This window comes from Myotis daubentonii, chromosome X, assembly GCF_963259705.1.
Source record: "Myotis daubentonii chromosome X, mMyoDau2.1, whole genome shotgun sequence".
Lineage (NCBI taxonomy): Eukaryota > Metazoa > Chordata > Mammalia > Chiroptera > Vespertilionidae > Myotis > Myotis daubentonii.
This window is the reverse complement of record NC_081861.1, coordinates 121,461,927-121,606,105: the sequence shown is the minus strand read 5'-3', so window position 1 is coordinate 121,606,105 and position 144,179 is coordinate 121,461,927. Positions and strand designations below refer to the sequence as shown.

The 144,179-nt window shown below is 38.2% G+C and overlaps 3 protein-coding genes and 2 pseudogenes across 3 annotated transcripts; 3 read left to right on the top strand and 2 right to left on the bottom strand.

Moving 5' to 3' along the window:
• Positions 1–7,724: 7,724 nt before the first annotated feature.
• On the top strand, positions 7,725–15,736 carry LOC132223703 (histone-lysine N-methyltransferase, H3 lysine-36 specific-like; the record flags this gene model as incomplete). The annotated part of the gene is made up of 2 exons (XM_059678753.1): positions 7,725–9,479; positions 15,707–15,736. Coding segments are annotated over exons 1-2 (1,785 nt in total), but the record flags the coding sequence as incomplete, so codon positions are not given.
• Positions 15,737–45,706: 29,970 nt separating this feature from the next.
• On the top strand, positions 45,707–47,470 carry LOC132223702 (DDB1- and CUL4-associated factor 8-like). The gene has a single exon (XM_059678752.1). It carries the CDS (start codon positions 45,707–45,709, stop codon positions 47,468–47,470), a length of 1,764 nt encoding a protein of 587 aa, XP_059534735.1.
• A 25,498-nt stretch (positions 47,471–72,968) lies between these two features.
• LOC132223701 (tRNA-splicing endonuclease subunit Sen54-like) lies at positions 72,969–83,919 on the bottom strand (annotated as a pseudogene).
• A 1,057-nt stretch (positions 83,920–84,976) lies between these two features.
• On the bottom strand, positions 84,977–86,740 carry LOC132223700 (DDB1- and CUL4-associated factor 8-like). Its single transcript, XM_059678751.1, has one exon. The coding sequence runs from the start codon at positions 86,738–86,740 to the stop codon at positions 84,977–84,979; it is 1,764 nt and encodes a 587-aa protein (XP_059534734.1).
• A 263-nt stretch (positions 86,741–87,003) lies between these two features.
• Positions 87,004–141,242, top strand: LOC132223698 (importin subunit alpha-1-like; annotated as a pseudogene).
• The last annotated feature ends 2,937 nt before the right edge of the window (positions 141,243–144,179 follow it).

The window sequence follows — 144,179 nt, the reverse complement described above, 5'->3', positions numbered from 1 at the left end:
TTGATTTTAATATTATTGTCTATAAGTTTTCAGTCACTTATTCATTTGAATAATCCATGGCCTTTTCCTTTGTATTTTCTAAAATGATTATCATGTTTATGACAAATAATTTATACCTTAAAAATATTCCTAGCTTTTACTTATTTTTGTGTTCTTAACCTGTGGCTATGCCTTCTGGTCCAGTTTTCCACAGTAGACTTGGTAGCAAACTGCAATGTCTGTATTTCTCATTCCTTTCATTAATGGGAATGCGACTAACATTTCACATTGAAGGTTGTTTGCTATGGATTTTAAGAAATGCAAATTCCCCTCTAATGTTAGTTAGCTAAAAGGAATTATCATGCTTTTGTGTTACTTTTTTTTTTAAAGCCATGGTAATAGATAGGTTTTTTTTTTTCCTAATAGTATGTCTTCTTTACTTTTCTTGGATTCAGCCTCTTTTTTCCCATTTAATTCACTGCTGTATTGAACCCTCTAGGAATTTCTTTAGGATCTTTGTGTTTATGTGGGTGAACTTGGATCAGAGTTCTGTTTTCAGGATGTCCTCATCTGTGTTTCTTAAAGAGCTAGCCTGGGAAAATGAATTGAAAACTTTCCCATCTTTGGGTGTGTATACATAATATGGTGGTTAATTTTGTTTGCTTATGATTTGATAGAACTGGGCCCAACTACTGTGTTTGAAAACATTTAAAAGTGGCTGGAGTTTTACGGATAGTTTCAGTTTGTATTTCTCAATTACAATTTTGTATTTCTGTTTGGTAATTAATATTTTTCTAAATAGTGGTCTATTTTCACTTGGGATTTCCTTTTTAATGGCTAAATATATATTCTATCTATTGTAGAAATTCTAAAACATATACAACAGTAGAGAGAATAGTATAATAAAACCAATATACCTGACATCAGAATCAACAATCAATCATTAATACATGGCCAATAGGGTTCCATTTATACGCATGCCTACCCTCATCTCTTGCCCCTGAAATTATAAGAAACAAATCTTAGATTATATATATTTTTAATGTCAAATATTCTAGTACCAGTTTCTAAAATATAAGTAGTCTTTATGAAGTATAAACCAACACTACATATCCACCTTAATACATTAAAACCACCAGTTATTTTTCAGCTTTATCTGGCTGACAGAGGGGGGTGCAGGGTGGAGGAGGTCAATGGGGGAAAAGGGGGGACATCTGTAATACTTTGGGGTATGGGGGTAACGTGGGGATAAGGACACATATGTAATAACTTAATTAAAAAATTTAAAAAACCAATAAAGAATATTTTTTTTAAAAAAATAAAGTTTCCCCCTTGACTTATGGTCAAATAGAGTCTATTCATTTCACTGCTTTTTATGTCCATTAATTTATACATCACATCTTCCCCAAGATACAATCATTATCTCTTTTTCCTTGTCATTTTTGTTGTTAAAAAACAAACAAACACATCTTATGTTCTGGCTAGTTTCATATGTCCTGGATGTTGCTGATCGCAACACTGTTGTCCTTCTCTGCCAGTAATTCTTTTAATCAGCAGAAGTTTGATCAGACTAAGGTTTAACTTTTTCCTCTCTGTTTTTGTTTGGAAAGACCATTCCATTGGTGATACTGTGAACTCTTATTAAGAGGAATCTAGTATCTGTCTCCCTTTCTGTTTAATGTTTACAGTGTTTGAAGATTAGCATATTTATCCATGAATTAATTAAGGGTTACACAGCATTTTCTATTATTTCTTGTGAATTTATTAGATAAATTATATCTTCATGTAAAAACCACCATTCAGTAATGATATTTATGGTGTTCTCTTATAATATTTAAAACCTTCTGCACCTATATTTTGCACAAAATTGTTTACCCAATGACACTTCTGTTTCTTTCTTTTGTAATTGATAATATCTATACAACTGTTATATCAATCTTTTCAAAGAATAGGCTTTTGTTAGTTGGCTCCATTGTCTTCTAATTCATCCTTTCTGCTTTTTAAAAAATTATTTCCTATGTTCTGTTTCTTTGGGTTTAATATGGTATTCTTTCTCCAGTTCCTGTTGCCTGTTTTATATATTTCTATTGTTGTGTCCACTGGGATTTTAATTTCGATAACTCTATTTTTATTTCTAGATGTTTAAGTTATTTTTCAAATTAACCTGTTTTTTTCCCTAATTTCTTGTTCTTATGGTCTCTATTCTTTCTTTTCTCTTTAATGTATTTTTAAAATTAAGATATAATTGACATATTATATTGGTTTCATGATGATTTGGTATTTTTATATTGTGAAATAATTACCACAGTAAGTCTAGTTAATATCCGTCAACATACAGTTACAATTATTTTTTTCTGGTGATGAGAACTTCTAAGATCTATCCTATCAGCAACTTTGAAATATACAATACAGTACTATTATTTTTTAGTTAACACAAGCTTTATTTATAAAAGACTCATAAATTAGTTGTATCATGCCATGCATTCATACAGAGTACAGTAACTCTACCTTTCAGGGCTAGAGAGAGAAGAGCTCACAAAATCAAAGGAAACTCCAGTAATGACTGAAGGATCTCAGAAGGAAGGAAGGGGGGCTGGCAGAGATTAAACAAAGATCTTACATGCATATATGCATTACCTATGGACATAGACAATATGGTGAAGGCCTGGGGCATGGCAGGAACTGGGTGGATGTGGGCAATGGGGGGAAAAAGAGGGACATCTGTAATACTCTCAATAATAAATATTTTAAAAAGAAACATCAGGTATCAATGATAGAAACATTGATGATTCAGTAATTCTAGGCAGACCAGGAGTGATTGGAGATTAGTTTAAAACAGGATGCAAATAGGTTCATGTCCTGAGTTCATCCATTCAGGGGCAGGCCAGCCCCTTTGAAAACGTAACCTCTGGCCACCGAATTTCACCATCCTTGTTAGTCTTTTTTTATCATGACTTTGAGGCCCTCCATATCTTGATTTTAAAAGGTTCAGTTTGCTGTGTGAAGTACAATTGGTGGGTGGAGGAACGGCTAGATCTGACTTTCAAGACTTGTTGATTTGGTTCAAAGTAAGAATGGAGATCCAATGACACGACATTGACATACCTCCTGCGTATGTCCAAGGGTAGGCTGAATAATTTGGGCCTCAGTTTGCCAGTGTTCAGCTCCTTAAACACTTTCTGTACAGGATGGCTGGCACAGCTATTTTTGGAGACTTGAATGTCAGGAGGGCAATGGCATTGCCAAAAGTTTACTCACAGCCAATCCACTTGGAAATAATCACTTCACCAAGGGCCATTTCTCACATGATAACTGGCACTCATTCATTCTTCTTCTTGTTGCCCTGTGGAAACTGGGGCTCATGGAATTGACACAAATGCTGATACTGTGGGTACTGCTTTGCTCTAATAAACTGTCATTTGCTTCTGACACAGGTATCATAACTTCTGTAAGCATCTGCGAACTCAGGAATAGCCAATCAGAAGACAGGCAGACAACAAGGTATGTGGGATGGGGCATGGACCTTCCATGCTCTCTGCAGAGGTGCCACAGTCCCAGCAACTCCACCCGTTCATCAACCACAAGCTCCTTTTTTTTTTTCTCTTTCAATTACAGTTTACATTCAATATTGTTCTGTGTTAGTTTCATATGTACAGCATAGTGGTAAGACAGTCACACACTTTCCAGAGTGGTCTCCCCCGATATTTCAAGTACCCACCTGGCCCCATGTATGAGTATTACAATATCAGGTTTAGGTTTATGTCTTTCTCTGTATAACTTATTTCACTTAGCATAATACCTTCTGGATCCATCCATACTGTCACAAAAGTTAAGAGTTCATTCTTTTTTTATGGTCAAGCAATATTCCATTGTGTACAAGTACAACAGCTTTTTAAGCCACTCCTCTATTGATGGACACTTGGGTCCCTTCCATATATTGGCTATTGTAAACAATGCCGCAATATACATGGGGATGCATATATTATTTCAAATTAGTGTTTTGAGTTTCTTTGGATGTATACCCAGAAATGAAATTGCTGAGTCATAAGGCAATTTTTTATTTTTTTATTTTTTGAGGTACCTCCACATTGTCTTCCATAGTGGTTGCACCATACTGCATTCCCACCAACAGTGTACTAGAATTCCATTTTCTCCATATCCTCATTGACACTTTTTGTTTGATTTTTGTTGATTTATTGATGATAGCCAATTTGACAGGTGTAAGGTGGCATCTTATTGTAGTTTTGAATTGCATTTCTCTGATGATTATTGATGTTGAAAAACTTTTCATATATTTATTGGCCATCTGTATGTTTTCTTTGGATAAGTGTCTATTCAGGCCTTCGATGTCAGGGTCCAACCCCATCAGGTCCAGGGGTTCCCAAAGGTGGGGATGGAGTCGGCAAAGAATGAAGGACATGGAGGCAGTGTTCAGATGATCAGCATAGTTGGTTCTCTCTCCAGGTTCTCCAGCCCGGGGGGCCATCTGTTGGAGTCCAGCCCCAGCAAGTCCAGGGGTTCCCAAAGGTGTGGACGGAGTGGGCAAAGAATGAATGACACGGAGAAAGCATTCAATTGATCATCATAACCAGGTTCTAGCCAGGTTCTCTTTTTATTGTCGTTACATCTGTATTTATACCAGTTGATTTTAATCCTATCCATTCTATTCCAAAGGTTAGGGCAATTCTTATCTCCATTCCAAGGTTACTCTATTGTTCTATCAAGCTACAAGAAAGTAACTGAAGGAGATTATCCTAAGTAAAGATTATGTAGCTTAAGCGTGATTGTTCGTAGTTAAAGTGATTAACTACCCGCCTGTCACTTAGTTAAGGGGTTTTACAGATTTATTCCCTTCTTTCGTCCTGTTAATCCCTAACTCCAGGGAAAAAATCCCCACCTGGGGAAACAACCTTTCTCGGGGAGGTGGTCCTGTTTAAAACACATAGTGCTACGAGGGGGAGCAAACATATGCCATATACGTACGTCAGGTCCCTTGAAACATAAGCTGTGAAGATGTTTCTTCCCTGCAGTGACTGTGTCAAGAAGCAAGGGTAGACCGGCTTCTGGAAAATTCCCCCATTTTTATTTTTTAAAGACAGCCCATGTAAATCAGCAGCCACCTCTCGGATTGGGTTAAGACTCTGGAAGAAGACTTGTTTGTGACTTTGACAACAGGTCAGTCCGAGGCTTAACCCTATATCGGCTCCCCACATTTCTACCCATGTTTTAATTGGGTTGTTTACTTTTCTAGTGTTGAGCTGTCTGAGTTCTTTATAGATTTTGGATATTGACCCCTTACCGGATGTATCATTGGCAAATATGTTCTCCCAGTCAGTGGGTTGTCTTTTCATTTTGTTGATGTTTTTCCTTGGTGTGTAAATACTTTTGAATTTAATGTATTCTCAACGTTTAATTTTTTTCTTTTGTTTCCCTTACACAAGAAGATATGTCAGAAAAATATTGCTAAAGGAAATATTTGAGATTGTACTGCCTATATTTTCTTCTAGGAGTTTCATGGTTTCAGATATTGCATTTAAATATTTAATCCATTTTTGAGTTTATTCTTGTATATGGTGTAAGACGGTAGACTAGTTTCATTTTTTTTTAATGCATGTATCTGTCCAGTTTCCCCAATGCCATTTATCAAAGAAACTGTCTTTACCCCACTGTATGTTCTTGATCCTTTTGTCATAGATTAATTGACCATATAGGACGGGGTTATTTCTGGGCTGCCTTTTCTTGTAACTGTGATGGTGAATGTCCAAAAGTCCCTTTTTTCATGTCTACTTATATCTGGGTTTTTAGGATCCAATCCTAAACATGGCATCATGCAGATATTTATGAAGAACATTTAGTAGTATTTATAATCTGGTGAGCTAGAAAAGTTTCTTAAAGGATAAAAAATGTACTCTAATTCTAGCTTCCAAGTTTCCCATAATGACATCAAGTGCAACTGCATAAAAATGATTGACTAGAACTGTACCTATTTCTTTAGGCTAATCCTTCTTTGGTGATAGAAATAACTTTGTGATGTTGTCCAGAACTCTAACCCCCCCAGCACCATTATTATGGTCAACATTGGAGCCAGTGAATTAATCTAATGCTGATGAAATTCAGGGAGAAGATATTCCTGTTCTGGCAAGCATTATAATATAGATAGCTGTGACATGGAAATAGTAATATAGCTGCCACGTGCATGTAGAGCTCAGTTATGGTATCTACAGCATCACATTGGGATGTGAAACTGAATTTCCTCCCTCTTCCACAGGAGTGCATGTTTAAAAGTGGGCAGTACCTAAAATTGAAAATAAAAAAGACAAAAGGAAGGGGATAGGACAAGAGTTTGTGACAGAAAGTCATGCAAATTTTCAGTAAATACCTTTGTTTCCCTCATATTCTTGTATATGGATCTGATGCAAACACTGTGTGTAACTACTTTACATAGTTAAATAAGGTAATCAATGCAAGTTATGAGTAAAATTAGTTTCCTACATTTTTTAATTGTTTATGCTGCTTAAACACAAAAGAAATTCAGATAAATAATTAGCAATGGCAGTGATAGTGATGTGGCTTAAATATTCACATATATTCCTCAAATATATGTGAATAAAATACATACAAATTTATATATAACAAATATATAAATAATATTTAAATATGTAAATTTGTTTCTATATAATGATTATAAATTCATATAAATTGTATGTTTAAACAAATTTTATTTTAAATGATATAAATATACAATTAAAATATAATTCATATGAATATATGATTTACATAAATATATGATATGTCAATATATATCCTTTCAGTTCTGACATTTAAAGTAAAAAAATAAACAAGTAAAAATAATGTATATTCAGCAATATAGTTTACTTTTTTTTTTTTAAGTATATTTTTATTGACTTCAGAAAGGAAAGGAGAGAGATAGAAACATCAATGATGAGAGAGAATCACTGATATCACTTATTGGCTGCCTCCTGCAGGCCTCACATGGGATCAAGCCTGCAACCCGGGCATGTGCCCTGACAGGGAATTGAACTGTGACCTCCTGGTTCATAGATCAACACTCAACCACTGAGCCATACAGGTCGGGCTATAGTTTACTTTTACCATTAATTAATCTCAGTGAGTTTGATGATCTGTTAAAAGAATGAATACATTGCTACAAATAGACAAGTTGAAATGGTTGTAGTCACTTTGATAAGTAATTGATATAAAAAGTATATTTCTCAATTTACTTCTACTCTTCACCATATCACATATCTCTGACTTTGCAAAAAATATATTTTTTATTGATTTTGGAAGGAAAGGGATAGGGACACAGAGAGAGAAATATCAATGGTGAGGGCAAATCATTGATCGGCTGCCTCCTGCAGGCCCCACACTGGGGATCAAGCCTGCAACCAGGCATGTGCCCTTGACCGGAATCGAACCTGGGACCCTTCAGTCCACAGGCAAATGCTCTATCCACTGTGCCCAACCAGCCAGGGCCATATCTCACTTTTCAATGATATATTTGAAGCTAGTTATATGAGATTTGAAGAAATTACAACTGGTGATATATATTGAAATGTATCATAAAACAAATCAGGGGCAAAATGAAAACTGTTAATGCCATCCATTTTTACACCTTTTAAAGGCTATTTTAAAGGCTAATCTTGTTTGCATTTTGTTTGCAAACAGGTAAAATAGAGATGTGTGCTTGCTGTCAGAGCTGTGAATAGCTCTGCAAGGGAGAACTGATGGAGTGCAAGAAGCCTGGGAAGATCAGGAAGGCTGCTGAAGAGGCAGCGGAGGACCACGAAGGGAGGCTTGCACCTAAAAGACCGCGCAGCGAAAGAGGTGGCATTGCTGCACTCAAGGAGGATGTTTGTCAGAACTGCGAAAAAGAGGGTTTCTTGCTGTTGTGTGAGGGTCGATGCCATGGGGCTTTTCACTTAGAGTGCCTGGGGTTACCGGAGGTGCCTAGGAGGAAATTTATTTGCAATGACTGTCGCTCAGGGACCCACACATGTTTTTCTTGTAAACAAAGGGGAGCAGGCGTTAAGAGGTGCCTTCTGCCCTTGTGTGGAAAGTTTTATCATGAAAATTGTGTCCAGAAATACCCACCTACTGTCATGCAGGACAGGGGCTTTCGTTGCCCACGCCATTCATGTATAACATGCCAATCTGCTAATCCAACTAGCATTTGTGCATCCAGAAACCACCTAATGAGATGCGTGCGCTGCCCTGTGGCATACCATGCCAATGACTGTTGTCTGGCTGCTGGGTCAAAAATCCTGACACCTAATAGTATCATCTGCCCTAATCATTTTACACCTAGGCCAGGCTGCAAAGATCATGAACAGGTCAACGTTAGATGGTGTTTTGTCTGTTCAGAGGGAGGCAGCCTTCTGTGTTGCAAGGCTTGCCCTGCTTCTTTTCACTCGAAATGCGTGGGCATTGACTTCCCTCAAGGCAACTGGTATTGTAACAACTGCAGGGCTGGTAAAAAGCCACATTACTCGGAACTTGTTTGGGTCAAATTTGGCCATCACAGGTGGTGGCCTGCTGAGATCTGCCATCCTCAAGCTGTACCTCCCAGTATCAATAACATGGAACATGAAATCGGGGAATTCCCCGTGTTTTTCTTTGGCTCCAAGAACTATGCGTGGACCCATCAGGCCAGAGTCTTCCCCTACTCGGAGCAGGACCTAACCAGTAGGGCCGAGCTCCATAGGGGAAGACATGGCATCTATAAGGAAGCTCTGCGGGAGGCAGCAGTGAGGTTTGCAGAGTTAAAGGCGCAAAAAGAACTAAGACAGCTACAGGAAGAACAAAAGAAGGATAAGAAGCCAGCACCTTATAAACATATAAAGAGGAACCGTCCTGTTGGTGGGGCACAGATCTTCACCGTCGACCTGTCAGAAATCCCCCAATGTAATTGCAGGGCAACTGATGAAAATCCCTGTGGGATAAACTCGGACTGTATCAACCGTCTGCTCTTCTATGAATGCCACCATGCAGTATGTCCAGCCGGAGAACGCTGCCAAAACCAGTGCTTTGTTAAGCGCCAGTACCCAGAGGTGGAAATTTTTCGCACATTGGAGAGGGGCTGGGGTCTTCGAGCCAAAACAGATATTCAAAAGGGTGAATTTGTGAGTGAGTACGTGGGAGAACTGATAGATGACGCGGAATGCAGGGCTCGAATCCGTCAGGCCCAAGAACAAGGTGTCACTAATTTTTACATGCTCACTTTAGATAGAGAGAGAGTAATTGATGCAGGACCAAGGGGCAATTATACACGCTTTATGAATCATTGCTGCGATCCCAACTGTGAAACGCAGAAGTGGTCTGTGAAAGGAGATACCCGTGTTGGCCTATTTGCCCTGTGTGACATTAAAGCAGGCACAGAACTTACTTTCAACTACAACTTACAGAGTCTTGGGAGTAGAAAGACCATTTGCAGATGTGGAGCCCCAAACTGCAGTGGCTTTTTGGGCATAAGACCGAAGGCAATTTCCAAACATTCGCATCAGAAATAGTGACGTGATCCTCTCACTGAATTTTTATTTTAAGAAGATGTCTCTGAAATAATGACAGGGAATATTTGTCAGGACCACTCGCAATTTGCTAAATTAGCATTCTGATGATCAGTTGAATAACACCAGAGAGGATCTTTGAATATTGTTAAAATGTTTTGAGACATATAACTTCTAACTGGGGATAACTTCTTAGCTAAACATCATTTAACATCATAATCTGTGAAGTGGGTTACTTGCCACGTTTATATTGGTTTCAGCTGATTTTATCAAATTTCCTAATAAGCTGCTTAATATAACACTGTGAATAAACAAAGGATCCTTAATCTTAAAAAAAACACACAACAACACCAAAAATCAAAAACAACTGTGAAGCAGCTAAGACTTTTATCCTTGCAAGCTAATAGCCAGCCACAGTTTTATGGATGCTTGCAGAATACATGAGGCTTTTAGGTAAGAGCAAAAGAACTTTATCTTTCATAGCAATGGCCATAGGCGGAGTGTCTATATGTTCTCACACTGGTTACCCAAACCCTAGGAATCACAGTGATATCAAGATGGACAAGTGACACCAGCTCATGCAGAGAATTAGATTGCAGGAGAGGAGCCCTGTGCTTGGGGAATTTTAAATATGCATAATGGCCAATGAGCATGGCTTTCCTCTGCTCTGGAGAATATATATATAATCTTCCAAGGCCTGCTACACACAAGAAGTCCTTGAAAAAATTGTCTGGAACAAGTGCCTCAAAAGTGAAAAAAATACAAGCAACCCATGGACAAATGTCCCCTAATCATTACATAGTCTGTTTAATAGTTAAAGTCATTTGTATAATTGATTATCTCCTAGAATTGGACTTTTAGTGAAATAATATGAATGTTTTTACTTGGGGGAAAAACAACACCCTTACAAAAATGTATTGTCTCCCTTAATTCATTTTTTTAACTATTCCATATGGTGCATAGTTCATTGGGAGAAAATAACAGTGAGGTACAAATTAAAATCTACATAAGCAAATTGCTGTCAGGTATTATGTTGAAATGACTATTTACTGACAAAATGTACTCACTATTGTAAAGCTTATTCCAGAAGAGAATTTCTTCAAACCTAAGAAACATGCAAAAGTTTTTCCATTTTGAATTTCAAAATAAAATATTCTGTGAAAATAGCTGTGCCCCTGAGTAGAATTAATCAAAGACACAAAGGACAGATGGGTGAATTTAATGAAAGCTGTAGGGTTGGGGAAAAAAATCTTATTTTCTCTTACATTTTACACACATTTACCTTTAGTATGTAAAAGGTAGATGAACTCAATTATTCTAACCCGAAGGTCCTAAGCTTTTTAATGGCACAATAATAAAAATTCATTCCCTTCTCTAATGAAACATATCTTATAGTCTCAAATATACTATGAAGAAGGAATCTGTGATATGTAATAATAAATCCTTACCAGGATACTGGTAATGGAGGGTTTTTTTTAAGTATCAAATATAAAATTAGATTTAAAGATTTAACATTCTAAGCACTGTGATAATCGCCTTACAAAAATCTGAAGAGTGGTCATTACCTTAGAATTCAAAAGAAAATGCCTCTACTTGCATTTTTGAATTCACTGGTGTTTTCACACATAGATTTTCTTGTCAAGGAGGTGGGGGGTGGTTTTGGATTAAATAGTTTTTAAATCAACTCAAATCACAGACACACACAAAACTGCTAAAAAATCTTCTGGTTATTATATCACTTATCAGAATGTGTTGAAGTTATGTTTCAAAACCAAATATGGTCATATTAAAACTGCTTATAAAATAGCCCAAAACCTATCAGCTCTGCCTTCTAAAAATTCATGAGTGTAAAAATAAAAACACTGGATATGCCACGTGAAGTTGAAGGTCCCTTATGATTAGTTTCTATTTCTTGCTACAAGTTTATAAACATGCCAATAATTCCTGCATTCCATTAAAAATCTTTCTTATCAACGGGCCATAGTGACAAGAATACAAAAGTTCACATTTTAAAAAGATGAATCTGAATTTCTCCTTCACACTGACAGGAACGCAGGCAGTGACTGGAGTTGCATCAACCCTTCCCAACTGTCTCAAAAAATGTGTGCACTGTTACAATAAAAACGGTTCACCAGCTGTTTATGTAAAAATTATTTGACGAAAAACAAGCATGGCCATATGGCACTCCAGCTCTGCTGTGGGAGCATGAAGAATAATTTTGTAGACTATAGCACATAATGGTCATGCTAAGTAGGGTGTCAACCATTGCAGGCACATTACATTAATAGTTAATCTGTCCTTTTATCCTCTAAGTACTTACATTTCTTAACAGCTTGTAGTTTGGAAGCAACAACTCATTGATTAAGAATTAAAATTTTGGAAATGATAAAGTATTTGATGCAATATGGACACACACCATATTCACTCCATAATTCAAGATATTGTTTAAATAATACATTAATTGGATGATAGGAATGAGATAGGAGTGCTGGTTCTCATTTCTAACTAGAGGTTCCAAAAATATGAATGCGTTGAAAGTGCTACACCATTAATTTAGAAGAAAAAATAATTAGAAGAGGCACTTCATATAAAAACCAAACCAACATACACACTTGTACTTTCAGAGTGTAAGAATTGTACCTTACACATATTTGTATTATTTGAAATATCTATTGCTCTGTCTTGCACATAGGAAGCATGTAATAAATATTTGCTGAATAAAACATACTTTGGGGGGAAAAAAGAATTATAAATGCCACCAGCAGACCCTTGAATTCTTAAGTTTATTTACAACTTCAGGAATATATCAGGGAATAACTTTCATCCATTACATAGATTGCATAGTTAAATGATGTTTATTAGCTTATGAAATTCCAATATTTTATTCTCAACATTAATTTTCCTTTTTGAGTTGTTTACATATTGGGGGCTAAACTCAACTAAAAAAAAATAAAACTGAATTATTTAACAATCATTCAACTAATCAGAGTACTTAATTTAAGATCCTGGAAAAGAAGGTGGAAACCAAAATAGAGACGAAAAACCCCGGATTAAAATCCAGTCATTCACATTTGTAAGTTTTGGTCGATACCCTGACAAAAAGATGTTCATTGACATGTGGCTCTTTCATTAATAACTTTAAAATGTCAACTGACTGTCATGGTGACATTAATAACTGAGAAGAAACCACAGCAGATACAGTTCTGTAAGAAAAATGTTGCAGACATATCATCTTTTCTAAAACACTTATCCTCTGTGGTTTTCATGGTTCATTTGATACATGAGTGCCTAGTTTAAACTCATGATCTATGTGGTTCCCCCATATCAATTCCAAGACAAAGATGTAAATCTTTTATTTCTGAGACTTGGAAATGCACATAAAAGAATTTCAGAGTGGTGCCCAGCCAGTGTGGCTCGGTGGTTGAGCTTCAACGAGGAGGTCACAGTTCACTTCCCGGTAGGGCATATGCAGGGGTTGTGGGATTGATCCCCAGTGTGAGGTGTGCAGGAGACAGCTGATCAATGATTCTCTCTTTTCATTGACTAGAGGCCCAGCACGCAAAATCGCACGCGGTAGCCTGCCACTGCTTGCTGTGTTCGCCACCCTGCCCACACGCCTGCTGCCCTGCCATATTCGTGGACCCGTCCACCTGCCTGCTGCCTCACCAGGCTCGCTGCCACACCCACCCACCTTGCAGCGATCGAAGCCTGTGGGCTGCAGGGGAGGGACCAAGAGGTGCTCAATGTACCTCATGGTGACAGGTTGTTTGGTCATCCTAGTCATCACAGACACTGGCGCTACATATATATATATATATATATATATATATATATATATATATATATATATATCCCTTTCTCTCTGAAATCATAAAAATATATTTTAAAAAATAGAGTTTCAGAGTGGTAATGGTTTCCTTGTTTACAAATGACAAACACAATTGGTGTGTAGGTGATTATGTTTCAAGGGACATTGGAAGAAGACTACAAACTCTAAAACGGATACATAGCTAGTTCATGGGATGTAATAATCATAATAAGGGTGTGTTATGAAAGTAACTTGAAAATTATTTGCGGAAACAGTCTTTAAGTTGGTATAGACACAAATTAGTGAGATCTCATAGCTTAATATTTGAATGATGGGACAATTAAATACTGGAACCACAGAAGTGCCAATACTTTAGTCAATGACAGTCGCAGTGGAGCAAAGCTCACAAGATTGGGAGAGATTCTAAGATATAACATTATTATCCTTTTATGATATTAATGTTTAAGAAATATTAGTTTTTAGTTGAATTTGTTTTATATGTTACACAAAATCTACCAAAAGGACAATTTTTCCAGGAATGCACACCTTTTATTGATTTTTACTGTGGCGTGTGATTAAAGTAATTGATTTTTATTACTTTTAAAAAATGGGCTTTTTTAGAACAAGAAAATTTAATGCTCATTTGTTGACTATTCATAGTAATATTTTTAGTAAAATGTTAGATACATATGTTAATGGAAGGGAGTGGGTCTCATCTCCCCCGGTTGCTAGTGGGACTGGGGTTCTTGGGATACCACTGGAATAAGCATTTCAGGAGGCCCCAACAGGAGAATGAGATATGGTAGAAAGCTTTATTTCCATGGTATTACACCCCTGGGTTTTCAGAGTGCCATTTCCCTTAGTTTAGTCATAGAAGAAGTGTAGCTGGGGCTTCAGTAAAGCTAAAATCAGAGCCAATGTTCAGAGTTTCCTTTCCATATTGGAGCAGAGTCCAGTTCAGCATCAGACTAATTTAGCTTGTGTTTCCTACTGTAGTCCATTAGTCCATTGTGTGTGGGGTCCATATTGCCATAGGCCAGACAGGCAAATGCAAGGAAGAAGGAGCAAAAGAGCCCCACAAGCCAAGTGTCACAAGCCAAGAGAGCAAACTCCTTTGTTTAGGAGATTATGTATTCAAAATTTTCAAGCACTTGCAGTGGCCATGACCATTCTAACCAATGATTTCTGTTCCCAGGTGTGACTGACAGATAAGTGCCTTCCCTATGCCAACCCAACTTTATAGGGCATGTGTCTATCTTGTTTTTTTGTTGCATTCTTTCCCTCAATGCTTTATAATTAAATATTGGAAACACAAAAATGCCAATACGTTAGTCAATGACAGTTGCAATGGATTGGGAGAAATTGGGAGAAATTCTAAGACATAGCATTATTATCCTTCTACGATACTAATGTTTAAGAAATATTTGTTCTAAGGGAGGTGGCAGGGAATAGGCTGGTAGTTTCCTGGTGAAGCTGCCCAAATGACATGCCTGTAATGTCTGGCCTTACCCCTTTGCTTTTTTTCTGTTACTAATACCTAGCTAATTACAGCAGTATCACATATATACTTAGGATTTCAAGGGTACACATAATTTTTGAGAAAGCAACAGTATGAATATTGAGATACATGCTCACCCAGAGTGGATATGGATAATGTGAAATAATAGATTATGGTAATTGGTGAATTAAAATGCTACTTTGTGAAAAAGAATCAACTGGTATTAGCAAATAAGAATACATTTGAGGAGGAGTTGGGATTTTCTAAATTTATGAACATATATATAACTATTTAAAAATAGTTATTATATGTTATTCATATATTAAAACTAAGCACGTTTATTTAAGAATTGTCCAAAGAAAAATAAAAACCACCCATAATTTCCTATCAAGAGATAACCTATATAGTTATATTTTTAAAAGTTTGTTCACAGTATTTAAAATTTTAAATTTTCTATAATATTTATGGCAGACACTATCCCCATTTATATTTTTAATTTGTAGATAAATCTATTGTATTTATCATTAAATATGATTTCTGATTTGGAATCATATTATAAAAATTGTACTCTCTCCCAAATGATCTTCAATATTCTTCCACTTTTTTAACCTTTAAATTCATAATATGTTTATAAGGCAGAAACATAAACAGCTGATCTAGAGTTTGGGTTTTGACTGAAAACTTTTTCATGCAGTGACATTTTCGTTGCTGTTGTTGCTTTAGTTTGCTAGTGTGTGTGTGTGTGCGCGCGCGCGCGTGTGTGTTTATATACTTATATAATGTACATAAAAGCAAAACAAAAGTTAATCATACATACAGCTTGGTGTATTTTCACAAACTGAACACATTCATGTTACCATCATCCAGATCAAGAAAAAGAAACACACACACACACACACACACACACACACACACAAAGAAAAAGGAAAGAAAAAGAAGCACACACACACAAGAGAAAAAAAAAGAAAGAAAAAGAAGCACAGCAGAGACAGTGCTGTGAAAAGTGTTGCAGACATGGCATCTGTTTCTGAAACTCAGAAGCCTCCAACATATCTCCTTCTAGCAGTTACTCCTTTAAAAACATAACTACGCTGTAGCTGGTTTGGCTCAGTGGATAGAGCATCGGCCTGCAGACTGAAGGGATCTCGGGTTCGATTCTGATCAAGGGCATATGCCTGGGTTGTGGGCTCGATCCCCAGAAGGGGGCACATGCAGGAAGCAGCTGATCAATGACTCTCTCTCATCATCGATGTCTCTATCTCTCTGTCCCTCTCCCTTCCTCTCTGAAATCAATAAAAATACATTTAAAAAATGAAAAGACACACACATAACTACTATTCTAACTTTTAAGTTTTTTAAAATATACATTTCCAGGTTTTTTAACTTTATATAAGTTGAAGCAATGAGAATGATTGCTTTTCATATGATTATGGACCATTTGGATATCCTCTTTTGTAGTCTTTACTCATGTCTTTTGTCTATTTTTCTATTGTGTTGTCTCTTTTTTTCTTATTGTTTTATAGAACTTCTCTATTATTTTCTTGAAAGTTTGTGCTGAACTTTCCCCATTTCTTGACTTGCTTTTCAATCTCATAATAGTGTATCTTGATGCCAACTGTATATCAATCTTAATGCACCCCATTTTACCAGTGTTTTTCACTTTTGATTGTTTTTTGTGTGTGTCCTGTTTAAGTAATTGCTGCCTATCCCATGGTTATGAAGAGGTTCTACCACTTTTTCTCCTAAACACTATATGTTGTTTAATCTTCACAGTTAGATATGCAAATAATCTAGATCTGAATTTTTATTATGTAACTCAGAAACCAAGTTTTATCTTTTTCTGTGTCATACATATCCAATTGATTCAGGGCCTTTTACAAGGTCCTACTGCATTCAGTTATCATAAATCAAGTGACTGTATACACATGGGTCTATTTCAGAACTCTCTAGTCTTTTCCATTGACTTGTTTTGCTGCTTTTTTTTTGTCAAATACCATACTGTCTTACTTAGTGTAGTTTTGTAATTATTTTTAAAAGGTGGTGGTATAAGTAACTGAGTTTTGCTCTTCTCCAAGATTACCTTGGCTATACTTGGCCCTTCATGTTTCTATACACATTTAGAGTCAGCATGTTAATTTCCATTTCTATAAAACAAACTGCAGAAATTCTGATTGGAGAACATTGAATATAATATTCAGTTGGAAGGGCTCGCTATCTTTAAAACATGCAATTCTCCAATCAGTGAATATTTCTTTAAATTATCTCAGCTATATTTTTAAGGAAATCTTTTACATATTTTAAATGTATTTCTGGGTATTTTATGTTTTCTGGATGACCTTGCAAATACTTTTATTAATCTCATTTTTATTTGATTATTTAAATGATAATATAGGGGTACAAATAATTTATGTTCACCTTGTATACCACAATCTTGATAAATTTATTTATTCTAAATAATTTGTCCTATAGATTCTTCTAAAATTGTATGTAAAACCTAACATGGTTATTGATGGTAGATAATAACCATTTAATTCTTTCTTTGACTCCTTACATCCTAATATACGTATATATGTATGTATTCTTGCCTCATTTTCCTGACTGGGGTGGCCTTAAAAATGCTAAATAAAAGTGATGACAATGTTATTAATAGGCATATTTGTCTTTTTTCTTATCTCAAAGAGAATTCTTTCAATATTTCACTATTAACTAGATGTTTGCTCTAGGAATTGAGATCCTCTTTATTCAAATCAAGGAATTCACCTTTAAAAAATTGTTTTAATTAATAATGACTTAATTTTTGTCAAGTACATTATATATATATATTATTTTTTTCTTCCATTCCTCTTCGTTTCGTGAATTAAATATTTGATATATTTAATGTTAAAGAAATGTTGCATTCCTGGAATACACCACATCTGGTCATGATGCATTATATTTTTAGCTAGATTAAAATTTTTCTTTCTATTTTTTTGAAATCTTTACCCAAAGACATGCTTATTGATTTTACAGAGAGAGGAAGAGAGGGAGAGAGAGAGAGAGAAAGATTGATGTAAGAGAAAACTATCCATCAGTGTCCTGGCTGAGGATTGAACCCACAACCCAGGCATATGCCTTGACTGGGAATTGAACCATGACCTCCTGGTTCCTAGGTTGATACTCAACCACTGAGCAATGCCAACTGGGCAGCTTCTGTCTTCTTTTTTTTTGTCTTTGTTTTTTTTTGGGGTCAAATTAATCCTTTTAAATGTAAATATTAAAATTAATTACTTAATAAAAAGGCTAGGTAAAAAGTTTAATCACACATGGCTACTGGCAGGATGGATCATTATCCATTTCATCTATGTCTGCCTCTAGAAAACTATACTAGAAACTATTCTAGAACCAATTCAGGAAAACACACACACGTGCGCGCACACACACACACACACACACACACACACACACCTGGCATACTAGAAATACTGCACCATGTTATACTTCTTAACTGAACATTTAATCACTTTATTTAACAACTTTTATTAAATAGCTATTGTGTGTATGTATGTATATAAGCATAACCAAAGGACACAGACAGCAGGGGGGATGAGGGCATATGCTGGGTGGTGGGAGCGGCGGGGGAGAGGTCAATGGGAGAAAAAAGAAGACATGTAATACTTTCAGCAATAAAGAATTTAAATTAAAAAGACCTATTGTGTGGAAGGTACCATTATATGTACTAGGGATATAGAACATGCTGTCCTATTCTCAAATATACCAAAATGCCATGTTAATAATTGTTCAATAAACAGACAATTATAAATAGTGTGTGAGTTATTTGGTAGAAATAATATTAAGTTTTCATAGTCCTTAGGATAAAAGAATTGATTGTCAACAGCACATTTTGAGAAATTGTTGTGTATTTCCCCTCATCCCAGCTAAAAATGTGCCTAAAAGCCAATTTCATCTCTAATTCTGCCTTTTCTCTCCCTTCTGTTTCCCAAGGGAGTATGGCATCATTCCTCACTACTGGAGGCCTCATTTTTAAATAGAATCCTAAATGATTCAAATAAAAGTCATGGGCAGAAATTTCATGTACAGATGTGGAAAAAGACGTAGAAGAGGTGAAATTAATCAAATATATATTTTTTGAAAAATCCTCAAAAAAGAAAATGCATTAAGTAGATACAGGAATTATTCCTTTTCTGTGACAATCTTACAATTTTCAAGGGAACTTTCAAATACACTTCTGAAATATTTCAGATTCTATTTCCTTTCCTGCATCACAAAAACTTATATGCTGATCTTATTTAAAATTTTACTGAGAATTGTAATTGTCAATATTGTTTTTATTATTATAATACACAATGCCATGAGTTCAAGTTCTCTAAAAATTGAACCTTCAAGTCAAAGTGAGTTTTCTAAAATAGACTCATTCGTGGCATTCATTACTTCAACTCAAAGGTTTATAAAGTATGTTGTTAGAATATTTGTTTTAACTTTTAAAAATATTTTTTCATTGATTTTTTTTTAGAGAGACAACAACTGAGAGCAAGAGAGAGAAACATCCATCAGCTGCCTCCTGCATACCCCCTACTGGGGATTTAGCCTCAAACTAGGGACCTCTAGGAGCATGGGAGGAAACTCAACCAACTGAAACACACCAGCCAGGGTTGCTGTTAGAATAATTTTAATGATACTTAGTCCTAGATAAGTTGGGTATATTAATAGAAGGCATTGATTATATAGATAAAAATAAAAGGTGGCTGAAATTTTAATGAAAGAATAGATTCAAATTAAATAAACTTTAATAAATAAAGGGACATGAAACCAAATTATTTGTAATCTTGAGCTGAAACAGAAAACTAAAGAAAAGTAATAAAATAAATTCACTCAGATCAATGCTGACACTCCAGGTAGCCATGTATTCCTGCATATTAATTTATTTCAGTTCTTCTAAAAATATTAGCAAATGGCCCAGCTAGTGTAGCTCAGTTGTTCAGCACTGACCCATGAGCCAAGAGGTCCCTGGTTTGATTCCTGGTCAGGGCGCATGCCTGGGTTGCGGGCTCAATCCCCGGTTGGGGCATGCAGGAGGCAGTCCATTGATGTGTCTCTCTCATTGATGTTTCTCTTTATCCCTGTCCCCTCCTTTCTCTCTAAAAATCAATAAAAATATAAAAGTATTAGCAAATGAATCTCATCTTAAAATATACTTGCATATATTCATCTAAGTCTGCCTTTCCAACAAAATATGAAAATTGGCCTTTAAAAATTAATATAGCTAAACTAAGAAAAGTATATTATGTGGTAGAGGGGGAGTCAATGGGGGAAAAGGGAGGACATCTGTGATAGTTTCAACGATAAAGATATTTTTTAAAAAAAGAAAACAAGTATGTTAAAAATAACAGTTCATATGTTTAAAAGTATAAAAACAGTATGGTTGAATGTTACTCCTTTTTTATCATATGATACTTCTTCTGTGTTCACTGATATATCCTGAGGAGTTTTGATGAAAATATACCCTTAAAGTAGGAAAGCTCTTCTAATACTCATGACTTCATAAATTGTTCTTTGGTACCAGTGATTATATATAATTTATCAAACATAAATGGAATTAAGCTCAGTGACTTCTCTGGTATATATGAGGCAATCCACTTTAAACATCTAGGCTGAGAATTAAGGTACACAAATCAATATATATGAATGAATGAATCTCCCTTTTTATAATGTTATTTCATTTACTAGATATTAAAGTACTTTTTTAGTTGGATGATGGAATTATTATATAGAAAGAGAAGCAAATGATAATGCCTTTGTTTTCAACTTGCTTTTTTTCATATAATTGTGACTTTTGGATTATTTCTATTCCATCATCTGTGCATCTGATTATTAAATAACAATTTGAACACATATGTATGTATATATACCAGTCAGGCAGAGAGAGATAATTTAAATTATGGAGTTTAATAGAGGAAATTTAATATTGGGAATATTATGTTCAAAAAGTACTGAAAGAACTGAAAGAGTGAACAGGCTACCACGAGACAATCTGGCTATTAGCACAGGAGGAAGCCACTGTGAAACCCAGTGTAGAGGGCCAAGGACAGGAAGCAGTGGTACAGTGAACAGGACTAAGGGCCTTCTGGTAGGACCTGGGACTTAGGAAGGAGGTGCCCTGCTTTGAGTTACAACCACAGAGAGATGCAGCCACACCAAGAGGCCACTCTGAAGCAGAGACTTAGGAGCTATACCCTAGAATCTGGTCTCCACTCTCCACTCACCTTCAAATATCCTGCTGGTGGCTCAAATCGACAGAAATCAGTTAGACATCATTGGTAAGGGAGCATGGGCAATGTAATTTTGGGGCTCAGTCACCTGAGACAGAGTACAGTAGGAGAATAATAGGAAATGGCCCTTAAAGCATATTGGCCAGTAAAGGATCAATATATTCTAAACAGTTAGTAGATCTAATATTGGTCTCTTCTAGGGTAACACTACATTCTGAAATTTGTAGAAGGTTGGAAAATAATCAGACTACAGTGGGCAAACTTTCAATATTTATGGGCATTCAAGGTAGTGAAGAAAGACTAAAAAATATTAAAATGAAAGAATGTACCGAAAAGGCATTTCATAAAATACTTTATAATGAACGAATGGAAAATATAGGCATCTTTGCTTAACACAAGTAATATCTTTGAATTATCTATATTATCAAACACTAAATTTGCATCTATTCTAAAGTTAGACAAAGGTGATGTGTTACCACATTTCTTGGTATTGCTTTGCTAGTGCTGGACTATGAAATAATATGGAAAAACAAAATTAGATATAGCTATTGGCACATAGTAAAAATACATTATTTGTAAAAGATGTTCTCTACATAAAAACTCAGAAAATTATCTGAAAAAATTATTACAACTTAAAATGCATTATATTATTGAGAGCAAAAAATAAGTAAATATGAAAAATTTTATATATCAAAAGTAACAGAAATATAACAAATAAAAACTCCATCTATCTATAACAATAACAAAAACTTCATAATACATAGTATAACTATAAAATATGAACGTAAACTTCATGAAAAATTATATACAACTTTATAGTGACAGCTAAAGACTTGAGTAAATAGAGATTCATAATCAGGTTTGTGATGGTTAACCTCAAGTGTCAACGTGACTGGACATGGGGTGTCCAGATTAAATATAATTTCTGGTATGTCTGTGAGAGCGTTTCCAGATGATATTCGCATAGGAATCAGTGGACTCAGTAGAGTAGTTGCCTTGTCCAATGTGGGTGGGCCTTAACTAACCCATTGAAGACCTGACTAGAATAAAAAGTGGAGGAAGGAGGAATTCATCCTTTTACCCACCCTACCCTCCACCTTGCCTCATTGCTTGAGCTGGGACATCTCATCTCATCTTCTCTGGCTCTTGAACTGAGATTTATACCATATCCTTCCTTAATTCTCAGGTCTCAACACTTAGACTGGCCCCGGACAGTTTGGCTCAGTGGATAGAGCGTCGGCCTGCAGACTGAAGGGTCCCAAGTTTGATTCCAGTCAAGGGCATGTACCTTGGTTGCAGACACATCCCCAGTAAGGAGTGTACAAAAGGCAGCTGATCGATGTTTCTCTCTCATCGATGTTTCTAGATCTCTATCCCTCTCCCTTCCTCTTTGTAAGAAAATCAATAAAATATATTAAAAAAAAAAAGACTCAGACTGAATTACACCACCAGTTTTCCTGGGCCTCCAGCTTGTAGTTGGCAGATCATGGGAGTTCTCAACTTCTATAATCACATGAGCCAATTCCTCATTATAAATAAATCCCTAATAATAAATTCTCTCTCTCCTCAATCTCTCTATATATACAAATATAATGTGTATGCATTATATATTTATAAATTTATGAATTATGTTTTATATAAACAATAAAAAATTGTCAATTAAGAAAACTTCCCAATTTTAGATAAGAAGGTTATTAGATAGAAAACTAATGGATTCAAATTGATAGCAAATTTAGAAGCATCAAAAGTTGAACCAATGCCAGAAGTAATCAGATCTTCTCAAGTAAGTCCTGAGAACTCTAAGATGAAAGTCAACAAATATCAAAGCTAGACTGAGCTGCGGGTTGATCATCAAGATCATTATTTTAAGGAACTTTATTGAGAACACCCAGGATGTTTGTGCTCCTCTGTCTGTATCTCATAAACAGAACAGCTAGCTATAGTGAATTTTGTCCTCAGAATGAAGTCCAATAAATTTTTCTGGATAAAATAGTCTGTTTAATTGGTTTGGGACAAGGTTACTTGTCCCAAAGGAAAGTTAACCTGCAGTTAAGACAATCTTCAAGTGATTATGAAAAGGAAAATGTTAGACAATAAAGAGAGAAATATATTACAGATTTTCAACCCCAGAGTAAAACTCTTTGGTTTAGCAATTACGAAGACTTTGGGCATGCCTCCCTGCCTGCTCATACAAAGTTCAATAATTGCCAAAGAGTATAATTTGTTTCCTTATGCAGAATCACTGGTCAGCCATAGTTATGGAAAATCCTTTCAGAGAAACAAAGCTCCGCCATTGTGGAACCCAGCATGCTATGTACTGATGCCAATTGATTCTGCAATTCATTTATAAATATTAACATATAACCACATATGACAATACATTTGAGGAAAACACAGGTGTGAAGGAGATGGACAAAGAAGAACAAACAGAATTAATAGACCAGAAAAATTCAGAGAAAAAAATAATTCAGAGAAGATTAAGTAAGTTAAACACAATTCAAATCCTAAGAGACAACTGAGGTGAATATTGCTTCAATGAAACAAGAATGATTGATTGGCCATGAAAACAAAAAAGATCTGAGATGTAGACTATATTCTTGAAAATTTTAAATTCAACGGACTGATTAAATTCCAAATGTACATAATTTATGTTTGAGTTGCAAATCTAAGAATTCAGGATAATTGAGACTAAGTCAAAGAAAATTATGAGACATGGTGTCCAGATTCAGGTAAGTCAAGAAAAAAGAGGAACCAATCAACTGAAAGAAAAGGCCCCTGAACTATTGAAGAACATATATTTTCAGATTTAAAGGATACCTTCACTGCCCAGCAAGATTAAGAAAATAAAACTAAATTTAGATTTTTCATCACTAACATTAAAAATAAAAATCCTACAGATTTCATAGGGGAAAAGTAATTTTATTTACAAAGAAAGGAGAATAGTAAGGATAACATTCCAATAAAAAATATGCGTTGTTGAAAAAAAATGAAATGATATCTTGAAATTTCTATGAAAAATAAATAATTTTAAACTAGAATATTATACCCAGTTATATAATTAATTATCCATGAATGCCATATATATATATATATATATATATATATATATATATATATATATATATATTTCAGATACATAAGAACAGATAAATAATACCCCCAAAATTGCCAAAAAGATATTTCAGCAAAACAAGAAATGTACCCAGGAAAGATGGCAACAAACATCAGAGTATGAACTAGAAAATTAAAGTTAAAATTTTTTTTTAAAAAATCCAATATGTTTATAGTATTTTTTCCTTTCAGCATGAAATAATAATGACTGAGGACTAGTCAGTTGTACTACTTAATTCTGTGATAAACATTTGGACAGTTGAATGGAAAGTACTGTTTATTACTTTTTATGTTTCAATATCCACATATAGAGAAAAATCTTTGATTGTAGATAGAGAAACAAATATAAATGTTATAAATGTCATAAAAATACATGTATGATGAACAAAAATTGGGAAGTATAGAAAAAAGAAGTGCAAAGAAGAAAACACGTTAATTCTAATTTCCTCTATTACTAACAGGTATTTATTTTCTAGAGGTAAATTCAAATACATTGTTAAATTAAAAAAATACACCAGAAGAACTAAAAATAATACTGTGAAGACACGTGGGAGGTAGTGTAAATGTAATACATCCTCTACTTTCCTAGAGAAGCAATACAAACTGCATTCATTTTGTATTTGGAAAGTGAAACTATTTTGGAAGTTATAATGGTAATTACCCAAAGAACTATACTCAGAAACATTAACCGTGGATGACCCTCAATGTGTAGAAAGAAAAAACAGAAATTTTTACTTTTTTAGTTTAGTCTCTTCTGTAATATTTTCTTTTATATATACTTTTATATTCCACACAATAAAATATAATTTGATACAGTTTGAACTTACTAATAATGTATCAAAAATATCTTAATTGAAACCATATGATACCAGTCTAATGATGAACAACTGGACTATAAGAAGGAAAAAGAAGTTCCTGATATAGAGTCTAAAAGAGTTGTAGGAAAATAAAGTATTAAGTAAAAACTGCCAGTATACTTAGAAAAGTAATAAATATAGAGCTATTTCTCATGTAACATATGTGAATATTTATATTTTTAATTAGGGGAAAATTTTCTATGCATGAACACAGTGCTAGGTGACAGAATGGTAAATACTGTTAAATATAATTGTTTTTTTAATATCATAAACAAAAATGGGGATCAACTATAAATGTATAAAATATATTTTTATCAAAATGAGTGAAGGATGTTGTAATTATTAAAGAATACTTATAAAGCAGCAGAAACTAACTTTTATATAAATAATTAGAGCATGAACTGAGAATTTATGAGTATGGATGGCCAGTGAATATATGAAAACTATTCAATTTCAGTAATGCACACATTTTTTAAATGTCATTAAGACCATGGGATTAGCAAAGTTTAAAGTTATAAACACATTTTAGGCAATAAGCATTCTTTTCACTTCTTTGTAAGGGTATATATAAAAATAACCTTTTTGAAAATCCATTTGCAATGAATATTTAACAATGGCATTTTTCATCATTCCTATGAAATACAAATAAATACAGTAAAAGACATGCACAAAATGTCCATTATATTACTATACTATTTATAATAGCAAAATAATGGAAATAGCTTGTTTAAGAAATTAAAATCTTACCTAATAGACAAACATGTAAATTGACCATACCTTTGCTATGCTAACCAGCCAATCAAGAAATTATGCAAATTAACCTAACAAAGATGGCGGTTAATTTGCATACATAGGCTCCAAGCGGTGGAGCAAAACCTGACAGCCCTGGGGCCGCGCAGAGCAGCGAAAGCCTCACAGCCGCGGGGCCGGCTCCAGCTGGAGCCCGGCCAGAGTGAAGGCCTGGGTGCTGGGTGCCGGAGGAAAACCGGTGCCAGCAACCAGGGGAAAGGAAGGCCTATTGCACAAATCTCTTCATGCAACAGGCCTCTAGTATTGAAATAAAGAAAAATCTATTTTCTTAAAAAAATGGAATGTGAAGCAAATACTGAGTTGTTTAAATTTCACTGGGGAGGTGTCAGCCCAGTACAGTGGGGGTGAGGGAAAAAAGGTAATGAGTTAAGATCCAAAGCAACGTCAAGTAATACACTGCTGCATTTGCTACTGCTTCAAATAAGCCACACAGAGACTAGAGACATGGTCACTTAACATATGAGACCTCTCTGGAAGGGTAACTAGTCCCAGAAATAGTATACAGAAAAAGGAAAAAAGGGGTACTTATCTGCCCTGCTTTCTTCTGTTTCTTTTTTCCTATTGGCCAAAGTCAACCTCGGGAAGTTGGATTCTGCTCTTTACAATATACTGTTTCATCCAAAGTCAAAAAGGGAAGGCATGACCTGGAATGGCTTGGCTACCAGCTAAGAGAGTGAAAGAATTAGATGGCCAAGGAAATCTGAAAAGTCACACAAGGTTGGAATCCCAATAATATCTAGATAAATACTTATCATGGAACCCTTATAATCAAGTTTTCTAAAAATAAAGAATGACACAGTAATGGAATAATGTTTAATTTTAGAAAAGAAGGAAAAATGGCTATATGTATGTTAGGAACCCAAGATCACAAGATAGATATATAAATATAGAGAGTGATAGACTGATGGATAGGTCAATAATCTATAAATAAAATTACTACCAATATGTTGCTTTCTGTGTGAGGTGATTTTTAGTTTAGGGTTATTTTTCCCCAATAGTCCCTGCAATGCTTAAAAATTTTACCATGACTTTGTATTAATTTTATAATTAGAGTGAACAAAAAACATTTACTAAATTTTAATAAATTATCTTTTCATATACATATTAAATTTCAGGAAACTTCAGACACCAGAATGAAGACTCTATGGGGATGCATAAAATAAAAAGTTAAAAGAACTTGTTGATGTGACAGATGTTCCCTTTATATCATGTCAGATGAAAATAACATTATACCTTTTTAGGAAGTATTTTTTGAGTAAAGCTCACTAAACAAATCATCTATGTTGGTTTGGCATGTTAATAGAGAAAAATAAGAAATTATTTCACATTTATGATTCTAAGAACCATTAAAAACAAAATAAGATCATTTCTCAATTGTAGTTATGCCTTTATTAAAGTAATCTCTGGCATCTTGAATTTAAATTATGTAAAAGGACTAAAGAAATTTCAAGGGCATTGAATAAAGACATATTATGACATAATTTACATTCAGATGATAAATGGAAAATGAGACCAAACATTTTAGCATTTTTATAGTTTAACTAAATTTATATGCTTCCATCTTTGTTCTAATCAGATTTTCACAAAACTAAGCTTTGAAAACAAAACAAAACGAAAGCTAGCCTTTTGTTTAGATAATTTTGGAATTAGATGGTGAGAATAATTTCCATAAGTCAGTAAAATCTTCTAAAGTCTGGTTACAGATGTTTATTTTGTTGTGTTTTCTTTTCTATTTGTTTGATTTGTTCTATGAAAATTTCACTAGCACACCATGAGCCCCAAATAATGCTTCTGGAGCAAGAAAAAAATGAATAGGTAATCAAAAGAGGGATCATAATAATGATAGCAAATATATATTTGGTTAATCCTCACCGAGGATATTATTTTTCCATTGATTTTTAGAGATAGTGGAAGGGAGGATGAGAGACAGAAACATTGAGGTAAGAAAGACACATCAATTGGTTGCCTCCTGAATGTACCCTGATGTTCTATCCACTGAGCCAAACCCATTAGGGTTTAGCAAATATTTAAAGAGTACTATAATTATCAACTGTAGTTATCAGTGCTTAACACATTTAATGTTCAGAAAACTCTACCAAGTTTGTCATTCCATTTTTACAGATGAGAAGCTGAAGCAAAGAGGTAGGACCCAGGATTTAAACTAAAGAAAGCTGGCTGTTGTATTAGCCATTATAATACACTAGAGGTGCAGTGCACGGAATCTGTGCACAGGTAAGGTCCCTAGCAGCTGCCAGCTGCTGGCCGGGGCCTCCCTTCCCCCAGCTGCCTGCCACCACCACTGGCTGGGGTGGGGCACACTGGGGGGACGGGCTGCAGGCAGTTTGCCAGCCAGTCCCAACCCCTGGTCAAATTCCTGGTCAAACTTCTGGTCGAGGGGACAACTGCATATTAGGCTTTTATTACATAGGATACTACCTTTCATCATCATTGAGGCAGTTTCTGGAATATCAAAATTATACACTGCATAGGAAATATCTATTTGATTTCTCTCTGATGCAAATGCCTAGTTACAACTGACTATTTATGGTGCAGATATCTACAGAGCTGAGATCTTAAATCTGCTTTATGGTCCTTTCTTTTTTAAAATGTATCTGTATTGTTCAAAGTTATACAGATGTACTCTTTTTTCCCCCATTGATCCTTTCTAGCCTGTCCTTCACCTTGTCTCAGGCTTTCATCACACTATTGTCTGTGTCCATGGGTTATGGATATCTCTATGTATAAAAGCCTAATATGTTAAGTGTCCAATCATTCAGTTGACTGATTGGTAGACCACTTGATCAGTCACTATGATGCGCACTGACCACCAGGGGGCAGGCACTCCAACCAGTATGTTAGCTTGCTGCTGGGGTTGGGCCGATCAGGACTGGGGGAGATGGGCTGGACACACCCTGGAGCACTCCCACGATCCCTTCCAGGCTGGCCCTGATTAGCCCTGATGGGGCCTGAGCGAGATGGCCCCAATTGGACCCCATGGGGACTGGGCTAGATGGCCCCAATCAGCCCCAATCCAGATTGGGTGAGACGGGCCGGACAAGCCCTGGAGCCAACATCCTACAGTCCCTCCCCAACCTCTAAAATATTTCTTCTAATTAATTTCCTTTCAATGTGCATGAATTCGTGTACTGGGCCTCTAGTATGCATCTAAATTCCATGGTTAATCTCTTCCCACCCACCCTTGCCTTTCCTCTGAGGTTCATCAGTCTATTCCATGCTTCTCTTTCTCTGTATATGTCTATTTCTCAGTTTATTTTGTTCATTAGATTCCACATATAAGTGAGATCATGTTATACTTGTCTTTCTCTGACTGGCTTATTTCACTTAGCATAATATTCTCCAGGTCCCTCCATGCTTTCTCAAAGGTAAGATACCCTTCTTTTTTATAGCTGCATAGCATTCCATGGTGTAAATGTCCCACAGCTTTTCTTGTCCATTCATCCACTGATGGGTCCTTGGGCTGTTTCCAAATCTTAGCTATTGTAAATTGTGCTGCTATGAACATAGGGGTGCATACATTCTCTCTCTCTCTCTCTCTCTCTCTCTCTCTATATATATATATATATATATATATATATATATATATATATTGACTTCAGAGAGGAAGGGAGAGGGAGAGAGAGATAGAAACATCAATGATGACAGAGAATCATTGATCGGCTGCCTCCTGCATGCCCCCCCCCCCCCGGGATCAAGCCCACAACCCAGGCATATGCCCTAGACCAGAATCAAACCTGCGACCTTTTAGTCCACAGGCTGATGCTCTATCCATTGAGCAAAGCTGGCTAGGGCCATATGTTCTTTTTCATTGGTGTTTCGGATTTCTTAGGATATATTCCTAGGAGTGGAATCACTGGATCAAGAGGCAGTTCCATATTTAATTTTTAAGGAAAGTCCATACTGTTTTCCACAGTGGCTGCACCAGTCTGCATTCCCACCAGCAGTGTACTAAGATTCCCTTTTCTCCACATCCTCGCCAACACTTGTCATTTATTGGTCCTTCTTTCTATGAAGTACTGCTCAAACCATGGAAAAGAACTAATTATGTTGATTTACCTCATTGCTTGGCTTTTCTTCTTAGTACACTTCTCATTGGTAATGTTACTAAATGTTATAACCTTAAATGTTATTTTACCATTCTAAGACTTAATGACATCATATATTACATTGATGTAGGCAAATTTAACAATAACATAATTACACTTTGCACAGATTTTTAATTTTTAATTTACTATTCATTTCAGAGAAAGAAAACTTATAATTTATCATTTTTTTCTTAAACTAATACATTTTACTACCAATAACATGTAGACAATCTGAGGAAGTATGTAACTTTCATTTATGCAATAAATAAAATTATATGATTCTAATTATAGATTATCATTAAATTACAAATGTATGAATGATTAAGTACAGTGATAATTTCAGAAACTAGTGTTTGATAATACAGAAGATAAATGAAGAGTGAAATGAAGTGATAGAAGTAAAGCAATACTTCCAGAGACTGGCATGGTACTCACATCTTCAATATAATCTGACTGGAAAACAGAAAAAAAATGGAAAATCTAGGTAAGATCAAATAAAACTGATAAAATGTGAGATCAGATCTCCTCTCTTCAAAAATGAGCTACTGAAAGACAATTTTATTGTTTAATCAGTATGAACCAGACTCAGAAATAAGTGGCTTTGACATGCTTTTTGGATATGGATATGAAAATATGTGTGTGTGTGTGTGTATATATATATATATATATCCTATCTAATAATAGACAAACATGGTAATTGATCGTACCTTCACTACACCTCCCATTGGCTAATCAGCAAGATATGCAAATTAACCACCAACAAAGATGGCGGTAAATTTGCATACATAAGCATGAAGCAGCAGAGCGAAGACTGAAGGCAGCTCCAGCCTGAGCAGCGAAGGCTTGAAGGTGGCTCTGGCCGGAGCTGCAAAGACTGAAGGCGGCTCTGGCTGGAGTGAAGGCCTGGGTCCCGGGTGCCAGAGGAAAACCGGTGAATGCAGACAGGGGGAGGGAAGGCCTATTGCATGAATCTTTTAGTGCAACAGGCCTCTAATAAATATATATATATATATATATATATATATATAGAGAGAGAGAGAGAGAGAGAGAGAGAGAGAGAGAGAGAGAGAAAGGTAGGACTAAGAGTACATTTTGCTTTAGCAGGGATAGGAAGTCCTTGTGATTGCTTACTTGGCTTTCTAAGTTTTAAAATAAAATGAAATATAGGTAGACAAAAATAATCCAGTAAGTATCCCAAAAGACCCCAAGTACAGTAAATAAATGAATATTGTTGTAGTCCTGAACTTAAGATTAATAAGAGTAACAGTGGATAAGACAAATGTTGGATATGCCAAATCAAAAGATGAACTTCTTAAAGAATCAGACTTGATAGCTTGGTACACCTCAATGGGAAAACAAAAACCACAGTTAGAAAAGGTTTCATTCTACATTTAGAGTATTGAATATTACTGAATATTCATTATCACAGTACTACTTCATGATACTAAGTAGCACAGTAAAGTGATTATTGCCTTATTATTGGGTATTTGAATTTTGTCAAATTTTCTTCTATTATACTAGGATAAGTATTTTTGAACCTAAATCTTCCTCCATATCTCTGATTATTTCCTTGGGAACAATCCAGGTTGATTTAGTAGGATACTTAATACAGATGATATAAAAGTAATTTCCAGTGGCCCATTAGAGAAGAAAGTTGTGACATAGTTAAAATGTTTTGAACAGCACAAATTAATCAGGCAAAACATGTTTATCTGGTATTCTGATTGTCTCTTCAGTTGAGTCATTTACCTTGGGTTGCCAAGTTAAGTGGTTGAATTTGCAATATCCATTTGAAGATATTTACAGATTTTTTTCTGTGACAGCAGCACTGATTCAAAAAGTTCCGTTTTTAAAAATTATGTTTTATAAAGGGTTTTTTATTACATTTTTTATAGAACATGTCTCTCACCTGTCAGGCAATGCCATTATAGTCAGGAGAAATTACCTATTTGTTTGATATAGTGCATGGCATATTCTAAGCTAAGAACATAGTTGTGACCAAATTGATGTGCTATAAACTGCTAGTCTTAAGAATAAAATTGTACATTTTATTTATTTTTAATCCTATTTTATTGAATCTAGAATGCAAATGAGACTTGGTTATAATTCATTATGTCTGCCTTGAAATTAAACTGTCATCCCAAAAGCAGTGACACTATGCACTGTTTATGAAAAACATGACATTCTGTTAAAATAAGAGAAGCTTAACAAAAAAAAAAGCAAAAATAAAACCCTCTACAACAAGCATGTCAAATTCTTGGCCCACAGGCTGCATACGGCCCCCAATGAATATTTTTGTGGCCCAGCAAATATAACGGTGTGTAAGAAATGTTTTAATAAAAATTTCGTAACCTATTTTTTATAGGTGCTCTTTGTCTCCAAAGCCCTATCTAATGGGCTTTTAGTCTTTTTTTTCCTTTATTGATTAAGATATTACATATGTGTCCTCATTCCCCCATTGCCCCCCCACCCCAGTCACAACTAAATTTTTACAGTATCCTGTTATATATAATTATTAACAAACTAGAACGTTCACTAATGACTGATTACTATAACCGTGTTGCATTCATTTCCCTTTCACTACTTAACTCCCAGGCACACCATTTCTCTCACTAATACCAGCAGCGAATATTTTAGCAGCCGATGGCCACATCATTAGTCTTGTACTGACTTGTTTGGTATGCGCAACAGGAAATATTTCACTTTTGGAGAACAAGAAAAGTAGGTTTATTTGTGTTATGCTTATTAATTTGTGCAGTTATTCAGTGTCTGGTAAGTTAATATTCAAGAAAAATCATTCATTTTTATTAAAATGTTCTATTATTTTGTTAACGATGACTCATTTATTTCAGCCCTTTGTATTCAGCATGTCTCTATTGAAATAAACCTATGTTTCTATGAAAATTGAAGCTTTTGTTTTTTTGCGGCCTACATAAACTTACACCTTGTTTATTTGGCCCATGTTAGCCTTTGAGTTTGACATGCTTGCTCTAGAAGATGTGACACTCTTGACTGTATTTCCTTTTTCCAATACTTCTACCTTTCTCACAGTCCCTCTATCATTTGTTCCCACTATCAGAGAACTTCCTCCAGATGTTCATGAGACTTACTCTTAATTTTTTTCAGAGCTCCTGTAAAAGGCTTTCCCTGACTACCCCATTCATTCTCTAAATCTTCACCTGCCTTTTTTTTTATTTTCATAGTATTTGCTTGTACCTGGCACTATAAAATGCATATGCTTCTTTATTAGCTTCTATCCAATGAAATCTAACTCCATTAGGATAGAGACTTTTTATATATGTGTGAACCACTGCACTTCCTTATCACCTGGAACATTGTTTGTCACATAATAGGTTCAATGTATATCAAAGGAGTACTAGAATGCATTCACTGCATAAAGGGTCGCGGCATTAGGAAGGTTGAGAACCACGGATATAGAGACTGACTAAAGAAGAGTGATCTTTATTTTTCTGACTTCATAACACAGGTTGTTTTCATTGTTTTAAATGCAATGAAACAATATCTTTTGACAGTTATAAAAATATTAGACAGAAAAATAAACCCAGAGTAACTAAATAGTGTAAGAAATGTTTCAAAATATAGTTTTCACGTTTACAGTATGAGGAAACATGCAATGTCTAAAGTTGTTTACGGGATCAAAACTGAAACAAATGCATGAAGGGAAACTTAGGGATGACAAAAGTCTTATCTTTTATATATATAATTTTGCCTAATGATGCTATTTCTGTAAATTTATCCTAAAATAACAATTTGCTGAAGCCTATTTGTAGTGAAACCTTGTTGGTATTAAAGTTAAGATCTTGCTTAGCTACCATTCTTGTGCACTGGTGAGGCAGTGAATTAAGGTGGGAGGGGGTGTGGGAATGTGAGAGGGAATAGTACTCTCTTTCCATAAGACTTAACAGATATCTTGTTTCCAGTTAAAATTTATTTATAATAGCTAAAAACCTTAGCTGCGTCCTGTATTTTCCTCTGTATCTACTACAAATTGGTTTGTTTATGATGGCCTAGTTTGATAATTAAGGACAGGGACAAATTTCTTATATGCGGTATAGTCATTATTAGAATGGCTTGCCATACTAATTTTCTTAGGAAATGTTTAAACATAAAATCTAATAAATCCGAAATCTTATTTTCATTAATTATTTGGGAAAAACAACTACTCATATTAGGCCAGAGGAAGTATTTGAAATGAAATTTTGCTATTTTTTATTTACCATAAAATCACTCAAAGAAATTATATGGGGTATCATGCAAGATTTCCTTTAAATATATTTGTATAAATCTTATAAGTATTTCTTGTGTATTTTAAAAATAATTAATTATGTGAATTGTACCTCTAAAAGAGATTAAGTTTATCTTCAATATTTTGCCAAGAAACTGAATAAGAAAATTTTGAGTGCAGCATACCTAGGATTTTTTTTTTTTTGTCCTGTGTACTCAAAGTATGTATGGGCATTTAATCCAACCTTCTTCCACATGATCTTCTGAATTTCTTCAGGAAAGTCCTATCAGCCTCAAAAATAGATGATGCAGCTTCGCCCAAGGCTATAAGACTCAGCAAGTTCCCTAACATCTAAACAGTGTGACTAAGAATTTCAATTCTGCTTCATTATCCTCTCCCTTTTCAAATATATTCTTGAGGTCTTTAAATAAAGATGATGCCTCAGGGTAATTTACCACTAACCAGCACAGCACCTCACTTTTTCCTTGTGGCTATCTAATCTAGGAGAACAAAATCACCTGGAACTTTCTAAACATGAGATGTCCAGCCTCAGTCATTTCAGGTATTTTTTGAGAGTCCCAAATAAAATCAACACTCTTCCTGACATTTTCTTGTTTTCACCAATAAAACAGAAATTCATCTCATTTTTTTGTAGCCTGTTTCCACTTGCTTGATTCCTTTAAGTTTACACTTAGGAGGGGATTTTACACTTTATCCTTTATAGATTTAATATCTTCATATAATTGTATTTTTAAAAATAGTTTTAACCCTGCTCTTTTGACCATGATGCTTTAATAAGTTGTGTAAAAGAAATCTCCAAACTGAGAAAACACCAACAAATAAAGATCCTCATCTAATATGTTACAGGGCATACTGAAGCCAATGATCTATATAGACAAGATGTTAACCTCTTTTCTCTTCCCAGTTCCCCACTTAAAAACAGTAGGGAAGGTTTATACTTATCTTTTTGGAGTCATGGCCATCACATACCTTAGGTTTGTGAATATTATCTTCATTAAAATAGTAGAAAAACATTGTATGTTTTTCATAGAATAAAAAAATGTATAAATCAAATGGATCATTTGTATATCTTAGGGTCTTTTGATGAAAAGATGGTAGGATTTCAAAGTATCCTGATAGCACTTGGAAGAGAGCAGTGGCAAGAAGTATAAAAAATTTCACTACTTAAAGTGGTAGTGTTGCTAATCATGAAATTTCTAAAAATCCTCAAAGGAGATAAAAATGTGAATGGTAGTGTCATGAAAGATAAGAAGTCTTCAGCTTCTCATGCTAATCATTCTATTTAATAGAGGAAAAGATTTGCATTGAAGGTATAACAAGGTAAAGAACTGTAACAACATGGGGCTAGTGGTTACTAATAAAATACTATGGATAAGAAAACGATATACAAAAGGTACCCCCCCCCAAAAAAAATCTACAATTCTACTGGAAAATATATGGAGTGCCTATGGTGGAACAGAGTCAGTAAAGAAATATTGAATTACATCAGGCATACTAGATGGTATATGTGTATAAGGAGGAATGCTACAAAGAATGGAAACTGATCCAAGGGTACTCCATGACTGGAAGGGGTTGATGAGGAATAGGAAAAAGCCCTGGAAAAACCAATAAGGTGATTATTTGGTGCAGTGCAGCAGAAGCTGCCTATTGAATCAGTGTTCTCCCTTGCCTATGTCCTCATCTCCCAACTTGAGCTAGGGCATTAGGGAACATGAGCATTTGCACCATTATGATTTTACATATTTTGTTTAAAAAGAAAGACCAGTGCTTTTCCCATAAAACTATTTACCTTCATACTCCACCCTGTTCCATAACCAATTACGGTTGTAGAATCAGGTCCACGATAACAGGTATTTTATATACAGAAGATTAAGTCATAAGATTATCTATACCGGTGGTCGGCAAACTCATTAGTCAACAGAGCCAAATATCAACAGTACAACAACTGAAATTTCTTTTGAGAGCCAAATTTTTTAAACTTAAACTATATAGGTAAGTACATTGTTATCAACTTAATTAGGGTACTCCTAAGCTGGCCTTTGCTAAAAACATCTTCAATCTGAGGGGTTGACCTCAGCGAATGTACCCCCACTTCTTCTAATGCCACTTCTTCAAAATAGACTCACCCAGGCCGAAAACCGACTCCTGAGCAAGGGCCACAAAGTTTCAATCTCACTGTACATGCGTGCCCACACGTGGTATTTTGTGGAAGAGCCACACTCAAGGGGCCAAAGAGTCGCATGTGGCTCGAGAACCGCAGTTTGCCAAGCACTGATCTATACTAATAAAAGGGTGATATGCTAATTAGATGAGATAGACTGGATGTCTTCTGGACACCCTTCCAGACAAAGCCACAGTGGCTGCGAGGGCCAAGGGCAGGCAGCTGCAGTAGCCAGCAGTGGAAGCAGCAGTGGGGTGATGGGGGCGGTGCCTTTCCCTGATCGTCCCAGTTGCCTCCAACAATAGTAGTTTGGGACCCTCTTTTTCTTTTCTTTTTCTAATGTATTTTTATTGATTTCAGAGAAGAAGGGAGAAGGAGAGAGAGAGAAACATCAATGATGAGAGAATCATTGATTGGCTGCCTCCTGCATGCTCCACACTAGGGACTGAGCCTGCAACCTGGGCATGTGCCCTGACCAGGAATCAAACTGTGACCTCCTGGTTCACATGTCCATATTCATCTACTGAGCCACACCACCTGGGCAGGACTGTTTTTGATTCCTCTAAGTTTACACTTAGGAGTGTCTTTGTCTTCTAGATTTCTAACTTGTTCAGAAAAGATCTTTATGACATGTACTGTTCGGTATTGTTTAAAATTTTCTTCATGTAAGCAAGTTCATCTATCTGAATTTCTTCAGGCAGATAAGGGGGGTATAAAGAGCTCTTCTTAAGTCCTTTGTTTCTTAGAAATAACCAGTTTAACATAATAAATATTCCCCAAATCCATATTTTGGTGTGGCAAACTCTGGTTCTTCTCAACAGCAATAATAAAATAACATCCAAATGAAATAAAGTCATGAGTCTTTACTTGGAAAGGACCCATCTTACATATGAGCCCTGATCATTTTCATCCTCATTAGAATCTGTTAAAAAAAACACCTGAGAAGTTCTTAGACACTAAGTCTAGAAATTAAATATTTTGCTGCTTCTGATATCCCCACTATCACATGGCCACATAACTGAAAGGAAGGCTGGGAAATGAAGTTAAGGCCTGTGCCCCGAAAGAAGAGGAAGTTTATTTTTGATAAAAACAACAACAACAACAAAAGACACCCCAAAACAAATTTAAAAAACTTGGCAATCCCTCTATACCACATCATTCCATACTTATATACTTCTAGCCATACTTTACTTCTAAGTCTATTCTACATTTCTGACTATTAAATATCAAATTTGATTCTTCTGCTTTCCTAGGAGGAATTCTGTTACCTATTTTTCTCTCTGACCCATGGTTCCACTGTCAGGAAGATCTTGCTAGTCTATTTTACTACCATGCCAAATCTAAAATAAATGTTGGGACATTGAGAGGTATGCCAATAACCATATATTTTTCACATATGCTGAATAATCCTACCAACTGAGTTCTCACTCACTTATTTATGTTTTTGTGCATTTACATATTTATTGGCTTGCTTATTTACTGCTTATTTTTTCTTTTTTTTTAAAATATATTTTATTGATTTTTTACAGAGAGGAAGGGAGAGAGATAGAGAGTTAGAAACATCGATGAGAGAGAAACATCGATCAGCTGCCTCCTGCACATCTCCTACTGGGGATATGCCCGCAACCCAGGTACATGCCCTTGACCGGAATCGAACCTGGGACCCTTCAGTCCGCAGGCCGACGCTCTATCCACTGAGCCAAACCGGTTTCGGCGACTGCTTATTTTTTCTTTGGCCATCATGCCAGCACTGATTGAAAGCATTAGATATACACCTAAAACTAATACAAAATAATATTGAATGAAAATTGTAATTAAAAAATAAAATTAAAAAAGAAGAGTATTAGATAGCTAACAATATGAAAACATATAAAGATATTTTAAGGAGATAAAGGCATAATAAAATCCTACAGTACGTGGCCTCTAAGACTGTTTTCAATGATGCACTCAGAAAAAAGTTTTTATTAATCTTAGTACACACTTCACCTCATGAAAATGACTGTTTTACAACTCTGTGGTGTTCTTCCTGTGAAGGCTGAAAATGAGACAATCCCATTACGTGAGGGAGGTGGGATAATATTTCAGAAAGGATTCTCTTGAATCCCCAAACACACTGAGGCGATCAGGTAAGACCCCTCTTTGAATGCCACTCTCAGAATCAGGCAGTAGTACTGCTGGCGTGTAAGAGTAATTAGAGCAGGTACAGAGAAAGACAGGTACTGTATGATTTCATTGATAAGTGAAATCCAGAAAAACAAAACAGAACAAAGACCCATTCAGTGTAGAGAACAGGCAGATGACTACCAAAAAGAGGCAGTTGGGGGATGGGGAAAAATAACAATCAGCGTAATCATTTCAAAACCACTGTATTAGTCAGTTTTAAAACCATTCTAATAGGGCAGTGGTCAGCAAACTTATTAGTCAACAGAACCAAATATCGACAGTACAACGATTGAAATTTCTTTTGAGAGCCAAATTTTTTAAACTTAAACGATATAGGTAGGGACATTGTTATTGACTTAATTAGGTTACCCCTAAGGCTTAGGAAGAGCCATACTCAAGGGGTGAAAGAGCCGCATGTGGCTCACGAGCCGCAGTTTGCCAACCACGGTAATAGACAAAGGTAGATGGCTCCCAATCTAGCTCTTTTTAAAAACTGGTTATAGTAATGTCCTGAGATATTCAAGTGGCTCTGGAAGGTTTCTTCTAAAAAAATCTCTCTCCTAGACTAGGAAATTCCTCTTAGATTAAGGAAATAGCTTCTGGGAAAATTAAGCTTATCAGTCAGCCATGTCTTAGAGTGAATTACTTTACTTTTTTAATCAAATTGCTTTTGCTTTAATAGGCTGGTACGGATTATAGTGTTCTGGGTCATCCTGCCCTCCTAAGCGTCACATATACTTACAGGCCATGAGGTAGTAAAGCAAAAACGAACTCTACTTCCTCTCTGGTTGAACACACCTGTCGATCACAGCAAAAGTAGCCTCCACTGGAATTTCCAATCCAATGACCCTATAAAATTTGCCCGCTTTATGGTCCCCTATTGTATGTAATATCCTTTTTGATAGTTAAATTCATGGTTCTTCATTTTTTTAATATGTGTTTATTGAATTCAGAGAGAAGAGGGAGAGAGCGATAGAAACATCAATGATGAGAGAAAATAATCCATCAGCTGCCTCCTGCTTGCCCCCTACTGGGGATGGAGCCCACAACCCAGGTATGTGCCCTGACCAGGAATTGAACCATGTGCCCTGACCAGGAATCGAACCATGCCTCCTGGCTCATGGGTCGATGCTCAAACACTGAGGCACACCAGCCTGCCTCATGGTTCCTTATAAAAATTTCAATATGTAGGGTCTTAGATCCCTCGCTCCAAATTCTCCATTATCCTCAACTAGCAAAAACATTTAGATTTTAATTTAAACTTTGAATTTGCCTACTCCACTCCTGTCTTCAAGTATCTGAAATAGAGAAACACAAATGACCATGTTGTCTCATTTCACTTTTATGCTGTACAACTACAAATGGACCCTCTCTGCTTCCAGGCAACAATTCTCCACAACCCTATTGGACTCATCCTCCCATTCACTGAGTCCATATCTTCTTCTGCCTCCAAGATCCAGCACACCTTTCATCTTCCTCATCAGTGGTTGATACCCTTCCTTCTTTTTTCACTGGGAGAATGGAAGCAATTAGAAGAGCGTATGCACATTCTTCCACCTGCAAAGCTAACAACATACTTGCCTCTGTGCTAAATATTGTGTCTGCCTTCCTGTTACAATTCCTCTACCTGTGCATTGAATCCTATGCCTTCTGCCTATTCAAGACATTCTTCCTAAAACTTGTATCTCCCTTGCATTATCAGTTTTTACCCTTACTACTAAATCATTGTCACGAACATATAACATCCAGTGGTGATCCAGACTGAAAAAGGATTATCTTGACTGCATTCTCCTTCTGACAGGAATTGCATTGTATCTGTAGTTCACCTTGGGTAGTGTGGACATTTTAATAATATTAAGTGTTCCAACACATGGACACTGGATGTCTTTCCATTTATTTGTGTCTTCTTTAATGCCTTTCATTATTGTTTGGTAGTTTCCACTGTACAAGTCTTTTTACTTCTTTGACAAAGTTTATTCTTAAGTATTTTATTGTTTTTGGTGCTATTGTATATGGGATTCTTTTCTTAATTTCCTTTTGCATAGTTCATTGTTAGTTACCCTGAATCCCAAAGCAGACAAAAACACTACAAGAAATCCATAGGCCAATAGTCCTGATGAACACAGATGCAAAAATCCTCAACCAAAAAAACCCCAGCAAACCAAAATCAGTAGCACATTTAAAGGACAATACACCATGACCATATGGTCTCTATCCCTGAGATGCAAGGATGGCTCAACATAAGCAAACTACTCAAAGTGGTATATCATGTTAACAGAATGAAGGATAAAAAATCACATGATACTCACAAAAATTGCAAAATAATTGCCAAAATTCAATACCCTTTCATGATAAAAATTCTTAATAAACTAGGTATAGAAAGAATTTGCCTCAACATAAGGCCACATAGGTCAAGCCCACAGCTAACATCATACTACACAGTGAACAACTAAAAGCTTTTCAGTTGTTGCTTCTTTAAGATGCAGGAAAAAAAGCAAGGGTGCCTCCCCTTAACAGTTCTATTCAACATAGTACTGGAACTGCTAGCCAGAGAAATTAGGCATGAAAATAAATAAGTAAAAGACATCCAAATAAGAAAGGGAGAAGTAAAAATAACTATTTGAAGGTGACGTTATTTTATACTAGAGATCCGGTACACAAAATCTGTGCATGGAGGGGAGTGTGCCTCAGCCCAGTATGTGCCCTCTTGCAATCTGGGACCCCTAGGGTAGGGTCCCAAGGCGAGGCCAGTGATCAGGGCCTATCAGGGTTTTCCTACCCCAGGCTGCCAGCAGCTGCCCCCCCCCCCAATGCTGCCACTGCTTGCCATCTGTGCTGCACTGCCCCCCCCCAAAGGGTTGCATCCCTCTGCAGGCAACAGGCATGGGGTGAAATCACTTGACTGGTATGGGCCTCCCTCTGTGAAGCAATAACGGGGCAATGGTGGGCCCCCCTGACCAATTGCATCACATCTGTCTTGGCTGGCCTCAAGCAAGTGCATGTCATAGTGTGGTCATCTGGACAGTCATTCTGCTGTTCAGTCGTTTGGTCAATGTGCAAATTCTGTTTTTATTATTATAGATATGGAAAACTGTAAAGATCGCACACCCACACACACAAATATATACAGCTGTTAGAACTAATAAACTCAGCAGAGTTACAGAATACAAAATTCTACCTTCTTCAAATGACTCAGTGGGAAGTACCAGCAGGGGAGCAGAGAGAGGCTACTAAATTGGGGGAATGTGTCTCTCTAGCTCCCTCCCTCTGAGCTCACTGACTGATGGCTAATGATCGCTCATGTCCAGCGGGTCAGACCCTCTACACCAGCCCTGGGCAAACTATGGCCCACGGGCTGGATCTGGCCTGTTTGAAATGAATAAAACTAAAAAAAAAAGGACTGTACCCTTTTATGTAATGATGTTTACTTTGAATTTATATTAGTTCACACAAACACTCCATCCAAGCTTTTGTTCTGGCCCTCCGGTCCAGTTTAAGAACCCATTGTGGCCCTCGAGGCAAAAAGTTTGCCCACCCCTGGTCTACACTGTCTTTTCTGTCTCAGGTTTTGGTAACTGCTCCCTTTCTTCCCCACCTATAGGCCTAGCGGCACAATGTCTTCCTGGTCATTATAGGCCTGAGGTCCTGACCTTTCCCTTGTGATTTCTCTACAGCCTTCTCTCATCTTTGAACAAATCCCCCTTAGGAACTGCTTCAAATTGCCCAAGTGAAAGGTGTACCAGGCCAGTGTCCTGAAAAATACACCTCACACACATTCCACTTATGAGAAAATGTTATCACATCCACTTTCAAAACATATTCCAAACATAACCCATTTCCACCAACTGCTCCATCCTCATCCTAGTTTAACCCACCGTCATTTCTCACCTGGGTGAGAGCAATAGCTTAGTACGTCTGCTCTCTCTTTCTACCCCATTCTATTCTCCACACAGCAGCCAGGGTCTCTTTTCAAGAAGTAAGTCTGGTAAGGCCTTTCCCCTGTTCACAAGCTTCTAAAGGCTTTCCACTACACATAGAATGTAATAAAAATAAAATTCCTCAGGATGGTCAGACAAAAAGGCTCTGTTGAGATGGCCTTTGCTTCTCCTAATCCCCTTGCCTGGCAGGCTCTGTAATGCTTACTTGCATTGCTTCAGTCATAGGGGCCTCCTTCAAGTGCCATGGACACTCATATTGTGCCACTATTTCAGAGCATTTACCCTCAATGCCACTTTTCAGGGACCATTCTTATCCTAGCAATTTGCATGCACCATCTCTCCTTTCTTTCAGCCCTCGGCCTAAGTCATCCTGTCAATGAGACATTATTTGAATTCACTGTCTAAAATAACATCCTCGAGTCCAGGGGTGGGCAAACTTTTTGACTCAAGGGCCACAATGGGTTCTTAAACTGGACCGGAGGGCCGGAACAAAAGCATGGATGGAGTGTTTGTGTGAACTAATATAAATTCAAAGTAAACATCATTACATAAAAGGGTAAGGTCTTTTTTTTTTTTTTTAGTTTTATTCATTTCAAATGGGCCGGATCCGGCCCGCGGGCCATAGTTTGCCCACGGCTGCTCTAGTCCATATATACAAACACAGCTTTATTTCTTCCCATATTACTCATCTCTGCCTCATAGGATCTACGTATCGACTTGTCTGTTTCCACTTCCCGATGGCTGAAGGGATTACCACGCTTATTCACCAACTACTACCCAAACCTAGAACAGCGCATGGCGTTTCCTTAGAAACTTTTAATAAATCTGTGGTGAATGAATGAATGAACGGGAATGGAAATATACCAAATGGATCAACTTAATGAAATGCAAACTTAAATGAAAATTCAGCCGAAACCAGTTTGGCTCAGTGGATAGAGCGTCGGCCTGCGGACTGAAAGATCCCAGGTTCGATTCCGGTCAAGGGCATGTACCTGGGTTGCAGGCATATCCCCAGTAGGAGATGTGCAGGAGGCAGCTGATCGATGTTTCTCTCTCATCGATGTTTCTAACTCTCTATCTCTCTCCCTTCCTCTCTGTAAAAAATCAATAAAATATATTTTAAAAAAAAGAAAATTCAATTCATAGTTAGTGTACTTAATGAGCAGGTAGAAAAAGACTCAAACTAATTCAATAGCATCAAATTAAAATAAGCTGATTCAACCTCTAACAGCGGAACTCTTCCTTGAAATGGGACTACACATATTTCCAAGTCAATTAATAGCGATTCCTCGCCTGCATGATGTCTGCAAGGGCATATTAGGGTTTAATGCTCTGGTTTTAGTGTAATATTGTTGTTATCTTTTGTTTTGTATGTTGTGGTCCATGGCAGAGCAAGACCCTTTGTTCATGAACATTATCTGAAAACAACACCCTACTATGCCACGTATCATACACAGAAAAGCGTATATAAATGCATATGACGGACAATCGATAGCAAAGGGAACAACAAAAACTCTTTCCAGGGTGAGCTATAGGCATTACCAAGATTTCTCTAAGTTTCCTCTCTTCCAGATTTTAACATCCTCCTCTCCTAATAATTATCCTGAAATCTGATTCAATCATTTCCTTGCCATTTCAAATCTGCATAGGAAAACTATAAAGATCTGCATAAAAGTGAAATTGTCAATGATTCCGCTGTCATTTGTGGTTTCCTCATCGCTGTGTTATGAATCACTCCTATTGCTGTACTTAATTGATTAAGTCTGATTTTTGTACATGACTCCCTTACAGAAATATATGTTAATTTATTTCTCCGTGTTCCTCTTGTTAGGCTTTCCGGTGCTTTTCAGACTGCTGTGCTACTACGCTTCAGAAATCACTGTGAACCTCCTTTCACATGCCTTTCCGTTACTATTAGAACTGGTCTCTCCCTTTAGAAAACTTTTATAATTCTATGTTTAATCAACTTTGCATTGATCTTGCAATTACTGTGTCGGAAACCTGTTCTCCGCATTCTTAGTCAGCAGTTTACCGTAGCCCTTTGAAAACGGACTGACCTCACCCTAGATAATTCCTTTGGAAAAGCTCTGAAGTTAACGCGGCAATGACAGTGAACTGTCTCCAAAGAGCATTCTTTTCCTAAAAGCACCCACATCCAAGCCTCTTACCTATTGGGGATTGACTGAAAATATGTTGATAGTTTTTAACATCACAGAAGAGTTTCTTTCTCATGACATTATGTTAAATTGGACAACCTCCTGGAGTTCCTTCCTCATAACATTATGTTGGAGTCCCCTGAGGATCTTCCATGGAAGGACATCCAAATACATACATAGAATCTCAGGTGGACAAACAAAATAAACATGCTTCTCTTTCAAACTGGTGAGGCAGTTACTCATTTCAATGTCTACTTGCCATTGACCACGTGATTCCAGCCTTGATTACACTGAGGGACAAAATTACACTTCTCACTGAGAAAGACTGTCAGGCACAACAAATAAAAATTGAGGCCACACAGTGCAATCTGCATTTCAAATAAACAGTACATCTCTTTAGCAGAAGTCATGTCTAATGCAATATTTGGGAACGACTGCTACTGAAAAATACTCGTTTTTAGATCTCAAATGCAATTCAGTAGGCTTTGTGTGTTTTACCTGTGACCCTATGGCTTTCGTAGGCAGGCAGTCGAGCTCTCCAGGTTTCCTTGAAGGGGTCCGATCTGCCGGAGACGGCTGTTTTTATCTCAGGAGCTCCCTGGCTGCGCGGGCCTTGGCCACCTCTCGTGGCATTTGCTTATTCATTTCACAAGAGCACACTACCTTGGAGCAGGGCACTGAGCGTCTGCGGGTCCGTGTTCTTCCTTGGGAGGGTGTGTTGTGGCTGGTCTACTGGAAACAATGTTTCCAAGGAGCAAGCAGCTTCCGCCTTGGAAGGAACAGCAAGCACAGAGGCTGTCATGTGGCTGCAGGGATGCGGCTCTGGCCTGGAACTCTGTGTGCAGCCCCGAAATCGCGCGAGACCCTGGACGGGATGGCAGAGGTCTTTTCAACCTCATCGGCTCCCATAGCTGCGGACCTATGAACCGGAAGTCACCCTTCACACCTTGGCTGACCCCAGTTGGCGTCCTTCCTGTGTGCTGACCTGCCGAGGCCCTTGGCTGGCCCGCTCCCTTCTCCAGGCTTCTAGAACTTTCCCAGCACAGCCGGGCCACAGTGAGCATCATGTCTGCCTATGGGCACAGCGCAGGGGGCTCCGGGGACCAGTCAGGGCGGGAGGCCCGGGTGCGAACATCCGGGGACCTGCGTGGAATGTCCCCGGCCCAGAGGCGCTGCGGAGTAAGCAGGCACAGAGGCGGCAGCGGGGACGCCGTCGCTCCCCTCCTGGCCAGCGGAGACCCCGAAAATGACAGCATGGTCCCGGGGATCCAGGGAGCCAGAGCAGAAGCCACAGGCGAGTACTTGTGCTCGGACCGAGAGCCCGGAGAGGAAGGGGCGGCGGCGGCGGAGGAAGCAGAGGAAGTGGAGGGGGGCGAGGAGGCGGCCCAGGCGCAGCATGGCGCGCAGAGCGGCGGGGCCTGGCCTGCCCAGCGCGTGTCCCAGGGGGACAAGGCCCTGGAGACCTGGGTGTCCTCGGAGACCTCGGCCCTGCCCCGGCCGCGCTGGCAGGTGCTCACTGCGCTGCGCGATCGCCAGCTGGGCTCCAGCACCCGCTTCGTGTATGAGGCCTGTGGGGCCCGCGCCTTTGTGCAGCGCTTCCGCCTGCAGTACGGGCTGCAGGGCCACAGCGGCTGCGTCAACAGCGTGCACTTCAACCAGCGCGGCACCTGGCTGGCCAGCGGCAGTGACGACCTCACGGCCATCATCTGGGACTGGGTGCGCCAGCGCCCCGTCATGGCCTTTAACACGGGCCACAGAAATAACGTCTTTCAGGCCAAGTTCCTGCCCAACTGCGGCGACTCCACCCTGGTCACGTGTGCCCGCGACGGGCAGGTGCGCGTGGCACAGCTGCCCGCTATCTCGCTGAGCAGGGTTTCCAAGCATGTGGCCCAGCACAGGGGGGCCTGCCACAAGGTGGCCCTGGTGCCCGACTCCCCTGTCAGGTTCCTCACAGCGGGGGAAGATGCGGTTGTCTATGACATTGACCTCAGGCAGGACCGCCCAGCTTCCAGGGTGGTGGTCACCAAAGAGAAGGAGTCCAGGGTGGGCCTGTACACAGTCTTTGTGAATCCTGCCAATATTTACCAGTTTGCTGTCGGGGGGAGGGACCAGTTTGTGAGAATTTATGACCAGAGGAAAATCGATGAGACTGACAATAACGGGGTGCTCAAGAAGTTCTGCCCTCATCACCTGGTCCACTGTGAGTCCCAGCCATTAATCACCTGCCTGGTGTACAGCCACGACGGCACAGAGCTCCTGGTCAGCTACAACGACGAAGATATCTACCTCTTCCACTCCTCCCACCCGGATGGGGCCCAGTACGTGAAGCGATACAAGGGCCACAGAAATAATGCCACGGTCAAAGGTGTCAGTTTCTACGGGCCCCGGAGTGAGTTTGTGGTGAGCGGCAGTGATTGCGGGCACATCTTCCTCTGGGAGAAGTCGTCCTGTCAGATCGTTCAGTTCTTGGAGGGGGACAGGGCAGGGAACATCAACTGTCTTGAGCCCCATCCTTACCTGCCTGTGATGGCGACCAGTGGCCTAGACCACGATCCCAAGATCTGGGCACCCACGGCTAAAGCGACCACCAAGCTTCTCGGCTTAAAGGACCTGATTAAGAAGAACAAGCGGGATCGAGATGGAGACGGCTCGGGCCACAGCCACCTGATTCAGAATAACATGCTTTCGTTCCTCATGCATCACATCACACGCAGAAGTCATCCCCTTCCAGGGCGTCGTCCCAGGGCACCTCTTGAAGAGAGAGTCCTGGATGCAGAGTCAGATGAGTCTTCTCGCTCCTCAGATGCATCCGAGGAGGAAGAAAGCTAACACTGCAGCGGAGCCGCCATCCCGAGTGCCTGATTCCCGCTCCAGCTAGACGTCACCTCAGTAGGACTTTCAAGTTTGCAATTCACTTGAACTGGTATATTTGCCGTTTGCCTTCTATTTTCCACCATGAAAACCTCCTTTCGTCTCTTGCCTGTAGTATCCTTTCTTCCTTTACGACGTGCTTCTTTCCTCGTTCCTTTTTCCTCACTTGCTTTCTTTGCTTCTCATTCCTATGTGGATGTGTAAGCAGTTTATTCATGCCCTTTTCCTTTTGTTCTCTTATGTTTGACCTCTAAGGGTTCCTAACTCAGGAGGAAATTCTAATGGCCTCATGGAATCTATATTCTCATTTCTGACACTTTGAAAACTTACATGTTTTTTTTCATCTTTAGTAGGTAATATTAAGGTCCTCGGTTGAGCTAAGAATTTTAGAAATTTGTTTATTGTTTAAAAGTAAGTAGAAACTGCATACATAGAGGCATATGCACTTGTGCAAACACACACACAGACTCCCACCCACACAGAGTGACAAAGAGTGAGAGAGAAAAAAGAAAATGAAAGAAAAGGCGGTTAGATAAATTCCTAGCAAGATATGTTGTCTGTCTAAAATTAATAACTTTGTGTTGTTCCCATTTTATGAACGCACATGCTAATATTGATTAAGTTGAGTAGAGGGGCTGGTAGAGATGAAATTTAATTAGAAGATATTGTTTACTCTGTACTTTGAATTCTCATGCACTTTCATGGCTGAGAACTTCCAAAGGATTACTTTCCAAGAAGTTCTCTTGGGACAACCATCTCCTTCAAGATACCAGATAATAATATAAGAATTCCTAATGTTTGAAAACATGTATTTGCAACTAATTTTAAGAATAAATTCATGTTTCAATAAAGAGTTGTGTTTACACTGACAGTTAACTGTGTGATATCTTTGGGATAAATTTCTCATTAGACATCTGTGGTTGGCTCAAAATTCTCTTTGACTCTTTTCAAGAGGCTAAATTGCTTTTAAAAATGTTTTGTTCTAAGCCTTCTTTAATGTAAATGTGGGCATACGATGTCCAACTACAGTTCAGTAATAATGTTTCTGTTTTATAAACATTATTTGTGTGAGTGATGCAGAGGCCTCCTTTGCCCTAACACCCCTGTGAAGGATAACACCCTTCTTTTCAGATGATTGTTGGTAAAGAAGGATGTGATAAAACATCCTGTGGCCTAACAAAGGCTTTTCTTCAATAATGCTCCTTAAAATGCCTATTATCTCAGGCCCCTTGAGAGATGGTGGAGAAATTTATATAATGAGATAACACTTTATTTTTATTTATATATATATATATATATATATATATATATATATATATATATATATTATTGATTTTTTACAGAGAGGAAGGGAGAGATACAGAGAGTTAGAAACATCGATGGGAGAGAAACATCGATCAGTCGCCTCCTGCACATCTCCCACTGGGGATGTGCCCGCAACCCAGCTACATGCCCTTGACCGGAATCGAACCCGGGACCCTTCAGTCCGCAAGCCGACACTCTATCCACTGACCCAAACCGGTTTTGGCAAGATAACACTTTAAAATGGAAAATTATTGACCATAATTTCTCTTCACTGAGATTCAAAGTTAGGGACAACCTCCCGGGTGTCTGGAGACCATGGGTAGCCCCTCCCAAGGTCTGCTCTCAGTATAGGACCATAAGTGTCACAAAAGAACACATTGAATGTGAATTCACACTGTGGGTTAAAACAGGACATAAGGAAAACAGAGTTATAAACTAGGATCCCAAGTTTGGGGCTACCCTGCACAATTGTCTGCGGTGTATACTGGGAATAAAATCATTTAATCAATAAAAAAAAACCTTTTGGAATTTGTAGTGACATTGGGTGGCAGTGAGAACAGTGGCAAGAGTGGATTACTACTCAGTTCTTTATTCATCTGGTATTTGGAAGCACGCCAGTCACTGGGGGTTTGTACTCTGAACTGAAACCTTCTTCAGAGTTTCCTGCTTGGCTCTGAGATTCTTTGTGCAAAAAGAGGCACTGGGATGGAGCAGGGGGCAGTCTGGAAGAGGTCAAGGGGTAGAAGGGAACATATGTAATACTTTCAACAATAAAGATAAAAACACAAAAGATAACAACAAACTGAGAGGCACTGGTGGTGAGATTTGGAAGGCAAGTAGTATCCCTCTTTGATTTATGCTCAGAAGGAAGGGACAGAGGCTCATTGGTACTCATCTGGTACTCATCTGAGGCAAGAGCCAGGCCCACAGCTACTGCAGCTCCCCCTGAGGTCTTTCATCTTCAGCAGCTCCATACAAAAGAGTCCCCCCCTTCTGCCCAGCACTCCAGTCCCCATGGTTGGAGGTTTGGAGGCTGCAAAAGGTCAGCATGGTTTCCAGACTGTCCTCTCAGGTTCCATCTGTTCCTTACAGATTCCAGTCTTTCTCTGCTTCCCCACTTCTCATCCCTCTCTTCTCCCTGAATGCTATGCTGACCTCAGGCTCCAGCACCTGAAGCAAAGACAGAAGCCTCATGAAGGCTGCTTATGCGGATCCTGCAATCACATACCATCAGGTCCCTGTTACAATCCCCTTACACGCATATCACCTCCGGTGTTTCTGTTCCTCTGTTTGCACCCTGAGGGAGGCAACCATCCCCCTGTAGTTTAGATTGAGTAAGGCACCAGACTGCTTAGGCAGTTTGCCGTTTGGAAGAGTAAATTCCTCTTAAGAGAGACCTTTGACTCGATCAATATAAATGGACAGATGGATGAGTAGATATAGAGATAGATGGGTAGAGAGAGGAAGAGAGAGAATATGGAGTCAAATAACTCATTTGAAAAGTAAAATTATGATATTGGGTGAAAACCATGCTGGTGGCATAGGTCCAGGAAAATGAAAGTAATATTACCAGTTTAATTCACGTAAATAATGGTTTATTAGTATATGGGAAAGAGCAATAAATAATCACAACGGAGGAGACAAAATTGCAGCAGTATAGACGGACGTGTCCCGTGCCTTGTCCCAGAGCAGATAGGGTGAGCAGCTGAAACAAGTAACATCCAGCCTGAATTGGCAGAGGAAATTCAGCTGGGAGACAGTTTGCAGCCTGGAAATGTAGAGGACTCCCAGAGAAAGGGGACTGTTGGAGTTTGCCAGATCAGGCTCCCCTAATCAGGCAGCCTCCACTGCTGCTGAAATCTCTCGGAGCAGCCGGCTCAGCCGCAGTGACCATGCCATCTTGAGTGGCTGTTATCAGAAGTGTATACATCCAGGGACCCTGCAACCACAGCACCCAGAGACTACCTACGAACCTGGGAACACAGGATCTCAAGCATCACGAATACATGGACTCAGACGAGCCCTGTTCCTCCTCACGGAAAGGTCAGATTTCGCCTAGGTAAAGGTACAGTTTGTAATTCAGGTTGGAGAGAGGACTGCACACGGGGGAAGTCTGTGCCCCACAAAGTCCGCGGCTGTTGGGGCCAGCATGATCCGTGAGTGTGGAAGGGGTCCCGCAGGGCTGCTGGAAGAAGGGAACTCTGAAAATCAGCCCATAGCTGGACTGGTTGCAAAAAGGCAGCCTTGGATTTTACCAGTGTGCCAGCTGCTTAGTGCCAGGGGAGAGAGGGCGTGCAGAAGAGACTTTTGGAGTTTTGCGCACAGAGCTGGATGGTGGAGTGTTGTGAGCTAACACACCTACGCAGGCTCTTTTTTTTTTTTCCTCTCCTTAAATCTTAGCATTTGATTATTAAACCTAATACATAGGATCGCCCAATTGGGGTCACTCACAGAGACTGCAAAGGAAAGTTGTTTTTGTGGAACCTGGGAATCAGAGTGGGGAGTAATGATCAAGGAACCAGCTCTGGGGCAGTCGACTCTCCCAAACCAGTATTAAATGCCATAGGGAAAACAAAAACTAAATACTGGCTAGAGTGGACTTATAGCCTCAGAGGTCAATTCAGAAACACTGCTACCCAGGGGCTGAACCACAAACTGACTCTTCTGTAGATACAAATAAAGGCAGTCTGGTAAACAAATACTGCTTGCTTTAAAATCAGGACTGTGGTTTACAACACTGAGGAACAGTGTATCGCAGGGAACTTCAACACTTTCCTGACTACCTGACAGGACTAAGGTTTGCCAAACAGAAGAGTAGAGGAAATGAAGGACCTTCACTACTACACTTTTTTTTTTCACCTTTTACTTAAGAAACTATTTTTTTTCTTTTTCCATCACCTGATTTTTCCTTTTTTATTTTTCTTAATTAAATATTTATTGTTTAGATTATTACAGTTGTTCCTCTTTTCCCCCCCATAGCTCCCCTCCACTGGGTTCCTACACCAGCCTCTGCCTTTACCCCCCCCCCCACACACACACACATCTTCTCAGATCACAATGGCATAAAACTGGAAATCAACTACAATAAAAACAATCCAAAAAATCAAACACATGGAGACTAAAATAGCATGCTATTAAATAATGACTGGGTTACCAGAGAGATCAAAGAAAAAATAAAAAACATCATGGCAACAAACAACAATGAAAACACAACAATCCAAAACCTATGGGACACATCGAAAGCAGTCTTGAGAGGGAAGTTCATAGCTGTACAAGCCTACTGCAGAAAAAACAAGAAACAATGATAATAAGTCACCTAACCTTACAGCTCAAAGAGTTAGAAAGAGAGCAACAAGAAAAACCCAGTGTAAGCAGAAGGAAGGAAATAATAAAGATCAGAGTGGAGATAGACGACATGGAGACCAAAAAAAACAATACAAAAGATCACCAAACCAAGAGCTGGTTCTTTGAAAGGATAAACAAGATTGATGAACCTCTAGCCAGGCTCACCAAGAACAAAGAGATAGGACCCAAATAAACAAAATCAGAAATGAAAGAGGAGAAATAACAACAGACCCCACACAAACACAAATGATTGTAAAAAAATACTATGAACAACTGTATTCCAACAAACTGGACAACCTGGGGGAAATGGACATATTCCTAGAAAAATACAACCTTCCAAAATTTAATCAGGAAGAATCTAAAAATCTCAATAGGCCAATAACTATGGAAGAAATTGAAGCAGTTATCAAAAAGCTTCCAGCAAACAAAAGCCCAGGGCCAGACGGCTTCACAGGGGAGTTTTACCAAACATTCAAGGGAGAACTAAAACCTATCATCCTCAGAGTTTTCAAAAAATTCAAGAGGAAGGAACACTTCTAAGCTCATTCTTTGAAGCCAGCATCACCCTTAAACCAAAACCAGATAAAAACACAATGAAAGAGACTTACAGGACAATATCCCTCATGAACATAGATGCCAAAATCCTCAACAAAATCTTAGCAAATCGGATCCAGCAGTACATCCGAAAGATCATACACAATGACCAAGTAGGATTTATCCCAGGGATGCAAGGATGGTACAATATCTGCAAGTCAATAAACGTAATACATCACATAAACAAATTGAGAGAAAAAACCACATAGTCATATCAATTGATGCAGAAAAAGCATTTGACAAAATCCAACACCCATTTTTTTAAAAATATATTTTATTGATTTTTTTACAGAGAGGAAGGGAGAGAGATAGAGAGTTAGAAACATCGATGAGAGAGAAACATTGATCAGCTGCCTCCTGCACATCTCCTACTGGGGATATGCCCGCAACCCAGGTACATGCCCTTGACCGGAATCGAACCTGGGACCTTTCAGTCCGCAGGCCGATGCTCTATCCACTGAGCCAAACCGGTTTCGGCCAACACCCATTTTTGATAAAAACTCTCAGCAAAGTGGGAATAGGAGGATCATACCTCAACATAATAAAAGCCATATATGACAAACCCACAGCCAACATCATACTCAATGGGCAAAAACTAAAACCATTTCCCCTAAGAACAGGAACAAGACAGGGATGCCCACTCTCACCACTCCTGTTCGACATAATACTGGAAGTATTAGCCATTACGATTAGACAAGAAGAAGAAATAAAAGGCATCCAAATTGGAAATGAAGAAGTAGAACTGTCCTTATTTGCAGATGACATGATATTGTACATAACCCTAAAGACTCCATAAAAAAACTATTAAACTTAATAAATGAATTCGGCAATGTAGCAGGATACAAAATTAATGCCAAGAAATCTATGGCATTTCTATAATGAACTTACAGAAAGAGAGCCTAAAAAAGCAATCCCATTTACCATCACACCAAAAATATTAAGATACCTAGGAATAAACTTAACTAAAGAGGTAAAAGACCTCTACTCAGAAAACTATAAGACAGTGATGGCGAACCTTTTGAGCTCAGCGTGTCAGCATTTTGAAAAAACCTGACTTAACTCTGGTGCCGTGTCACATATAGAAATTTTTTGATCTTTGCAACCATAGTAAAACAAAGATTTATATTGTTGATATTTATTTTATATATTTAAATGCCATTTAACAAAGAAAAATCAACCAAAAAAATGAGTTCGTGTGTCAGAGGTGTCATAGGTTCGCCACCACTGCTGTAGGACGTTGAAAAAAGAGATAGAGGAAGACATAAACAAATGGAAAAACATACCATGTTCATGGATTGGTAGAATCAACATCATTTAAATGTCCATACTACCCAAAGCAATCTATAAATTCAACGCACTCCCCATTAAAATTCCAACGACATATTTCACAGACCTAGAAACAATTCTCCAAAAATTCATCTGGAATAAAAAACAACCCCGAATAGCTGCAGCGATCCTGAGAAAGAAGAGCAAAGTAGGTGGGGTCTCAATATCAGATATCAAGCTGTATTACAAAGCCACTGTTCTCAAAACTGCCTGGTACTGGCACAAGAACAGACATATAGATCAATGGAATGGAATAGAGAACCCAGAAATCAACCCAAACCAATATGCTCAATTAATATTTGACAAAGGAGGCAAGAACATACAATGGAGTCAAGACAGTCTCTTTAATAAATGGTGCTAGGAAAATTGGACAGATACATGCAAAAAAATGAAACTAGACCACCAACTTACACCATACACAAAAATAAACTCAAAATGGATAAAGGACTTAAATGTAAGACGGGAAACCATAAAAATACTAGAGGAATCCAAAGGCAACAAAATCTCAGACATATGCCGAAGCAATTTCTTCACCGATACATCTCCTAGGGCATTGGAAACTAATGAGAAAAAAAATGAATGGGACTACATCAAAATAAAAAGCTTCTGCACAGCAAAAGAAACCATCAACAAAACAACAAGAAAGCCCACTGCATGGGAGAACATATTTGCCAATGTTATCACCGATAAGGGTTTAATCTCCAACATTTATAGGGACCTCATACAACTTAACAAAAGAAAGATAAACAATCCAATCAAAAAATGGTCAAAGGACCTAAATAGACACTTTTCAAAAGTGGACATTCAGAAAGCCAAGAGACATATGAAAACATGCTCAAAGTCACTAATCATCTGAGAGATGCAAATCAAAACAACAATGAGGTACCATCTCACACCTGTCAGAATGGCTATCATCAACAAATCAAAAAACGAGAAGTGCTGGAGTGGATGCGGAGAAAAAGGAACACTTGTGCACTGCTGGTGGGAATGCACACTGGTGCAGCTACTATGGAAGACAGTATGGTGTTTCCTCAAAAAGTTAAAAATGAAACTCCCATTTGACCCACTGATCCCACTGCTAGGAATATATCCCAAGAAAACAGAAACACCAATCAGAAAGGATATATGCATCCCTATGTTCATAGCAGCACAATTTACCATAGCTAAGATTTGGAAAAAACCTAAGTGCCCATCATCAGATGAATGGATTAGAAAACTGTGGTACATCTAGACAATGTAATACTACGCTGCTGTGAAAAAGAAGAAATTCTTACCATTTGCAACAGCATGGATGGAACTGGAGAGCATTATAATAAGTGAAATTAGCCAGTCAGTGAAAGAAAAATACCACATGATCTCACTCATTTATGGATAATAAAGACCATTATAAACTGATGAACAAAAATAGATTCAGAGGCAGAGCAGCATTAAACAGATTGTGAAACTACAGCAGGAAGGCTGGGGAGGGTTGGGAGGGTAAGAGATCAACCGAAGGACTTGTATGCATGCATATAAGCATAACCAATGGACACAGGACACTGGGGCGGGGGCAAGAGGGGCTGGGGGAAGGTCAAGGGGAAAAAAAGGAGACAAATGTATTACTCTTTGTAATATTTTAAGCAATAAAAAAGAAAAATAAATAAATATCACAACCAACTGGCCATGAGATGGTGGGCAAAGTTAACAATTCTATGACATAAGCAGGCAAAATTTCAAATTTAATTTTTCAACACCAATTATTTTCATTCCACAATGAAATATCTACAGGACAGTTCTGTGTAGACCTTCATGACCTTTATGCAATATTATAATTGTGTCCTAATCATGAACAGATTTTAACGGCATAGAGTTGTGACAGATGCCAAACTATACTTTTAAAAAAGACATCTTCTGGCAGCCATTCCTTAAAAGGACAGGTGTGGAAAAGATCACAGATGGAAAAAAACAACAACAACATATAAAGGAGCCTAATTGCTAAATGGCAGGCCAAAAAACTTGTAGTGAGTTCTATTTGTCCAGCAGTGACTTTCAACATTTCTCTTTCAACCATGTGAGCCAAAAGCATAATACAAGAAATTTACAACAGACTAGACCTTACCCAACCTGTGATCAACATCTGTTAACTTCACTAACTTAATTTGCCCTGACTTCAGTATCTTCCATAGTAAAATGAGAAGTTTAGATTTTTAGATTTCATTCTCAGAGCCTTATGGAGCACTTAATACATATTTCTTTAGTGCACAAGGAGTTCAGAGATGGGTGTATGAGAAGGAAGTGACTACACTGGTCTCAAGCTGTGTTTTGGGGAGAATTAGGGAATTTGGGATGTTTCCACTGTGAGAGGGCTGGGAAGTTTCTTATCCTGTTGTTTTATGCAAAGTACAATGTGTATTTCTCTCCCCCCCAAAAGAACTTTGGCAGTCTCTTTATGTCTAACCCCATTATATCAGCAAACATCCATGGAAATTAGATACATGTATACTAGCAAATATATTCAAATGTTTATATATATATATATATATATATATATATATATATATATATATATATATATATATGTATATATTAGCCTAGCAGGGGTGGGCAACCCCTGGCACGTGTGCCAAACATGGCACGCCAGTAACTTTTGCTAGCATGCGAAACCCTCCCTTATAAGCTTCCATTTACAATTTTTTTCTTAATATTGACTTTTTTATTTTTCAAATAAATTCAGTGTAGGTGCATCTTAGATAAATAAATACTTTTACATAACAAGTTATCTTAAAGACTATAGACATGGATTGACGAGAGAGGGGAAGAGCAATTTCTATGCCTCTGACTTAACTCTCCCTGCCTTCCTAGATCTGACCAGTGTTTTGGTTTCATCCACATATGCTTGTGAATCTTTGTTCTCAGTGATGAATTTTGTTAAGTCTCATAATAGGAGTAGCCTGGCAGATGAAAGTAGTAGCTCATGCATATCTCTGAAGGTCATGAAATATAAACCTGATATAAAATCTCTGTCATCGGTGATGCAGCAGCAAAAGTCCCACTGATAATATCAAAGGGAGTTATAAAGTTTTCTGTCGGACTATCAGTGTACATGTATACATTAAAAAATAAATGTATTTTTCATCATCATATACTGTGCTTTTGTCGCTTGAATGAATTTTATTATTTCTTCAAGATTCTTCACATATGTACACCTTAAGAGATATCAAGTAGGCGTAACATGTTCTCAAAAAATTAGGGTTGGCACGCAGAAGAATTTTGAGTCAGAGATTTTGCTGGTTTTGGCACGCACTCTCAAAAAGGTTGCCCACCCCTGCTTTTGGAGATGTTGATTTAAGCTGTTTATTAAGAAACAAAGCTCAGTAATAACCTTTGACCCTCCCCCTTTTCCTGACCAAGAGATTCAGACAGAGAAACCTGATTTAGTTTGGAGAGTTTAGGATGTCCCCTTAGCCCAATTTGTGTTAAGTATGATAAAGAAGAGGGCTTCAGGCAGATGCCTGTTAGCTGGATACCCGCTGTGTCCCACTGTGTCTGAGTCTCCTAGCAAGGATTTGCCTGCCATGTGTGTCCTACTGCTCCTTAACTACCTGAAGATCACCCATTCTCACTTCTGAAATCTAATGTCTTTGAAATTTTTATGCCGATGTGAATTCCTCATGCACATTTATTAAACTTTGATTTTTCTCCTGTTCATCTGTTACTTTTAGTTTGGTTATTAGACCAACCTAGAAGAATTTAAAAGGAGGGAGGTAAGGAATCAAAGCTTTTTTTGCCCACACAGAAGCATTCCCAATTAACATTAAGAACACACAAAAGCCCTGATCAGTTTGGCTCCGTGGATAGAGCATCGGGCCATGAACTGTAAGGTCCCAGGTTCGATTCCAGTTGAGAGCATGTACTTTGGTTGCAGGCTCGATCCCCAATAGGGGGCATGCAGGGGGCAGAGGATCAATGTTTCTCTTTCATCAATATTTCGAACTCTCTATCCCTCTCCCTTCCTCTCTGTAAAAACTCAATATAAATATATATTTTTTAAAAAGAACAAATGAGAATGTGCACTAGAAGCACTACATTCAAATTAAAGTTGTTCAGGAGATCCCAGCAAATGCAGGAAGTGATGGAGAAGTAAGAGGTATGATGAGTGAAAAATACATTTAAGGGTAACTGGTTGTCAATGATATGATAAGACATATGGACAATCTGAGAGCATCTCATTAATAAGGACTAATTAAAATGAGAATTGGACAAAGTAACCATTTACAAAAAGCTCATGTGCGATTACTGCACTAAAACTTAAGAACAGTGACTTATTGGGGTTTGCTCTAATATAGCAACTGCTGTACGTTGGCTTCTGATTTCAGTTGGCAGTTTCAGCCTTTAATATTGAGCCCGTTAGACCCCCCTCAGTACTTTAAAACATGTCTGTGCTCATTTTGAAATTAAAGGAACTGTTTGCTGATTTTTTCTTTTTTATATATTTTTAATAATTTCAAAGAGGAAAGGAGAGGAAAAGAGAGATAGAAACATCAATGATAAGAGAGAATCATTGATCGGCTGCCTCTTGCATGCCCCACACTTGGGATCAAGACCGCACCCCGGGCATATGCCCTTGACTGGAATTGAACCTGGGACCCTTCAGTCCGCAGGCCAACGCTCTCTCCACTGACACAAACCAGCTAGGGCAGATTTTTTTCTTTATACACCATTCTGGACTATGTTGGGATATTTGTTTTATCATGTCAAGGCATCTAATTCCCATCACAGAGGTTTTTCAGGTTTTAGAAACTGGATTTCTGAAAGAGTATGAAAATATGCCTCTCCTCTATGGTGCTCTGAGGAAGCATCTTCCCTGATAACCCTATGATGGGCCTAGATTTGTATTATACTGAAGTTGTGAGCATTTTCCTTGTATATACATAGGTATGATCAACAGAAAATTTTTCCTTTCAATACTCACCTGACAATATGTTTTTATTGATTTTAAAGAGAAAGAAGGGGGGAGAGAGAGAGAGAGAGAGAGAGAGAGAGAGAGAGAGAGAGAGAAACATCGATGTGAGAAACATCAATCAGTTGCCTCCTGTATGCTTCCACAATCTAGGTATGTGCCCTGCCTGACTGGGAATCGAACCGGCAAACTTTTGGTGAAGAGGATGATGTTCCAAACAACTGAGCCACCCAACCAGGGCAACAGAAAACTTATGAGCATTTGGTGGTAAGTGCAAATTCCAGATTAGAAGACCTTAAATGAAATTGACCTGATTTCCACAGAAATCATGGATGTTGTAATAATGTCTGTTATCTAGTTCACACAGGAGCACCTCCTTTATCTCCAGTGAAGCGAGGTTTTGCCACACATCTTTATTATCCACTTCCATGCCACATCTGGATTTCAAATAAAATGTCAGTAATGTGATGGCCAAGGCAAATTTCTTTAGTTACAATTTTATTTTACAAATCTATGTTCCTTGAAAAAATTATATATCCCTAAGAAGTTTATTTTCTTACTTTCTGAGAAAATGAGATTCAATTATCTTCTCTTTTCAAATCTACAAAATTCCCTCCCCCATGAGTCTGAACTGGTGGCCTTACCTCATATTTTACAGGCCAGAATGTCAAAGCAATAACAACAGGCTCCCCACGCCTATCTTCCCACCACCAAACCTGTGAATTTTCTTGACCAAATTCATACCATCTGGTCTAATCCTAGGAAAGGGCATTCTTCCACTGGTTTTTAGATCACACCTCCTCAAGGGCTTGAATCCGGGTATTTTCCTCAATTTCCTACATAATTTATTTCTTTCACACACCTAGATGTTTACTGTCAATATATATATATATATATATATATATATATATATATATATATATATATTCCCTAATATCCTTTATCTTAAAAATAGCTCAGGCTGCCTGGCTCAGTGGTGCAGCATCAACCTATGAATCAGTAGGTCACAGTTTTATTCCCAGTTGGGGTACATTCTCAGGTTGCAGGCTCAATCCCTAGTGTGGGACGTGCAGGAGGCGGCCAATCAATGATTCTGTCTCATCGTTGATGTTTCTCTCCCTCTCCCTTCCTCTCTTAAATCAATAAAAAATATATTTTTTAAAAAATTAAGTATAACAATGACCCCTTAATTCTACATTTCACTCCAGCTGTCACTCCTTCTTTCTTTTCCTCTTCATAGCCAAACTTCTGAAAAGACTTGCCTACACTTACCATTTCACTTGCTCTCCTCCTAAAAACCCCTTCAATCAATGCAAATCAGGCTCAACTCCACCTCTGCTCTAAGGATGTCCATACAATTTTACTTACTGCAGAGAAAAGTTTCCTGTTAAGTGATCAGTGCTTTAAACAAAGCAGCTATGCAAGAATATTTTGTACTGTTCCTAAATACTAAGAACTTCACAGTTTAGTTTGATGTAATGTGTCCCTTTAAGAATTTTTTTCTTTTAGAATTTACTAAATGTTTTCCTTTAAAATTTCATCTTTATTTCAATTTACACTTTTTATTGAACTTTTATTGGAAGCCACTTTCCAAAAGCACATCATTGAGCAAAATAGAGAAATGAAAGAACATTTTCAAAAGGTCACAAATAATGAAAGTTACTCAGCATGAATCACAAAACAAGCAGAGACTTCAAAAACCAAGGGAACTGAATGATTTCTACTGACATGATAAACATTACCATGGATTTTTGAAACTTAATGCGTTTTTATTATTTTGAAATAATTTTAGATTTATAGAAAAATTCCAAAGGTAATACAGAGAATTTCCACATAACCCTTATTCAACTTTCCCTAATGTTAATATCTTACTTTACATTGGTATGTTTGTTTGTTTATATATTTGTTTGTTTATGTATTTATACCAGGATAGATTGATGAATAGTTATCTAATTCATTTTAAATATATTTTATTGATTTTTTTATAGAGAGGAAGGGAGAGGGATTGAGAGTTAAAAACATCAATGAGAGAAACATTGATCAGCCGCCTCCTACACACCCCCTACTGGGGATGTGCCCGCAACCAAGGTACATGCCCTTGACCGGAATCTAACCTGGGACCTTTCAGTCCGCAGGCCCACACTCTATTCACTGAGCCAAACCGGTTAGGGCAGTTATCTAATTCTTTAGGTTGTATGTAATGCCACATTGTTCAGGAGGGCTGGTGAAATTGTTCCAGCTTTGGTCATTGGGAACTCAGTTTTCATGTGTCCCTTCGATATACTTTCATCCCACTTCCTTACTATCTGGAACTGCAAGATGCTCAGGGTTTATCTTGTAAATTCTCTGGCCCAACACTAGAATCACATATTTCTCCAAGGATCCCTGTTTCCTTTTATTGGAGAATAGTATGAGAAACCAATATCTGGGTGCTGGGGATACTCATTACTACTGGGGTGTCATTCTTCCCAGGGCTTCTCAGTGGACAGAGCTATGAAATATACATCAGTATACTAACCCATGTATATACCCATATATATATATATCATTATTCCTGCCTCTATCTATCTATCTATCTATCTATCTATCTATCTATCTATCATCTATCATGTTAACCTAATTGTGAATTAATACTGGTATTTCCCATTCTAATTTAGTACAGCAGGGTTCATCTATACTTCCCTCCTCGCTTACCTATAATTTCTCTCTCTGACAATAAAAAACCTGGTTCTCACTATCCATCATCCATTTTTCTATTTACTCTAGCCAAGACATATATGTAAAGCCAGTTGCGAATTATTACTTGACCTGAATCCTCGTGAGAAACAAATTTTCCAAGAGTACTGTTTTTACTGGTACACACATTTTGTTCTGCCTTTACCTTTACAGTTGCCCTTCAAAACAGAATTTGACAAAGTTATTTAGTCAGCTTTTTCTCCCACCTGCTTCAGTGAGGTTATGTCATACATTTGTAATAGACTTAGATTCATTTGTCATAGTGTGTATTTGATTCTGAGATCCCCTGACATCCTGGTTAAATTTTTTTTAGTTTGCATATATTAAAGCTCATTATTTTTGATGTATAACTCCATAAATTTTGACAGATGCACTGATTCATGTATCCACCACTCCAGAACCATATAGAGTAGTTCCATCACCCTAAAATTCTGCAAACATTTTTATTTTTGAGAAAGAACTCTTATAGGAAGCATGTGGAAGAAAATCATCCTCCCACCCCCAAATATTTAGTTCTATGTGTTGCTGTTAAAGTAAGTTTATTTCCACTTTTCTAAAAACATCTAAATAATTGTAATTACCCTTATTCACTCAAAATTCATAATTGCAAGCTTTTAAAAATGTTCATGCATGTGACTATTAATTATCACTTATGAACCTTAAGAGGTTAACACCTGAGACCAAAATCTTGACCATTAGAGAGTGGCTCACTACAGAAAAATTAGGCTTCCCTATGTGATCCAAGATTTTAATGGTTATCTATTATGGGTTTTAATCCTTCACAGTGTTGGAAGATAGTCCCTACAGTATCAGGGTCATTATAACTTTTTACCAGAGTAATCAAAAGAACCAATCATTCAAGCTAAGGTATGCTTTCAATTTGAGATTCATAAGTGTGGGGACTAAAAATATTAATAGTTCCCCCCCACACACCTTCTAAGTTCTTCTTCACTGGGCTAATGATCAAATTAGCAGAGACTGATTAACAGGAGAAAATCAAAGCTTATTACATCTACATGAGGAATTCACATAGGTGTGAAAATTCCCAAGACAGTAAAGCAACATTGGCATCTAAAACATTTTTGGACAAAGGAGAACTGGGAGAGGAAATGGGTTATTAGATATTAGAAGTGAGAATGGTTGATTTTCAGGTAGCTGAGGAAGAGGGGAACACCCATGGCAGGCAAATCTTTGCTCGGTCACTCAGAAACAATAGGACACAGGCTATATCTATCTAACAGGCACCTGCATGAAGCCCTGCTGTTTACCATACTTAATTCAAAATAAGGCAAGAGGACATCCTAAACTCTCGATCCTGAAGCACGTTTCTCTGCCTGAATCTGTTTGGCAGGAGAGGGGTTAGGGCCAAAGGTTCTTTCTGAGTCCTTTGTGATTAATAAACAGCTTAAAATCAATATCCCAAAAAGCAGCTTCAGGGTGGTCCCTTCAACCTTGCCTTTAAAACTTTATTACTTAAAGTTTCACATTCCAGAAGCTAACTTGTTAGATTGCTCCATATTCCATTGATCTAATCAGTCAGTCCTAAGAATAAGTCAGTTCGGTTCAACTGTTGAGTTCAATTGTTGAGTTCCTTTTGCTGAAATGAAGGCAGGCAGTGACTACCTGATAGTCTCCTGGTTTGCAGGTGAATGTCCAGTGATGTCATCAGGTGCTCAGGAAAATTCTACATGGCTTACATAGCATAAGCCAGTCTCTGAGATTGTTTCAGAATGAGCTGTAGTGATGATTTCTCAAGTTCACCTCATGTCATTTAGCTGCAGTTTACAATTGCAAGGCTCGGGGGGGGGGGCGGGAAACATTTTAGTTCCCAACTCAAAGAACTGGAGAAAAATTAAACATTAGTTTGAAGAATTATAACCAAATATTTAAAGAAACTAGAAAAATTCAGGATCCAATCACATTTAGAGGTAAAAAACAAAACCTGAAAGACAATGAACTGGATTCTAATATCTACAACTGCATATTACAGATTCTCTGGAAACACAATTTCTCTCCCTAAAACCACCCTCATTTTTTTTAAAAAAATATAGTCAAAATAAGACTATTTACTGCATAAATCTAGTTTCAATAAATTGACTTGATTATTCACATAAATACAAGAATAGCAATTGATCATATAGGCTTTCTTAAATCTGCTTTGCTGAATCTCATAAGGAATCTCCACATTGAGCTTTAATTATCTTCTCAGGGCAAAGAAGTCGAGCTACAGAGCTGCCATCAGGATTTTCCTGCAATACTAATAGGTTTGGGTAAATTCCTGAAGTTCTTGAGATTTCCAAAAATGTCTTGAGATGCTTTCTTTGCTATCTCCCACGAAAGAAATTTTTTTTCCTTACCTAGAAAGCTACTATGAACCATGAAAATAAGCAAGAATACCAGGCTGTTTTCCAATGGAGCTTATATCAGCTTCCAAAATCAATCTTAATTTCTTAAAGCTTTCTGGTGACATCCAGAGTTGATGCATGTCTCTCTCAAACATGACATTCCAAACTCTTGTTTAATAAAACCAGTTTCCAACTGTATCCTGATATAAAAAGAATAGATTCTTATTGATTTCATACAAACAACAACATTGCCATGAAAATAATAATACTCAGTAAGTGTTTCTAAATTATGGAGGAATCAGGTAGGGAGAAGACATAAATGCTTCAATATTGCTTACAAAGGTATAATTTACCAAATTGCTCTAAGAAAAACAAGTTTACTTATATCTGGAAAACAAAAAATATTAAAAAAAATTAGACTAGAAAAATGGCGGCAGAGTAAGTGGATGCTGCACAGAATGCTCCCAGGAACAAACTGGCATTACAACTAAAATACAGAAAAACTTCCTGAATAATCAATGGAAGACTCACTGGAGAGGACCGCGATACCTGAGGACTGAAAGTGGAGACCACATAGAGGCTCGTAGGAGGGATAGAGGTGAGGAAGGGCTTGCCAGGCACCCACAGACAGCAACTGAAGTTCTAGAAAGATCTCAGCTGTGGAGTATTGCCACTGAGAACTCTGGGATCTAATCTCCAAGCTGGGTCCCCCAGCAGAGAGCACCAGAGAAGGGTAGCCACATAACATCTGGCTGTGAAAAGCAGTGGGGTTGCAACTTGCCAGGGAGAAATGGCTGGAAATTCAGGCACCCTCTTAAAGGGCTAACACACAAAATTCCCTGTGGAGCCACCCACCTTGTGCTTCAGCAGAGAGAGGGCAGAGTAGACTGGAGCTGTGTGAGCAGAAGTCAGGATTGGGGACTCAGGGGTTCGAGCTCAGAAGGCAGACACCCCGGTTACCTGTGCTGAGTCATTCCCTCATACAGTGGAGGACATCTTTCCCACATAGACATTTGTCTTGTCTGGGGAGAAGACTGTTGACCCACCATATTGGAAAACACCTTGCCCTGAGGCTACTTAAGAGAATAAAACTAACAATTGGCTTCCAGGCAGAAGCAACTGCCCCACCCTGTTGAAAAAAAAAATTCTCGCCACACCTGAGGATGATTGGCTAAGGCAGTGGTCGGCAAACTCATTAGTCAACAGAGCCAAATATCAACAGTACAATTTTTTTTGAGAGCCAAATTTTTTAAACTTAAACTATATAGGTAGGCACATTGTTATTAACTTAATTAGGGTACTCCTAAGGCTTAGGAAGAGCCACACTCAAGGGGCCAAAGAGCCGCATGTGGCTCGCAAGCCACAGTTTGCCAACTATGGGCCTAGGGGAAATTCAAGAGGAATCATATCAGTCTGTAGGCAGGTGGTCTCTGGAGGCTTTGAGTCTTTGCCTGATTCAGTCAGAAGTAGCATTTGACATAGTCCGGCACTAGAGACTGAGAGGCATAGAGGATCTACCTAATACATACTAATGAATCCAAACAGGCAGCCAAAATGAGGAGACAAAGGAGCAGCCACCAAATGAAAGAACAAGATAATTGTCCAGAAAAAGAGATAAATGAAGCAGAGATAAGAAATTTATCTAAAACAGCGTTCAGATATGAGAAAAGATATAGTAACTATGAAAACAGAAATAAAGAATGACATAGGACAAATAAATAACACATTGGAAGGAATGATAGCAGATTAGGAGAAACTGAGGATCAAATCAGTAAATTAGAAGACAGAGTTGAAAACAAATCACTCAATCAGAGAAAGGAAAAAAAAAACAATTAAAAAACAGGAGGACAGTTTAAGGGAGCTGTGGGACAACATGAAACATAACAATATTAGAATAGCAGGTGTGCCAGAAGAAGAGACAGAAAGGGAGCATGTTTGAAAAAATAATGGCAGAAAACTTTCTTAACCCAGTAAAGGAAAAAGTCACACAAGTTCAGGAGGCACAGAGAACCCTAAGCAAGAAGAACTCAAACAGACCCACACCCAGACATATCATAATTATAATGCCAAAAATTAAAGACAAAAAGAGAATCTTAAAGGCAGCTAGAGAAAAGAACACTGTTACCTACAAAAGAGTTCCAATAAGGCTGACACCTGATTTCTCATCAGAAACTCTACAGGCCAGAAGGGAATGGCATGACATACTCAAGGTAATGGAAAGCAAGGATCTGAGACCAAGATTACTATATCCAGCAAGGCTGTCATTCAAAATAGATGGCCAAATAAAGAGCTTCCTGGACAAAAAAAGACTAAAGGAGTATATCACCACCAAGCCAGCATTACAAGAAATGCTAAAAGGACTGCTGTAATGATAAGAAGAAACAGAGAGAGAAACCTAGGAATACAGAATTAATATGGCAATAAATAAGTACCTATAAATAATAACCCTAAATGTAAATGGATTAAATGCTCCAATCAAAAGGCATAGGGTAGCTGAATGGATACAAAAACATGACCAACTATATGCTGTCTACAAGAGACCCACCTCAGAACAAAAGACACACACAGGATGACAGTGAAGGGATGGAAAAAAAATTGTCCATGCAAATGTAAAAGAAAAAACAAACAAACCTGGAGTAGCAATACTCATATCTGACAATTTAGATTTCAAAATGAAGGCAATCACAAGAGACAACATAATACCGAAAGGATCAGTCCAACAAGAGGATACAAACCTAGTAAACATATACACCCAATATAGGAACACCTAAATATATTTAAAAAAAAAAACTAGAGTTCTTTAACAGAGAGATTGACAACAATACAATCATATTGTAGGAGATTTTAAGACCCCAATGACTTCACTGGGTAGATCTTCCAGACAAAAACTTAACAAGGAAACAGTGACTCTAAAGGACACACTGGATAAGATGGATTTAATTGACATTTTTAGAACATTTCACCCCAAAGCAACAGAATATACATTCTTCTCAAGTCCACTTGGATTATTCACAATGATAGACCACATGTTAGGACACAAAAAAAGTCTCTACATGTTCAAGAAGATTGAAATCATATCAAGTATCTTCTCAGGTCACAGTGGAATGAAATTAAAAATCAACTACAGTAAAAACACCCCCAAACATTCAAACACATGGAGGCTAAATAACATGCTATTAAACAACAAGAATCCCGATGCACAAAATTCATGCAAGAGGCTCAGCCCTCGAAACCTTGGCTGCCTTGGCTGGCCCTCGCAGCCCTGGCTTCACCTGGAAGGTCATCCGGAAGGTCTTCCACATGGTTGTTCTACTATTTGGTCTAATTAGCATATTAGCTCTTTATTATATAGGATGAATGGGTTACCAATGAGACCAAGAAATAAATAAAAATGTCCTGGAAAGAAATGAAAATGAACACACAACCTCAAATCTCTGGGACGCAACAAAAGCAGTCCTAAAAGGGAAGTTCATAGCACTACAGTCATACCTCAAAAAACAAAAAACAAAAACAAAAACAAAAAAAGAAAAATCAACAATTAACTATTTAACCCTAGAACTTACAGAACTAGAAAGAAAACAACAAGAAAAGCCCAGAGTAAGTAGAAGGAAGGAAATAAAGATTAGAGCAGAAATAAATAACATAGAGAATAAAAAAAAATACAAAAAAATCAATGAAACCAAGAGCTTGTTCTTTGAAAGGATAAACAAAATTGATGAACCGTTAGCCAGACTCATCAAGAAACAAAGAGATAGGATCCAAAGAAATAAAATCAGAAACAAAAGTGGAGAAGTAACCTCTGACACCACAGAAATACAAAGGATTGTAAAAGAAAAAATACTATGAACAACTATATGCCAACAAACTGGACAATGTGGATGAAATGGAAAAATTCCTAGAAAAATACAATCTCCCAAAACTGAATCAGGAGGAATTAGAAAACCTGAATAAGCCAATAACAACTGATGAAATACAAGCAGTAATAAAAGCAAGCAAACAAACAAACAAAAAAACCTCCCAGCAAACAAAAGCCCAGGTCTGGACGGCTTCACAGGGTAGTTTGACCAAACATTCAAAGAAAAATACCTATACTCCTCAAACTGTTTCAAAAAATCCAAGAGGAGCCCTAACTGGTTTGGCTCAGTGGATAGAGCATCAGCCTGCAGACTCAAGGGTCCCAGGTTCTATTCCGGTCAGGGGCATGTACCTTGGTTGCGGGCACATCCCCAGTTGGTGGGTGTGCAGGAGGCAGCTGATCGATATTTCTCTCTCATCGATGTTTCTAACTATCCCTCTCCCTTCCTCTCTGTAAAAAATCAATAAAATATATTTTTAAAAAATCCAAGAGGAAGGAACACTTCTAAAGTCTTTTTATGAAGTGAGCATAATCCTAATTCCAAAACCAGATATAGACACTACAAAGAAAGAGAATTACAGGCCAATATTTCTGATGAACATAGAAGGTAAAATCCTCAACAAAATATTAGCAAATTGGATCCAGCAATATATTAAAAAGATCATACTCCATGACCAAGTGGGATTTATTCCAGGAATGCAAAGCTGGTACAATATTCGCAAATCAATAAACTTGATACATCACATAAACAAATTGAGAGACAAATATCACATAATCATATCAATAGATGCAGAAAAAGCATTCAACAAAATCCAACACCCATTTTTTTAAAAAAAATATATATATTTTTATTGATTTCAGAGAGGAAGTAAGAGGGAGAGAGAGATTGAAACATCAATGATGAAAATCATTGATTGGCTGCCTCCTGCATGCCCCCTACTGGGGGCCGAGCCTGCAACCTAGGCATGTTCCCTTGACTGGAATCAAATCTGGAACCCTTCAGTCCCCAGGATGACACTATCCACTGAACAAAACCAGCCAGGGCCTAACACCCATTTTTGATAAAAAATCTCAGCCAAGTGGGAATAGAGGGAGCATATCTCAACATGATAAAGGCCATATATGACAAGCCTACCGCAAACATTATACTTAGTGGGCAAAAACTAAAACCATTTCCCCTAAGAACAGGAATAATACAGGGATGTTTGCTTTCACCACTCTTATTCAACATAATACTGGAAGTTCTAGCCACAGCAATCAGACAAGAAGAAGAAATAAAAGGCATCCAAACTGGAAAGAAAGAAGTAAAACTCTCATTATTCCTGGATGACATAATATTGTACATAGAAAACCCTAAAGACTCCACCCAAAAACTACTAGATTTAATAAATGAATTTGGCAATGTAGCAGGATACAAAATCAATACCCAAAAATCAATGTCTTTTTATGCGCCAATAATGAATTCTTAGAAAGATAAACTAAACAAACAATCCCATTTACCATTGCAACAAAAAATTAAGATACTTAGGAATAAACTTAACCAAGGAGGCAAAAGACCTATATTCAGAAAACTACAGAAAGTTGAAAAAAGAAATAGAAAGAGATATAAACAAGTGGAATAATATACCATGTTCATGGATTGGTAGGATCAACATCATTAAAATGCCCACACTGCCCAAAGGCAATCTACAGATTCAATGCAGTTCCTATTAAAATACCAATGGCATATTTTACAGAGCTTGAACATATACTCAAAAATTTTAATTCGAATCAAAAAAGACGCTGAATACCTGCAGCAATCTTCAGAAAGAAAAACAAAGTTGGAGGAATCACAATGCCAGATTTCAAGTTAAACTACAAAGCCACCATAATCAAAACAGCCTTGTACTGGCACAAGAACAGGCATATAGATCAATGGAACAGAACAGAGAACCCAGAAATCGACCCAAGCCATTATACTATATTAATATTTGACAAAGGAGGCAAGAACATACAATGAAGTCAAGAGAGTCTCTTCAATAAATGGTGTTGGGAAAACTGACAGACACATGCAAAAAAATGAAACTAGACCACCAACTTACATCATACACAAGAATAAACTCAAAGTGGATGAAAGACTTAAATGTAAGTTATGAAACCACAAAAATCCTAGAAGAAACCACAGGCAGCAAAATCTCAGACATCTCCCATAGCAATATGTTTACAGATACATCGCCTAAGGCAAAGGAAACTAAGGAGAAAATAAACAAATGAGACTACATCAAAATAAAAAGCTTCTACACAGCAAAAGAAACCATTAACCAAACGAAAAGAAAGCCCACTGTATGGGAGAACATATTTGACAATGATACATCTGATAAAGGGTTACTATCCAAAATATATAAGGAACTCATACAACTTAACAAAAGGAAGACAAACAGCCCAATTTAAAAATGCACAAAGGACCTAAATAGACACTTCTCCAAAGAGGAAATACAGATGGCCAAGAGACATATGAAAAAATGCTCAAAGTCACTGATCATCAGAGAGATTCAAATTAAAATGTCAATGAGGTATCACCTTACACCTGTCAGAATGGCTACCATGAACAAATGACAAGTGCAGGTGAGAGTGTGGAGAAAAGGGAACACTAGTGCACTGCTGGTGGGAATGCAGACTGGTGAAACCATTATGGAAAACAATATAGAGTTTCCTCAAAAAATTAAATACGGAACTGACCCAGTGATCCCACTTCAAGAAACCAGAAACAGCAATCAGAAAGAATGTATGCATCCCTATGTTCATAGCAGCACAATTTACAATAGCTAAGATCTGGAAACAGCCCAAGTGCCCATCAGTAGTAGATAAAAAAGCTGTGGTATATTTACATCATGGAATGCTATGCAGCAGTAAAAAAGTAGAAGCTCTTACCCTTTGAGACAGCATGGAGGGACATGTAGAGTATCATGCTGAGTGAAATAAGTCAGTCAGAGAAAGGCAAGTGTCACATGATCATACTCATATGTGGGATCTAAGTAGCAAAATAAGCTGATGAATGGAGTGGATCCAGAGACAATGGAAGCATGGAACTGAGTGTGAAATCTCAAAGGGAAGGTGAGGGAGGGTGACTGGTGGGAGCTAATCAACCAAAGACTTTGTATGCATATATGCATAACCCATGGACATAGACAATAGGATGGTGAAGGACTGGGGTGGGGAACAGGGTCAGGCTGGAGGGGGTCAATAGTGGGGAAAGGAGGACATATGTAATACTTTCAACAATAATTATTTTTTTAAATATATTTTATTGATTTTTTACAGAGAGGAAGGGAGAGGGATAGAGAGTTAGAAACATCGATGAGAGAGAAGCATCCATTAGCTGCCTCCTGCACACCCCCTACTGGGGATGTGCCTGCAACCAAGGTACATGCCCGTGACCGGAATTGAACCTGGGACCCTTCAGTCCGCAGGCCAACGCTCTATCCAGTGAGCCAAATCAGTTAGGGCAATAATTATTTTTAAAAAGTAAAATAAAATAAAAAAATAAAGAGGAGAGAGAAAAAATGAAAAAAGAGAATAAAATTTTGAAATTATTATTCTCAGTTCATTCAGTCCCATATAAACAGTTCTTGATTATTTGCCAGTATTTCCATAAATCCAGTCATTTCTTAGAGTTCTATTAATCTGCATCCAGTTCAAAGATATGATCTGGATATTTATCTTCAGAAACATGTAATTTATAATAAGTCAGAGTCCTTTCTATGAATCTTTAAGATGAAAAATATTTGCAAAAGCATTAAAATAAAACAAGGTCTGTATAAATGACAAAACTTAAAATGATATAATTATAGATCCGCCGGGGAGGGTGGGAGGCAGGAGGGGGGTGGGTAAGAGATCAACCAAAGGACTTGTATGCATGCATATAAGCATAACCAATGGACATAAGACACTGGGGGGTAGGGGAGGCCAGGGGATTGTCAAGGGCGGGGGGAAAAAAAGGAGACATATGTAATACTCTTTGTAATACTTTAAGCAATAAAAAAAAACGTGAATGGAAGAAAAAAAATGATATAATTATAGATCTGATTATAATGCAATTAACAAAACATTTTGCTCTTCTAAAACATGTAATATTCCAAGATAACAATTAGAATTACAATGTAAATATATCATACCTTTGTAGACTCTTGGAGATTTTTACATATTATCTGGAACATCCACTTTAATGATAAAAATATATGTATACGAATAGAACATAATTATTACTTCTTTATTTGACAAAACTTCCCGTGTAACTTCAGGATATCAAAAAGGCCTACTTAGCTTAAAAGTTGTTTTTTATTAGAAGAGAGAGAAAACAAATCTTACATATTCAGGGTGTCCTTAACCCAAAGCCATTGCCAGGATAAGAAAATGTTTCCTTATGTCATCATAGTCAGCTAGATATTGAGGGAAAGAATGCAAAGGGAATGGGACACTGAGCCTGTTTGCTTCACTAGGAAGCTACAGATTCACACTCCCCCCAGGGAACCACCAGTCCATTCTGCACAGATCACTGGGGGAAGGGATAGAACAAAAGAGGGGGTGGTTAAGCACATGCACAACAAAGTAAAAATGGTGCAGGGGTAGGTGTTGGCCCATAGTCTAACCTGGGAAAAAGATCATTGTCCAGGGCAGGGGTGGGGAACGTCTGACCTATGGGCCAAATAAGGCCCATGAAATCATTTGGTTTGGCCCTGCCAAGGCATTAGGGGTGAGTTAATTAAATGTTTGACCAAATATAGCAGGCTAATTTTTTTTTGAAGAAAAAGGATCTATTTTTTTAATGGCTATGGCTTTATCGCATGAAGCAGGCACCCTCTTGTTTAAAGGCACAGAGTCCTCTCTTCTGCCCCACCTTGCTGGGTCTCTTGAATCTAGTGTTGAGTTCCATGGACATCGCTGCAAGGCAGCGGAGGCAGTCCTGGAGTTTGGAAGCGCTGCAGCAGCCAGGTAGGGGGAGGCGGGGGGCGGGGAGGGGGAGTAGGGCTCAGTGTGGCTCTTCTGCAAGCATCAGATACCCAGGGCCAAGGTCCACACTAGTCTCTGCAGCTACAAGGGTGTAGGAGGCAGCTGAGATGGTCCCTGAGAGTAGACAAACCAAGCCCCTCTCCAAGCCCCCTAAGCAGGCCCCAGGCCCTGCCAGAACTGGTCAGTGTCCGGGATCCCTGGGCAGTGTGAAGTCCCTGAAGCTGTAGAAGGAGATGTCTCAATGATCCACCAGGGCAAATATGAGAGGCACAGCCCCTCTCTGGTAGACAACGGCTTGAGGGTGCAGAGGTCTGGGACTGTCTCATCAAATCCACTGATGCACATCCAGGCGTAGGGCTTGCCAGGGTTATTCTTTCGGAACGTGGCCACAGTGTCAGCCTAGTAAATATCAAAGCTGATCTCCAAACCTCCGGACTTCTCCGGCAGCTGGGCACCTCCATCAGCGAGGTGTGTTTATCTGCAGCACAGAGATGGATTGAAGGACTGCGGCTGGGGAGTCTGCCTGGCTGGGACTCAGCAAAGGAGTGACAGGCTGGTCCCCCAGGTGTTGGGAGAGGCTCTGGGGCTCTGCAGCAGCTGTTTGTACTCCTGCCAGCTGGAGCAGCGCTGCACCTAGGGATCCAAGTTCACATCCTCCTGTTCGCGTCTGGAGAGCTTGTCCTTCAGCTGGCACCAGGGCTCAGCGTCTGTCTCCCGCCCTGCGACCTTGGCCTGGAGCAGCTCTGGGGCTGGGTAAACAGGAGGGTGTGGTGACTGTCTGCAGCCATGTTGGGGAAGGAGATCTGCTCACCCCATTCTCCACTTTGCCACTTTCCTGGTTGCATCCCACCTCCTCCCTGGCCAGGCCAGGGCAGGGCTCTAGGGAACCCAAAGGCTGAAAGAGGCCCACCTGGCCCTCTACAGGGCTGGACTCCTGAGGTTTCAGCTGTTGTGGTTGTGGGGAGGTGGGATATAGGTTGTCAGGCTCTGGGGTGTCCCATCCACACTCCCTGTAGGGGGTTCTCCAGGGTCTTGGGTTTTTTTTTTTGTTTGTTTTTTTTTTTAAACAGTGAGAGCAGCAAAATTTATTTTTATGGCCCTTTGGAAATATATTTTTTTTCAATTTCATCTTTGTTTTTTTTTTGTTTGTTTTTTTTGTTTTTTTTTTTATTGCTTAAAGTATTACAAAGGGTATTACATATGTATCCATTATTAATGGACCGAGAGCTGGAGCTCCTCCTCTTCCTTTTGCCATTCCCATCCTCCAAGCGCTGGGCATTGCTGTCCCAGTTTAACTGCCTCTGGTAAGGGGACAGGATAGAGGTTGGTTGGAACCGTGGAACCACAGAGCCCAATCTCTTCAGGTGGCTGAAGACCTGATACTACAGACAAGTCAGCGTCCTCAGTCAGCAGTAACAGGTAGGCTTCCCACTCCAGCAAATACAACGCCTCTTTAGGGTGCAGCCACTGCTGGCCCTGCTCTGCAAAGCCATGGTCTGCTAGCATTGACCCACAGAAGTCTTCAACTCCACGAACCCCTCTTTTGGTCCATTCGGCGGCCACCAAACTGCCCAGGCGCTCCACGTGCTCCTCCTCCACCAGCAGCTGCCAGAGCTCCATGGGTTTCAGGCGTAGCCGCTAGGCCTGGGCTGCAGAGCCATAGGAGAGGAAGTCCTTGGGGCCAGGCAAGCGCTGGGACAGCTTCTGGGGCCACCTGTTGGGCAGCTGGAAGTTCCCCGGCACTGAGCAGGCGCCCCGCAGGAACCTCAATAGTTGTGGTCTCTGGTTCAGGCTCTATCGGGCGGCCAGCAGGCTAATTTTTAAGTTGATCATTTTGTATGGCCCACAAATGATGTTATAAATATCAAAATGGCCCTTGGCTGAAAAAAGGTTCCCCACCCCCTGGTCTAGAGGTTGGATCCCATCAGAAACCCACGAAAGATTGGAAAGCTGATTAGTTACTTTGAATAAGCTTCTGGTTTCCCCCAAGCTGGAGAATACATGATTTCAAGTAAACAAAGTCTCTCTCTCTCTCTCTCTCTCTCTCTCTCTCTCTCTCTCTCTCTCTCTCTCTCTCTCCCATGTTCGCCTGTGTGTTCACATATTCTCTCTCTATAGCCCTGTGGCGCTAGCAGCCACCTGCCCAACAGCTACACAGGCTCCAGGCAGGAGCCTGGATAGTGCAGCACAGTAATGGATTGTAGCTGGGAACACAAGCTGGGCTCGCCAAATATTGGACTGAACTAAACTTTAATATGGCACATGATCTCTGGACACTGACTCTATTTTGGCCCTGATTTTCCTTGGCAAGACTGATGGAGATGGAATATTGGAAGGACAACCTTTTGGTTTTGTATCACAAATAAATATTATCACCAGACCCCAATGATTCTCTCTCATTATTGATGTTTCTATCTCTTTCTACCTCTTCCTTCCTCTCTGAAATCAATAAAAAAATATATTTTTAAAAAACAAAGCATACTTGACCCAAAGATCATATATTTTTATAAAACAATATTAAATTATTCACTTACTCAAAGTGACAATCTAAAATATTAAACAAACATGAGTTAGCAAAATTTTAGTTCTTAGGACTGAGAAGATTATTTTCTTAGGTAATCAGGGAATTGATTAAGACAATATGACAGAAATATTTTAATAAATAGAACCTTTGTTTTGTAGGTAAAAAAAAGAATTTTATATTTGGAGTAGAAGAATAATTCAGAAGAAAAATTTTGTCCCTCTAAAAGAACCAAACTCTGATTTTGCATCAGCTTACATTTGATATTTAAATTCATTTACTTAATTAAATTTATTCCAATTTTATTTAAATTACCCATATATAAAATTTCTTCTCAAGATTTCTTTTCATAAACCTACAACTGTTTTGTTTTAATCCCTTATAGTTTTCCTCTCTTAAATCATGCAAAATACATCAGCTTTAGAACAACCTACTTTCTTTAAATTTCCTCAAAAAAATTTATTTCCACACCTTATACATTCCATTACCAAAAAACATAATTTCTTTCCAACTAAATTGGAATTTTAACTTTTACAAACCTTATTGTCTATTGACAACTAAAAAGTAAATAATTAACATTCTTTGGGTTGGCAAATTTATGAATAAATTTCATAACTTCTAGAAACAGACATTTTATTGACAAATATATTCACAATTTTATAAACATATTTAATAAAATAAAAGATATATTCATTAACTGATCCAAATTTATTTTGTACCTTCTCTATAATAAGAAGCCAAAAGTAGCCCTAGCTGGTTTGGCTCAATGGATAGAGCATTGGCCTGTGGAATGAAGAATCCCGGGTTCGATTCCGGTCAAGGGCACATGCCCAGGTTGTCAGCTTGATCCCCAGAAGGGGGCATGCAGGAGGCAGCCAATCAATGATTCTCTCTCATCATTGATGTTTCAATCTCTCTCTCCCTTCCTCTCTTTGAAATCAATATATTTTAAAAAAATAAGCCAAAAGTAGGTACACTTAGATCATTTAACTTAAGAACACTATAAAGATTCAAGTTACCAGCAGACTTTAGAAAACTATGTTTAGGAGATATATATGTGTATATATATATATATATATATATATATATAATAGATATGATATATATGATAGATATGATATATATGATATATATGATATATATACATATATATATCAAAATTATTACTAGAAAGTTTTATGAAAGCCCTTTATTTTAGTTTTACTTAGTTATTAATTCTAAGTAACACTAAGAGATTTCAAAGTCAATTATTACCCAAGCTATTTTTTTTACCAAATTTTGTAGCAGAGATAATGTGAACTTATTTTGTAACTGCTGGTAAAACAAACATATATAATTAATCTTAATGACTCTAAAAGACATCAACAAAACTTAAACCTGCATTGGAAGCAAATATTTTCATAGATTACAAGACCCTGAAAAAAATATTTGGGATAGTTTCAATTTCTTAATTTATATTAACATTTAATTCATTTAAGCCAATAAAATATTATAAATTAATAGTAATACCATCTAGAGGCAGAAAATACACACACACACACACACACACACATATATCACAAATAGATCAAAAAAATAAAACAAAATCACTGGTAATTGTAGAGAAGACACAATATTTTAAAAAATATATATATTTTTATTGATTTCAGAGAGCAAGGGAGAGGGAGAGTGAAATAGAAACATAAATGATGAGAGAGAACCATTAATTGGCTGTCTCCTACACACCCCACACTGGGGATAGAGCCCACAACCTGGGCATTTGCTCCGACCTGGAATCAAATCTTGACCTCCTGGTTCATAGGTTGACGCTCAATCACTGAGCCACACCGGCTGGGCAAAACACAAGATTTTTCATTTGCCCTTCACAACTTTTAAGGATGAGGGGAAGTGTCAGGCATGGGAGACATTAACCACTTGTGTTTTTTAAAAAGTGGCAGTTTTTTTTTCTTCAGTCAACTCAGTCTCACACTGGAGCAGGCTCAGCTTACATTTCTGATTACCTGGCAGGAAGACCTCTTGAGACTTTCAAAATATTCCTATTAGACTTTGAAAAATCAGCTTCCAATTTGTCAAATTTTTGATCAGTTAATAAATCCTTTAAAAGATTTTTAAATATACCAATTCTCATAAATCTTATGTCTCATTAACCTTTTATTTTATATATATTTTATTAATTTGTTACAGAGAGGAAGGGAGAGGGATAGAGAGTTAGAAACATCGATGAGAGAGAAACATCAACCAGCTGCCTCCTGCACGCCCCCCACTGGGGATGTGCCTGCAATCAAGGTACCTGCCCTTGACCGGAATCGAACCTGGGACCTTTCAGTCCGCAGGCCGATGCTTTATCCACTGAGACAAACTGGTTAGGGCAATCTTTTAAAATTCATACCTTGTTAGGAAATGTACTGGTTATCCCTTCTGCCTTTTCTTAAAATTCTCTGGTTAATTAACCCAATTAATATCTGTAAGACCCAAAAATCTAAATCACAAACTTAAAAGTCTTAAGACTACCTATAGTTCTGGGTATCTATTTTTTTTAAGTGCAGGACTATTTGTACTTCCAATGTTTATATTTTTCACAATATCTGCAAATACCTGAAGGTAAGCAGGATGTTGATTTTTGTTCTAATTTCTGTCCTTCCATCTTATTAAAGGTGTCTTTTTAAACTATATATATTTTTATTGATTTTAGAGAGAAAGGGAGAGGGAGAGAGAGAGATAGAAACATCGATGATGAGAGAGAATCATTGATCAGATGCCTCCTGCACACCCCACACCAGAGATCAAGACTGCAACCCAGGCACGTGCCCTAACGAGGAATCTAACCGTGACCTCTGGTTCATAGGTAGACGTTCAACCACTGAACCACGCTGGCCTGGCTTATTAAAGGTGTCTTAATGGCTGGCTATAATACCAATTTGAGAGCTCTCTAAAGTTTTTCATTTTAGAAATTTTGTTCAATTCAAAACAGCCACTGTCTGGCCAGTGACAGTAGGATTTTGTAGCCTCTTAATCAATACACCTTTACAACTTAATTAAGGAAGCAAAACGTTTCCACAAAGACAATGCAAAAGATGCATCCCTCATAGATCCAAAAGTTCACTTCCAGAAACATCAGAGAAAGCATAGACCTTCCTTACACAGATGACTAGGATGTTATAGGTACATACTGTGTCTCTCGTCTACCACAAAATGTGAAATGACTCCAGCCACAATGACGCTAATTTGTGGCACTGGGCAGGCGTTAATGTAACGGGATTTTTTCAGCACTAACAAGTAAGGAAGGTTTAGATGACAAAGGCCCCTATGGGCTGGGTCCCCTTATGACAGACTCCCCTGGGAGCCAGACAAAGAGACACTTGAAACTTCCCTCTATTTGACTGGCCACCAGGTGCACCCCAGTAACACACCTTCCAGAAGGTGGAGACCAGAGAAAATATTTTCACTGGTCACAAGCCCAGCTCTTAAGAATACAGAACAAAACTGAAGGGAAAATCTCATCTGTTTTTTTGTTTTGTTTTGTTTTTAAAATGTTTTTGAATTTATTCAGGTGGCATTGGCTAATAATATTATATAGGTTTCAGCTCTACAATTCTATAATACATCATCTGTGTATTATATTGTGGGTTCACAACCCCAAGTCGTTTCCTTCCATCACCATTTATCACCCCTTTACCCTCTTCTACCTCCTCTCACCCTCCTTGCCTCTGGATATCCCCATACTGTTGTCTGTGTCTATGATTATTTTTTAAAAATATTTTTATTGATTTCAGAGAAAAGGGGAGAGGGAGAAAGAGACAGAAACATCAATGATGAGAGAGAATCATTGATCGGCTGCCTCCTGCAGGCCCCACACTGGGGATCAAGCCCACAATCCGGGCATGTGCCCTGACCAGGAATTGAACCATGACCTCCTGGTTCATAAATCAATGCTCAACCACTGAGCCACACTGGCTGGTCTACGAGTATTTTTTTTCTTTTTGTTTAATCCCTTCACCTTTTTTACCCAGCCACCCACCCAACCTCCCCACTGACAGCTGTAGATGTGTGGGGCAACATTGGGTATATAAGACATTTTTGGCAAAAAGAGAAAGGGGTAATAGATTTCAGAGATAGAATGGGTGATATTTAGGTAGCTGAGGAAGAGGGGAACCCGCAGGGCAGACAAATCCTTGCTAGGATATTCAGAAACAGCAGGACACAGGATATCTAGCTAACAGGCACCTTCCTGAAGCCCTCTTGTTTACCATATTTAGTGCAAAATAGGCTAAGGGGAAATGCTAAATTCTCTATCCTGAAGCAGGTTTCTCTGAATCTCTTGGGCAGGAAAGGGGGGGGGGCATGTCAAAGATTCTTTCTGACTCTTGTTTCTTAATAAACTGCTTAAAATTAATATTCCAGACCAGCCAGCATGGCTCAGTGATTGAGTGTCGACCTATGAACCATGAGGTCACGGTTTGGTTCCCAGTCAGGGCACATGCTCTGGTTATATGCCAGATCCCCAGTGAGGGGCTTGCAGGAGGCAGCCGATCAATGATTTTCTCTCATCATTGATGTTTCTCTCTCTCTCTCTCTCCCTTCCTCTCTGAAATCAATAAAAATTAATTGTAAAAAATTAATATTCTGGTCTAGGTGCTTTGGTTCAGAGGATAGAGCATCGGCCTGCACACTGAAAGGTCCCTGGTTCGATTCTGGTCAAGGGCATGTAACTCAGTTGCAGGCTCCTCCACAGCACAGGCCCTGGCCGGGGCTTGTGCAGGAGGCAACAAATAAATGTGTTTCTCTCACATCAATGTTTCTCTCTGTCTTTCCCTCTCTTTTCCACTCTCTGTAAAAATCAATGGAAAAATATCCTCAGGTGAGGATAAAAACATAAATTAATAATCTGCAAAGCAGCTTCAGGGTGGCAAAATTTTGGTCCCTCCACTAGCAAAAATCTTTGCAGTCAATGTCATCCAAATCAATGTGTAGCTAAAGCTAGAAGTACTATCCCTACCCCAGAATTTATTGTTTTCATATTGTGCAATTTATTTTTTGTTTTTTTTCTATTGGCTCATTGTTGTTGTTTATTCCCCTCAGAGGCCTACAATTCAATTTCGGGGACTTGGGTGATTAACATGTCTGTCACACAGCTGACAGAAGTCCAAAGTGAGACTACAGCCACCTTCACAGGTGAAAGGTGACTTTTAAATTTCATGATTTTACTGTGGTTTATGTATAATATCAAATAAAGATTATTTAAAACTTGAAAAATATCATGAAAGAATCTTGAGACTTGGGATCCCAATTTCTGTTGTCACCTAAATCAAAATTCCACGTACCAAAACAATCGTGCTATGTGCTACTATATGTTGCATTAATTTAGTTGCAAATTTTATTTGATCCTCTATACCTTCTTAGCTAATGATGTTGCAAAGTTACCTTCACTGAACTTCAGTTTCCTGTCCTCCATTTTAATGTGTTTTTTTTATGAAGAATTATTGAGACATTACATTTGAATATACTTGCTAGTATATGTGTATCTAATTTCCATAGATGTTTGCTTATATAATGGGCTTAGAGATAAAGAGGCTGCCAAAGTTATGGGGTGCAGGGGATAAATATTGTACTTTGTATAAAACACCAGGATAGGAAACTTCCCAACCCTCTTATAGTGAAAACATCCAAAACTCCCCAGTTCTCCCCAGAACACAGCTTGCGACCAGTGTAGTAAGTTCCTTTTCATATACCCATCTCTGAACTCATTGTCCACTAAAGAAATATGTATTAAGTGCTCCATAAGGCTAACAACAAATCTAAAAATCTAAACTTCTCTTTATTACTGAAGATACTGAAGTCAAGACAAATTAAGGTAGTGGAAGTTCATTGATGTTAATCACAGGATGGTTAAGATTCAATCTATTGCCGAAACCAGTTTGGCTCAGTGAATAGAGCGTCGGCTTGCGGACTGAAAGGTCCCAGGTTCGATTCCGGTCAAGGGCATGTACCTGGGCTGCGGGCACATCCCCGGGAGGGGATGTGCAGGAGGCAGCTGATCAATGTTTCTCTCCCATCAATGTTTCTAACTCTCTCTCTCCCTTCCTCTCTGTAAAAAAATCAATAAAATATATTTTTTAAAAAAGATTCAATCTATTGTAAATTTCTTGAGTTATGTTTTTGGCTCACAGGGTAAAAGGAGGAATGCTAAAGGTTGCAGTTGGAATAACAGAACTGACTAAATTTTGTGGGGCCTGCAATTTAGCAATTAGGTTCCTTTATATGTTTTTTTGTCCATCTGTGGTCTTTTAAGGAATGACTGCCAGAAGATGTCTTTTTTAAAAGTATAGTTTGGCATTTGCCACAGCTCTATGGCTTTAAATACTGTGCATAATTAGGACGCACTTACAATTTTGCATAAAGGCCTACATAGAACTGTCTTATAGAAATTCCATTATGAAATGAAAATAATTGGTGTTGAAAAATTAAATTTGAAATTTTGCATGCTTAAGTGATATAATTGTTAGCTTTGCCCACCATCTCATGGCAAGTTTGTTGTGATATTTATTGCTCTTTCCCATATACTAATAGACCCATATTTACGTGAATTAAACTGGTAACATTACTTTCATTATCCTGGACCTATGCCACCAGCTTGGTTTTCACCCATTATCATAATTTTACTTTTCAAATGAGTTATTTGAATCCATATTCTCTCTCTTCCTCTCTCTACCCATCTATCTCTATATCTACTCATCCATCTGTCCATTTATATTGATCGAGTCAAAGGTCTCTCTTAAGAGGAATTTACTCTTCCAAACGGCAAACTGCCTAAGCAGTCTGGTGCCTTACTCAATCTAAACTACAGGGGATGGTTGCCTCCCTCAGGGTGCAAACAGAGGAACAGAAACACCGGAGGTGATATGCGTGTAAGGGGATTGTAACAGGGACCTGATGGTATGTGATTGCAGGATCCGCATAAGCAGCCTTCATGAGGCTTCTGTCTTTGCTTCAGGTGCTGGAGCCTGAGGTCAGCATAGCATTCAGGGAGAAGAGAAGGATGAGAAGTGGGGAAGCAGAGAAAGACTGGAATCTGTAAGGAACAGATGGAACCTGAGAGGACAGTCTGGAAACCATGCTGACCTTTTGCAGCCTCCAAACCTCCAACCATGGGGACTGGAGTGCTGGGCAGAAGGGGGGGACTCTTTTGTATGGAGCTGCTGAAGATGAAAGACCTCAGGGGGAGCTGCAGTAGCTGTGGGCCTGGCTCTTGCCTCAGATGAGTACCAGATGAGTACCAATGAGCCTCTGTCCCTTCCTTCTGAGCATAAATCAAAGAGGGATACTACTTGCCTTCCAAATCTCACCACCAGTGCCTCTCAGTTTGTTGTTATCTTTTGTGTTTTTATCTTTATTGTTGAAAGTATTACATATGTTCCCTTCTACCCCTTGACCTCTTCCAGACTGCCCCCTGCTCCATCCCAGTGCCTCTTTTTGCACAAAGAATCTCAGAGCCAAGCAGGAAACTCTGAAGAAGGTTTCAGTTCAGAGTACAAACCCCCAGTGACTGGCGTGCTTCCAAATACCAGATGAATAAAGAACTGAGTAGTAATCCACTCTTGCCACTGTTCTCACTGCCACCCAATGTCACTACAAATTCCAAAAGGTTTTTTTTTATTGATTAAATGATTTTATTCCCAGTATACACCGCAGACAATTGTGCAGGGTAGCCCCAAACTTGGGATCCTAGTTTATAACTCTGTTTTCCTTATGTCCTGTTTTAACCCACAGTGTGAATTCACATTCAATGTGTTCTTTTGTGACACTTATGGTCCTATACTGAGAGCAGACCTTGGGAGGGGCTACCCATGGTCTCCAGACACCCAGGAGGTTGTCCCTAACTTTGAATCTCAGTGAAGAGAAATTATGGTCAATAATTTTCCATTTTAAAGTGTTATCTTGCCAAAACCGGTTTGGGTCAGTGGATAGAGTGTCGGCTTGCGGACTGAAGGGTCCCGGGTTCGATTCCGGTCAAGGGCATGTAGCTGGGTTGCGGGCACATCCCCAGTGGGAGATGTGCAGGAGGCGACTGATCGATGTTTCTCTCCCATCGATGTTTCTAACTCTCTGTATCTCTCCCTTCCTCTCTGTAAAAAATCAATAATATATATATATATATATATATATATATATATATATATATATATATAAATAAAAATAAAGTGTTATCTCATTATATAAATTTCTCCACCATCTCTCAAGGGGCCTGAGATAATAGGCATTTTAAGGAGCATTATTGAAGAAAAGCCTTTGTTAGGCCACAGGATGTTTTATCACATCCTTCTTTACCAACAATCATCTGAAAAGAAGGGTGTTATCCTTCACAGGGGTGTTAGGGCAAAGGAGGCCTCTGCATCACTCACACAAATAATGTTTATAAAACAGAAACATTATTACTGAACTGTAGTTGGACATCGTATGCCCACATTTACATTAAAGAAGGCTTAGAACAAAACATTTTTAAAAGCAATTTAGCCTCTTGAAAAGAGTCAAAGAGAATTTTGAGCCAACCACAGATGTCTAATGAGAAATTTATCCCAAAGATATCACACAGTTAACTGTCAGTGTAAACACAACTCTTTATTGAAACATGAATTTATTCTTAAAATTAGTTGCAAATACATGTTTTCAAACATTAGGAATTCTTATATTATTATCTGGTATCTTGAAGGAGATGGTTGTCCCAAGAGAACTTCTTGGAAAGTAATCCTTTGGAAGTTCTCAGCCATGAAAGTGCATGAGAATTCAAAGTACAGAGTAAACAATATCTTCTAATTAAATTTCATCTCTACCAGCCCCTCTACTCAACTTAATCAATATTAGCATGTGCGTTCATAAAATGGGAACAACACAAAGTTATTAATTTTAGACAGACAACATATCTTGCTAGGAATTTATCTAACCGCCTTTTCTTTCATTTTCTTTTTTCTCTCTCACTCTTTGTCACTCTGTGTGGGTGGGAGTCTGTGTGTGTGTTTGCACAAGTGCATATGCCTCTATGTATGCAGTTTCTACTTACTTTAAAACAGTAAACAAATTTCTAAAATTCTTAGCTCAACCGAGGACCTTAATATTACCTACTAAAGATGAAAAAAAACATGTAAGTTTTCAAAGTGTCAGAAATGAGAATATAGATTCCATGAGGCCATTAGAATTTCCTCCTGAGTTAGGAACCCTTAGAGGTCAAACATAAGAGAACAAAAGGAAAAGGGCATGAATAAACTGCTTACACATCCACATAGGAATGAGAAGCAAAGAAAGCAAGTGAGGAAAAAGGAACGAGGAAAGAAGCACGTCGTAAAGGAAGAAAGGATACTACAGGCAAGAGACGAAAGGAGGTTTTCATGGTGGAAAATAGAAGGCAAACGGCAAATATACCAGTTCAAGTGAATTGCAAACTTGAAAGTCCTACTGAGGTGACGTCTAGCTGGAGCGGGAATCAGGCACTCGGGATGGCGGCTCCGCTGCAGTGTTAGCTTTCTTCCTCCTCGGATGCATCTGAGGAGCGAGAAGACTCATCTGACTCTGCATCCAGGACTCTCTCTTCAAGAGGTGCCCTGGGACGACGCCCTGGAAGGGGATGACTTCTGCGTGTGATGTGATGCATGAGGAACGAAAGCATGTTATTCTGAATCAGGTGGCTGTGGCCCGAGCCGTCTCCATCTCGATCCCGCTTGTTCTTCTTAATCAGGTCCTTTAAGCCGAGAAGCTTGGTGGTCGCTTTAGCCGTGGGTGCCCAGATCTTGGGATCGTGGTCTAGGCCACTGGTCGCCATCACAGGCAGGTAAGGATGGGGCTCAAGACAGTTGATGTTCCCTGCCCTGTCCCCCTCCAAGAACTGAACGATCTGACAGGACGACTTCTCCCAGAGGAAGATGTGCCCGCAATCACTGCCGCTCACCACAAACTCACTCCGGGGCCCGTAGAAACTGACACCTTTGACCGTGGCATTATTTCTGTGGCCCTTGTATCGCTTCACGTACTGGGCCCCATCCGGGTGGGAGGAGTGGAAGAGGTAGATATCTTCGTCGTTGTAGCTGACCAGGAGCTCTGTGCCGTCGTGGCTGTACACCAGGCAGGTGATTAATGGCTGGGACTCACAGTGGACCAGGTGATGAGGGCAGAACTTCTTGAGCACCCCGTTATTGTCAGTCTCATCGATTTTCCTCTGGTCATAAATTCTCACAAACTGGTCCCTCCCCCCGACAGCAAACTGGTAAATATTGGCAGGATTCACAAAGACTGTGTACAGGCCCACCCTGGACTCCTTCTCTTTGGTGACCACCACCCTGGAAGCTGGGCGGTCCTGCCTGAGGTCAATGTCATAGACAACCGCATCTTCCCCCGCTGTGAGGAACCTGACAGGGGAGTCGGGCACCAGGGCCACCTTGTGGCAGGCCCCCCTGTGCTGGGCCACATGCTTGGAAACCCTGCTCAGCGAGATAGCGGGCAGCTGTGCCACGCGCACCTGCCCGTCGCGGGCACACGTGACCAGGGTGGAGTCGCCGCAGTTGGGCAGGAACTTGGCCTGAAAGACGTTATTTCTGTGGCCCGTGTTAAAGGCCATGACGGGGCGCTGGCGCACCCAGTCCCAGATGATGGCCGTGAGGTCGTCACTGCCGCTGGCCAGCCAGGTGCCGCGCTGGTTGAAGTGCACGCTGTTGACGCAGCCGCTGTGGCCCTGCAGCCCGTACTGCAGGCGGAAGCGCTGCACAAAGGCGCGGGCCCCACAGGCCTCATACACGAAGCGGGTGCTGGAGCCCAGCTGGCGATCGCGCAGCGCAGTGAGCACCTGCCAGCGCGGCCGGGGCAGGGCCGAGGTCTCCGAGGACACCCAGGTCTCCAGGGCCTTGTCCCCCTGGGACACGCGCTGGGCAGGCCAGGCCCCGCCGCTCTGCGCGCCATGCTGCGCCTGGGCCGCCTCCTCGCCCCCCTCCACTTCCTCTGCTTCCTCCGCCGCCGCCGCCCCTTCCTCTCCGGGCTCTCGGTCCGAGCACAAGTACTCGCCTGTGGCTTCTGCTCTGGCTCCCTGGATCCCCGGGACCATGCTGTCATTTTCGGGGTCTCCGCTGGCCAGGAGGGGAGCGACGGCGTCCCCGCTGCCGCCTCTGTGCCTGCTTACTCCGCAGCGCCTCTGGGCCGGGGACATTCCACGCAGGTCCCCGGATGTTCGCACCCGGGCCTCCCGCCCTGACTGGTCCCCGGAGCCCCCTGCGCTGTGCCCATAGGCAGACATGATGCTCACTGTGGCCCGGCTGTGCTGGGAAAGTTCTAGAAGCCTGGAGAAGGGAGCGGGCCAGCCAAGGGCCTCGGCAGGTCAGCACACAGGAAGGACGCCAACTGGGGTCAGCCAAGGTGTGAAGGGTGACTTCCGGTTCATAGGTCCGCAGCTATGGGAGCCGATGAGGTTGAAAAGACCTCTGCCATCCCGTCCAGGGTCTCGCGCGATTTCGGGGCTGCACACAGAGTTCCAGGCCAGAGCCGCATCCCTGCAGCCACATGACAGCCTCTGTGCTTGCTGTTCCTTCCAAGGCGGAAGCTGCTTGCTCCTTGGAAACATTGTTTCCAGTAGACCAGCCACAACACACCCTCCCAAGGAAGAACACGGACCCGCAGACGCTCAGTGCCCTGCTCCAAGGTAGTGTGCTCTTGTGAAATGAATAAGCAAATGCCACGAGAGGTGGCCAAGGCCCGCGCAGCCAGGGAGCTCCTGAGATAAAAACAGCCGTCTCCGGCAGATCGGACCCCTTCAAGGAAACCTGGAGAGCTCGACTGCCTGCCTACGAAAGCCATAGGGTCACAGGTAAAACACACAAAGCCTACTGAATTGCATTTGAGATCTAAAAACGAGTATTTTTCAGTAGCAGTCGTTCCCAAATATTGCATTAGACATGACTTCTGCTAAAGAGATGTACTGTTTATTTGAAATGCAGATTGCACTGTGTGGCCTCAATTTTTATTTGTTGTGCCTGACAGTCTTTCTCAGTGAGAAGTGTAATTTTGTCCCTCAGTGTAATCAAGGCTGGAATCACGTGGTCAATGGCAAGTAGACATTGAAATGAGTAACTGCCTCACCAGTTTGAAAGAGAAGCATGTTTATTTTGTTTGTCCACCTGAGATTCTATGTATGTATTTGGATGTCCTTCCATGGAAGATCCTCAGGGGACTCCAACATAATGTTATGAGGAAGGAACTCCAGGAGGTTGTCCAATTTAACATAATGTCATGAGAAAGAAACTCTTCTGTGATGTTAAAAACTATCAACATATTTTCAGTCAATCCCCAATAGGTAAGAGGCTTGGATGTGGGTGCTTTTAGGAAAAGAATGCTCTTTGGAGACAGTTCACTGTCATTGCCGCGTTAACTTCAGAGCTTTTCCAAAGGAATTATCTAGGGTGAGGTCAGTCCGTTTTCAAAGGGCTACGGTAAACTGCTGACTAAGAATGCGGAGAACAGGTTTCCGACACAGTAATTGCAAGATCAATGCAAAGTTGATTAAACATAGAATTATAAAAGTTTTCTAAAGGGAGAGACCAGTTCTAATAGTAACGGAAAGGCATGTGAAAGGAGGTTCACAGTGATTTCTGAAGCGTAGTAGCACAGCAGTCTGAAAAGCACCGGAAAGCCTAACAAGAGGAACACGGAGAAATAAATTAACATATATTTCTGTAAGGGAGTCATGTACAAAAATCAGACTTAATCAATTAAGTACAGCAATAGGAGTGATTCATAACACAGCGATGAGGAAACCACAAATGACAGCAGAATCATTGATAATTTCACTTTTATGCAGATCTTTATAGTTTTCCTATGCAGATTTGAAATGGCAAGGAAATGATTGAATCAGATTTCAGGATAATTATTAGGAGAGGAGGATGTTAAAATCTGGAAGAGAGGAAACTTAGAGAAATCTTGGTAATGCCTATAGCTCACCCTGGAAAGAGTTTTTGTTGTTCCCTTTGCTATCGATTGTCCGTCATATGCATTTATATACGCTTTTCTGTGTATGATACGTGGCATAGTAGGGTGTTGTTTTCAGATAATGTTCATGAACAAAGGGTCTTGCTCTGCCATGGACCACAACATACAAAACAAAAGATAACAACAATATTACACTAAAACCAGAGCATTAAACCCTAATATGCCCTTGCAGACATCATGCAGGCGAGGAATCGCTATTAATTGACTTGGAAATATGTGTAGTCCCATTTCAAGGAAGAGTTCCGCTGTTAGAGGTTGAATCAGCTTATTTTAATTTGATGCTATTGAATTAGTTTGAGTCTTTTTCTACCTGCTCATTAAGTACACTAACTATGAATTGAATTTTCTTTTTTTTAAAATATATTTTATTGATTTTTTACAGAGAGGAAGGGAGAGAGATAGAGAGTTAGAAACATCGATGAGAGAGAAACATCGATCAGCTGCCTCCTGCACATCTCCTACTGGGGATATGCCTGCAACCCAGGTACATGCCCTTGACCGGAATCGAACCTGGGATCTTTCAGTCCGCAGGCCGACGCTCTATCCACTGAGCCAAACTGGTTTCGGCTGAATTTTCATTTAAGTTTGCATTTCATTAAGTTGATCCATTTGGTATATTTCCATTCCCGTTCATTCATTCATTCACCACAGATTTATTAAAAGTTTCTAAGGAAACGCCATGCGCTGTTCTAGGTTTGGGTAGTAGTTGGTGAATAAGCGTGGTAATCCCTTCAGCCATCGGGAAGTGGAAACAGACAAGTCGATACGTAGATCCTATGAGGCAGAGATGAGTAATATGGGAAGAAATAAAGCTGTGTTTGTATATATGGACTAGAGCAGCCGTGGGCAAACTATGGCCCGCGGGCCGGATCCGGCCCATTTGAAATGAATAAAACTAAAAAAAAAAAAAAAAAAAAGACCTTACCCTTTTATGTAATGATGTTTACTTTGAATTTATATTAGTTCACACAAACACTCCATCCATGCTTTTGTTCCGGCCCTCCGGTCCAGTTTAAGAACCCATTGTGGCCCTTGAGTCAAAAAGTTTGCCCACCCCTGGACTCGAGGATGTTATTTTAGACAGTGAATTCAAATAATGTCTCATTGACAGGATGACTTAGGCAGAGGGCTGAAAGAAAGGAGAGATGGTGCATGCAAATAGCTAGGATAAGAATGGTCCCTGAAAAGTGGCATTGAGGGTAAATGCTCTGAAATAGTGGCACAATATGAGTGTCCATGGCACTTGAAGGAGGCCCCTATGACTGAAGCAATGCAAGTAAGCATTACAGAGCCTGCCAGGCAAGGGGATTAGGAGAAGCAAAGGCCATCTCAACAGAGCCTTTTTGTCTGACCATCCTGAGGAATTTTATTTTTATTTCATTCTATGTGTAGTGGAAAGCCTTTAGAAGCTTGTGAACAGGGGAAAGGCCTTACCAGACTTACTTCTTGAAAAGAGACCCTGGCTGCTGTGTGGAGAATAGAATGGGGTAGAAAGAGAGAGCAGACGTACTAAGCTATTGCTCTCACCCAGGTGAGAAATGACGGTGGGTTAAACTAGGATGAGGATGGAGCAGTTGGTGGAAATGGGTTATGTTTGGAATATGTTTTGAAAGTGGATGTGATAACATTTTCTCATAAGTGGAATGTGTGTGAGGTGTATTTCTCAGGACACTGGCCTGGTACACCTTTCACTTGGGCAATTTGAAGCAGTTCCTAAGGGGGATTTGTTCAAAGATGAGAGAAGGCTGTAGAGAAATCACAAGGGAAAGGTCAGGACCTCAGGCCTATAATGACCAGGAAGACATTGTGCCGCTAGGCCTATAGGTGGGGAAGAAAGGGAGCAGTTACCAAAACCTGAGACAGAAAAGACAGTGTAGACCAGGGGTGGGCAAACTTTTTGACTCGAGGGCCACAACGGGTTCTTAATCTGGACCGGAGGGCCAGAACAAAAGCTTGGATGGAGTGTTTGTGTGAACTAATATAAATTCAAAGTAAACATCATTACATAAAAGGGTACAGTCCTTTTTTTTTTTAGTTTTATTCATTTCAAACAGGCCAGATCCAGCCCGTGGGCCATAGTTTGCCCAGGGCTGGTGTAGAGGGTCTGACCCGCTGGACATGAGCGATCATTAGCCATCAGTCAGTGAGCTCAGAGGGAGGGAGCTAGAGAGACACATTCCCCCAATTTAGTAGCCTCTCTCTGCTCCCCTGCTGGTACTTCCCACTGAGTCATTTGAAGAAGGTAGAATTTTGTATTCTGTAACTCTGCTGAGTTTATTAGTTCTAACAGGTGTGTGTGTGTGTGTGTGTGTGTGTGTGTGTGTGTGTGTGTGTAATCTTTACAGTTTTCCATATATAAGATAATGTCATCTGCAAACATTTACTTTTACTTATCCCTTTCCAATTTGGAAGCCTTTTATTTATTTATTTTCATGCCTAATTTCTCTGACTAGAAGTTCCAGTACTGTGTTGAATAAAGATGTCAAGGACAGACACCCTTACCTGTTTCTGGATCTTAAAAACAAAAACAAAAAAAGAACATCTGAAAAGCTTTCAGTTTTTCACTGTGGAGTATGATGTTACCTGCAGCATTGTGATATGTGACCTTTATTATGCTGAGGCAAATTCTGTCTATACTTAGCTTGTTAAGAATTTTTATCATGAAAGGGTATTGAATTTTATCAATTTTTGCACTTACTGTGATGATCATGTGATTTTTATTTTTTAAAAGTCTTTATTATTTAAAGTATTACATGTAGTATTACATATGCCTCCCCCCCCCATTGAGCTCTCCCTGACCACCCCCACCACCCAGTACATTCCATCATCCCCTAGTGTCTGTGTCCATTAGTTAGGCTTATATGCATGTATACAAGTCCTTTGGTTGATCTCTCTCCCTTGCCCCCATCCTCCCCTATCTTCCCTCTGAAGGTTGATTGTCTTTTTGATGCTTCTCTGTCTCTAGATCTATTTCTGTTCATCAATTTATTATATTCCACAAATGACTGAGATCATGTGATATTTATCTTTCTCTGACTGGCCTATTTCACTTAGCATAATGCTCTCCATGTTCATCTATACTGTTGCAAATGGTAAGAGTTCTTTCTTTTTTACAGCAGTGTTGTATTCCATTTGGTAGATGTATCACACGTTTTTAATCCATTCATCTGCTGATGGGCACTTAAGCTGTTTCCAAATCTTAGCTATTGTAAATTGTGCTGCTATGAACATAATGGTGTATAGATCATGTGATTTTTATCTTTCATTCTGTTAAAATGGTGTACCACTTTGATTGATTTGCTTATGTTGAGCCATCCTTGCATCCCAGGGATAGAGACCACATGGTCATGGTGTATGGTGTATTGTCCTTTAAATGCGCTACTGATTTTGGTTTGCTGGGTTTTTGTTTGGTTGAGGATTTTTGCATCTGTGTTCATCAGGACTATTGGTCTATGGATTTCTTGTAGTGTTTTTGCCTGCTTTTGCATTCAGGGGACTAACAATGTACTATGCAAAAGGAAATTAAGAAAAGAATCCCATATACAATAGCACCAAAAACAATAAAATACTTAAGAATAAACTTTGTCAAGGAAGTAAAAAGACTTGTACAGTGGAAATTACCAAACAATAATGAAAGGCATTAAAGAAGACACAAATAAATGGAAAGACATCCAGTGTCCATGGGTTGGAACACTTAATATTATTAAAATGTCCATACTACCCAAGGTGAACTACAAATACAATGCAATTCCTGTCAGAAGGGGAAATGCAGTCAAGATAATCCTTTTTCAGTCTGGATCACCACTGGATGTTATATGTTCGTGACGATTTAGTAGTAAGGGTAAAAACTGATAATGCAAGGGAGATACAAGTTTTAGGGAGACTGTCTTGAATAGGCAGAAGGCATAGGATTCAATGCACAGGTAGAGGAATTGTAACAGGAAGGCAGACAAAATACTTAGCACACAGGCAAGTAGGTTGTAGCTTTGCTGGTGGAAGAATGTATGTATTCTCTTCTAATTGCTTCCATTCTCCCAGTGAAAAAAGAAGGAAGGATAGCAGCCATTAAAAAGGAAGATGAAAGCTATGCTAGATCTTCTTCTTGGAGAAGATGTGTAATAGTCAACTCAGTGAATGGGAGAATGAGTCCAATAGGGGAGTGGAGAATTGTTGCCTGGAAGCAGAGAGGGTCCACTTGTAGTTGTACAGCATAAAAGTGAAATGAGACATCATGGTCACTTGTGTTTCTCTATTTCAGATACTTGAAGACAGGAGTGGAGTAGGCAAATTCAAAGATTAAATTAAAATCTAATTTTTTTGCTAGTTGAGGATAATGGAGAGCTTGGGGGCAAGGGAACTTAGATCCTACATAATGAAATTTTTATAATAAGGAACCATGAGGCAGGCTGGTGTGACTCATTGGTTGAGAAAGCAGGAGGTCATGGTTTGATTCCTGGTCAGGCAGGGCACATGCCCAAGTTGTGGGCTCGATCCCCAGTGCAGGAGGGAGCTGATCAATAATGATTATCATTGATGTTTCTATCGCTCTCTTCCTCTCTCTAAAATTAATAAAAACTTACCTTTAAAAAATGAGGAATCATGAATTTAACTATCAAAAAGGGAATTAAGGAAAATAGGGGACCATAAAGCGGGCAAATTTTATAGGGTCATTGCATTGGAAGTCCCAGTGGAGGCTACTTTTGCTGTGATCGACAGGTGTGTTCAACCAGAGAGGAAGTAGAGTTCGTTTTTGCTTTACTACCTCATGGCCTGTAAGTATATGTGACGCTTAGGAGGGCAGGATGACCCAGAACACTATAATCCGTACCAGCCTATTAAAGCAAAAGCAATTTGATTAAAAGAGTAAAGTAATTCACTCTAAGACATGGCTGACTGATAAGCTTAATTTTCCCAGAAGCTATTTCCTTAATCTAAGAGGAATTTCCTAGTCTAGGAGAGAGATTTTTTTTTAGAAGAAACCTTCCAGAACCACTTGAATATCTGAGGACATTACTATAACCAGTTTTTTAAAAGGACTGGAGTGGGAGCCATCTGCCTTCGTCTATTAGAATGGTTTTAAAACTAATACAGTGGTTTTGAAATGATTACGCTGATTGTTATTTTTCCCCATCCCCCAACTGCCTCTTTTTGGTAGTCGTCTGCCTGTTCTCTACACTGAATGGGTCTTTGTTCTGTTTTGTTTTTCTGGATTTCACTTATCAATGAAATCATATAGTACCTGTCTTTCTCTGTACCTGCTCTAATTACTCTTACAGGCCAGCAGTACTACTGCCTGATTCTGAGAGTGGCATTCAAAGAGGGGTCCTACCAGATCGCCTCAGTGTGTTTGGGGATTCAAGAGAATCCTTTCTGAAATATTATCCCACCTCCCTCACGTAATGGGATTGTCTCATTTTCAGCCTTCACAGGAGGAACACCTCAGACTTGTAAACCATTTTCATGACATCAATGGTATACTAAGATTAGAAGATTTTCTGTGGACATTTCATAAGATGTTGGCAAAACTTACATTTAAATGTGCTTCCTGGATTTTAGAAACACCTATTCAAATTTCTAGGAAGCCCAGAAACTTCAGGAGGCCATTTGGAAACAAAAGACTAAAAAATTCTTTATATTCTAGAATTGTTTTCTTTTTGAGCAAATAATTGAAATAGCAAAATATATGTTACTTGAATTATTTACAGAGTGTCCTGTGAAAAACAGTGACAGGAGAGACTGTTTTGGGGTAGACATTGGGCTTAGATGGGCTTCCAGGAAAAAATTTGAGAATAGTATCATTAAAGGAGGAACAGCAGAGCAGCACAGAGCCAACTAAGAGGAATTGTCTTCTGGGCTCTTGGGTATGCATGCCCACATTCCTCTGCCTCACCCTCATTCAGCCTCAGTCTCATATGGGTGGGGTCTGAGAAGCCATTACAGATGAATACATGGTCTGTGACAGGAGGAAGCAGCAACTGCGTGACATATTCTGGAAAATGAAAAGTCTCAGTATGATTGGAGCCCAGAGTAAGTGTAAACAGCATTCTGAGACAAGGCCAGCCTGTAACTTATAATCTTTTATTGCAGAAGTCCTCAAACTTTTTGGTCTCAGGACTCCCTTGGCATTCTGAAAAACTATTGAGATAGTACTTATATTGATATTAGAGACCCAGTGCACAAAATTCGTGCATGGATAGGGTCCCTAATAGCTGCTGGCTGCCAGCCAGGGACTTCCTTCATTCGTGCCACCCTCTGGTGCTCAGCACACGTCAGAGCGAGCGATCAAACTCCCAGTCGATCTAACTCCCGAGGGGACACTTTGCATATTAGGCTTTTATATATATAGATGATTTGCATCTTCTGATATTTGCCACCTTAGACATTAAAGCAGAAACAAATATTTAAATAGTTATTAATTTGTTTTGAAAAAGAATAATAAACCTCATTACATGTTCATAAATATTTTCTAAAAGCTATTTTCCTCCAAACAAATTGAATTTCACAATGCTGCATATTTCTTTATTATCTGGTTTAATAGAAGACATCTGGATTCTCATGTCTGCTTCTTCAAGCAATCTTGCAATATCACCAGTTTTGCAGTATCTGGATTACTTGCCTGTACATTTGTGAGAGAATGAGGATGAAAAAGGCACATAACATTTTAAGATTATCATTAACATAATATTGACCTTTCAGACCCTGAAAAGGGTCTCAGTGAACCCTGTCCCTCCCCATGGGTCCCCAAGCACACTTTAAGAACTGCTGATTTGTTATAAAGACATATAGAGAACAAATTGGGTTCTATCTAGTTGAGGATACATAGATTTTTCAATAATTTAATACTTGGATAGAGGCGAGGTTAGATGTTTGGAAACAAAATTCAAATAATTTCTCACAGTTTATCTGGAAGGACTGTTTTTACAGACATGTATATAATACCATTAGTACTTTTTTTCATGTGTCTAGTTTCCTCTACTCAAAAATAAGTTACTTGGAAGTAGGTACTGCTTTTGATTCATCTTTATGGCTACAGATTTTTGTAGAGAGTACAGAGTAAGCACCAAGTAAAGACCTGTTGAAATAAGTGAAAGAACCAAGTAAATGGCTATCAGAATATTGCAGATAAATGATGGCCCAGTCTTGAACTTAATGTCAATAGTAATATAGATAAAGCAGATTCAGGAGATGTATGGAGTTCACTGTTGACTGACTAGAAATGCTGTTGACCTACTTCCTGGGTAAGGATTGTGAAAGAAAAGACATGCAACACTACTATTTCAACCTTTTGTGGCCCTGGTTCAGGAGGAATAGGAAGGATGGAATGGGTGGGGTTTGAAGGGATGATTTCTGGTTTCATTTTGCATATGATGAATTTCAGGTGCTTGTGGGATTTAAGCCTCTCCTAATACCTTAGGCTGTTTTCAAAATTACATAGGGTCTTATCTAATTAAGCCAAGATCTCAGTCATTTCAATATTTGTTTTCAATGTTTAATATTTTAGTATTTGTTTTTAATACATTTGATGTTTCAGTGTTTATTTTTAATGTCTTCATATTTTAAATGTTTAATCAGAATTCTTGGATTTTTTTTTTCTGTCCTAACTTTCCAATTCTATTAGTGGATCCCGATTTGTTGTCAACCAAGTGGGATTAATTTGGCTGTTGCACAGTGGCTTATTTTCAAATTCACTACTTTTACGTTCTATCCATAATGCGGGGAATTGAATTATTCCTACAATTCTGGGAAGAAATCTGCCAACCCCACTCTTAATATGGATGTGTTGGAGAAAGTAGGAAACACAGCATTTGACTTATTCATGGAAATTGACCAATGTTCAGCCAGCATCCTCCTACATCAGAAGCCCCATCTAGGATTCATGACACATTTACAAGTATGACTATCAGTAAGAACGGATTTTCATAGCTCACAATTCATTAAATAGACACCATGTAATTTAAACAGTGAAGCATTATGCGAAAAATGTGTTGTGAACAACCTAAAATGAGCTCAGAAGTGAACAAAGTCTGGCTTCATGTTTTCAAGAGAGTAACCCCAACAAAAGAAAGAACACTTCAAGTACTAAAGGGATTCAGTTCTCATGTACTTTATTGTCACTCATCTTTCCATCTGGCCAGAGTAGTTATTTTATCCCATTCTTCCATATTGAGTGCCATTCTGTCTTTATATTTTGTTGCTGATCTACTCTGCAAGCCTAATTGTTGTCCTGTCACAGGAGGATGTGAATAATTTTAAAGTTAGTAAGACTAGCATCTGCACCGATAGAAAATAATAGTCATCTATAATAATAAAATCATAATATGCTAATTAGACTGGATGTCTTTCTAGCTGACCTGTAGGACAAAGCCAGGGCTGCGAGGGAAACCCAAGTCCTGGGTGCCAGAGGGAAGCTGGTGCCGGCAGCTGGGGGAAGGAAGGCCTACTCTTGCATGAATTTCATGCATCGGGCCTCTAGTTTCATTATGATTAGTCTATTTTTTTTAATTTATGACAAAAATGTATCAATATCTCCAAAGAATGAGTGACTACCACCCCTCTTAAAAGCTGAATACAGCCCCCAGCTCTAATTATTTTCATTGCTTTAAATTTTAAAAAAACTGTGTTTGTGAAAGTTTGAGCTCTTAGTATGTATCATTTATTCCTATTGGTTGTACAATTCAGTGAGTTACAGAAATTGTACCATTGAAGAAAAATTAAAATACAGTTTTGAAAACAGAATTGCTTTTCATTTTCATCAATTATGAATTTTGCATTTAATAAAGCACATAGTGAGCATAAAAACCTGAATATTCATGAATCTCACTAGAGATATTGATGTATTTAAGCGAATAAGAGAACATTATTTCTAGGGATATGTGGGATGGATAGTCATGATAATGAGTGAAATAAAGATATAAAACTGAAATACAAAAAAAGATTCTGCTATAATACAATGGAATTTTTACCATCCCCACCTCCTAGAATTAAGCACATTAGATTTAAAAGTAAACAAAAGTCTGTATTTTTTAAAACATCTATTATTGGAAGTAGTGCCACTATTCCTTTATCCTTTCATTTACATGCAGAAGGAAATTTATGCTTTGCCCCATTTTTGGAATAGTTCTTTTTTTTTACTCTTAATGTGATACGTTAGACTCTGAAATATGGCATTTCACTATTGAGCTGAGTCACTGCTCATGCGTGAAACACCCCCTTGCTTTCTTGCCCACAATTTCCCCTCAATGTTCAGACATGGTTGGTAGTTTGGGCTTCTTGTCAATATGCAGTATGTGTATTTGGAAAGTGCCCAGGGCCTGTCTTTATTTATTTTTTTTAATAATACCCCTACCTCCCCCAGGTCTTCACTACCCCATTGCCAGTGTCCATGGGCTATGCCTATAAGTACTGTATATAAGTTATTTAGCTTATCTCTTCTCATTCTCCTAACCCCACATTAAGTTACTGTATAAGTGCTGGCCATCCTTCTTGCTGGTGCTTTTACCACTGAATCTGGTAGTGATATGAATTTGGCATCCTTTTCTGTGCACTATTTTGGTACATACATTGACTGCTCTACAGATCACATCAACTCTCTGTTTATATGGTGTTTTTTTTCTTCAGTCTTTCTCTCCCCTTCCCCATTCATTGCCCCCCACCCCCGCCAACCTACCCACTAAATTAGTGCCAACATTTAGATTTTCTGTGAGTTAAGTGATCCCTACTTCAGTTCCTAACTTTAACCATGTTTTCTAGTCCAGCTTTTACTGAAGAATGTTATTGCTTGGGGGGTGGTGGTTAGGAGGGTGGGAAATGGTGGTTATAAATTGCTTTAAAAATTAATGAATCCACTTGATGAGAAAAGGGGTGAATAGTAAGATTTGGTCTATCGGATTCAGTTTTATAAATTGCAAATGAGAGGGTTAAAATGCATGATTTTAAAGGCTAATTTTAGTCAACTACAAGTTGACTCTATGATACAACATGACTGATTTTCTTATATGACTTCTAAATAAACCCTAAAGCCAATTTCAAAGAATGAGACTGCAAATGTAGTAGGAGAAGCATCATGTTTGTTGGAATAAAATGCATGAATTTCCAGAGTGACTACTTTGAAAGGTTGTACTCATTTGGAACAGAAAAGATTTAGTGAGTTTATTAAACATTAGTGATATTATATTCATTTTAGTTTCATCATTTACATCCCAAGGGGAAGTCATTCAAATAGCATGTGTTCATTACTGAGTAAGCTGTAAAGACAGTTATAACCAGAGTCAACATAGGGAGGGCTCCCAAAGGTGTGGGTAGTTGGGAAAACAAAGAGTTGGGAGAAAGAGACAAGCTAAACAACTGACAAGAGGAAGAGGAAGAGTCCTGGTAAAATTAAAAAAAGGCTTGGGATTAAGACTCCACAGCACTTGTTTCTTTTAGAATATGAACAGATACATTTTCACCTGATGATTCATGTATAAGGAAAGTATTAAAAACCATTTGGCCTGGCTGGCATGGCTCAGTGGTTGAACCTATAAGCCAGGAAGTCAGAGTTATATTCTAGGTCAGGGAACATGCCTGGGTGGCGGGCTCGATCCCTAGTGTGGGGCATGCAGGAGGCAGCTGATCAATGATTCTCTCTCATCATTGATGTTTCTATCTCTCTCCCTCTCCTTCCTGTCTGAGATCAATAAAAATATTTTTTTAAAACCCAGCCATTTGAAGAAGAGATTGTCCAGTGTTTGTTAAAAATTCTTAAAGGTGTAGGGAGACAGTGCACTGTTAATCGGCAGAAATGTTTTAAGTACATGACTATAGAACATGATTTTCCTGAGTGAAAATGTTTTCCTCTTTTAAACAGAATTGCAGTAGGCAGAATAATGACCATCCTCCCAAACCTGTGAATATGTTAACTTACGTGGTAAAAGGGAATCTGCTTATGTGATTAAATTAAAGAGCTTGAGATGGGGAGCTGATCTTTGACTATCTGGATGGGCCCAATCTATATCTATATACCTATACCTATACCTATACCTATACCTATACCTATACCTATACCTATACCTAATCTATCTATAAAGCCTAATATGCAAAGTGTCCCCTCAGGAGTTGGACCCACTGGGAGTTTGATTGCTCGCTATGACCTGTGCTGACCACCAGGTGGTGGCACAGAATGAAGGAAGGCCCCGCTGGGCAGCCTTTAGGGACCCTACCTGTGCACAAATTTCGTTCACTGGGCCTCTAGTGTAATCATAAGGATCCTTGTAAGAGAGTGAGGCAGGAGGGTCAGAGCCAAAGGAGACATGATAATGGAAGCAGAGGTCAGAGTGATGCGGGGTCATGAGGCAGTATCCTGAAGCTGGAAAGGGAGTAGAAACCAATTCTCCCCTAGGGCCTCCAGAAGGAATGCAACCCTGCTTCCCTATTTTGGGCTTCTCACCTGCAGAACTGTAATATGATAAGTTTGTGTTGTTTTCAGCCACTAGTTTGTGGTAATTTATTACACCAGTAATATAAAACTAATATGGGGGTATTAATCTGAGCAAAGCACTCCATAGTATCTTTAAAATATTTCTAAGCCAAGATGAAGGAGTTAAGACTATGCAACAATGGTTGCAGTCAGATTCAAAACTGCCACAGTAGATATGATCAAAACATGGGGCTTAAACACATGGTATCCAGGGCTTGGGTTTGAATCCTAACCCTGCCCTTTTGTAGTTATATAATTAGGGGCAAGCTCTTTGACATTTCTGTGCTTCTGTGACCCTATATGGAAAGTGTAATGAATTATCACAACTGTCTCAGAGAGAGTATTGTGGGATAAAAATAAATTCAAATGGATAGTTAATTACTATTACATAAATTAATATTTTTGAATTGCTTAGAATATTTCCTGGTACATAGTTGAACACTACATAAAGGTTAGCTGTCATTATTAGTAGTGCCAGCCAAAAGTAAATTCTGTGGTCACAGGTTCAAGGTTCTGAACTTGATTTTAAACATTTCAATATTTGTAGCAATGGCTTGAATAATGACACTAAAGCCTGGGGACATAAAATTGAGAGCTACAGATAAAACAGGCTAAAGCCAATGGAATGAATATATTCACGCTCCACCAAAAAACCCAAAGGTTTATGTCCCAAATATTTGCCAGCATTATGATTTATTTACTTTAAATATATGACTAGCATGTTGCGATCTGTTCCACAGATTGAATTGTAAATAGAGTTAAACAAACTTTAAGGTTTTTTGTTTTTGTTTTTAAGAAAAATAGCCCTAGCTGGTTTGGCTCAGTGGATAGAGCATTGGCCTGCGGACTGAAGGGTCCCGGGTTTGATTCCAGTTAAGGGCACACGCCCGGGCTGCAGGCTTGACCCCCAGTAGGGGGTGTGCAGGAGGCAGCCGATCAATGATTCTCTCTCATCACTGGTGTGTTTCTCTCTCCATCTCCCTTCCTCTGTGAAATAAAAAAAAAATTATATATTGACCAATGGACACAGACACTGGGGCAGTGGGGGCTTGCCCTGAGTGAGAATGTCTTGGCGGGGAGGGGGGTAGCAATTGGGAAAAAGGAGACATATGTAAAACTTTCGACAACAAAAAAAAAATTAAAGAAAAATGTATGTGATTTTCTATATCACAACACTAAATTAGCAGAACACCAATATCTTTCTTCATACTCTAACTATTGCTGGATCACTTCCTTGCCAGGGAATAGCTTTGCCCCTGCAAGGTCCAGGAGCTTTTGCATATCAGATGACCTCCCTATCCTTGACTTACCCAGGAAAATTGGAGTGAGAATAAATCAAGTTTCATTCAGGTAGAGAAAAAGAAAGAGGCCAGGCCATGAGTGCCACAGTGCAAGAAGCAAAAAAATCTGTGTCCAAGTGGATGTGGGCAAACTGGAGAGTGAGTTTTGTGTATGGTCAGTTAGTTCTTGGGATTATATGTTTGGGTGGGTGGGTGGGGGTTGTTTCCAAGCTTTATGGTGCCAAATTCTGACTCTGACTTCTGGTTGAGACAAGGCATGATTCCTAACATGGTCTGTTTTGGAATTGTCATGGCTTTTGTCCCACTTAGCTCCCCTTCTACTGTGGTGTCAGTTTTCATTATAATGATGGTATTATGACCTTTGGGGGTCAGTCTCTGGTCAATTTTTCCTCCATCTTAGAAGGATCTGGTTCTAGCCAGTCCTTTTTGTTGTTGATCTCTACAACCACCACAGGGGTTTTCCTGCCATAAACTATTTTTCTCTTTATTTTTTTAAAAATATTTTTATTGATCTCAGATGTTGTTTTATAAAGATATATGATTTTTTGGTCAAGTATGTTTCATTTTTTAAAAATATATTTTTATTGATTTCAGAGAGAAAGGGGGAGGGAGAGAGAGATAGAAACATCAATGATGATAGAGAACCATTGGTTGGCTGCCTCCCGCACACCCCCTACTGGGGATTGAGCCTGCAACCTGGGCATGTGCCCTGACAGGAAATTGAGCTTTGACCTCCTGGTTCGCAGGTTGACACTCAACCACTGAGCCATGCCGGCTGAGCAACTAGTTTCTCTTTAATCAATCCTAGCGGTAGGGGCTCTTGTGAGAGGTTGAGGGCTCCTATTTCTTCATCCCACTTGCTGGGATCTTTCCTTAACTTCTTTCTTTCCTGACTCATAACCACCTCCTCACACATTCAGTTTGTTGAAACCATATATGACTTATAGAGACCTAAATATTGGCAGGTGTCATTGGGAGTAAGGTTCAGTCCAACTCCTAAATCCAAATAAGGATTACCTGATGAATTCTTTAATGTTTTGTCTTACCACTGCCACATAAAGACATTTTTAACAACTAATCTTACATTCTTATAGTCAGTCCCTACAAAGTTATCAATGGAGTCCTTATTTTGGGTATCCATGGTTATACTTCTTAGGGCTCAGTATTTCCATCCTGTGCCCAGCTAGGAGTACAGCATCAAAATTGGTTTAGGCCCAGCCAGCATGGCTCAGTGATTGAGTGTCGACTTTACAAACCAGGAGGTCATGGTTCCATTCCTGGTCAGGGCACATGCCCAGGTTGTAGGCTCTATCCCCAGTGGGGGGAGTGCAAGAGGCAGCCAATCAATGATTCTCTCTCATCATTGATGTTTCGAACTCTCTCCCTCTCCCTTCTTCACTGAAATAAAATATATATATATTTTAAAAATTGGTTTAGGACAGTGATTGAAAAAAAAAAATTGAAAAGATCAGTCATTGCTTGCCTAGAGCTAGAATCATGGGAGAGGACTGAATACAAAATAGGGAAGTTTGGGGAGATGATGGAGATAACCTGCATCATGATTGCCATGGTGGTTATGTCAAAAGTCCAAAAAGAATAGAAGTACTAGTAAAACCAATGAATCACTAAAGCAGTAATTGGTAAAAGTTTATTGTGCACCCCCCAAAAGACATTTGGGAGTACTCAAATCAAAACACAGAATGAAGGTCAAGTGTGTATTGTTATAAAGCAGCAATATAGTGAGAAAGCAGTGACTGTTTATTCTTCAGAATGATTGGATATAATATTACAATTTTCAGTGGTTACCTCATATCAGCCTTAAAAAACTGTTCAAGTTTTGCTTCTGATTTCCAGAGGCATAAGCAAGAACTGACCTGGATCAAGTTAGTCTTGCAAAATAAGCTAAATTAAACTTTGTTTGTGTGACTGTTGCCAGTGAAAATGGAGTCCTTAGCAGCATCGTGAGGTTGAAGTTTTGTGGTAAGATTTATTGGGGTTGAAATGGAATGTTCCCCATGTCCCATCTCCATACATCCGCTGTGAAGAAAGTCCAACCTTGTCTTCATCAAGCCCAGAAAAAAGGCCAGTGTCCACAGATTCTGTGCCATTGGTTCAGTCCATTTCAGTCCCATTTCATATCCAACTAGCTTAGTCTGTGTTCCTGGCTACACCCCAGCTGGTTCAATGTCCAGACCTGTGCTTGGAGTCCACATGGCTACAGGCTGTGTGGCTGCTAGTACCACATGGCTACATGGATAAAGAACACGAGAGCAAATGGGACAAGTGCATGTGAGTGAATGAGCTTTGTTTGCTTGGATTATATTATCTTGGGTTTGTTAATCTCACTAGCTGATGCATCTCTAATAATATCTATAATAATAAAAGCATAATATGCTACTTATACCAGACAGCCAAACGACCTTTTGGACGTCCAGGGCTGTGAGGGCCGAGTCTCTTGCACGAATTTCATGCATTGGGCCTCTAGTATTATATAATATTTATAGCAGTTGTTGCAGTAAGCATTTTTTCCTTTTTCTAATTTTAACTGGAACACCTGCAATGTATCATAAATAAAATATTTGGGAAACATTTTAATGAATTATCTGTTGAATCCTATTTTATCAAGGTATTTTTGTTTTGTTTTAAGAAGAAATAGGTTTGAGTCCAGTCTAAATGCCGTTTCAACATTTTAAAAAATCAGTCAAATTAAGTTGCATTGAATTGCATCAGTGATCTGCATTAGTGAGAGATAAATGATAATTTATTCTGTCCTTTTCTTTTATTGTGCTTTTATTCTGCTTATAGATAACATATTACTCACACTTCATAAAAATATTTTTGAGAAATTACTTCTTTATATGTACTCTTGAATAGGTGAATTATCATCAGAATGATCTGTTCTTTGTGGATTTGGTAGGTTTTCATGTGAAACCATCCAAACTTGGTGTTATTTATAGGTCAGAGGTTATTTTATTTACAAATCTCCAGTTTTCCACTTTCTCATCTGTTAATGATTGTAGATTTTATTTTTCTAGAGCCCTATCCATTTCATTTATTTTTTTTTGCATAAGATGACCTAAAATAGCTTGTAAATGTTTTTCAAAATTCCATTAGTGATTTTGATTATTTATTCATATTTTTCTAATTTTGTGTTTTTCAGGATGCTGATAGTTTATTAATATTTTTTGCTCCGTGGTTTAATATGAAACGTAGACAAATTAAGTGAGTTATGTCCACTTGGATTCATTTAAATATGTTTAAGTGTTTTGTAGTTACTACTAATATTTAGGGCTTTAAAATATCTTTTTATTAGTAGTACCATTAAACATATACTCTTATATAATATCCTTAGTCTTCTTTTCCTTTAGGCAGTTTTATTATGAGCAACTGTGAAATTAATTAGCTTGTAAATTCTCCTTTTTCTTCTCCTCCCATTTCCAATTTGTTCAATAGTATTACCTTTTATAATAGTTACCACCATTAGTTCAAAATTATACTGGAAGACCCAGACTGTAGAAAAAGGTAAAATTGAATGAATGGATGAATAAATTAAAAACACGCAATTTGGGAAATAAAGAAGTAAAACTATATTTATATTTGCTCATTGTCTGATTATGTATATGGAAAACTGTAAAATAATTCTCCAGAACAGTTATAATTAATGAGTACATTTAGCAAAGCTGCAGTTTACAAGGCCAGCACACAAAATTTGATTGTATTTATATAAAATGAAAATTGATATTTAAGAAATAATATTTAAAACATGTAAAAATATAAACTATTTAGAAATGCATTTAATAAAATATATGCCATGTCTGAATACTGAGAAAAATTATAAAATATTCATTTATGAGGTTAAATTAAAAAACACATACATACATGTTCATGAATTAGAAGACTCAGTGCTGTTAAGATGTCAATTCTTTATCAATTGAATATAGATTCAATGCAATCCCAGTCAAACTGATAGGTTGATTATATCAACTACATGAAAATAAAAAAATCTGTGATAGGTTAAACAGCTTTGATTAAAAAAAAGAATAACATTTGGAAACTTATATTACCTAATTCAAGACTTACTATAATGTTAAAATAATTAATGCAGTGTGGTATTGGCATAATTAAAGACATCAAGTTAATGAAACAGAATCAAGATTTCAGAAGTAGACGTGCATACTATATATGGTCAACTGATTTTTAGGATAGGTGTTAAGGCAATTGAATGGGGAAAGGATACTCTTAAATAAATGTTACTGGAACAATTGGATTTCTGCATGATAAAAAATAAATAATAACTGACTTTACATCATATACATAATTTAGCTCAAAATGTATGATAGACAAAAATGTTAGATACAGCCCTAACTGGTCTGGCTCAGTGGATAGAGCATTGGCCTGCGGACTCAAGGGTCCCAGCTTCGATTCCGGTCAAGGGCATGTACCTTGGTTGTGGGCACATCCCCAATTGGGAGTTTGCAGGAGGCAGCTGATCGATGTTTCTCTCTCATGGATGTTTCTAACTCTCTATCCCTCTCTCTTCCTTTCTGTAAAAAAATCAATAAAATATATTTTTTAAAAAATGTTAGATACAGATATAAAACTTCATGAAGAAAACAGGGTAAAATATTTGTCTTATTGGCTTTCAAATGAAGTTGTTTCAAAAGGACAAAAAGCATTGACCCATAAAAGACAAAATAGGTTCTTGTTCTTTGATAGACATGGTTAAGAAAATGTAATTGCCTGCCACAGAATGGGAGAAAATGTTTGCAAGTCTTTGGTTAAAAGTATTTGACAAAAGCCTTGTATTCAGAAAATATGAAGAATAAATTTAGCCCAGCCGCTGTGCCTCAACGATTGAGCATCAGCCTATGAATCTGGAGGTCAAGGTTTGATTCTGGTCAGAGCATATGCTTGGGTTTCCAGCTTCATTTCCAGTAGGGGGCATGCAGGAGGCAGCTGATCAATGATTCTCAGCATTGATGTTCCTATCTTTCTCTCCCTCTCCCTTCCTCTCTGAAATCAATAAAACTATTTTTAAAAAAAGAATAAACTTAACTCACTATTAAGAAAAAAATCAAAATGTTTTAAATGGGCAAAAGAATTGAAGTGCTATTTAACAAAAGAAGATATATGTATGGCCAATAATCACATGAAAAGATGCTTACTATCACTAGTCAACAGAGAAAGTCACATGAAAACTTCAATGATGCACATACTAGAATTGCTAAAATCTAAAAAAAAAAAAACCACACAGCACCTATAATACTAAGTTTTGACAAGGATATCAAGCAACTTTATTGCTGGTATGGATGCAAAATGGTACATTCTGAGGAAAATCATTTTGTCAGTTAAACATCAGCAGTAAACATGCAATTATCTCATAACCCAGCAATCTCATATGTATTTGCCCAGGATAGATTTTTAAAAAATAGGTCAATATAAAGACTTTTTATTAACATGGATTCTCCAGAGAAGTAGAATCATATGGATGTATGTGTGCATACTATATATGTGTGTATGTAGGTAGGTAGGTAGATAGATAGATAGATAGATAGATAGATAGATAGATAGATAGACAGACATAGAGAGATGGAGATACTTATTATAAGGAATTGGCTTGTGTGATTACAAAGACTAAAAAGTACCAAGGTCTGCAGTTGGCAAGCTGGAGACACAGGGGAGCCAAGTTCCAGTTGGAAAGCTTTCAGGCTTGCGACCCAGGAAGAGCTCATGCTTCAGTCTGAGTCTGAAGGCTGGAAAAGGCCAATGATCCAACTCAGTCAGTCAGGCAGGCAGAGTTCCCTCTTATTTAAGAGAGGGTCAGGCTTTTTGTTCCATTCAGATCTTCAACTGATTGGATGAGGGTCACGGACATTAGGGAAGACAGTCTGCTTTAGTCTGCCATTTAAATGTTAGTCTCATCCACAAACACCCTCACAGTCACACCCATAATAATATTCCACCAAATATCTGGGCACCACAAAGCCTATCAAGGTGACACATAAAATTAACCATCACAGACCTATACACAAATTTCCGAAGTAGCAATATTTATATTAGCCCCACACTAGAAACAAACAAACAGACACTCAAATGCCACATGATTGGTGAATGAATAAATTGTGGTATATCCATATTCTGGAATACTACTCAGTAATAAAAGGAAAAAAAATTGATATACACAAATACAAGGATTAATCTCAAAATCATGAGGCTAAAATAGAAAGTGAAACACAAAGGAGTACATAGTATATGATCCCATTTATATGAAATTCTAGAAAATGCAAAATTATAGTAACATAAAGCAGAGCAGTGGTTTCTTGAGGCAGAGGATGAGGGGAATAAATGTAAAGAGTCACTAGGGAACTTTTGGGGTGATTTTAAAGTTCTATATAATGTTCATGGGAATGGCTACACAAATACATACAATTGTCAAAATTTATCAAACTGTACCCTTAAACTGGATTGGTTTTATTGTATTTCTCAATGAAACTGGGAAAAAGAGGCTGTTAATTTATTTTATAATAGAGAAGTGATTATGATATTTTGATTGAATGAAATATTATGCACTTGCAAAAACGATGGAATGGAAAATGTAGTTGGACTCATACATGGTTGGTATGCTGTGATTGAAACGATTTTTTAAAAAATCACACATTTCAACAGACACTAAAAGGAGACCGTGGGTGTTTATAGTTGTTTTAAGAAAATAAATATATATATTTTTAAATTTTTATTTAAATTGTAAGAATAAATGCAGTCCTTAAGCAAAATAAAATAATTGGATATCACAAGTTCCACAGCCTCAGATATATACATCTAGTCTCAGTCCCCCACTTACAAAACTTAATGACCAATTTCCAGAAGGACCTTATAGTAAGGGTTGTAGAGCCAGTAATACAGAGACTGTGGTATTATTTTAAGTTCTTAAAAGTGACGATTTTATAAATATGAGGAAGATGATGATATACAAGGAAAAAGGTTTTTAAATTTATTTCCATTTTATTCTTGTCTCATTTTATGGCTAGCTTTCTCTTTGTGCTTTTCAATTGCTTGGTATCTTTCACGACATTTCAGAATTAATGGGCAAAATTTTTGCATCTGACACTAAGTAATATTCAAGCACCTTTATTGGGTTCACTACTATTTGTAATGCCCTTTCAGTTTTACATTTCAGTTAGATTCTCCTTGTGCCTAAATCATTCTCTGTTAACGACTTAGGCACTGAAAACACATTAAAGCTTTAACCACTACGTAATCACAGGTCTTTTAGGAAATTGCCGCTGTCATGCATAATTTGGTACTCATGGCACTCACCTGTGCCTGAAGTAATTAGTGATTTCCCCACTGATTCCATAATATCCGAAAGAGTTAATAGACCTCTCTTTCAGTGCAATTTCCTAACAGGATGAAATAAATTGTTTCAGTACAAGTCTAATCAGATTTCTTAATAAAAATAAAAAGTAACCAAGCAAGTTATTGGCATTCAGTTTACCTGATGCCCATGAAGAGAGAGCATAGCACATTTAAGTTTAAGGTTATGGAATACGTGGTTCAAAACTGTTCGATAATAATGTTAAAAGCTCTGAGCTGGAAAAGCAAAAGTATTTCTATCCATTCTGAAGAGAGGGGTATAATTAACCCAGCATTAGGCATCTTAGAAAGTCTGGTTGTACTTGTAGCTAAAGTGGTTGAGGCAGAAATGATCTGGGAATAAAAATACAAGTGTGAGTTTCCCTACTCTTTGGTCTTATTACTGCACAGTTTGAGACACTGATGCCCTGAATCCTTTTCCTGTGTCTATTCCTTTTGTATCAATAACTTCCCCTCACGCATTATATTTTTTATTTAATTGATTTGTGCCAGGTTCTATTCTAAGATTTTGACAAATATTAAAATATTACTCCTTTGCCCAGCTTGCATGGCTCAGTGGTTGAGTGTTGACCTATGAACCAGGAGGTCACAGTTCAGTTCCTGGTCAGGACACATGCCCGGATTGTGGGCTCCATCCCTAGTGTGGGGCGTGCAGAAGGCAGCTGATGAATGATTCTCTCTCATCATCGATGATTCTATCTCTCTCTCCCTCTTTCTTCCTCTCTGAAATCAATAAAAAATACATTTAAAAATAAAATAAAGTATTACTCCTTGTAATAACCCTATAAAGTGGGTATTTTTGATGTCTCTGTCTTATATATGAGAAACCAGAGAACCAGAGACATCAAGTAACTCTCCCACACTTCTGAATCTGGATCATGCCTTTGTATTCTTAACCACTGAGTTAAAATGCTTTCATATTTTATTGCTTTTTACAAATTCTACCCAGATATCAAGAATACATTTGATATTAGTTATTTATAACTCCTACCCCCCCATATATCTTCTTTTCCTTAGGAATTATGGAGCATTGTGACTCGTGGAGTGGAAAAAATGTACTTGTATCACAATAAAAGCATCTTATCCAGGATGGAGGTGAGAAGCTATTTTCAGAAAATTTTATCTGCACCCAGAAATATATGCCTTGGAAGTTTAAAAAAGTTTTTCAATCTATGTTTTTCTACTTCAAACATGTTTTATAAGGTGCCTGTGGGCTTTTTACCCATAATACTGAGATAATATGGTCTCCAACCCAGTAGAATCCAGGATACCAACATTGCATTTACCTCAACATGTAAAGGACTAGGAAAGCTAAGCAAGTTGTAAAGCTCTTGTCAGTATATCCAATCTCTCAGAAAACATGATGCCTCAAATATCTGTATCCTCACTGCTATTATTTTTGCAATCTCTATAATTTATAGCACCTTCTATAACAGTAGTTCTAGTTGCACATTATAATCACCTGGGAATCTTTTTAAAATCCTGATTTCTGGGCCTCATCCTCTGGAAATTCTGTTTCTTTGTTACTAATGTTGTGGCCTCACCCCATAACAAAGAAACAGAATTTCCGGAGGATGAGGCCCAGAAATCAGGATTTTAAAAAGATTCCCAGGTGATTCTAATGTGCAGCCAAAGTTGAGAACCACTGTTCTATAATGATGTTGGCTGCCAAAGAAGTACTCCTTGACCACAATAAAATGCCTTTAAAATCATAGTGATGCTGAAAACAGTCATTTTATACAATAGAAATAAGCATTTCTCTACTAAACTAAGCATACATAGATAAAAAGTCTTTGGAGTTGAAAACAAATGGCTAGGAAAGGAACTGCTAAGCAGGTTTTTTTGTCTTCGTCGGATATACAAACTTAAGAAAAAGAAGTGTTAGGTGCATTTTCACAACAGTCTCAAATGAGAAAAAAAGAAGCAATGGGTGAGCATTCTATTGGTTTGGTGCAATTAAGGGTTAAAATAATTCCATCAGCTTGATTTCTTAGACCAATATACCTTTTAAAAATTTTTAATAAATAAAAAGCATAATTAGGGTTATGGCAGAACCCCTTAAAATATATTATTTTGTATTTTCCTCTCTTTCACCTAGTATAAAATGAACTTGCTTTCTAGGAGGTAACACTGAAAGCTTAGCTTTCCTATATTAATTGTATTAAATACCATCACTGGATCAACATCAATGTTTCCCCTTTACTACTCAGGCTCTCAGTAAGTTTCCAGGCCAGAGATGGCCATATAAATAAATGTCAATATTAAAGTAGATGTGGACTCCCTCAATCAATTAAAATCAGTATATACATTACTTATAAACTATATAATTAGCATGTGTGAAGAATATACTAAAAAGATAAACTAATATAGCTAACAGATTTCTGACATGAGTCACAGGAATCAAGCAAGAAATAGGCATATTCCATCATCATGCCTCAAGACAAGCTACTCAGCCCCATCTTCAGCTTCTTCTTGAGGTAGAAGGCAAGAGGCATTATTTTTTAAAGGACTTTCTGTAATGACAGTGTAAGTCAGATTTACTTACAGTCACCATATTTGCCACTAGTTAGTTCCTGTCTAATATTGAAACTAATACAGGGGAAATTAGAGCTTAGATGTGGAGGAAAACTATACAGTGACCTAAGGTATTCATTTATCATTTTGATAAAGCCATAGTCACGATTAACAAACAACCTTATAAGCAGATAAAAGACATTTTCAAGGAGTAAGTGGCTATTTGCTTCTGGTAGCCAGGCTCTGATGATTCTATTGCTGAATCCAAACTAACATTTAAGAAAGAAATGATATTCATCACAAACAGGTTCAGAAAATAGAAGGGAAGGGAACACTTTTCATACTCAGTTTATGAGGCCAGCATTACCCTGATGCCAAAACCACATGATATTACAAGAAAACTACAAATCAATATGTGCTATCAATTTAGATGCAAAATCATAAACAAAATATAGCACATCTACTTTAGCAGAATATAAAAAAGATGATATACGAGGACTACATAGTTTCTATCTCCGGAATGCAAGTTTTATATAAAACTTAAAAAGGTAATATAATTCAAAACATATTAAGAGAACAAAGAATAAAACAATATCACTATTTCAAGAGATGCAGACAAAATACTACAAAGACAAATATTTGTTCATAATAAAAATATTTATCATTTTAGAAAAAGAACACCCTCAGTTTGATCAATGGCATCAACAAAACAAAAATCCCCTGAATCTAACATCATACTTAATGGTGAAAGAGTGAGTGCTTTTCCCTAAGATCAGAAACAAAGTATGCCCCTTTTACCACTTCTATTCAACTTTAAGTTGGAGGCCCTAGCCATAGCAATGAGGGAAGAAAAAAAATAAGTTAGTCATAAGATGTTAAAGGAAAAACTGTTTCTACATGCAGATGGCATGATTGTTTTATAGAAGAATCTTGAGGAATCTAGAAATGATTATAGGAACAAAAATCAATGAATTTACCAAAGTCACGGGGTAGAAAATGAATATACAAGAAACAATAACATTTAAAAAATTACTTTTATAACAGTGCTCAATATCACCACATATTTAGGAATGCATTTAACAAAATATGCGCAAGACACAAAAATTGAAACTAGAGAACACTGACAAGGAAATTAGTGAATATTTAAATGAATTAAGAAATATACTATAATTCTGGATTGGAAGACTCAAAATAGATAATACGCCAATTATACCCAAACTTAACTATGTATTCAACAAAATTCCAATAAAAGTTCCCCAGGTATTTTTTGGTAGAAATTGACAAGCTGATAGCTAAGGTTTAGTTGTATTCAGTAAAAGGTAAATAAAAAAGAACAGACTAATTAATAAACTAGTTGTTAAATATATGTTTGATTTGTTTCAGTGCAATTGTTTTATAGAGTTTCTGAAACATATTACAATCCTCCTACCCTGCAATTAGTATACAAGTTTAGCTGAGCACTAAAAACACTTATTGAAAAATATATAAAATATATGCATATCTAATTTGTTATGTACTAGTGGACATTACTGTCATTTTCTCAACCCCTAAAGCTATCAGGAAACATAAAGTCTATACATATCCAGACTTCTAGTTTTGAGGGAAAGAAATATATTAATGGTAGAAAATGCTACACAATACAGATATTAAAGCTGACATAAATAGATTGATTTTAGTGTTTATTTAATAGCTACTGCATGTATTTATCACATCTACAAAGTTCTTTCTAGGCCTTTTCCCTGCCAATCTGACTAGTGCAAAATTGTGACCTCAGTTTATTTTGCTGTATTATTTTTAGCCGAAATGAACTTTCATTCAGCTTTTAACCAAGTATCAGGGGTTAGGTCAGGTTAAGAGAATATTGTATACATTTTTTAAAAGAATATATTTTCAAACTCTGTTGCACAGGCGGTGCTGCCCTCCTCAACCTCTTATGACCCGATAAACTGATAATGCCAGATTGAGCTTCCCAATTTAGTTGTGGAAATCTCTTTTTTAGGATATTATTCATTCTGTACAAGAGGAAAAAAAAGCTACTACTTCTAAAGGATGCAAGGTTTTCCAACTTGACTCTAAAGGTCTTCCCTGCCATTGTGTTCTGTGTCTAGACTGCCCTATGGAGTCTATTTAAAGAGAGATTCAAGAATCAAACCCACTGACAGTTTCTCAGAAAGATTTACTATTGTACTTGACAGGAAGTGGCTTATCAATCATTTGGAGGCCTTTTGTTTGGAAAACTAGTGTTAGGAGGAAAAATAAAGCACATCTTGACAGCCATTTGCTCATAACTTGTCTGTGTTAATATGCCTTTAAGTATTTCTTCTTGTTAAAGAACGTTTCTATATAGATTTTGGTCAACTGAAACTATTTCTTTTTTAAAAATAAATTTTATTGATTTTTTACAGAGAGGAAGGGAGAGGGATAGAGAGTTAGAAACATCGATGAGAGAGAAACATCGATTCAGCTGCCTCCTGCACACTCCCTACTGGGGATGTGCCTGCAACCAAGGTACATGACCTTGACTAGAATCAAACCTGGGATCCTTTAGTCCGCAGGCTGATGCTCTATCCACTGAGCCAAACTGGTTAGGGAGGAACTATTTCTTAAATAGTAAATTTCAGGACTTAAAACACAAAGTGGCTTGTTAAGGTATCCAGTGTAAACCCTCCTTTTTATTGAAAAACATATGGCTAACTAAGGTGAAGTATCTTGTTCAAGGCCCCACAGCTAATCAGTCTTGGCTGTATTCTTTCTGGTATGCTACCCAATTCTTTACATTGCAATTTTGATACCAAATATTAGCCTACTCATATTGAATTGTAAAAATTCACATTTACATGCAAATTCAAATGTAAATTATAAAATGGAATATTTGAAATTTGAATCCTAGCTCCTGAAAATAAGCTGAAGAGCTTCCTTTATAAAGTCTTACATGTAGGCATTAGATTACGTTAATCAGGACAAATGTTGATTACTGTCTTAATTATAGAGAGGGTTTAATGTTTCTAATATTTACTGATTATATTATATACCAGGCACTAACGATATTTGACCCTGAAAAGTAGGTACTGTTATACACATATTTTAGATGAACACATTGACACTCAAAAAGGTAAAGGACTTCTAAAGGACACTTAGTTAATTAATGACACAGACTGATCCCATTTCAGATCTGTTTGATTTCAGAACCTAAGCTCTAATCCAGTTTGATAACTCCAAAATGCCATCCTCTGTAACCCATATCAATAGTGAATTGAAACTATTTCTCTTCTGCTTTAATTTAAAATTTGTCTATATAATTTGGTTTTCTATTGGCAAGAAATGTTGCTCTGCATAAACTGCTACATATTATCATAAATCCACCCTACAAAATTAACAACATTCATAAAAAGATGGTCCTTAGGTCACTCCTTAGTCTTCTCTTAATTAATTTTTTCTTATTTTATTTATTTTCTTTATTGATTAAGGTATTACATACGTGTCCTTATCCCTCCATTACTCCCCAAACCCCTGCTCATGCCCTCACCCTCCTAGTGTCTGTGTCCATTGGTTCGGCTTATATGCATGCATACAGTCCTTTGGTTGATCTCTCTCCCTTACCCCCCACACTCCCCTGCCTTCCCTCTGAGGTTTGATGGTCTGATCGATGCTTCTCTGTCTCTGGATCTTTTTTTGTTCATCAGTTTATGTGGTTCATTATATTCCACAAATGAGTGAGATCATGTGATATTTATTTTATACCAAGAAAGATCCATATGTCCTGACCTGTATAGCAAAAATGGTTAGAGCATAACCCTGCGCACGAAAGGGTAGCGGGTTCTATTCCCGGCCAAGGGCAGGTACCTGGGTTGCACGTTTGCACCCGGGCCCCAGTCAGTGTGTGTGCAGGAGGCAACCAGTTGATGTGTCTCTCTCACATGGATGCTTCTTTCTCTCTCTCTCTTTCCCTCCCTCTCATCCACTCTCTCTGAAAAGCAATGGGAAAAGTATCCTCTGGTGAGGATTAACAAAACAAACCACAACAAAACATAAGAGAAACAAGAAAAAGGAAGATCCTTAGAGTTGATGAAATATAAACCAATAATTTTCAGAAGGGGAAAGGGTCACAAAGATAATTAAGTTTCAGAGGGGTGTGAACTCACATACAGGGCCAGGTCTGAACAGCAAATCTTCAAACTTTTCTGTCAGCTCTCTAAGCTGTGCAAACTGGTGTGGCTGAGGTAAGAAAGGAGAAAAAAAAGAGCAATGTGTAACCCATTATGTAGGCAGAGTTCAACCCTATGAGGTGGTCCTTCCTGAATAAAAATGTCCTACAGTATAGCTGGAATGTCATTATACTAGCTATGTTTACATTTCAGGTACAATCATTTTTCTGTTGTCATAATGAGAAACAAGGCTGGCATGGGATGTCTTAAACCTGGTATGTACATGACAAGAAATAATGTGTGTGGCTATCTCCAATCTAGTTGATCTCTTTGAGCACCTGAAAGTTTTCTGTCAAACATTACTTTAAAATTTGGGTTTGTTTTCCATTACTATTAATAGAATTATTGATGCACAAAAAGGAAAAAAAAATAATGAATCTGTCTATAATTAGGTAGACAAAAAGATAATATTTTCTGTTCACATAGTTGAACTTTCTATGTTAATTTAGCTGTAGCTATTACTTGACATGCTTTAAAGAAACAACGGTTAGTAACTTATCAAGTACACAATTTAATATTAATGCTTTTACACAAGCATTAATATTAAATTGTGTACTTGATAAGTAACATAGCTCATTTGAAATTGTTACCTTACAAAAAGATTAGTTTGATAGAAATAATATTTTTGGTTTTCAAATAAGTTTAAGCCTAGTTAAATGGAGATATTTAAACACAGAAATAAATGAAAGTATAATGATAAAATTGTAGAACAGGTTTTATGTGAACAGGAACATAACAAGGGGGAAATCCAAAATAAATGTTATAGTTTATTTATTTTTTAGAGAGAGGAATAGAGAGATAGAAACATCGATGAGAGAGAAACATTGATTGACTGCCTCCTGCACAGCTCCCACAAGGAATCGAGTAAGTCCGCAACCTAGGCATGTGCCCTTATCAGGAATTGAACCTGTGACCTCCTGGTTCATGGGTTGCCACTCAACTACTGACACCAAATGGGCCCAAAATAATTTTTTAAAAATATAGTTATTTAACTGGAGAAAAATCTAAGGGAATAGAAGTTATACATAGTGATAACTATTATTCTAATGTGAAGACTAGTAAAATAAATGAATATGATGACTATAGTTAACACTGCTGTATGATATATAGGGAAGTTGTTAAGAGAATAGATACTAAAAGTTCCATCACAAGGAGAAATTTCCTCTTTTCTTTTTACTGTATCTATGTGAGACAACAGATGTTAACTAAAATTATTGAGGTAATCATTTCACAATGTATGTAAATCAAACTATATGTGGTATTACCTTAATCTTATGAGTAATGTATGTCAATTTATCAATAAAACTGGGAGAGAAGGAAAAAATGAATAATTTATGGAGAGCTGACTTTCCTTTTTATCCCAACATTTAATTTTTAGTCATTTCAGATACTCAGCATGAAGTAGTAACTCCATTTGATAAATTTCCTGATTTATAGTACAAAATTTCTGTTTATTTGTTTATTGGTTCCATGATTTTGCTGATAAAATGAAACATGTGGAAGTTTAATTTACATATATGTTAAGCAACTTCAAAAGGATCCTCTCAAATATCTGTGTTGATTTATTTACTTATTTAATTTATTTATGTAGTTAAGTTACTTTATTTTTTAAAATCGTTATGGAGGGGGGTGGGAGCAGGCTAGAAGAGGTTAATGGGGGGAACAGGAGGACCAATGTAATACTTTCAATGATAAAGATTGAAAAATAAAAATAAAATAAAATCTTTATTATTGAGAGTATTATAGATGTCCCTTTTCCCCCACCCCATTGACCTCCTCCACCCCATTCCTGCCATGCCCCCAAGCCTTCATAACCCTATTGTCTGTGTCCATAGGAAATGCATCTATGCAAATAAAATCTTTGGTTAATCTCTTCCTGCCCCCTTCTCCCCATTTCCCTCTGAGATTTGACATGTTCCATGTTTCCAGGCCTCTGGTTCTATGTTATTCATCAGTTTACTTTTTTCATTAGACCAGTGATTCTCAACCTTCCTAATGCTGCGACCCTTTAATAGAGTTCCTCATGTTGTGGTGACCCCCAACCATAAAATTATTTTCGTTGCTACTTCATAACTGTAATTTTGCTACTGTTATGAATCGTAATGTAAATATCTGATATGCAGGATGTATTTTCATTGTTACAAATTGAACATAATTAAAGCATAGTGATTAATCACAAAAACAATATGTAATTATATATGTGTTTTCCTACGGTCTTAGGCGATCCCTGTGAAAGGGTCGTTCGACCCCCAAAGGGGTCACGACCCACAGGTTGAGAACTGCTGCATTAGACAAAATGTTTATTTTGATTTTTAGATTCAATTATTGATAGGTATGTATTTATTCCCATTTTATTGTTCATTTTTAAAAATCTTTCTCCTCTTCCTCTTCCTCCTCTTCCTCTTCCTCTTCCTCCTCCTCCTCTTCCTCCTCCTCCTCTTTCTTCTTTTTGCTAACCACTTTTCTCTTGCTGCCTTTAAGATTATCTCTTTGTCTTTAACCCTTGGCATTTTAACTATGATGTGTCTTGGTGTGAACCTCTTTGGATCCCTTTTACTTGGGACTTTCTGTGCTTCCTGGATTTGTAAGTCTATTTCTTTCACCAGGTAGGGAAAATTTTCTGTCATTATTTCTTCAAATAGGTTTTTTAATATCTTGCTCTTTCTCTTCTCCTTCTGGCATCCCCATAATGAAAATATTGGTCCACTTGACATTGTCCCAGAGGCTCCTTACACTATCTTCCTATTTTTGGATTCTTTTTTCTTTTTGCTCTTCTGATTGGGTGTTTATTGCTTCCTCATATTTCAAATAATTGATTTGATTCTTGGAATCCTCTACTCTACTGTTGAGCCCCTATAAATTATTCTTTATTTCAGTTACTGTATGCTTATTTTCTGACTGGTCCTTTTTCATGTCTTTGACATTCTCACTAAGATCCTTGAAAGTTTCACTAAGTCCCTTGAAGCTCTCATAAAGATCATTGAGCAACCACCCAGCCGATGTGGCTCAGTGGTTGAGTGTTGACCTATGAACCAGGAGGTCACAGTTTGATTCCCCGTCAGGGCATATGCCTGGGTTTCAGGCTCAATCCCCAGTGGGGAGCATGCAGGAAGAAGCGGATCAAAGATTCTTTTCCATCATTGATGTTTCTATCCCTCTATCCCTCTCCTTTCCTCTCTCTGAAACGAATAAAAACATTTTTAATGGGCAAGGGACCTGAATAGCCAATTCTCCAAAGATGACATACAGATGGCTAATAGACATATGAAGAGATGCTCAGTACCACTAACCATCAGAAAAATGTCAATTAAACCACAATGAGATATCACCTCACACCTGTCAGAATGGCTATAATCAATAAGTCAACAAAGAACATGTGTTGGCAAGCATGTGGAGAAACGGGAATCCCCATGCATTGTTTGTGGGAATGCAGATTGGTTCAGCCACTGTGGAAAGCAGTATGGAGGTTCCTCAAAAAATTAAAAATGGAACTGCCTTATGACCCAGTGATTCCACTTCTGGGAATATATCCAAAGAAATATGAAAAACCAACAGGAGCCCTAACCAGTTTGGCTCAGTGGATAGAATGTCGGCCTGTGGACTGAAGGGTCCCAGGTTCGATTCTGGTCAAGGGCATGTACCTTGGTTGCGGGCACATCCCCAGTAGGGGGTGTGCAGGAGGCAGTTGATCGATGTTTCTAACTCTCTATCCCTCTCCCTTCCTCTCTGTAAAAAATCAATAAAATATATTTAAAAAAAAGACCAACAGGAAGAATATAAGCACCCCTATGTTCGTAACAGTGTTGTTTACAATAGCTAAGATTTGGAAGCAGCACATCAGCAGACGAGTGGATAAAAAAGCGGTGGTACATTTACACAATGGAATACTACTCAGCCATAACAAAGAAGGAAATTTTACCTTTTGTGACAGCATGAATGGACCCAGAGGGTATTATGCTAAATGAAATAAACCAGTTAGAGAAAGACAAGTACCATATGATTTCACTTACTAGTATATGTGGAATCTAATGAACAAAATAAACTAACAAAATAGAAATGAACTCATAGCTGTCAGAGGGGAGTGAGGAGGAGGGCTGGGTGAAAAAGGTGAATGGATTAAGCAAAAATAAAAAAGCTCATAGGCAGACAACAGTATGAAGATTACCAGATGGAAAGGGGGATGGGGGGAGGCAGGAGAGGGTAAAGGGGGGCATAAATGGTGATAGAAAGAGAAATCAATACAATATACAGATGAGATATAATAGAATTGTACACCTTGAACCTATATAATTCTATTAACCAATGTCACGCCAATAAATTCAATAAAAAAGAAACACAAATAGATGCTTCAATTAAAATTAATTACATTACTTATTCATTTATTGATATTCCTATTACATAAAATTACATCTTTCTATTCCAACAACTAACGCTGTAGTTTTTACATATATTTATGATTTATGTAGAAATTTAAAATTTTATTTTTTAATGAATTACACTTATATCTGTTTTTAAATTTAAATTCACTCTATAAATCCTTAGAAAACCTGGAGTATCCTAGCCATATTTCTCTTAAAACAACATTCTAGAAATAAATGAAGCAAAAAAACTACATCTATTTAACATAAAAATAATTTATAGTATAAAATCAACTACTTTTTGGAGAGCTATAACTTTGTTAGATTCATAAAGTTAATAAATTGCTACAACTTGATTTGGATCTTACATGTGATATTTTGTTAGCTTTCTTCTTTAATATATTAAATGTCATTCTGATAGAATGATAAATGTGCATATATCTGAAGAAGTTTCAGGTAAATGTGCAAAGAAATACAGAAAAATTGCTTGGAACAGGGAAATGTGTTTTCGTCTTTCATTTAAAAAAATGTTTATTTCAGTGGGACTTGATGACAGATGGGAATATAAATGGCCAGGAGCCTATATGCTCTCAATTTGTATTTACCATCTAAGTCAAGAAAAACTTCAAAGTAGTTATATTTTAGGGATATTAGTTGTTCTAAATAAAATGACTTTTTGTATCAATTCAATTGAGTTGTAAATAGTTCATATAACACAGACTACTAAAAGTGCAGATTTAAAAGCAAGAAAGGCCAAAACCGGTTTGGCTCAGTGGATAGAGCGTCCGCCTGCAGAGTGAAAGGTCCCAGGTTCGATTCCGGTCAAGGGCATGTACCTGGGTTGCCGGCATTTCCCCAGTAGGAGATGTGCAGGAGGCAGCTGATCGATGTTTCTCTCTCATCGATTTTTCTAACTCTCTATCTCTCTCCCTTCCTCTCTGTAAAAAATCAATAAAATATATTTTAAAAAAAATAAATAAAAAAAATAAAAGCAAGAAAGGGGAAAACTAACTTTGTTGTGTGATAGCTATTAAAGGGCAGAGTGGAAAAAAATGAGAAAAGAGAGGTGGGCAGGGCCTGATCATAGAAGACTCTGTGAGCCATTATAACAAGCTGGCATTTTATTGAACTTATAGTAAAAGCCTATTCAATATTTTTTCTTTTAGCAGTAAACAATTTGATGTATATATATATATATATATATATATATATGCACATGATTTAAAAAGTCATGTGTACAAAAGTTACAACACAGAAAATTATAATTTAATGATATTAATATTTTAATAATTTTACTGTCGTAATTTAGTCCTTCAGCTTCTCTCCAGAAATATCCACTATCAACAGTGTCTTATGCATCTCCCCAAAATATATCTCATGCATATATGTAATTATGTATCTTCCCTCTAATTTTAACACAAATGGAACTATAATAGTCAATTTTTTCTGTTGCCTAGTTTTTTTTCCTAAAGAAAACATAATTTTTGTTCCCATTTTTAAATTTTTTCTTATCAGCCCATTGCATTATATAACATGCATGATATATTTGTTTTGGTGTTTTTTTTCTGTTTAACTACTGCTTATCTCACTACACTGTAAAATCCATAGAGGCAAGGACTTTGTCTTGTTGATGGCTGTGTAGCTAGTGCCCAGAACTTAGTATGAGCTCAAATCCTTGCTGAATGTAATAATGAATGAACCACTGATATCCTCCCATGTCAGCCCATATTCTACCATGTCATTCAATTGTACAAGTCACACTAAAGTTTTGTAACCATCTTTCAGTTTCTGGTTATAAAGGCTGCAATGTGGCAATGTATTCTTGTACATATATCTTTATGTGCATGTGTGAGTACATTTGTTATATATGCATTTTGAGTATATTCATTAGATGATTTCTTAGAAGGAACATTGTTAAATGAAGGTATGTGTGCTTTTAAATTTGATAGAGATAGCCAAATTGCACTCCTAAAAGGGGGTGCAAATTTAGAATACAGCAAAATAATATGTTTTCTCATATTCTTTCTGGTCATCAGCCTCAGATGCCAGGAGTAAACTAAACACGTCAGAGAGGATATTAAATGGATATTTCACCTCTTGGAAACGTGGGTTTAGTCATCAATAAAGTAGAGATGATAATGAAACCTATGTTGACTGTTCTTTAAAGAGAGGAAATTGTCTTTGGATTTGAAAATGAATAACAAATGAAAGTAAAAAACAATAGCCTCAATATACTTATCAAATCTATATAATAAAAGGCCTGTGGCCCGAACGCTGTTGAAGACTGGCGTGGGTGGGTAGGGCTGTGAGCATGGCGAGGCCGCATGGTTAGGTGGGGTCACACGATTTCATGTGCTGGGCTTCCAGTATATTAATATTTTAGCCGCTATTTTCTCATCGGCATAATTTAAGAATATGCATTTGCCCTCATTGGAAAAATTATAAACCTTTAACATTTTAAAGTGTTCTGACCTGAACTTTGACATAAAAGATGGCCCATAAAAGACAGTTCTAGATTATCTCTTTTTATTGTTAGATGATTTTTTAAGACAAAAAAGCACTTGGCAATAATAATGATTTTAAAAAAAAACTACTGGCTTTTAAACAGTTATTATAGATGATCATCATGCTAAGTATTTTCCAAATATTTATTTGATATTTATAGTTGTCCTTTTGAGTTATGCATTATTATTTTTTATTTTATTGATTTTTTACAGAGAAGAAGGGAGAGGGATAGAGAGAAATATCAATGAGCGAGAAACATCAATCAGCTGCCTCCTGCACACCCCCTACTGGGGATGTGCCTGCAACCAAGGTACATGCCCTTGACCAGAATCAAACCTGGACCTGGGACCCTTTAGTCTGCAGGCCGATGCTCTATCCACTGAGCCAAACCAGTTAGGGCTGAGTGATGCATTATTATTTCAATTGCACAAATGAAAACAAAACAAACCAATGCACAAAAGTTTTAAATAGTTTATCCAAGACTAGAAGTTAAGAATGGTGATCTCTGGTATTAGATTTGTCATTAACTTGTTGATGTCATTAAGCAATTTAATTTCTGTGTCTGTTTCTTGGTCAAGAAACAATAAGATGATAGATTGAATGGTCATATGTTCCTTTGAAGTTCTAGTATTTATAAATGTAATTGCTGAAAAAACCCATTCTAAACCGCATCATGATCAGCCCATACTACTCTTCATCAATTAGATAATTTAGCAGTTCTTTATGTGTAGCTGAAATCTTTCTTGATTTCATTTAAGCCCACTTATTTTAATCTGATCCTCTGCAGACAAAACAATATTCCACCAATACACAATAATTAATTCATTTTTATCCCATTTTCTGCTATACAGAAAAGGCAGAAATACAACTAGATTTCTCCCCTTTAGTAATTAAAAATTATTTGGCATACACTTTAACTTCTTCAAATCCTTTATTAAAATAGAGATTCAAATTAAACTTAATATTCCAATAAGAGTTTTAGGTAGGGAACTAAAGCCAAGTACCTTTATAAAGAAAGAATTTTTTCTTAATGCTTTAATATCATTGTATGCTTGACATGTTCCAGAATCATATGGATTTCATTCTTATCATTTTGTCACTGATACAGTTTATTACTTTTATTTATAAATATATTCAGTACTTGTATCTAGTTATTTTTCTCTTGCTATCTTATTTTGATATTATGGATATCTGTTTATATGTTTACTCATTCAATTTTATTCATTCTTGAAACTTTCCCCCCTAATTGTTTAAGTACATTTTATCGTAACAATAAAGATGTGATAAAGAAATTTGATAATTATAGCTTATTTCCTTTACATAGTTATTTAACACAATCATTGAATAAAATTGTCTTGTGGAACAAAGTCTTGTCAAATGTAGCATATCCACAAATCATTTATTTCTTCATCCTAGGTCAGTGATGGCGAACCTTTTGAGCTCAGCGTGTCAGCATTTTGAAAAACCCTAACTTAGTTCTGGTGCCGTGTCACTTATAGAAATTTTTTCATTTTTGCAACCATAGTAAAACAAAGATTTATATTTTTGATATTTATTTTATATATTTAAATGCCATTTAACAAAGAAAAATCAACCAAAAGAATGAGTTCGTGTGTCACCTCTGACACGCGTGTCATAGGTTCGCCATCACTGTCCTAAGTTATTGTCAAACTCTTGACAGATATTGTCTGTGTGTGGCCTGCCCCTAGTGTTCTGCTTAAAGTGATAGAGGCAATACCAAACTTCTTTATCTAGTCATTTCGGTTTTCTCATCTAGATTATTCTTTACATATTATTTTCAGTTAGAAATTGGAAAAAAATTCTTGATTTATTCATGAGGTTCCCATTGCAAAGCATGAAGTTTCTCAATTGTAGAGAAAATACCATGATGTATAAGGTCAGTGCACAATGCTGATATGATACTACATTCTGTTCTAAAACTGATCAATTATAGTGACTCCAAAGAAGAGTGATCAAAAGGGTCTCATCATAAAAAGGATGTTAAAGTAAACATGAGTTTGTAATTTAATAAGAGAAAATTAAAGAGGAATTCAGTTTTATCTCCTAATATTATAAGTAAGATTAATAAAGTTACAATATTTGTAACTGAGAAGGCCTATAAATGATCATAAATCTCATGCTGAAACATGTCTGTAGAATCCAGTTTAAGAACTCTTAAATCTCTGTGGATGGATAGCTTGGACTAGATGACCTATACAATTTTCTACATAACTAATTTATGTCAAAGGTGTGCTACTCTGTAGAACATTGGATTAGGTGGAACCATATGAAAGTGATTTTTTTTTTACCATTTTTGACCTACATTAATGATGCATAGTCTAACATAATATGGTAGGACTCACTATTAAATTCTGAATGTTCTAAATGTAGCATATTTATGGCTTCTGAGCTTAGAGGAATTTTTCCATGCTATCAAACAGTCTCTGGGCTAGTCTCTCAACCTTTCTTTTTACTGTCCACCTGTGTACTTCACTCATTTTTGCCATTCTGAATTTTACTTTAAGTGGGCATAAGCTAGTTTTTGCAATTCAAATATCCAACTGGTGAGTTTTAATATATGAAACATTCTGCTTTGGCCTCTTCTGATGATAAAACATGCTGGGATAGATGCTAGATATATCTGATGTGTCTCATAAAGGTCTGTAGTTCTGATGCTCAGAAAACTTCCCATGCTGCTTCCCCTTTGCTTCCTAAATGACAGCTGTACAGATCCTACCTATAGTTGCATTGGCTGTCATTTCTCTTTTGCAGAAACCATTAGCTCTTTGGTAGAGATAATGCCATAGTCTTATTTTTCTCTCTCTATTCAATAAAAGGTCATGCAGTGAATGCAAAAGAACAACTCCAATATGCTTAGTGCTGCCACCAGGAAGAGATATTTTGGTATGACTGTGAGGTCTCCCTTGTAGGTGTATCTTAGAGTTAGACATAGACCCTGCTATGAGGATTTGTGTTAAAGTAACTTAAGGAAGTGTTCCCAGGGGTTTACTGCAAGAGATAATGGGAGCCAAGGAAGGGTTCCATCTCCAGTAAAAATCTCTCAGATGGTATAGCTTCAGTCTGATCCTGCTGGAAAACTCTGGAGTGTAAATTATGCCTCATATTTATCCTTAGCCAAGGCTAGGGAGCTGCTCTTTCATACTGCTACACAGTACAGTCATTGGTTAAGGCTACTCTGAGCGATGGGCTCGCTAACTCCTAGGCCAGTGATGGTGAATCTATGACACGCATGTCAGAGGTGACACGCGAACTCATTTTTTTGGTTGATTTTTCTTTGTTAAATGGCATTTAAATATATAAAATAAATATCAAAAATATAAATCTTTGTTTTACGATGGTTGCAAAGATGAAAAAATTTCTATATGTGACACGGCACCAAAGTTAGGGTTTTTCAAAATGCTGACACGCTGAGCTCAAAAGGTTCGCCATCACTGTCCTAGATGCTTCAAAACCTTTTCATCTGTGAACAAAAGCAGATCCAACAGCTCGGGAGGAAAGGGGAGATGGACGGTACCTCTAAAATACGGTAAAAAGGGATTTGAGGGGACCTGGTTGGAGCATGAACATTAACAATTACAGAGTGTCTATAAGCTGACTATTGGGTAGGACTTTATTGCTATCGCATACTGATAGAAGCACAAAGAAACAATAAAGACACCTTTAAGAAGTGTGTAGAAACCTAATTAGGAAGTTGAAACTAAAACTAAAGTCATGGTGAACCAATGCTATTCAGTTCCCAAAACTTGTTGGATAGAGGGTTTGAATCCCACAGTTGTCATCCTACTTCCTGTCTGTTGAATGAGTAATAAAGCACAATGAGAGCAGTGACTGTCAGTGGAAAGGGCATTTGAAGTTCTCACTGGCAAATTAGCGCAGAAAAAGCCAGTTTCTTTTCCTTTTATTCCATGACACAAAAAGAAAGGTTTGCCGCTATAGAATCAAAAGCTGAGTTAGGCATCAAAGCTAAAAGGACAAAATATTATAGAAGGACTCAATCCTTAGCTGCTCATTATTCCTTTGTAAAGACTTTAGTTTCAAAGGAGTCTCATATGTGATTATAATAATCTATGGACAAATTGTTATATGTTACATGTGAGATGGGTCTCATTGTAAGAGCTGCCAGTTCGTGAAGACTAAAGCTGTAAAGGTTTATTCAAATGGAGCAGTGACCCAATAGAGAACCTCTCATTCAATATCTTGTGGCTTGAACAGGAACTATTAAATATGTCAGGAAGACAAAGAGTCAATATAAAGTACATAAAACTTTATAGGATTTTTTTTCTTGAGAAATACAGTCTTCTTTCTTTAAATAAAGGACTCTGGGAAGACTCTTGGCAGCTTCAACAGCATATAAAAATACTCATTTTGCCAACATCGTGAACTTGTGTTGACCTGAATCACAATGACCCATAATCTTCTGTCATATGGGAATTTAATCTCTATTATCTGCAACTGCAAACAATATAATTCCATTATATAAATGAACTTTTTTGGTACATATGAGGTGTTTACTCCTTAAATGAAGACAGAAAAGTTTTTTTTCAAGAAAATCTAAACCTCAGATAAAGTAAGTTATTATACAGTAGAAGGCAATGATCCATCTTTATTGAACACTCTTTAAAACAAATGATTGAGTTTTGCTTTCTCACATGTCTTTTTCAATACTGGTCTTTCCTTTCCCTAACTTCATAGGAAATACCTATATTCAGAGACAATTTTTAAAATTCATTTACCACATATACCAGCAGTTTGACTTTAAAAATATTTCAAATACAAAAACTGAGGTCATGAAAGGTTCAGTGTTCAAAGTCACTAATCATCTGAGATATGCAAACCAAAACAATACTGAGGTACCATCTCACACCTGTCAGAATGGCTATCATCAACAAATCAACAAAGGACAATTGCTGGAGAGGATGTGGAGAAAAAGGAACCCTCTTGCACTGCTGGTAGGAATGCAGACTGGTGCAGCCACTGTGGAAAACAGTATGGAGTTTCCTCAAAAAGTTAAAAATGGAACTCCATTTGACCCAGTAATCTCACTTCTAGGACTATATCCCAATAAATCAGAAACACCAATCAGAAAAGATATATGCACCCCTATGTTCATAGCAGCACAATTCACCATAGCTAAGATTTGGAAACAGTCCAAGTGCCCATCAGCAGATGAGTGGATTAAAAAACACAATGGGATACTATGCTGTTGTTGAAAAAAAAGAACTCTTATCATTCGCAACAGCATGGATGGACATGGAGAGCATTATGCTAAGCGAGTAAGCCAGGCAGAGAAAGGTAAGTATTACATGATAGCACTCATTTGTGGAATATAATGATCAACATAAACTGATGAACAAAAATGTATCCAGCCGAAACCAGTTTGGCTCAGTGGATAGAGCGTTGGCCTGCGGACTGAAGGGTCCCAGGTTCGATTCCGGTCAAGGGCATGTACCTGGGTTGCGGGCATATCCCCAGTGGGAGATTTGCAGGAGGCAGCTGATCGATGTTTCTCTCTCATCGATGTTTCTAACTCTCTATCTCTCTCCCTTCCTCTCTGTAAAAAATCAATAAAATATATTTTTTAAAAAATGTATCCAGGGACAGAGAAGCATCAAACAAACCGTCAAACCTCAGAGGGAAGGCAGGGGAGGTTGCTGGTGGATAAGAGATCAACTAAAGCAGTTGTAGGCATGCATATAAGCATAACCAATGGACACAGACAGGGGGTGAGGGCATGTTCTTGAGGGGTGGGAGTGGCCAGGGAAAGGTCAATGGGAGAAAAAGGAGATATGTAATACTTTAAACAATAAAGAATTCAAACATTTTAAAAAGGAAGAAAGGGCCTAGCCAGTGTCGCTCAGTGGTTGAGCATCAACCTATGAACCAGGTTAAGCATTGACCTGTAAACCAGGAGGTCACGGCTCAATTCCCTGTCAGGGCACATGCCTAGGTTGCGGGCTGAATCCCCAGTGGGAGGCAGCCGATCAATGATTCTCTCTCATCATTGATGTTTGTATCTCTGTCTCCTTCTCCCTTCCTCTGTGAAATCAATAAAAATATATTTAAAAAATATATAGACCTAATTACTGGACAGAACAAAAGCCCGCCAGGCATAATGTGGTAAATTTCTTAAATATCTCTAGAAGTCATCCAAGAATGTTTAGTGGTTAGGAAACGAAGATGTACAAATATATTCTATATTTTGCATCATATCACTGAGACTTAAAACAATTCCCAGGTAATAAAAACCTGTCCCTCCCAATCTCCAGTGCCATACTCAGGCATTTAGGATACTGTTTACCTCCGTCATCCTAGATCCTATTGCAAGAAGTCATCAATGAGGTTCAGCACGATTTATAGGAAGAAGAGTTAGTTGAAGTCCCTGTGAACTAAACAGTGGCCTAGAGCCTAGGAGTGAGCATATAGCTCTATGGCAAGATTGTGAAAATGTGTTTGTTCCTGCCCTACAAAACCCAAGACAATGAAACTGTGCTACAGTGTATGTGATTGAGTTAGGAAAAATAAACTTCAGAAAGCACCAGTACTACTGTCCAGATCCATGCAGGGTCTTAATAGTAGTGTTAAAGTATGCACGAGTAAGAATATGCATGAGAAAAAAATAATAACACACTGTAAATCATCTCTCTCCTTTTGCACAGAGTTAGAAGTAAACAATAACGAAAAATCTCTTAAGTACTGGGAATCACTATTTACTGATTGTTGTTCTTCCTTTTCATCATTTTTCCTATACATCACAGGCTACCCACCCCTTCTGTAATTTTTCTGTCCATCCAATCCCCAGTGTCCAATTCCTCTCTGAAACTTGGAAGTTTCTAAATTCAAACATTTAAAGTCATTGAATAATTGGCCTTCCCTGCATTATCTTAGCCAAGAATTAGTACTTCAATCCTTTCAAATGTAAAGTGAAAAGTGGAAATTTAGATATTGCCAAGCAAGTGGAAATACATTTTGAGTTATTGATACATTTGAAGACTCTTTATCCATGAAAATATACTTGATTTAGTCTGTTTTAGGTGATTGGATGGCTCGAACCAGAAGGTTAAATCTTCTTTGTCCTTGTTCTCCTAGGAACAAACCCTGGGGAGGGGAGGTCAGTACGGATGGCTTTGCTGAAGGCTAGATCCAATATCTTGCTGGAGGGGAGGCAACAGCTTCTTTGACCAAATTTTATTAGAAGAAGATGGAGTCCTGTCTTAGAAGTAAATATCTATAGGTTGGCTAGTGCCTTTGCATTGGGCTAATAGAGGAATTCTTATAGTCAGCAGTGAATAAAGGCATCATTTTTGTGGTAATTTTGAATGGTAGTGGCATAGCAGTTCATAGCAAAGGCAGAAATTAAATGTGCATGCACATGTGCACCCTCACACACCACATATCAGTTAGCAGAAGCAGTGAGTCAGTATAGGTGTTGGCATTAAGGTAAGAGTAGAAGGAAGGTACAGTGGTAGCAAAAGCAGAAACAGTAAGTAGGAATAGAGACAGGGAATAGTTCAGCCTAATGTTGTATCTTTTGATTGTGAAACACTAGGTCACTTTTCTTGAATGGGGTGACAAAGCAACAGGTCATTAGAGCTACACCATCCTGAATTGCATGAATGCTCTTCAGTAGGTCCACTCTAAAATTAAATGCCATTAACTAAAGCAACTGAAGAAAAATTAATCTAGTGCAATGATTTCAATCAGCTCAATCATTTACTATACAAGCTTTCATCATGTAAAAATATATCAGTCAGTAGTATTTTATTTTATTAAAACAAGCTGTATATTTACCTTATGTGCTTGAATTAAAATTATATAGGCATAGCTGAAACAGTATATCAATCCTTTCAACAATTTCCTATTGAAAGATCTTTTAGAAAGAGCCTTTGTTCTCTGAACCCTTTTTAAAAATGTATTTATTGATTTCAGAGAGGAAGAAAGAGGGAGAAAGAGAAATATCAATGATGAGAGAGAATCCTGGATCGGCTGCCTCCTGCACACCCCTTACTGGGGATCCAGCCCACAACCCAGGCATGTGCCCTGACCGGGAATCCAACAGTGGCCTCCTGGTTCATTGAAACAATATTGATCACTGATTCCTAGAAATGTTCTTGCCCCTTAAGTTCTCTGATAATATTTTCTCTTTGTGTTTCTCATAATTTCGTAGTCATCCCTCCTCTTTTCTGTCCCTCCTGAAGACCAGTCCTCCTCTGTATACAAGTAATATTTGAGGTCATCAGGCTTAGTTATATACTTATTTTTCTTTTATCCTATATTCAAAGTCGACCGTTTTACTTGGTTTCAATTGTCATAGATACAGCAATGACTCCTTCACTTACATTTCTAGCCTAGGACTCTGAGCTCCAAATCCTATACTTTTTTTTTTAATCCTCACTCGGGGACATTTCTTCCATTGATTTTTAGAGAGTGGAAGGGAGAGGGAGAGACAAACACTAATGTGAGAGTCACATCGATTGGTTACCTCCCGCATGCCCCTGACCAGGGCTGGGAGCCTGCAACCAAGGTACGTGCCCTTGACCAGAATCAAACCTGGGATCCTTCAGTCCATAGGTCAATGCTCTATCTACTGAGCCAAACCTGTTAAGGCCCTATACTTGTTTTTTAATATTATGGCAAGCCCAGCCGGCATGGGTCAGTGGTTGAACATCGATCTATGTACCAGAAGGCCAATGGTTTGATTCCCGGTCAGGGCTCATGCCTGGGTTGCAGGTTCGATCCCCAGTGGGGGACATGACAGGGAAAGCCTATCAATGTTTTTCTCTCATCACTGATGTTTCTATATCTCTCTTCCTCTGTGAAATCAATAAAAATATATTTTTTAAATATGGTGGCAAAATATAAAGAATGTAACATTTAAAGTTTTAACGATTTCAAAGAGTAGAGTTCAGTAGCATGCAGTGCGTTTACATTGTTGTACATCCATCACCATCACCGATCTCCAGAACTTTTTCATCTTCCCAAATTGAAACTTCATACCCATTAAACAATAACTCCCATTACCCTCTCCCTCCAGCCCCCAGCAACTACCATTCTACTTTCTGTCTATATGAATTTGCATATGTGGAATAATACAATATTTGCCCTTTTGTGTCTGTCTTATTTTATTTGGCATTATGTTTTCAAAGTTCATCCATGTTGTAGCATGTACCCGAATTTCATTTACCCATTCATCTGTCCATGGACATTTGTGTTGTTTTCATATTTTAGCTATTGTAAAAAAAATGCTACTGTGAACATTGGTATACAAATATCTGTTCAAGGTCTCTGCTTTCAGTTCTTTTGTGGAACCAACATACTATATATTTTCTATATACTTCTCTTTATATTTGAATTTGGCCTTGACTCTTCAAAACAAAATAAAATAAAATGTCTTATCTTTGCCTCAAAATATGGTCCTTCATTAGTGTTCCTTTGAAGAATGGCAGGCATATAAACCAGAAAATAAGAAGTCACCCTTGATTGAACCCTCTTCCTTACCTTTCATATCATTGCCTTGTCAGTTTTAACTCAAATATTCCTTAAATCCACTTATTTATGTCTATCCTTATCACTATTTCTCTAGAAAGAGTTCTCATTATCATTTTGATTATGGCAATGGCTTTCCAATTGGTTTACTCATATCCATTCTTACCTTTTCTCCTTACAAGCACTGCTCTGCAATATGACCAGAAAGTTCATAAATTATCATGTCACCCACATGTTGAAAAATAAGTATTCAGTGGTTTAACATTATTAAGATAAAGATCACAGTACTTAATATGGTTGGCAAAGCCAAGTCTGATCTGGCCTCCACTTCCTCAGCTTCAACTCTCACAAAATCTACCTCTTTTTCTGATCTCCCATCATACTGAGCTTCCTTGGGTTTTTAATGGGTCTCCTACCTGGAACAGGGACATGGTGTATATTCACTCTAACTAGGACCCTACCCTCTATTCTTTATCATCACGACATGGAAGTTATCCTTCACCCCTAAGATCAGATTAAACTCCCTTATAAGCTCATATTAATGCATTTTTCTTTTTTAACATCTATATAATAAAAGGTTAATATGCAAATTGTCCCTTTGGGAGCTCGGCTGACCGGGAGTTTGACCGCTGACTATGACATGTGCTGACCACTAGGGGGTGGCACAGAATGAAGGAAGGCCCCAGCCAGCACCCAGTAGCCGGGGGAAGGAAGGCCCTGATCAGCCCTGATTGCCGGCCAGGCCTAGGGACCATACCCATGAACACATTTTCTGCAGCGGGCCTCTAGTCTTATCATAAGATGCATTTCTAAATTTTATTGCGTTTTTTTAAATTAAAATACCAGAGGCCCGGTGCATGAATTCGTGCACTAGTGGGGTCCAGCCGGCCCACCCGATGGGCATCATTGGGGGTGGGCCAGCTGGGGCAAGGGGTCGTGGGCATTATGGTCGTTCCACCATTTAGTCAGTTTGCATATTACTTTTTTATTATATAGGATATCTTACCCATTAGAATATAAGGTTCAGGAGGTCATCATCATGTCTACCTTTTTGAACTTCTATATATAGAACAGATAACACAGTTCCTAATACAGAATAGATACTCGGTGCTTGTGGGATGAAGGAATAAATTGATTTATGTCTCTATGGTTTCCCCAGAATTCAGGTGTTCTTCTCAGATAAGGGTCTTGCATTGCCCTATTCATGTTGGCATCCCCAACATCTACCACATTTAGGGATCAATCATGTTTGCTGAACTGAACACCATAATTCTACATTCAACAGAGCTTTAAAAATTAGCCAGAAGCATACCCTTTGTCCACAGTTTCTAGTCTTCTCTGTAAGAATATCCTTCAAACCATGTTCCTTTTACTTGGTAGAGTAGTTATCCCACTCTTTCTTTTTCATAGAGGAAAAGGACAGCATTTTATTTAGGCAGGAAATGAAGACAAATAGGAAGAAAAAAGTCTGCAAAGAGCTGTGCTTTTATATGTGCATCAGAGGTACTATTGCTAGGCTTTCTGTCTGTCCTTTAACAGAGGTGATACATTCTATTTTTCCAGACTACACTCTCTTCCTTAGACACTAGTTTTCTAATCTTCACTCATTCTAATTCTCTAAGCAGAGAAAGCCTATCGTATTAATATTATTTTTACTAATATGACTTACATTCTTGGTGGGAATAAGCAGAGAGCGCAAAATAGATGAAAACACCATGTATTGAAAATCATAAATGCTTAAAGAGGTTATGTTACAGACATACACACAAAGTCATATTTTTTTCTTTATTTAACCTCTTATATAATGATACATGTGTGTTCCAATTTTACAGAAAACTATTAAACCAAGGCATAAAGAAGTTAACTTAATGTCACTCAACATAAAAGTAGGAAAGTATGTCTGACTAAAAGTTTACACTTTTAACTACTATGCTACCCCAAATTACTAAACAAATAACTTACTTGATTCTGACAATCACCCATATTTGGAAAAGTGTAGAAATTTGTGAGTTAAGATTGATGATTTAGGGTGTAAGCTCCAGATGCAGGCTGCCTGGTTTGATATTTAATATCTTCTACTTTCTAGTTGTGCAATCTTGGGCAAGACATTTAAACACTGTGCCTCGACTACCTGATCTAAAAAACAGGAATACATATAAAGCATTATGAAAAATAAATGAGTTAATTATATCTGAAGCATTTAGAAAAATACTTGGCATATAGTAATGTTGTTAAACATTCTTAAGTGGCTCAGAACTATTTGGCATGTAGAAGAGACTCAGTAAAAGTTAGTAATTATTATTATTGCTAATATTACTCTTACCCTCAAGTTGTATAAAACTAAGATTGGCCCTAGTTGGTTTGGCTCAGTGGACAGAGTGTTGACTTGCAAACTGAAGGGTCCCGGGTTCGATTCCAGTCAAGGGTATGTATCTCAGTTGCAGACTCTATCCCTGGCCCTGGTCAGAGCATGTGTGGGAGGCAATCAATTGATGTGTCTCTCTCACATTGATGTTTCTCTCTACCTCTTCCTCTCCCTCCCACTTTCTCTAAAAAATCAATGAAAAAATATCCTTGAGTGAGGATTAACAAAAAAACAGCAATTAAACAAACAAACAACAACAAAACAACTAAGATTAATCTCTGGATTTTTTAGGAGTTTCAAGAAAATAAATTATAGTCATATAAATATAAGTGATAAATATGAGGATACTTCTTAGCTGTCTTGCTTTAGGGGTGGCCGTATGTGTATGCAATGTGTGTCTTTTGAGGGAGGGGATGAAGTTACCCAAAACTTCTCAGGGACTTGTGGGCATTCTAGTAGGTCTCAGTTAAATATTTAAGTCAAGATGTCCTGAGGAGAAATTTCATCTCTCCTCAAACTAAAATAGTGTAGAAGAGTTGCTAGTTTTGTAACTAATTCAAATAATATGCAGAGACTTTTTTTCTTATCACTCCAACTGAAAATCAAAGTTGACAGGTGAAAAGGCAATGTGAGAGATTTGGAGGAACTAACCATGAATTACACTTTATCTGAAATTGAGGGATTATATTTATCAAATATAAAGGGTTTACCCTGCAGTTGTCTTGGCCTCGAGTCTTCAGACTGCATTAGTCAGAAATAACTTTTTGCCAACTGTGTTTATTCCTGCTATAGGTGAAGGCCATTTTCTCAAAGTGATTAACTGGCAGTAGTACTCAATCCATTTATCCTTCTCAGAAGCTCCTATTGTAATGCATTGCATTACTCTCTCCCTTCTGTGAAGCTACAAATAGGCAGTAGCTGTGAGAACTTGAGTTCTGAGTTTCTTAAAAATGAAAGTCTGAGACCTAATGAAATTGCTCCAACATAATGTTGGGAGTGTTTGGGAAAATGTAGTGTTCTTCATCTTCTTGAGTGGTTTGCTTGGCAGATGTATTTGAACTGATCACATGCCAGGGCAAATGATTTGAATGTCACCAAATAATTAATTAGGATAAGCTAGAAGTCCTAGCCAATGCAATGCTCCAAAGTGATTACCGAAATAAGCCAGGCCCTCAGCTTTGGGTTACCTCCATCTACCTTTGGCTAAGCTGAACTGCACAAACTGAGCGTTCAAAGAACATTTTCACACTAATAACATTAACGGATTATTTCACAGCAATTCAACCAAAACCAAACACTCTATTTGATATGGAATCTTTATATGTTTTGAAATTGTTTTGTTATAATGTGTCGGCATGCTTTTCTCTAAGTCATGTAGTTTCTAACATTGTATACATAATTTTGTGTTGCCTCAGGGAGTTGTTTACATTCTGAAGATTTTAGTCCTATATTAAGATAGACTGTTTATGAGTTGAATTAAAACTTCCTTTAGCTTAGCATGTAAAAGTCAATACTTCATTCTGGGCTCATTGTTCTAAAAATTGACATTCTCTGAGACTTCACTGAACACAATTTATAGTTTATTTTGAAAATGACACTCCCTAAATATATTAATACTACCAAGTAATTGCATGTTTTAGTTAGAATTAAGTTGAAAGTGACAGAGTCCTAGCTGGTTTGGTTCAGTGGATAGAGCGTTGGCCTGCAGACTGAAGGGTCCTGGGTTTGATTCTGGTCAAGGTTGTGGGCTCTATCCCCAGGAGGGGGCATGCAGGAGGCAGCCAATCAATGATTCTCTCTCATCATTGATGTAACTATGTGTCTCTACCTCTCCCTTCCTGTCTGAAATCAATAAACATATTTTTTTAAAAAAAGAAAGTGACAGCCCTGACTGGTTTGGCTCAGTGGATAGAGCAGCGGCCTTTGGACTGAAAGGTTCCAGGTTTGATTCCGGTCAAGGGAATGTACCTTGGTTGCAGACACATCCCCAGTAGGGGGTGTGCATGAGGCAGCTGATCAATGTTTCTCTCCCATCGATGTTTCTAACTCTCTATCCCTCTCCCTTCCTCTCTGTGAAAAATTAATAACATATATTTTTTTAAAAAAAGAAAGTGACAGAGAACAGCTAAAATTAGCCTTAGCAAATAGGAATGAGCAGTCTGGAGAAAATGCAAAGACCAGATGCTGGAGGCTAAGGACAGTAGTAAGCATAATAAATTCAAGAAGCTCGTCGGAAGGCTGGCTGAAAATCTGCATATTATCACCTACTGCTGAACAGCTGTAGGCATTTCCCCTAACCTGATAATCTCTTCCTGTTTACCAAACTTATTTTTGATATTCCTGTTTGCATTCCTAAAGGGCCAGTGTGTTTTCCAGCAAATAAAAAGCCATAGGTCTGGAGATTCAGAGAGACCACTTCACTAGAGAGTGGAGCCTCCGTCTGGCTCCCCTAATGTCTTCCAAATTTATATTTCTTGTCTAGTCTCTATTCATTTATGCATAGCCCTTCTCCAGATTCCTGAACCCTTGCTGCAAAAAAAGACTGCAGCAACCAGATATAGCTATTCAGGAACTCAGGAATATCTCTAGTTCTCAGATTTATTTTCTCCATCTTTTGGCTCTACTTTCTCTGGGTGAATATCATTAAAATTAGGTTCTCACCCAGCTGAAGATTAGAAACTATTATCAAGAGAAGATGGAATAGATGGGAGATAGATTAAAATGTTCACTCTCTTTAGAAATGGATTATTTTTGTGTTTTAGGAGTGTTTCCACTTTAAGGCTGCAAATTTGGAGTATGGAAGGGAAGAGAGGCCTAGACTTTGAAGAGAGTTTCAGTTGTGTGTTTATTACATGAAATCAAAGTTCTTCTTTGATTTAGAAATAATCTATAATATCAGGGAAGGTTTTAAGAAGCAGATAAACAAACAAATGAATGAACAAACAACAAAACAGAACTCAGGAGGTGTGGTAGCAAAAAAGCAGAAAAAATTTTTAAAAACCACAGTGAAACTAAGATGGAAGAGTCATGAAGTTGAGACCAGAGAAACTTGCTTCTCAGTATCTTTTTTAGAAATTTTGGGTAGGTGATTTAGACTAGTCAACCCTGGGAAATTAAAATAATCATTCTCCAAGAAAGAAATAAACACTTGAGTGTTGGGAATAAAACTCAAAGCCTTATAGATAATCAGAGTTAGAGCCCTGGCTGGTTTGCTCGTCGTCAGAGCATCAGACATAGGGTTGCAGGTTTGATTCCCGGTCAAGGACAGATACCTTGTTTTAAGCCTGAATCCTTGGCCCTGGTTGTGGTGTGAACTGGAGGCAACCAATCAATGTGTCTCTCTCACATTGATGTTTCTCTCTCCCCCATACTCCTCCTTCCCCTCCAGTCTCTCTAAAAAAATCAATGGAAAAAATATCCTTGGTGAGGATTAAAAAAAAAAAAAGATAATCAGAGTTACATTACACAGTAACTATACATGTTTCCTATGTAATTTGGCAAATATGTAGATAATGAAAGGGCGAGGGCTACGCCCTCCATCTTGCCCCAGGGCGAGGGCTACGCCCTCCATCTTACCCCAGATCCTCCATTTATTGGGCAGCAGCCTTAGCCATGTACTCAGCAAGGAGCTTCTTCCCGGAAGCCCAAGCCTCTGCTAGCCACACCTAGGATTTATTTAAACTAACCAATGACAATCAAGGGAAGTGCGCGCCATAGATACAACCACATCCTGTGTAACAAGACACCAACTTGCGCCCGGCCAGTCGGCAGGGCCCACAGTCCTCTCTCCTCCCTTTACTCCAACCCCCCTATAAAACCCCTCTCCACACAGAGCTAGCTCTCTATGCCTCCTGCCGCTGTGTTGGTGAGTGTGGTCGGGGGGCTGAGCTAGCTCAAATAAAGACTCTTTGCTTTTGCATTGGACTGGGCTGTCTCCCTGGTGGTCTTTTGGGGATCCTGAAATCTGGGCATAACAATATTTCCCCTTATTGTTTGATAATATCTTTTTTTATGTGTGTGTGATAGAGTAAGGCAATACAAATATTATTTTTTTAAATAAGCATTTCTTATTTTTAAAATCATCCCAAATTTAATAAGAAGACATGGCAAACCTAATTGACGTTTAATTTGACTACCTGGTTTGGCTCAGTGGATAGAGTGTCAGCCTATGGAGTGAGAGATCCCAGGTTCAATTCCAGTAATGGGCACATGCCTGGGTTTCAGGTTCGATCCCTAGTAGGGGGTGTGCAGGAGGCAGCTGATCAATGATTCTTCCTCATCATTGATGTTTATGTCTCTCTCTTCCTCTCCCTTCCTCTCTGAAATGAATAAAAATTTATATATTTAAAAAATTGGCCCTAACCAGTTTGGCTCAGTGGATAGAGCGTCAGCCTGTGGACTCAAGGGTCCCAGGTTCGATTCCAGTCAAGGGCATGTACCTTGGTTGTGGGCACATCCCCAGTAGGCAGTGTGCAGGAGGCAGCTGATCGGTGTTTCTCTCTCATCGATGTTTCTAACTCTCTATCCCTCTCCCTTCCTTTCTGTAAAAAATCAATAAAATATATTAAAAATTAAAAAAAAATGTTTTGTAGGATCTTTAAATGTCTTTATTATATTAACCTATGTCTGTTCTCCATACTGAAATATATTTTCTTATTTTTTTTTAAATAAACATTTCTGATACCATCTTCAGGTTGATTAGTGGTGGATGTTTTCAGAGCAGCGGAACTGCAGACAGTGGGCCCCTCACTGTCTCCCATGAAAGCCTGAACTGACTGTGTAGCTTTCTCCCTTTGTCTCCTAACCACATCCACCAATGAGAATGTTAATTCACCAGCTGCCCGCCTTAACAGATCCAAGAACAAGGGGAAAGCCAGTTCAGAAATTAATGTGGAGCTGAGGGAAGCTAAGAAGGGTGACCAGATGCTCAAAGGAGAAATGTCAGCTCATTTCCTGATGATGCTACTTCTCCAAGGCAGGAAAACCGCAACAACAGGGCACTGTAAATTGCTCTGTTGAGGACATGGTTGAAGGCATAAATAGCAAGGATTTGGAAAGCCAGCTCCAAGCTATTCAGGCTGTGAGGAAACTACTTTCTAGAGAAAAACAGTCACCCATAGACAACATAATCCAGGCTGGTTTGATTCCAGACTGTGTGTCCTTCTTGGGCATAATTGATTGTAGTCCCATCCAGTTGGAATCTGCTTGGGCCCTAGCTAGCATTGCTTCCAGGGCATCGGAACAGACTAAGGCTGTAGTAGATGGAGATGCTATCCCAGCATTCATTTCTCTGTTGGCATCTCCCCAGGCTCACAACAGTGAACAAGCCACATGGGCTCTGGGAAACATTGCAGGTGATGGCTCAGTTTTGTGAGACTTGGTTATCATATATGCTGCAGTTGACCCACTATTGGCTTTTCTTGTATTTCCTGGGATGTCATCTTTTCATCTTTACTTACATAACGTGGTTACTTGTTGGGGAGCATGAGACTTGGTTGAAAAGTTTGTAAGGAGGACATTCTGAGAAAAGGGAAGTGTGTGGAAGGCCGCCTGCCCTGTTTATCGGAATTCCAACTTAGGGGAGACTTAGGAGAGTGCCGAAGGCGGCGCCCCTAATTATTCCTTGACCTTTCCAAACAAGTCTGTGCATGTGCAGACCCCTGGGTGTTTACTAGAATCCTTATGCTTAATCCATGGGTGCCCTTGCCTAGAGGACAATGTAAACACAAGTGTCCTCCTGAGATTACTCACCCTACTGATTGTATCTAAAGATAAAAATTCCAATAAAGGCTAACGAGGCAGGCAATTGAGGCTGCTCTGGCTGCTAGAGCCAGGGACCCCTTAGCCCTCTCTTTCACAGTCAAACTGTGTCTGAGTAATCCGCTCATCCATCATCCAGGGGCTGCTGTACAGCTTCGGCAGTTACTTATGTCATTTTACCTGGACACTTTTAAACCTCTATCGCAACAACAATCTTTCACCCCCATTAGATGTTATTGAGCAGATTCTTCCTACTTTAGTTTGTCTCCTACATGATGAGGATCCATAAATACTAGCAGATAGCTGCTGGGCCATTTCCTACCTTACTGATCATTCAAATGAATGATTGAAATGGTCATGAAAGCAGGAGTTGTGCCCCAAATTGTGAGGCTTCTAAGAGCTTCTGAATTGCCAATCGTGACTCCTGCACTAAAGCCATAGGAAATAATCTCACTGAGACAGATAAACAGACTCAGGGTTTAATATATGCGGGAGCACTTGCCGTCTTTCCCAGCCTGCTAATGAACTCCAGAACTAATATTCACAAGGAGGCTACATGGACAATGTCAAACATCACAGCTGGCCTCCAGGACCGGATATAGCAAGTTGTGAATCGTGGATTAGTCCCATTCCTCATTGTTGTTCTTTCTAAGGCAGACTTTCAGACACAAAAGGAAGCTGTATGGGCTGTGGCCAATTCTACAAGTGGTGGAACAGTTGAAGAGATTGTATACCTCGTTTATCATGGCATAATAGAACTGATGAACTTCTTAACTATGAAAGATAGCAAAATTATTCTGGTTATTCTGGATGCCATTTCAAAAATCTTTCAGGCTACTGAGAAACTTGGTGAAACTGAAAAACTTAGTGCATACAGTGATGGAAGAATTTGGAGGTTTGGACAAAATGGATGCTCTACAAAAGCATGAAAACAAGTCTGTGTACAAAGCTTCATTAAAATTGATAAAGAGCCCTAGCTGGTTTGGCTCAGTGGATATAGTGTCAGCCTGTGGACTGAAGGGTCCCAGGTTCAATTCCAGTCAAGGGCACATGCCCGGGTTGCAGCCTTGATCCCCAGTTGGGGGCATCCAATCAATGATTCTCTCTCATCATTGATGTTTCTATCTCTCTCTCCCTCTCCCTTCCTCTCTGAAATCAATAAAAATTAAAAAATAAATTAAAAAATTGATAACGAAACCCATGGACACAGGCAATAGGGTAGTGAAGACCTGGGGGGTGGGTAGGGGCTGGGAGGAGGTAGGTAAATGCGGGGGGGGGAGATATCTATAATACTATCAACAATACAAAATATATTTTAAGAAATTGATAGAGAAGGATTTCTCTGTAAAGGAAGAGGAAGATCAAAATGTTATGCCATAAACTACCTTTGAAGGATGGCACTCCTGGGAATTTTAACTGTTAGATTGTACAGCTGAGGCATAAATTTGTTTGTTGTGTACTATGTTTCATACAGGTTTGTCTTACTGTTTCTCTACCAAGAACCGTTTTTAAATGTAGTTTGTTATTGTGACAACAAACTATACGTGAACAGTTCCAAACTGTACACACTGTATGAAGTGCTGCCTCTCAATAGGTTTCTTATTTCTATGTGGAAATTCATAGGATGCAGTGTCCTTTAAATGAAGATTAAATTTTTAAAAAGCATTTCTCTTATGATCTTGTTTTGGATACTTGGGAAGGAAAGCCTACTCAGTCTGTGTCCTGCTCCTACCCTATCCAGCCCTTTACCATTTGTGTGCAGGGGGTTTCCCAGTTTGCATTCACTCCTCTCCCCGCTCCCCACAACCTGTGTTTGTCTGAAAACTCCCCTCAGGCCACAGAACTGCTTTACCTGAACTGAAAGAGCCAGAAGTTCCTGGTAACTTATGACCCCTTGTTATGCCCAGAGTTCGGGGTCCCCAACAATCCACCACCAGGGAGCCTCCTCCAATGCAAAAGCAACGAGTCTTTATTGATCAATTCTAGAATTGGCTCCCAGCCTCTATCCGGCGCAGCGGTGAGGCGAGATAGCGTGTCCCAGGAGAACAAAGGTTATGTAGGGCTAGCTATTTGGGGTGGGCTTTAGGGGTGATGTGAGTTACAGAGATTGGTCAGGGTTTTACAGCATAAGGGTCAGGAAGTGACCATCACATTCTGAAGGTTGGAGCCGTCCTCCACTGTAGCCTTATTAGGACCGTAGCTACATTTCTGGAGCTTCATTGGTCCACTCAGGTGGGTGGTTCGGAGAGTTAGGACAATACCAGCATTCTTGTGGTCACTCTCGTGGGGGGGGGGGCGGCTTGGGCTGAGGGCCCAGCCTTGCAAGACAAGATAGAGGAGAGGGAGAAGAGTATGTCCCTGCTTCGTCCTTGAAGAGGGAGGAGGGTGCATTTCTGCTTAGTTCTGCTCAGTTCTTTCAAGTTCCGTTCTGTCGCTTCAGGAGGGACCGTGGGAGGGCTCCAGGGCATGTCTGGCCCATCTCACTCTGTCCTGATAGGCCGGACCCCAGCAGCAAGCTAACCTACTGTTAGAGCATCTGCCCCTTGGTGGTCAGTGCACATCATAGCGAGTGGTTGAGAAGCCTTAGCATATCATTAGCATGTTATGCTTTGATTTGTTGCTCAGTTCTGCCATTAGGTCTATTTGCATATTACCCCTTTATTATATAGGATATTATTCTCATGATAGTATTTCTTGGAAGCTATTTTGGAAGCTTAATAGAGATATTTTCCCCCTAATGGTCAATAATCTTGTGATTTTTATATTGATTAAAATGCAATGATTGGTCCTAGCTAGTTTGGCTCAGTGTATAGAGCATTGGCCTGTGGAATAAAGGGTCCAGGGTTTGATTCCAGTCAAGGGCACATGCCTGGGTTGCAGGCTTGATCCCCAGCCCTGGTTGGAGCTCACGTGGGAGGCAACCAATCCATGTGTCTCTCTCACACTGATATTTCTCTCTCTCTCTCTGTCTCTCCCCCTCCCTTCCACTCTCTCTGGAAATCAGTGGAAAAATATTCTCAGGTGAGGATGAACAACTACAAAAGCAATGATTGATCACATGGATGAGAACTATTTTATCCACTGGGGAAGGAGACCTACTGATTGGAACCACTTCTTTATCTTGAAAGCTTGAGAACCACAGCCATCAGTTTAAGAAGAGCATGTCAGATCAATAAAATATGCCTTGAAATCCATTCCTTTTTAGTGAAAGAATATCATGCCTTCTATCAATTCAGTTTATAAACTTGAGCTCTAATTCCCTCCCTAGAAGTTAGTATCTTTTATGTGTAAAATAACCAAACAGGAATATTTGAAGTGAAACTTGATAAATTAATGGGTTTGGTAATGATTATGCAGAAAAAGAAATCCTGGAAATTCTCTTTCATAACATAAAAGGCTCACAGAAGAATGAAAGTGATTTTAAAGTATTTTGACAAGCAAATAGTTTCCTTTTCAGCCTCCATTGTTATTCAGTATTTTTTTTAAACAAAACCATACCACTACACCAGTACTTACTGGCAAAATATTTGAGTCTGTCGCAATTTTATTTGCTCCAGCTGAACTAGACTTTGTGACTTCCAGTCTGTCTCTGCTCTCACACAATTGCACAGAAGCTATTTAGTCCTGTGTCCGTCTCTGTCTGACTCTCCTGGATAGTATAAAACAGACCTTTGTAATTCCTGTTGGGTTTATCTCTTCCTATAGTTAACCTTAGTATCTTCTTTCTTCTCGCTTAGTACATTTACTTCTATATTTATTTTGAGGCTATTAAAAAAGATGGCTTATACATTCACTCACCGAACTTCATGTACAACTTAACCTAATTATTGCTTACCAGACAAAAATGATTTTTTAATTTATTCCTAATAATCAAATAATTAAAAAAAAGCAAGCAACCACTCACAGAACAAAAATTACTAGATCAATATACGTACCTGTCAAGGGCAAGTTATAACACTTTTTGTCAGTTGCCTGGTATCTCATTTAATACTCCCACCCTCTCCACCACCCCCACCATGGACCTTTTAATCGTAAATGCTGGCTACTCCACCTGCAATCCTGGGACCAGGAGCATCTGAAAGTATCATTGGGAAGGTGGTTAGAAATTCAGAATATTTGACTCTCCCCAGACTTACTGATTCAGGATCCACATTTTAACAAGATTTTTCCAGTAGATTCATATGTGCATTAAAGATTGAAAGCACTGTAGCGGACAGGCTATAGTGTTTATTGTTGAAACCCACTAGTCCTTTTCCTTTCTTATTTGGGTAATATGTTGCAATGAAAGGAAATAACATTGAACTTGCATTCTTTTTCAAATGGCATTCGTTTAAGGGATAAATATACTATAGA

Bases quoted from the DNA above. Each gene is read 5' to 3' on its own strand.
- LOC132223702 (XM_059678752.1), top strand. From the start codon at position 45,707: ATGTCTGCCTATGGGCACAGCGCAGGGGGCTCCGGGGACCAGTCAGGG.
- LOC132223700 (XM_059678751.1), bottom strand. From the start codon at position 86,740: ATGTCTGCCTATGGGCACAGCGCAGGGGGCTCCGGGGACCAGTCAGGG.